The sequence below is a fragment of the Molossus molossus genome, unplaced genomic scaffold (genome assembly GCF_014108415.1).
Source record: "Molossus molossus isolate mMolMol1 unplaced genomic scaffold, mMolMol1.p scaffold_m16_p_20, whole genome shotgun sequence".
NCBI classification, from domain to species: domain Eukaryota; kingdom Metazoa; phylum Chordata; class Mammalia; order Chiroptera; family Molossidae; genus Molossus; species Molossus molossus.
The window spans coordinates 52277032-52417179 of record NW_023425356.1 but is presented as its reverse complement, the minus strand read 5'-3'; the positions used below and the strand labels follow the sequence as shown (position 1 = coordinate 52417179).

At 56.1% G+C, this 140148-nt stretch overlaps 3 protein-coding genes and 1 long non-coding RNA gene across 5 annotated transcripts; 1 reads left to right on the top strand and 3 right to left on the bottom strand.

Annotated features, from left to right (window-relative positions):
- Nucleotides 1–36746: 36746 nt before the first annotated feature.
- Nucleotides 36747–42101, bottom strand: LOC118637965. The gene is made up of 3 exons (XR_004960986.1): nt 42038–42101; nt 39152–39210; nt 36747–37047 (listed from the first exon to the last, which is right to left on the bottom strand). It is a non-coding gene; the product is annotated as an uncharacterized LOC118637965 (long non-coding RNA).
- POGK (pogo transposable element derived with KRAB domain) lies at nt 41490–55214 on the top strand. The gene is made up of 6 exons (XM_036273684.1): nt 41490–41529; nt 42956–43089; nt 47786–47912; nt 48503–48601; nt 50004–51476; nt 53487–55214. Exons 2-5 carry the CDS (start codon nt 42958–42960, stop codon nt 51461–51463), a joined length of 1818 nt encoding a protein of 605 aa, XP_036129577.1. The 5' UTR covers nt 41490–41529; nt 42956–42957; the 3' UTR covers nt 51464–51476; nt 53487–55214.
- A 1562-nt stretch (nt 55215–56776) lies between these two features.
- On the bottom strand, nt 56777–67828 carry TADA1 (transcriptional adaptor 1). Of its 2 annotated transcripts, none has more exons than XM_036273500.1 (8): nt 67700–67828; nt 64537–64628; nt 64230–64295; nt 63328–63425; nt 61694–61903; nt 59682–59833; nt 58420–58582; nt 56777–58064 (listed from the first exon to the last, which is right to left on the bottom strand). In XM_036273500.1, exons 1-8 carry the CDS (start codon nt 67771–67773, stop codon nt 57912–57914), a joined length of 1008 nt encoding a protein of 335 aa, XP_036129393.1. In that variant the 5' UTR covers nt 67774–67828; the 3' UTR covers nt 56777–57911. The 2 variants fall into 2 exon arrangements, with proteins under 2 accessions (XP_036129393.1, XP_036129394.1); XM_036273501.1 differs by having other exon boundaries at nt 61694–61898; nt 67700–67723.
- Nucleotides 67829–82737: 14909 nt separating this feature from the next.
- Nucleotides 82738–131158, bottom strand: ILDR2 (immunoglobulin like domain containing receptor 2). Its single transcript, XM_036272012.1, is given in 15 exon segments — nt 82738–84735; nt 85940–86537; nt 87757–87973; nt 92095–92208; nt 99481–99657; nt 101067–101213; nt 103433–103489; nt 119676–119795; nt 120612–120944; nt 127013–127179; nt 127238–127272; nt 129241–129273; nt 129275–129376; nt 130423–130516; nt 131148–131158. Coding segments are annotated over 15 exon segments (2241 nt in total). The 3' UTR covers nt 82738–84699.
- Between the last annotated feature and the right edge of the window lie 8990 nt (nt 131159–140148).

Here is a 140148-nt window from a genome sequence, read left to right as displayed (position 1 = left end):
GTAGAAGTCACTTGTTTCATTTGCACAATTCAGCGACCTCAAGGACATCGCCAGTGTTTGGCTCCGTGGCCGCAGCCGAAGCGTGAAACTTTCCATCTCGGCGGGAGAAACAGCACGCGGTCCCCTTTCTGTCCCTGCTCCGGCCTCGGCCGCACGTGAAGCCACCGGCCATCCCTGGCGGTGGGACTCCCGGGACAGCTCTGCGCGTGGAGTCACACACTGTGTGGCGTTGGTGTCTCTTCACCTAGCAGAAGGCTTCTGAGGCTCGAGCCTGGTGTGGCGCTGTCAGTGACGCGTCCCGTTACCAGCACCGGGCGGATCTACCACACCGGGCTCTCTCTTCACCCCTGGCAGACATCGGGCAGTTCCCCGTGGGGGCTGTTGTGAATAAGCACCTTTGACCTCTCTGCTGGGCAAAGACTCCTCCTCCCTCCCCCGAACGGTTGCGGTGAGCCTGCCATCACCACCCGCCTCTGCCATGAGGAGGTGACACTGGCCTGGCCGCTCGGGACTTTCCTGGGGTGCTTTCCAACTGGAGCTGAACAGAAGAGCTTCATGGGGGCGCAAGCCTGGACAGTGGCTGTAGGGGACAGCCAGCCTGGGAGCATAGAGCAGAAATGAGAGGAGGGACAGGCAGAGAAGCCACAGCCCGGGCAAGAAGGCAGAGAAGCCAGACGTCAGCAGAACAGCCTGTGACTCTGATCCCAGCCGCCCGGAGGCCCGTCTTCCTCTCGACCAGTGGTTGTCGACCGTGCTGATGCCGCGACCCTTGGATACAGCTCCTCATGTTGTCTGTGGGCAGATCTGCACGTGGGCGGACCCGCTGGGGATGGATGGAGAAGGGGTGTCTCGGTTCCTAAGACCATCGGAAACATGTGTTTTCCGATGGTCTTAGGTGACCCCTGTGAAAGGGTCGTTAGACCCCCAGAGGGGTCGCGACCCACAGGCTGAGAACCGCTGCCCTAGACCTTCCTTTATATGCAGTGGACTTAGGAGAAGCTGAACTGCCCCCGTCACTGTTCAGTGGACAAGCCTTCGCCAGCGAGACTTCCGGCAGGGGGCGCGGTCTCCGAGCTGTGCGCAGCGGGGGTTTATCGAGCAGGAGGACCCCCACCCCAGGGCGGGACGGACGTGCACCGGGTGTGAGCTTCAGAAGTGGTGGGCCGGCTGAGTTTGAGCTACGGATCTGTCCGAACGCGGGCACAGCCTCAGGTTTTCCTCCAACTTCTAACGTTTGGTGGGATCTTTCCACACGGCACACGCTGGGCTTAGCACTCCGCAGGGATCACCTCGTGGATAAGATCACGCCGAGGGCCAGGCCTGCTCTGATCACGTGTGACCGTCTGTGACGTGAGCGCCAAGCCCACATTCTGAAGGTTCTCTCTCCCATCCTTCCTCCCTCACCGATCCTGCCTCTTCCCGCCTTGCCAGGGTTCAGAGTCACGGCCCTTCGCGCCCGGACGGGTCAGTCTGCCTGCTCTTGGCCATCATAACCTGTGGCCTCTGTCCTCGCCTTCCACTTGTTCACGACTCAGTGTGGACGCGCTCAGCACCGAGAGAACCCCACGGAGGAGCGGGGAGGGCAGGCGTGCGTCCTGGGCCCAGGAAGTCTGAGCGCCATGAAGAAGTCGGTTCTTCGTCTCCACATTTAGTTTAATCTGAATAAAAGCACACAGACCTCCCCTTCTCCCTCCCGGAGCTGGTTCTGAAGTCCACATGGCGACATAAACAAGCAGGCTTAGCCAGGCTTTCTGAAAAGAAGGATGGGGGGCGGCCAGCCCCTTGAGCCAGCAGCGCGAGTTATGCCCCCCCAGTGACGAAAACGGTGTGAGTGGCCCCGGAAAGGCAAACAGTTGGCAGCACAGGCCCCGAGTTCAGAAACGGGCCTGACGTAAAGAATCTAGGGGGGACCACCCTGGCCAGTTTGCTCGGTGGTTAGAGCGTCGGCCCGTGGACCAATGTGTGTTCGATTCCGGTCAAGGGCACTCGTACCTCGGTTGCGGTTCGTCCTGCACCCTGGTCGGAGTCATGCAGGAGGCAACCGGTCGATGTGTGTGTGTGTCTCTCTCTCTCCCTCCCTCTCACTCTATCTGAAGATAAATGGAAAAATATCCTTGGGTGAGGATTAGAAAAAGGTAATTTAGAGGTGGTGCAGGTGGCATCAGTGCCCACAGTTCGCCAGCACGTCCGGGGCAGGGCTGAGGGGTTACGGGGTGCCAGGCAGCATGCACTCCCTTCCCCGGTGGAAATCTAGGGATCACAACCAGCATGCACCCCGCTTCAGGGCGCTGAACCCGCAGATCAAAGCACACACGAGCGTTAGCCACCACCGCACATTCGCTTATTCCAAGGAATCCGAGTCCACCCACAGGGATAGGCCACGGGACAGCCACACGGGAATGCAACTCAGCTTCAGAAACAGGGCAAAGGGGTTACAGCAAACACATAAAGGACAAAGGCCAACAAGTCATGAGGCAAAGATTACTTCTGTGACAAGGAGAACGAGAAAAACTCGAGTGTAGAAGGGTGTACATCGTGCCCTATGTTTGGGCCAGGAAGGGGAGAAGAGAATATGTATTTGTATTTGATCGTATCTGCATAAATAAACACTGCACCGACACAGATTGATACCCGTGGTTCCCAGCGGGGGAGGGGAGTCTGCTGAGGGAAGAGAGGGGAGGATGCTCGTCAAGGGACGTGTACTTTATCATGCTGTTTGGCTTTTGAATCATGGGTTTCTACTGGGCATTCAAATGAAAAACAGTAGCAAGGGAAATCAAGCAGTGTGTTTTGTGTGTAAGACACTGTGCTCAGGTGGTACTACCATCGTCTCCCACGGGGATTGTTTCCAGGATCCCCAGGACCCCCGAGATGCTGGACCACAGATGTTCAAGCCCCTTATCTGAATGGTGCAGCAGTTGCATAGAACCTGTATCTGCAGAGGTTGGAGCAGGGTGTGGGGTCAACTTCGTGTCGGGCATGTGCCAGGTTCAAGTTTTGCTTTGTGGAACTTTATGGATTTTTTTTTTTTAAATATGTTTTTATTGATTTTTTAGAGAGAGAGAGGAAGGGAGAGAGAGATAGAAATATCAATGTGAGTCCGGCCGGTGTGGTTCAGTGGTTGAGCGTCAGCCCATGCACCAAGAGGTCACCGGTTTGATTCCCAGTCAGGGCACATGCCCAGGTTGTGGGCCACATCCTCAGTGGGGGCGTGCAGGAGGCGGTCAATTGATGTTCTCTCATTGATGTTTCTATCTCTCTCTCCCTTTCCCTTCCTCTCTCCCTAAAATCAATAAAGGAAAAGAATTAAAAAAAAACATTGATATGAGAGAGAAACATCCTTCAGCTGCCTCCTGCACGCCCCCTACTGGGGATCGAGCCCACAACCTGGGCATGCGCCCTGCCCAGGAATCGAATCCGGACCTCTCAGTCCAGGGACAACGCTCCATCCACCGAGCCACACTGTCTGGGCTGGATTAAAAATAATTTTTTTCCTTTTGATCTATAGTCGGTTGAATTCATGGGTGTGAATCCACGGACTCGGAGAACTGACTGCACACCCACCTCATTTTGTCCTCACAAGAGCTCTGGGAGGTTTTATTTTAATCTTAATTTTATAGGCGAGAAAAAGAATTGCTGAGATCCTCAATCACTGTGTTCATCCTTTCTGTGAACCCACACACCTCACCCCTCCTGCCCCAGCTCCACGCTAGCTCCCTGCAGGTCTCCACGGGCATCTCCACCCAACTCCAGCCAGCTCCTGGCATCACCTTAGCAATTATGTTCCTAGTTTGACCACCTTCTTTTATTTAGTTGTTTTTCTTTATTGATTTTAGAGAGAGCAGAAGGGAGAGGGAGACAGAATCACTGATGACAGAGAACATCGGTTGGCCGCCTCCTGCACACCCCCCACCGGGGATCGGGCCCACAACCTGGGCATGCGTCCTGACCGGGAATCGAACCAGCGACCTCTTGGTGCAGGGTCGATGCTCAACCACTGAGCCACACCGGCCGGACTCGACCACCTTCTTTTAATATAACAACATCCTCGAGACCTTTTGCCTGTTCACAGTCCATCCCTCCGACAAGACAGCAAAAACCACACTGTCAGCCGCAGCTTCCAAATCTGTGCCCCCTCCTCGGAAAGAAAGGGACTTACCACGTGAGGCGGGGGTGACGTCTCGAACCTCGCTCTCACGAGTGGTCCGCGGTCCCCAGGTGGTCCCTGTGAGAAGGAGAGTGAAAAGTTCTGCTTGAAGGCGGGGCTCGGCCACCAGCCTCTGATTTCAGGACCCTGGTCGCTTCGGCTCAGAGCCAAGCAGAGAGCTGCTTTGCCGCCGTCCCTCAGGGCGGCTGGTCCCCAGGGCACCTCGCGAAGGTCTCTGTCTTCCAGGGCACGGTGGCTGAGTGAGAGGTGGTCTGCAAAGATCCTCTGAGACCGAGCGAGCGGTCACAAGCGGAGGGAATGAGGGAGTCTCACCTTCTGTCTGGCCGTCACCACCTCTGCACCTGGAGACTCGGCGTAGCATTCAGAGGTGGCACAGTTCTGCCCTGGAGTCCCTGGCACCCTGGACGGCCCTCCTGGGTGCGCCGGGGTCCCCGTCCCCTCTGCCGGGGGCTTATCCCTGCAGCCACCGCGTGCGCTGCCTGGCGCGGTATTCCCAGGCGACGCGGGCGGCCAGCTACGGCTCACGCGCTCTGCCGACTTCACACTCTTCCTAAGGCGGCGGCTGTAACTGATGGCCCTGGAGAAAGGACTTCCCATCCCAAGAACAAGAATCGCAGTGCGAGGCTCAGTCCCCAGGGGGAGCCCTGGGCAGCGCTGCCAGGCAGCAGAGTAATTGTCTGTATTGTCCTAAAAAAAATCTCCTGTGGGCATTTTTTAAATTTCTGAATTGATGTGTGTGTGTGTGTTTTCATTTTAAATGCATTCTATTTTGTCTAGTTATGAAAGGACTCCTTATGGACAGGTGTTATTTTGAAAATCTGGAAAATGCAGAGAAATAGAAGGGAAGTAAGAACCGACCACCACAACCACGAAACGTTCTGATCACTGCCTTCCGCTGTCCCTGCCGCAACAGGGACCCGTCCTTGTCCCTGTCCCCAGCTCGTGGGGACGCTGGGCCAGCTCTCTCATGTCATTATGACAAAGGACGATGACTGGGCTCCCTCCCTGGGAGCAGCAGGGTGAGTCAGCAAAGTGCCACGGGAGGGACACCGAGAGAGACGGAGGGGACGTCTGCAGAGCAGGGGACCGCCGGCAGAGTGGCTCGGGACCCCACATGCTCGCCTCGGCCTGGGCCGCCAGCAGGAGGTGGGGCCACGGGGCGTCCAAGCTGCTCCCCTGGAGCCGGGCAGCCCTGTGCTCCAGCCCTCGCTCGGCCACTGCAGGGACGGGGTCGCCTGCAGGGTCGGGGCTCTGCGGCTCCACCACGGGCACTCAGCAGACGTCAGCGACTGCGGCCATTGTCGGCCCTCAGCCGTCTCTTGATTTTGGCTTCACGCTGTTTTATTCCAGGTCCGTGACTTTTTTTTTTACCCTCACCCGAGGACACCTTTGCATTTATCTTCAGATAGAGCGGGGGGTGGTGGTGGACGTCGATGTGAGAGAGACACATCGATTGACTGCGACCCACACGACCCCAGGGCCGGGGACAAACTGCAACCAACGTTCGTGCCCTTAGCGGGAGCCGACGCTCCAACCGCTGAGCCAAACTGGCCAGAGCCATGTCCATGACTTTTAAGCAGATCCCTACTGGAATGACAGACTCCCAAACCCCTGTAGCGCCCTCGAGACATGGAGCGTCACCCTCGAGAGGAGGAGCGTCAGCGTCCCCCACAGCACACGGCATGTCCCCCACAGCACACGGGGTGTCCCCCACAGCACATGGGGCATCCCCCACAGCACATGGCGTCCCCCACAGCACACGGGGCGTCCCCCACAGCACACGGGGCGTCCCCCACAGCACACAGCGTCCCCCACAGCACATGGGGCGTCCCCCACAGCACACGGCGTCCCCCACAGCGCACAGCGTCCCCCACAGCACACGGCGGGTCCCCCACAGCGCACGGGAGAAAAGAGGACAGAAATGATTTATGTTTTCTAGCGTCAGAGTGGATCGAGGTGCTGTTTTTCCTTGGGGGAGGTCACTGCTGACGTGACTTTGGAGAAGCGACTTCTCCCTGGGTCTTGGTTTTCTTACCTGCACAGTGGGGGCAGTGACCTGCCCGCCCAGCTCTCGGGATCATTGCGGGATGCATGTGGGTGCTGGGCGACGGGGTGGGCACCCTTTGCACAACACGCACACCCCACAGGACAGGACATGCAGGGGAGACCTCAGCCTTCGGGGTTGAGATAGCAGGTGGTAGGGTCTCACCTCGATGGCTCAGTTTAAGACATTTGGATGAAAGGACTATTTAGAGAGGAGTGGGCAGGGTTAAGGCAACGGGCACGATGCACCGAGGCGCCCAGAGATTAGCCACACGGGAGGCAGGTGCCTGCCCCAGGACGTAAGGAGCAGGAGCGAGAGCCGGCAGGACACAGGAGCCCTTGCCTGGGGACTTGATGCTGGAGCATGTGGGACGGGAGGGGACTCTGTCCACGCTCAGGCCCCCTGCTGCTGACAGGTGGCCACAGCCGGGGAAGGGAGCCAGAGGGAAGGGAGCCTGGGCACAGCCAGCCGGGGCAGGGCAGAGAAGAGCCAACGCGGGTCTGGGGGGGAGGCGGTCAGCCGGCAGAGATTGCCAGCCCAGAGCCAGGCGAGGGCGGATTCCAACACGCGGCCACAGCGCAAGCGCGCAGTACAGGTGACCGTGGTCCCCTGGCTCTGAGAGCAGCTGGCCGCCACCGCAAGGCAGAGCTGCGGCCCTCGGTTCAGCACCTGGACCGTGCCAGCAGCCGGAAGGAGAAGACGCAAACCCTTTCCCCCTTCCTGCTCCCGTCGCTCCCTCCGTCCTGGCCAGTTCTGGACCAACTGTTAGCGCACAGCCTGCACCGGAGGGTCTCCCTGGAGATGCTCGTCCTCACTTGGTGACCGTCCATCGGCATGCTTCCCGCTCGACCACATTAACACCCAAGGTGGTAAGATAAACAAGCTCATTAAAAAGCAAGTTGTTACATGGAGCAGACACCTTCGAGTGGTACAGCTTGGCACCCTCCGTGCTACGCCTGGGAAGTTAGCTATCTTGACAGCCGCCTGCGTCGAAGAGAAACGCCCAGAAGGCAGCCAGTGTGTCCTGTAGACCGAGTCAGGAGCTCCTCCGGCGATGGCCCCGTGGGGGGCACGGGGCTGCCTGCTCAGAGGACAGTGCTCGGGTGGAGGGGCTGGCCACTCAAGCAGGGGAGCTGTTTCGTTCACTTAACAAGCATGTTTTGGGCACGGGTGACATGCACTGTCACCATCCCGGCCGGGAGCTGTCACGTTCCTGACCCAGGATCCCAGTGCCATGTAGAGATACACCCAGGGCAAGCCCGAGGGATACCAAGAAGGTGTCATTAGCCCAATTACATACATTTTCTTCCTTTGTCTATGAATAGGGAGGACTCCATTGCTGGATTTTAAAAATTTTTGTTGAATCCTCACCCGAGGATATTTTTCCATTGATTTTTTAAATCTTTAGAGAGAGAGAGAGCAGGCGAGAGAGAAACATCAATGTGAGTGAGACACATCCATCGGTCCCCTCCCGCAAGGGGTCAGGAATGGAACCTGCGACCGAGGCGCATGCCCTTGACCAGAATGGAACTGGAGACTCTTTGGTCCGAGGGCCGGTACCCTCACTGCTGAGCCAAACCGGCCAGGGACAGATTACTTGACTTTTTGAATGTTGAATCAGTTTTGCATTCCTGGGGTACATGACGCTTGGTGACAATGTAACATCCTTTTCCTAGACCCCTAGAATTGATTTGCTAGTATTTTGCTGAGGATTTTTTTTTGCATCTGGTCATGTGGTATATTGTGGTCTGTAGTTTCTTTTCTTATAATATCTTTTCTGGCTTGGATAGCTCCAATAATGATATGAGTCAGACAGTTTCTTCTTCAGATTTCTAGAAGAGAGAGTATCGACTTGGCATGTCTTCCCTGCCTGGCAGAACTCACCAGGTAGACCAGCGAGCTGGAGTTTCTGTGTTGAAAGGTTTAACTACAAATTCAATTTCTTTAATAAAGATAAGAGTATTCAGATTATTTATTTTGAATGAGTTGTAGTTTGCGTCTTTCAAACAATGGGTTCGTTTCATCTGCAATTTCAAAATCATGGGTATGAAGCTGCCCTACTTTTTCTTATCCGCTTTCTGGGGCTCATGGGCTGTGCAGCGATGTCCCCCTCACTGCCGACCCTGGTAGCTTGTGTTTTCTTTCTTATTTTGTGTAGTCAAGGTGGCTAGCCATCGATCAGCCTTATCCATTTGTTCAAGAACGAGTGTTTGGTTTCATTGATACTTTCTGTTGTTTTTCTCATTCTAATTTCTTTGATTTCTCTTCTCTCTCTCATCTCTTCCTCCCTTCCTCGGGCTTGCTTTGGGTGACATGTACCCCTGTTTTCTGGTTTCTTAGGGTGGAAGCTCCTATAGTCTGAGATCTTCGTTCCCCTCTATATACGCATCCAGCACTGCCGACCCTCCCGGAAGCTGGGCCGTGGGCACCTTGCCCGTCTCGGGGTGTGGCTGCTCTCCTCTCATGGGCTTCGCTGTTCGTGCCGCTGCCCACTCCGCCGTCGGGCCACCCTTGGACAAATGTCCCCAAAGCCTGTCCAGGTATTCTTCACCTTTGACTTCCCGACCCAACTGGGAGCTGATGCGAACTGGTGGTGGTTCTGCACTGCGGTCAGAGTTCGTACTGTCGCCACTGGAGGATGGGGGGCTGCTCGTCGCGACCTGAGATTCCTTCCGGTTCCAAGAGCCCGTCCAATCCCAGCGAAGAGCTGAGTGGGGAAGATAATTATTTATCCTCGTGGGGTGAACCACGCTTCAACTGCCCATTACTGCCACCGCCTGGGGACAGGAAATGAGACTGGGAGTGTCCTCTGCTCCCAAAGGAAAGCAGGAAGCACGGCCACTCGGGCTTTCAGAAGGGACAGAAGTCTCCAGGCCACCGGCGGACGAGGAGAGGACATGACGCTGGTCACCCGTCCAGGTCCCCCGAGGCGCTCGGCCCGTGAGCGGAGGACGCGCCTCTGAGCAGGTGCTGTCCGTCTGTGTCCCCCTTTGCCCCTTCTGCCTTCTCCCTCCTTATCCCTCTGGAGCACACACTGCTCAGACAGCAGTCTCAGACTTTACCGTGTGTCTCGACACCTAAAAGTCATCTTGTGTGCTCGCCACGCACACTCACGTTATGTAATTACAGCAGAGCCCACCCACGGTGCTCAGTGTGTGTGCTGTGTGCTTCCCGACGCCCGATCAGCTGCTGTTCAGCTGACAAGTAAATAGGGATGAAGCTTAATTTTGTTCACATTCTTTTAGGTAAAAAGTACACGTTAGTAGAAATTCTAATATTTCCTTCTCATGCCCCTTTGAGTCACCTTGCACCCCCTGGGTGTCATGCACCCCCCACTTTTGAGGCCACTGATTTGATCCACCCCCCTGGGGCCAAGTGGTCATCGGCCTTGTCTTGTGTGCCGAGTGCCTGTGTGCTTTAAGCCAGATACCTCTTTGTCAGAAACTAAGATTCAGAGAAAGACTCGGTGACATGCTAATCAGTTCCTGGGACTTCCGCGGTCCAGCTGGGATTTCAGCCCCCAGCTGTCCAGTCCTCTTTTACCCCAATTCCCCAGAAATGGCATTTTCCACAGCCAATCAGGATCCTCCTAACAGGTGCGGGTGTGCGTGTTGAGTAGGAGGGGGTCGGCAGCGGGGGACAGCACGGCAGACTTCCGGCGACTGCTCCCCAGGACCCCCTCAGGGGTCAGGAATCCCACCTCTCCCTCCCTGACTCATCATCTGCACCCCCTTCCCCGCGCGGACCGGAGGGACAGGTGGCCTCTCCGTCACATGCCGCCTCTTCTCCCCCTTCCTCCCTGCCAACACCTATTAGTTCTCAGCAGCTTCCTCGGCGCCAAGCTGTTCCTGCTGCGCTCCAGTCAAAGTCCTGTTTCTTTGGTAATTGTATTTTAACATGGTTCATGCTCGGGCACCGGCCTGAAATCAGGTCCTTTGCAGAGACCGCCGCAGGGCGACAAGCCCCTTTCCGCGCATCTCATCACGGGAACGTGTATTCGGGGCTTTCTGGGTGCAGGAACCTGCGAGCGGCAAGGACTTGATACACCACCTGGAGGACTTGATCTCCTCTCCTGGTCCCCTGACTTCGCTTCCAGCCCGTTTCCCCCTTATTCTGGGGCACAGCTGCGCGGGCTGGGGGGCTTCGCTGGGGCCTAGACCTGGGCAAGGCCTGGCTCGGAGCCCGGGGCCTGGAGCAGAGGAGCAGCCTTGAGCCCTGCACCTGTGCGGTTTGTCCAGGTTCCGTCCGCTGGCCTCCCCATCGCGGACCTGCTCTCTCCACAGACGGTAAGTGTACAAGGGAGAAGAGAGTCCTCAGGAGGGCGGGGCCGTTCCGGCAGCTTCCCTGTTCTCGGGGGTACTCGCAAGCCACACCCAGGATCCTTCATGAGTTTTTGTTCAGCAGCTGAGAAATGTGCTGGTCTCAGCAGGGACAGCAGGGCCTCGAGGGAGAGACCACGGTGCAGAGGCAGGCTGGTCTGGGGCGACCGGGGGACACAGGATCCTGGGCGGAGACTTAACGCTGGGTCCTGCGGCGGGCACAGTACTGCTCAGGAGCTGACACAGGGTGCTGAAGGGGACGTCCCTTTTGTTCTGGGAAGAGCACCCAGGACTCAAAGAAGGTGCCACAGAAGATCAAGTGTCTGCCCACCAGGAAAGACAAAAACCACGGCAGCCAGACACGCCCCAGGCAGAGGGCCTTGCTCCAATGCTGACTGTTCTGACGGACCTGACTGCAAGACATGGCGACACCAAACTGCTGCTTCCCAACCACTGTCCTCAGCTCGGTTCTGTTCCATCTCCCTGTCCTCCCCTTCACTGACCTCAGCAAACCCAACAGTTTCCGATCATTGTCAGACCAGTCCAAGGTAAGACGCCCCCCCCTCTGCTCCTCTCTCCCAGCTCAGCTGGACCACGGCTCCAGTAACCTGGGGGGACGGGGGCTTGCCCCTCTTGAATCCAATTTCATTGGGACAGGGATAGAGAGGCAGGAATAAGAGAAAGTTTGCTGGTCACTGCATGTGGAACGACCTTGGAGGTGGTGAGTTTGTGGACAGACCAAGACGTAAGAGCCTGAATCCAACTGGGTATCAATGAGTGGACTCATTTGACTCTCTTCTACAGACGTAAGAGTTTTATGGCCTAAGGGATAAGGAGAACTAGTCAGAAGTGCATATAAATATCCAAAGGGCCAATCGAACACGAACCCGGCCACGCGAGGAAGCAGTCGGAGATTCAGGCTTCTGTGAGCGGCCTGGTCCTGACAGTGTGGGCTCAGAGGGCCATGTGCTCACCTTTCAACCTCACCAGCTGACACGGCGTCTTCTGTGGTTGTCGGGTGACCTACTCACTAGCGAGGAAGTCTGTGTCCAGCCCCCAGAAGATGCAGGATTATGCATGCAAATGTGTAAGAGAATCAAACTCATAGTATAAACATGTTGTAAGGACCCTGACATATCACACTGCGCAAGTTCAAGGTGTGGATGCGACACGCGTACCTACCACAATATGACCAACCTCTCACGTCGCCGAACTCATGTCCTCCTTGTGGTGGGGACCGTTTAGGGCTGGTCTCAGCAACTCTGAAGTTTGTAACTGTATAATCATTATATTATAACTGATGATAATTTATACTACGTAAATTATACGTCCATCACAATGGTTAATTATAAGTTACGTATAACAACGGCACTATCACTGTTAAACAGTCCGTATTGTTTGTGGTGATCACTGTGCTGTGTATCCGGCATGGAGTCCTAGGTTTCGATCCTGGCCCTTCCATTTACCAGCCGTGTGACCTTGGGCAAGTCTCTTGATCGCGGCCTCCTCTCCTTATTTGTCAATGTGGATGGGCTCGTGTAGGGCTGCTGGAAGGAGGAGACATGCTAATGAATATAAAGTACCTGCAACAGTGTCTGGCCTAGAGCAGATGGTATGCAAATAGGTAGCGTTCCTTATTGTTAAAAAAAATCACAGTGGCGTCGCCTTTGAAAATCTCGAGCGATCGCCTAGCTCCTGCCTGTGGAGTGTTCTGGAGTCGCCCCTCTGAAAGTGCGGGCATGCACTAATGCTCGTGTCCGGATGCCCACCTCTGCTGCCAGGCTCAAGGTGAGGCCGAGAGACTGAGCGCTTCCCGGAGGCCCTCAGTTTCTCAGGGCTATGGCGCCCTCTAGTGGCTGGTGGCTGTTGATGCTTCCAGGTTCTCCCAGCATCTCAGAGTCTATCAGCCACAGTTCAGGGCTGGGAAAACCTTGTCCAGAATTTACCTCTTGGGATCAATTCCGAGACGTCCGTGTACATCTGAGATCCCGAACTCTGTCCATCCAGGACAGCTTTTCGGGGCCCTGTCCCTCCTGTGTCGTTGACCGTGTGGGAAGAGGGAACACAGACCACAAATCCACCTGTGAAGGAAACGCCAGAAACAGCCAAACCCCAGAAAAACGCTGCAGGGAGTGCCTTCGGGGAGGGAGGGGTGTGTGGGAACGGGACCCGGAGTGGCGAGGACGGAGAACCAGGGGTGGCGAGGGCTCCTTGTTCGTACAGGCCACACGCCAGGGGCATCCGTTCAAGAGCTGTTTGGATGACTGAACACAGGCTTGTTTGCTGCAGGTTTGGGGCTGAGCAAGAAGGAACATCCTCCTTCCTGAACCCCCTTCACCTCATCCCTGCTCAGGTCCTCTGGGCGTTGGAGGGGCTCTGAGGCCTCGAAATTGAACCGGGGGCGTGTCATTGTGCACCTCCCAGGACCCCCAGGACAGAGGCACTCACTTCCCAGGTGCTGGGGATGCTGGCCAACAGCTCTCACCTGCGCCCCCCACAGACTAACCTCCTGAGGGAGCCCACCCAGGGTGAACGAGCCATCTGCGCCCTGTGACTGCCTCCCCTCTCCAATTTGGGACACCTCTGAGGGCCACCTTTAGCTAGACCAGGTCCTTATTCAGTAGAAAATATTACTTTTAGGTTTTAGGTTGAGCCCCAAACAGGGTATTATAATTAAAGCAGTTGAGGACAGTCTGCGCCAGGCTGTTAGCGCCAAGGCCCCCCTGCGTTTCACTAGGCCCCGCGCACCGAGCCACGAGCTGAAGATGGTGGCTGTCACCGACATACGCGAACAGGCTGGAAGCTTCCCCCGGCTTCCCCAGTGTGCTAACAAAGCTGACTGGTGAGCAGCCATTTACTTGTCCACATTCAAAGCCTGCTGGTGTTGCTGGTCTGATGGGGGCAGCGCGTGAACGTGCGAGCTGTGTGCTCCCGGGGACTGGGATGGGATGTGGAGGAGAGAGAGGTCCCTGGAGAGGCCAGGGGGCGGCCTCCTGGGGTGAGTTCCCGCTCCCCTCCTTTCCACCGCCTGCATCCTCTTATCAGGATCCCTTAGCTGTTCTCCCTGCAAGGACCTGTCTCTGTTCTTCCTCCCTGTCACCAAGATTGCTGCTTCCTCCAACTCCTAGATCTACGTTTAAAAATAACGACATATGGCCCTTGCCGGCGAGGCTCAATGGTTAGAGTGTTGACCCGTGCACCAAAGGGTCGCAGGTTCGATTCCTGGTCAAGGGCACGCACCTGGGTTGCATGTTCAATATCCGGTTGAGCGCATGGGAGGCAACCAATCGATCTGCCTCTCTCACACCTGTGTTTCTCTCTCTGTCTCTCTCTGTCTCTCTCTGTCTCTGTCTCTCTCTCTCTCTCTCTCTCTCTCCACCTCCAACCCTCTCTCCCTCCCTTCCACGCTCTCTAAAAATCAATGGAAAAAACCTCCTTCGGTGAGGATAACAACACAGAGGCGCACCCTGGTGGAACTGTCCACGCTGGAGGGGAGCTGGCAGGCTCTGCAGTCCGCCTAGTGTGCGGTGCCCTACTGTGTGACCCCCGGCAGTGCGCCATGGTCACCGAGAGCAGACACCAGTGAAAGGCCACCTTCCTGCCACGCGCCAGCCACTCTCCGAAGTACGTTCCGTGTCCTGGTTCATCAGGGTCACGCGAGGGGAGACGTCTTCGTTCCCTTCCTGGAGGACGTTAGCCCGGATTGCCCGGGGTCATGGAGCGAGCGGAGAGTCCGTGTTGGCACCTGCACGTGCCGAAGCTGGTGCTCTTTGCTGGGCCCGTTCATGTCCGAGCGGTATTTTTCAGGAACCACGTCCTGGAGTATTTAAACCCTGCCGGCGTGCGCGTTTCTCACTGCCGACTGCTGCGGAGCAAGCAGACACGTCTGAACGGGACGCCCTGAGGTAGCCGCTTGCTTCCATGTCATGGACAGAGTCGTGTACAGTGATGGAAGCCGGAAACAACCACGCTGTTTCCTCACGTGACAGTGTCTACCTCTCGGCCCACTGAAAATGTCTGAGCAGCCCCGGCGGTTTGGCTCAGCGGTTAGAGCGTTGGCCCTCAGACCAAAGAGTCTTGGGTTCGATTCCTGCCAAGGGCACGCACCTCGGTTCAGTTGTCCCCAGCCCGGGTTGGGTTTGTGCAGGAGGCAGCCAGTTGATGTGTCTCTATCATGTCAATGTTTCTCGCTCTCTCTCCCCCTCCCACTCTATCAGAAGATAAATGGAAAAATGTCCTTGGGTGAGGATTAAAAAACAATGTTTGAGCAAAAGAAGGAAGATTTTAAAGAATTTTCTATTAACAGCCTTTCTTTGGATGATTAGTATGGTAAATATCTCATCGACTCCCCTTTTCTGGATCGAGCTTCCTCGCCCCTTTGGAAATTAGGCATGACCATGGGACTTGCTTTGGCCAAATAAATGCAGATAGAAGCAACATATTTAACTCCAGGGCAGAATCTTTAAGACATAGCAACAGCCACATCTTTCCTCTCCCCAGAGGCTGAGGTCATGAAGAAGCAGGTGTGAAGATGGAGCCTTGGGCCCATCTTGGGCCCCTGAGTGGTTACAACGAGTAGCCTGATCACATAGCATAAACTTCTGTGTGAGTCACTGACAGACAGGGATTGTTTGTTACTGTAGCACAACCCAGCTTGTGCTGACTGATACACTGACACAGTAGTGGTTTCCACGCCTTCGTGTTGCCATCACACTTTGTCTACATAAATACAGTTTTCAATGGGCCGAGTCTAGTATACATACACTTTCCTTTGTCCGACTCTTTTCAAAACATTACATTGCACACATTTTGCAGCCTCTTCATCAACACTGACTTATGGTTTTAAGAGCTGCATAATACCCTATTGTATCAACCTGCAATCATGTATTAACTATTTCTCTATTATTTCCATTGTTTCTGTGTTTTCCTATCACCAATAATGCCAACGTAAGTATCTTTGCACATACAGCTTTTTCCTGTTCAAAATAGTTATCTTGGTATAAAGAAAAGAAATAGTTGTTTTCCTTTCTGTCTCGTAGTTTTTTACAGTCAGACTTACAGCATGCTTTTCTTAAAATCGATGCAAGAATTATAGTACAAATGAAATTGAGAAAAAAGATTGCCATGTTTTGCCCTTTCGTCTATCACGCTTTGAAATTTGGTGCAAATGAGTTCACACAATAATGTCTGGAATATTTGGAAGCCGTGTCCAAAAAGTGACTCTGGAAATACCAGGATGTCTCAGCCTGAGACCCCGATGGAACACACCTGCTCACAGAAGTCGGCGCTCACCGTAACCGACCTGAGTGGCAGGTGTGTGCCCTGCAGGCCGCCACACTGTCTCCGCGGAGACTGGTGGTAAACTGTCCGCACTGTCCCAGTGCCTCAAAGTGCCAGGTGCTCCCCTGCCAAGAAATGAGCGCCACCCACTTCGCAGCATTCTGGGGAAGACGGCAGTTTCAGATGTTCCGACGCGTAGACTGTAGGTTCGAGATCGCCTTCCCCTTTCCTGGCCTCGGCATTTCTCTGTGTCTCACACTGTTTTCCAGGGTGCGCAGTGCTTCTCCGAGGTCACTGCATCAGCGCTTTGTGGAACGACGGAGTCAGCACCCCCACCAACCCCGAGACACTCAGCAGCAATCTGAGAAAGTGTCCTCGAGGCTGAGGGTTTTCTCCTCCCTCCTCTCCCCCCTCCTCTCCCCTCCTCCCCTCCTCCTCTCCCCTCCTCCCCTCCTCCCCTCCTCCTCTTTCTTCCTTCTCTTCCTCTCACCTCATGCTTAGGTTTAGTTTTCTCTGAGTGCCTCTCTGTTAGGGCGGGAATGTCGGGTAGGGCGGGAGACCATCGATGTGGGGAAGAGAGAATGGGCACCATGATGACAGCCAGCAGCAGGGAGAGCTGGTGACATGCCAGGGGACCTGAGGTCACTGCTTCGTGCGGGTTTGGTGAGCAGGGATGTTCTGCTCCGCAGCATCGTGTTGTAGCTGGGCAGTCGGGTGACACCCACCTGCTCCGAAGGGCACTGTCGCTCAGGCCGCGGCTGGTCTCGGGTGATTGAGTCTTTCGAGGAGACTGCTCGAAGCTGCAGTCCTAACCTTAACACACGCCCGGAAGGCGGAAACCCCTGGCAAAGGTCCTGGCGTCTGACAGTCTCGGAGGTTTCCGCCATGTCATTCCTGTGTGACCTTGGGGGCCTTGGGCGTCTTTCTGAAACCTTCCTCATCTATGAAATGGGGATGATCATGCTCACTTCCAGAACACTCGCGAGGTCTGACGGGGCGCTGCTTTCAGAGTGTCTGTCACAGTGAGTACCCGATGGACAGCAGCTATCGGCTCGTCGGTAGCTTAATAAAAGAATTGATTTTGGATCCCTCCCTGGAACGTTCTGATTTAGTGAATAAGGGCGAAGCTCAGACACTCATCACTTATGTACATTCCTGAGTCATTCAAATGCCCAATCAGCTTGAGAAAACAACCAAATAGATAACCTCCTAAGTATTACAAAGTACAATTGTGGACTGTGTTCCTTTAAAAAAAACAACAACAAAAAAAACCCTTTATGTATAGCTTTGTATATAAACCATATCAACATTCTGAGAGATGGGCATTAATAGAGTATTATGCCTATTTTATAGATATTTGTAAAAGAGGCACTGTTCACTAAGTTCACACAGACAATGGCAATAATTAAACGAATGAACAATTCTCGTCTGGCTGGTGTGGCTCAGTGGCTGAGCGTCGACCCTGCACTAAGAGGTTGCCAGTTCGATTCCTGGTCAGGGCACATGCCCAGGTTGTGGGCCCGATCCCCAGTGGGGGGCATGCAGGAGGCGGCCAGTCGATGTTCTCTGTCATCGATGTTTCTATCTCTCTCTTCCTCTTCTTTCCCCCCTAAAAATCAATAAAAAAAAATTTATAAAACAAATGAGCAAGCCTTCACTGACTATCAGTGACCTAGAAATGACAACAAAGTCTATAGCCAAAGTGCATCTATCCACATGTATGTACATTAATTACTTAGACTCTGACGAGAAAATTAGCTTCCAGTTTTTATTTACTGTGTTCACTTCAGAAGGTCTCTAAGGAATTAAAGATGCTGCTATAGGGACTTTACCGTCTCCATATTCCACAGAAATCTCTAATCCCTAGTTCAAAGACTTTTTACCTGCTCGTTCTTAATTAAGATCATCACGTTACCCATTAGATGGACTCACTGGTTTTAATTAACTGAAGAGCATTAGCAATGATTTTAATGGGCTGATAAGATTTAATGCCGTGTTATTAAGATGTGTTATAATGTTGCAAATTATTTTTATGAAATAGAAGGAAAACTTTATTGCATAGCTTTGGATCTAGTTTTTCAGCCCTTATAAAGCAAAACCAGAGTCAGCACCTGAGAATACGAGTGTAGGAATCTGGGGTGGATTGCGTTGTTAGAACCACTCCCGTATTTGGACGTACCATGAGGCATCTCAGAAGTCTGTGCTTCTAAGGAAATAAATGAGCCAAGATAAGATGCTGGGAACAAGACAGCTGGAAGGTTGCCCTCAGATGTCAGCATCTTTCTTTGCATTTTCATTCCTAAACTACTGCTTCACCAGATCCCCAGGCGGTGAAGTCTGCAAACAACCCCCAGTCAGCACTCTGCCAACTTCTTTCCACGCGAGAATTTGCTACCTCTTTTTTTTGTAGACCTGTTAATACCCACTTTATTTCTAGGGGTTCCTCAACTGTGGAGTGGGATATGATGTCCTCAAATAAGCTATATAAGTCATTTTTGTCTGGAGATCTTTCGTTCTGGGAAATGTCAGAGTGGGGACAATGGCGCACCTGCTGGGGACAGAGAACGCTGACCTGAGTCTCACGGTCAAGACCTGACCCACAGCCCCCGAGTCCACTGGGAAGTCCCCAGGGGCTGCCGCTCGCTCCCCGGGGCATGCCACCCTCCCCGAGTACACCATCTGGCATCAGGTTTCTGCCATTCGCCAGTTCTCAGTGTGAACTGGATAAGTGGGCACCAGGTACTGACTGCCTCCCCCTCTGTGGCAGCTCTATTCTAGGCCCCGTTAGGCGGGGAATCTGCTCTCTCACGTCTGCATCTTCTTTCGCTTATTTTTTGACAATTTATTTGGTCTCCTGTGGGGGTTCTATGATTTTCATATGTTCCACTTTATTGGATCACGCATCCCTTTCAGAAGGGTGAACTTTTCGGATACGTTCCCCAGAAACACGCACACCCACAGGTGCGTGACCTTTGCACTCGATCCCCAGAGATTACAGTTTGGCAGGTCTGGGGTGAGCCCAAGAAGGGGCATTTCCGACGAGTTCCAAGGAGCTGCTGCTGGCATCTGGGGGCCACACTTGGGAACCTCTGCACTGTAACAGCTGTAACCCGAGGCCAAGGTGACGCCCGGCTCAGCTTGTACCCCACAGGAAGTGGGTTCGCCGAGAAGGTCAAAGCACAGAGGTTTTAGCAAAATGGCCGTTTCTGCTCCCACTCCGGAGCAGCTGTGTGGACAGACACGGAGATGGCGGCTGCCCGACCCGCGGGGACAGCTCAGAGGCCTCCATCAGTGAGCCACGGCGGTCCTCTCCGCTCTAACCTTCAGACGAAGGACCCAGAGAGGGCGTCTCCTTGGTTACAGATGGTTCTGCCCCAGGCTGGCCCTGCCGTGGGGCCATGGGTGACAGCAAGACCCCTTACGCCACACACACAACACGTCCTACGGAGCTCACATCCGGGGGGCTCACAGTTAGGATGTAAACCCGAGCGGCCAAGCTCACTGAGCTCAACACGCTGCAGGGTCCGTGCGAAGGGATAGCGCTGTTGAAATCTGTTCCTGGCTCTGCACTTACCCTGGATCTTGGATGGTGTCTATTTCAAAGAAGCAATCAATGTTCGACATCGGATTATACTTTGTACAAAATCCTTTGGAGGTCAAAGTTTAAACGTCCTCGTCCTCCAGGAATGAAGCCTCTAGTCAGCCGTCTGGCCCGGGCCGCACCCTGAGTCACACCGGGTGGAGATGACAGTCCCAGGAACGATGCAGTTAGGTCGCACCTGAAACAGTACAGCTGCCAGTCAGTTCCTTCACTTTTCCTGAAAAAAAATTGCTAAATGAATTGAAGCAAAGTAAGAGCTCGGAAATAGAGAGTCGAGATGTACGACTAGAATTATTCTCTGAAACCAGCTAAACAGAGAGATGTCTAATGATTATTCCAGTTCTGAATACAATGTTTCCTGAAAAAAACAAGTTACATAATGGCCGTGGTTTTAAAAAAAAACAACAGCAGAAATCTGGATCTAAAAATCTCGAACGATGTTAACACCAGTTGGATGCAGGGGAAGAAGGGAAAGGAAAGTCCTGCTCGAGCCCCAGTCTCAGAACAGGTGCTTACAAGATGCCATTTCTCGAGAACACTCCTGTGGTCCTGAGACCACTGTGGGTGGGAGTGTCTGATCGGACGCGTTTCACTGTCGGGAAGCTCGGCGTGTCTGTGCCTCTCGCTCCAAGCCCCGGTAGTTCTGCCCGTTCAGTGATCCTCCTGGCTGACACCTGAAATGCCCTCTGGGGACTCCGCCCTCCTTGACAGCACAGTGTCTCCTGACCACTGTTCATATCCATAGGGGTTTCGGAGCCCCAGGGTCCTCCTGGTCTCACAGTTACAGCTACGTTAGTCCAGGCAGACAGTGATTTCGACAGCACAACTCTCTCAGAAATGGAGCTACCACAGGCCCCAGCGATCCCTCTTCTGGGTATCTTCCTGGAAATTTCAAAAACACTTATCTGTAAAGATACATGTATCATTATGCTCATTGCAACATTATTCACAAATGCCAAGACATGGAAACAACAAATGTGTCCTTCGACAGACGGTGGAATTAAGATGTGGTACATCTATACAATGGAATACTACTCAGCCATAAAAATGATTACATACTGCCATATTCGACAACATGGATGGGTCTTGGGAGTATTATGCTAAGTCGAGTAACTCGAACCGAAAGGGACAAGAACCGAGTGGTTTCATCCATCTGTGAGGCGGAAGACAGAAAGCAGCGAGCAGACTCATAGTAACAGAACCGTGGATACCAGAGGGGAAGGAGTGCAGGGAGGATGAAGGGGGTAAAGGGGGTCAAATATGTGGTGATGGACAGAGACCAGACTTGTCAGCACACGATGCAATATATGAATGATGTATTATAGAACTGTATACCTGAAACTTATATAATGCTATTAAGCAATGTTACCCCAATAAATTTAATTTTGAAAAGAACCCCTAACTTCTATATCCAGTTCCAGTCAGCTTCGAGTACCCAGGGCCAAGGCCATGGGCTCCTCTGCGTATACTTCCTGAATGTGCTGCATCACTTTGCCTCCTCCGCCTCCTCTCCCCACCCGGCCCCTCCCCCGCCCACACCTATCCCCACGGCCTGTTTCCTGCTCTCCCCTCCCCACCCCGTCCTAAGTGATTTGCAGATTCTTTGGTCCTGTCGGATGTCAATGGGAGATCAACATCCTGAGCTTTTTCACTCAACAGCAAGGATTCCCTGGGCTCCGCCGCCCCGGCTGGACCTCGACGCCTTAGTCCACTCGGAGCTCTGCCATCGGGCAGAGGACTGCACTGCCCTTCGACACAAGAGCAACACAAGAGCGGCAAACCCACCTTCGCCCCACCCTTTTATACAATCAAGAGGCGGATGTCACTGTGAGGGAAGGCAGAACTCTCTCATGGCTAGAACTGCTCGGAAATGGAGGGCCCTGCTTGGGAAGCAAGACTAGCCTGACCACTGCAAGGAGTGAAGACCTGATGAACGTGTGTGAGGTTGCAATAGAGAGAAACCTGCTTTCGGGAGAAGGTTAGACAAGCTCTGAGTTCCCTGCCAACTCAGAGACTCCGTCTGGTTCCTCTTGGGTTCGGCTGAAAGCCCAGAGCCTAGGTGTGAGTAACAACCGTTTTTAGTTGTTTCATGTATGTACATATAAGTATGGAAAGGTATAAAGGTTAGAAACATCCTCACCCATGGTTCCATCATCCGAATACAATAATGAATAACAATGTGACGTTTCTTTCTTTTTGTAATTTATGGTCTGTTTTGTGTTACCATAAAAGATGGAAGCATTAACTAAACATTATTTTCATTAAAAAATTTTCTTAAGAAATGCATTAAAATTTTCTTAACATAAAATAATCTAAAGGGATAAAATGTTTGACTTGTGACAAGTGAATTAAAACAAATTATTTTCGATACTTTCTTTTTTAATTTTTTTTCTTCATTGATTTTTAGAGACGAAGGGAGAGACAGCGATAGAAACATTGGTGAGAGAGAACATCAACTGGTTGCCCCCTGCATGCCCCCACTGGGGATCAGGCCCACAAGCTGGGCATGTGTCCTGACCGGGAATTGAACTGGCAACCTGCGACCTCTGGGTGCATGGGTCGATGCTCAACCACTGAGCCACACTGGCCGGGATATTTTCCATACTTTCTCTAGTCGACGCAAACGATTTAGTTTGAACAGTTTTTACCTGCACATGGTGGTTAGTGTTGACGTGCGCTGTGGGCCAGTACCAGTGGGTGCTGTGATTTCATCGCATTAGACATGGTCCCTTCCCTAAGAGGCTCATGGCAATTTTTTAAATCCAAATTGGAGGAGTCATGGGAAAGGATTATACATGAACTAATTCAATAAGCTATAAAAGTCTAAATTTCTGTGGAATAGCTTTGTTTTAAAGAGACAGAGGGAGCAATCTATTTTCATTGAGAAGCTGAAGTTAAACTTGCTTGTCCTTCCTGTCAAAGGTCGGTCGGTCATCTTCGCCTCATGGTACATAGAGCTTTGTGGGAACAGTCATTAGCAGGCCTTAGCTCGCAGCTGGTGGTACAGTACTCTTCTGTCTGACTATGTCAGCAAGTACGAAATGTAGGGAAGGGCAGAAATTCCTTCATTCACACAAGTCCGACCCTCAAGCTTTCGTTAGGTGTCGGTGCGTCTCCCATCTGGCTCGGTGCGTGTCACACGGGACAGCAAGGCGCAGGGCTGGGAACACTGTGAGGGTGTGCTGGGTGCAGCGAGAGCCGTCTACACAGACACCGGGGGGCCACCCTCTTAGGATGGGCGTCTCCGTGCCCGAGAAGCTCGTGGGAGGCTTCACATGGGAGCCTATTTCTGCAGTGGAAATAGCACTGGCAACCAAGGGCCATTTCAGCCGGAAAAGGGGTGGTCCGGCCAGGTGGAGGCCAGGTCACCTGTCTCAGCCTCAGCAGTCAGTGTGGTGGCTTGACCCGCACGGCCCCCCTTCAGAGGGGAGCCTTTAAGTCAAGGGCGGTGTCATCTTCCTCGTGGCCTCAGCTACTGCATCTGGTCCACACTTGGGGACCCATAAGTGTTGGATGAACAAGTAAACGGGCAAATGAGCAAGTGACTAAGCAGTCCAGGGCTCAGAGAGACTAAGTATTGATACTTAAGTAATAATTTCAAAAATACATGGTTTTTTTTTTTTTCACTTTTAACTCATTTTCATTACCTGTGTTTTTATTTTTCTAATATTTATTCTTTTTTTTTTTTATCCTCAGCTGAGGACTTTTTTTTGGTTTTTTGTTCAGACAGAGTGGGAGGGAGAGAGAAGAGAGAGAGAGAGTGAAACATGGACTGAAAGGGACACATCGAGTGGTTGCCACCCGCACGACCCAACCAGGGCCGGGGACAAACTGCAGCTGAAGTACATGCCCTTAGCAGAAACCGAACCCAGGTCTCTCTGGACCACAGGCCGATGCTCTAACCGCTGCGTCAAACCAGCCAGGGCTATTCTCTTTTTTTAAAATCTGTTTTTATTGATTTTTTTAGAGAGAGAAGAAGGGAGAAACATCCGTGTGAGAGAGAAACATGGATCAGCTGCCTCCTGCATGCCCCCTACTGGGGATGGAGCCTGCAACCTGGGCCTGTGCCCTGCCTGGGAATCGAACCGGGACCTCTCAATCCATGGGATGACGCTCCATCCACTGAGCCACACCGGCTGCATATTTTTCTAATTTTTATTGCGCAATAATTGGCACACGCCGTTGTGTGATTTGAGGTGGCCAGTGCTATTTGATACACTTACGTGTTGCAACATGATTACCACCGCAGCGTAGCCACCCCTCTATCACCTCGTACAGTTACCATTGTGCGCGCGCGTGCGCGGTGAGAACATTTAAGATCTAGGCCCTTGGCAACGTTACCAACTTGCGGTTAGAAGAGGACTCGGTTCTGGGGAGCCAGTGGGCGCAGTGTTGGGACTGGAGCCGTCAATCCCGAGGCAGAAACTTTGAAAATGCAGTTTTCAAACATCCTCCCAGTTCCCGCGTTTAGCTTGTGTTTAATGGAGACAGACACCAATGCGACGAATGTGCGCTGCTCTTCCAGGCTTCCCTGGAGTGCCACCTGTCACCGTGTCCGCTGTGTCCGCCCCTGAGATGTGTCCTCGCCTTGACGTTCTCAGGCTCATCGGGATCCTCAGGATCCCCAAATCCAGCGCCGCGAACTGCAGGTTCCGGTGGAAAGGTGGTGGAGACAGCTCGGCACTGCCCACCCAGCCCTGGCACCTCGGCCGCGAAGCAGGTGGCGGTGGCCGGCCAGGCACCCGGGCAGGGCTGCCATGAAGTTGCTACTGCGGGGAAGCTGGGAGCCTGCCTGCTCTGAAGGCAATGACGATGTCCGCGGGCTCTGGAAAGTTCTAGGAAATTAAGCAACACATCTAAATAACCCTTAGGTCAAAAAATATATCACCAGAATATTAGAAAATAGTTTTGAATCAGGTAACCTTTTAAGATCTCTCTGAACAGCTTGGACGGTAGTTTCTTCACATGGAACAGACGCTGCGCCACATTGAAACAATAAATGTAGTTTCTTCACATGGAACAGACGCTGCGCCACATTGAAACAATAAATGAACGCTCCTCTTTGTGCAGGGGCTGGGGGAACATGTCAGCGTGTGTCCGCTGCAGGCTGAGGGGTGACCTTTATGGAACACTTTCTTTTTTATTTCTTGGTATGTGCCCTTAGCGGGAACTGAACCCAGGACTCTCTGGTCCACAGGCCAACGCTCCAACCGCTGAGCCAAACCAGCCAGGGCAAAATGATATATATATATATTTTTTTTTTTTTAATCCTCATCCGAGGACATTTTTCCATTTTTTGTACAGAGTGGGAGAGAGGGAGGAGGAGGGAGGGAGGGAGGGAGGGAGGGAGGGAGGGAGGGAGAAATACTGATGTAAAAGAGACACATCAATTGGTTGCCTCCCATACTACCCCACCCAGGGCCAGGGACAAACCACAACCAAGGTACATGCCCTTGACCGGAATCAAATCCACGACCCATTGGTCCGCGGGCTGCCGCTCTAGCCACTGAGCCAAATCGGCAAGGGCCATCACAGGTTTGATGTATTGTCTTTTCATTACTATTCGGGTCAAACTATTTTCTAATATTCTGGTGAGATATATTTTGACCTAAGGGTTATTTAGATGTGTTGCTTAATTTCCAAACTAGGTGGTGGTGGGGGGGGGGCAGCGGGGCGGGGTCTGGTTATCTTTGTTATTGATTTGTAATTTAATTCCACTGTGTTTGGAGAATGTGTATGATTTTCATTCTTTGAAATTTGTTTACACTTTTTAAATGGCCCAGCCTAGTACAGTAAATAGGTCTCATGCCCTTCAACAAAAGAATGTGTAGTCTAAACTTTCTGGCTTTATCACCTATGTATGTCGACTGAGTTATTTAATTGTGTTCTTCAGTTTCTGGCGCCTTTCCCAATTTTTGTCCTTTCCATCTCTCAGTTACTTAGTCAGGTCACTTGAATTCTCCAGCAACGGATATGGGTTTTCTATTCTATTTTTCCTTTAAATTCTGTTAATTTTTACTTGATATATTTGGAGCCTATGTTCCTAGGTGAACTCATGTTTGTTTTTATATCTTCTGTGGTATTGACCTTTATATCATTACACTCTCTCCCTCCCTGTTGCTAACTAATCTGGCCATAATGTCAATTCATTTGATAGGAATACACAGCCCTTTCGATTAGTGTTTTCATGATACAGCCAACCTTTCAGTCTAACTTGTGAACAACATAAAAAGACTTTTGTCATGTTTTTTTTTGTTGTTGTTTCAATTGGCGCGTTTACATGTAATGACTTGTAAATGTAGTTGGCTTTTCGTTTCATCTGTCATGTTTTCATTTGTTTTAGATTCATCTTCAGTCCTCATTTCCTTCTTTCTTTTTAAAATTTCTTTTTATTTATTTATTGGTGAAAGTACTACAGATGTCCCCCTTTCTTCCCCTTGACTCCTCCTCCCCACTCCCACACCCCTCCTGCTTTCCCAGCCCAATGTCTGTGTCCATGGGTTGTGCATATATGCATATAAGTTCTTTGGTTTATCTCTTCCCACCCCTCCCCCTCCTCCCACCCCCCATCCCTCTGAGGTTTGTCAGTCTGTCCCTGCTTCCATGACTCTGGATCTTTTTTGGTCGACAGCGTATTTTGTTCATTATGTTACACCAATAAGTGAGATCGTGTGGTACTTGTCTTTCTCTGACTGGCTTATTTTGCTCTGTATAATACTCTCCAGGTCCCTCATGCTGTCTCAAAGGATAAGAGATCTTTCTTTCTTACAGCTGCATAGTACTCCATTGTATATATGTACCACAGCTTTTTTATCCACTCATCTACTGATGGACACTTGGGCTGTTTTCAGATCTTAGCTATTGTAAATAGTACTGCTATGAACATAGGGGTGCGTATATTCTTCCTGATTGGTGAAGTCTTGAAAAAGAAGAACTAGTGGAAGGGATTACAATACCAGATATCAAGTTATATTACAAAGTCATCGTAATCAAAATAGTCTGGTACTGGCACAAGAACAGGCATATCGATCAATGGAACCAACAGAGAACCCAGATATCAACCCAAGACAGTATGCACAATTAATATTTAACAAAGGAGGTAAGAGCATACAATGGAGTAAAGACAGCCTCTTCAATAAGTAGTGTTGGGAAAATTGGACAGCTACATGCAAAAAAAAAAAGAAACTAGACCACCAGCTTACACCATACACAAGAATAAACTCAAAATGGATAAAAGACTTAAATCTAACTTGTGAAACCATAAAAATCCTAGAAGAAAATGTAGGCAGAAAAATCTCAGACATCACACATAGTGGAATTTTCACTGACATATCACCTAGGGGAAAAGAAACAGGAAAAAATGAATAAATGGGACTATATCAAACTAAAAGGTTTCTGCATGGCAAAAGAAACCAGCATCAAGATGAAAAGGGAACCCACTCTCTGGGGGAACATATTTGCCGATGATACATCAGATACAGGATTAATATCCAAAATATATAGAGTACTCATACAACTCAACAAAAGGAAGACAAACAATCCAATTTAAAAAATGGGCCCTGGCCGGTTTGGCTCAGCGGTTAGAGCGTCGGCCTGCAGTCCGGAGAGACCCGGGTTCAGTTCCCGCTAAGGGCACGTACCTCGGTTGCAGTTTGTCCCCGGCCCTGGTTGGTCGTGCAGGTGGCAGCCACTTGATGTGTCCCTTTCACGTCAATGTTTCTCTCTTTCTCTCTCTCCCTTCCTCTCTCTCCCTCCCACTCTATCTGTACAAAAAATGGAAAAATATCCTCGGGTGAGAATAAAATAAATAAATAAATAAATAAATAAATAAAAATAAAAAATGGGCAGAGGACCTGAATAGTCACTTCTCCAAATAGGACATACAAATGGCCAGGAGACATATAAAAAAGTGCTTACATCTCTAATCATCAGAGAGATAAAATGACGGAGATATCACCTCACACCTGCCAGAATGGCCGCCATCAACAAATCCTCAAACAACAAATGCTAGCGAGGATGTAGGGAAAAGGGGACTCTAGCGCACTGCTGGTGGGAATGCAGACTGGTGCAGCCACTGTGGAAAACACTATGATGTTTCCTCAAAAAATTAAAAATGGAACTGCCATTTGACCCAGTGATCCCACTTCTAGGAATATACCCCAAGAAGCCTGAAACACCAGTCAGGAAGAATCGATGCACTCATTTCCTTCTTTCTTTTGGTTTTACTCAGTATTTTATACTTTACTATTTTTCTCATACATCAATTATTAGACATCCATTCTTGCTTCCCTGTTAATGATTATCTGAAAATTTTCAATATGCATCTTGACATTACTTTCTACCTCATGTTTGGGCTTTTACCACTTTCTGACTAAAAGCAAAGATCTTACAACAGTTTAACTCCATTTCCCCTTTCCTAGCCTTTGTGTTGTCATATATTTTATTTCTAAAAATATTATAAACCCCACAAGACATTATTGTTGTTGTTGCTTTACAATAGATGTAATGTTTATCCATAAATTTATTATTTCTAATGTTTATCATTCCTTCCTGACTTTGCATTTTGGTTTGTTCCCTTTGGCCTAAAGAACTTTCTTTCATATTTCTGGAAATGCGGGATTTCTGAAAATTGGTCTGGTCACTTGGTCTGAATACATGTTCATTTTTCTTTCATTTTTGAGGGCTATTTTCACTGGGTATAAAGTCTCGGTAAACATGTTTTTATTTCAGCATTTTAAATATATCATCCCATTGTTTCTGGCTTCCATCACTTCTATTGATAAGTCAGCAATGTCTCTCGTTCATCAATGTAACTTGTTCCTTTAGCAGATACAGAACAAAGGGAGATCTTCATTGAGAAAATAAAAGGCCATGCACCCCTTTAGTCTACCTGTGATTACTTTTCTTCTCTGAAATATTTCATTTTGATTTTCTTATCGTGATGTTCATTTCATTGAGAAATGTTCTCCTGTACAAAAATACTTCAGAGAAAACGCCCAGGATCTACAAATCTGTGACCATCAACACTTCCAAGGAGATGATGTGTCTCAGCGACTTCCTCGTACCTGACAACTTCTCCAACTCCAAGCGCAACTCCAACTTTGTGGACTGCTTCAGAATGGATGCCAAACACTCTGGCCTCCTGCCATATCTTCGTTTCAAGGTAAACATAAACAAAACATAGCACTGTGCATGTGTACATGCAGATATACTCACTTGTGTACACACAGGAGTTTGAGTTGGCGTCCCCTGGTCTGATCAGAGGACAAGACCACTTGTGAGCTTCCAGCCTAGAAAACCATCCCCCGTAATGAAGTCAGGAACGTTTTGAAGATCACACTGGAATGTGAGGTTGGAGGTTTTTAGCCATGAGGATACTACTTTGGTGTGGCCCCTCTCTTTGCTTTAAATTCAAAATGTTTAAGGATTGAGAATAATGAGTCAAATTATATAGAAGCAGGGTCGTGGAAACAACACAAAGAAGACTTTTCCAGGTCCATGTAGTTCCCACAATCTATCTACAACCATCATCAACACGCACATGAAAATCCACCCCTATAGTCACGGTGGAGCATGAATCGGTGTCTGGAACTCAACGTCAAGCCCAGGGAACCTGGACAGGCCTGTGCTACGGCGTGAAGACCACGAGAAATACTATTTTCTTTCATTAGGAGGTCTTCCTGGAAGGATATCATTCCTGTGACTTTGGACACTTCTCTGTTTTTTCAGTTACATCTCAACCATTTCTATTTCTATGGAAAACTAGGTTTTGAATGAAATACCCAAAATATGGTGAAAATGCACTGTCTTGGTCCAACCAGGTTTGCTATACCAAAATATTGTCAGCGATGACCTGCCCAATCACGATTCTGAAAGCGTCCAAGTGAGGCCCCACATGAAGACGTTCATGGAGATGGATGCCATTTTTGAGGATGGCATTAATAACATACATGTGACCATTTCTGCTACAGGATACAGATTCTCTTTTCCTTTCTTTGGGGGTCTTATTCTAGTCACTGATGATGAGGTGTCCCTGTACGAGCTCATGTTCCTTCCCAAGGTGGAGAGGCCAACCCTGGCTGTCATCGACCCAGTCCAGCCCCTGGGCATCGTCCTGCCTATTGCCAAGCTTCCGTCTCACTGGGCCACGTGAGTGTTCAAAGGTACATGGACAAATGCTGGAGAAAGACCCAATAGTTCAGGTCAAGTTAACCCGCAGTTTCTCCTTCCCACGGGTTCTCTCCTCCCAACACAATGTGCGCCTGCTATTCCTTGGCATCCAACAAACCCTGAACTGTCTCTTCCAGGGCTGAGCCAGTGACCCTCAGTGAAGGACGCGATGGCAGACATCACCCAGAGGAAAAGGGCTACGGAAAAGCAGTTAAAAAAAATCATTGTTACAACTAGTTGGGGACCCTCCCAGGGATCATGGAATTCCTTATCTGGGGTCAAAATCCATGCTTCCTCTCAGTGATGTGGGGTTCCCCCTCCATATTCTATTTATTATGCAACACAAAACACATGCAATGGTATGAATTTGAGTTATGCAACCAATAACCATGTGTTTTCTTGTCTTTGAATCCCATTAAAGCAGAATTTCGGTCTTTAACCTCAGTCTTAGTCATTATCGGTGTTTCTCCCATGGTCTCATCAGGACACTCACGTGACTCTGCAAGAGGTGGGACTGGTCTCTGAACTTCGGCTCCTCACATTCCCTGCTGACACCCTCACTGCCCAGGTCTAAAGCACTGTCTGCGAGTTTGGAGGTTTGGGCTCTGCGCCACGAGGAGGGTGAGGCACCCTCGCCGAGCTGGGCGCAGGTCCAGCCTCCCCGGGAACCCGCACACTCTCCCCTCTGGACTCTTGCCATGGGCTCCTCGATGCTTCCACACATGCTTCCATCTCTCACGCGTGTGCCGTCTCTCCCTCTCCTCGCTCGCTGCTGTCAAAGATATTTATCACATCCGGTCCCAGGAGCCCAGACCTGAAAGAAACAACAGCGAGAAGGGGGGATGTTTTGCAACAAAGATGTTTCCTTGATCATGTAACGAGTCTGAGACAAGGAAGCATAAGGCTGGACTGCTGTAAGGCTGTGCTGGCGAAGGGGAATACAGACAGACAAGACACAAATTAACATCTGGATTACCTTGCCACACTGTGTCCAGATCCCAAAGACTTGAGTGTGTGTGTGTGTGTCCATACAAAGAAACGAAATCCATTCCCATGAATCCACTCCAGTTTATCATCAGTTTTCCCAAAGTGGCATCACCGAGAAAACCATTAGCATTTCAGCGCCATTCTCATCAGCATTTAGAAGAAGAGGTGAAATGTTCTCACTCACTCATTTCACGCCTGTGACGGCGGGCACGGGCTGAGCCTTTCCAGGGGGACCGCGCAGAGTGGCCACCTGGGCCTCCAGCTCTGTTCGCTCGCCTCTGAGTAGAAGTGAAGTCCTTGCTGCATTTGGATGACACAAAGCTCTGCCCCTTCACCTGCTCCAGGTGTGTGAAGGTGCCTCGCCACGTGATCCAAGTGGATCCCATTGTGTACATGGACAAGATGGCCACGCAGGTGGCGGTGAAGCCCCTCAGAGTTTCTCTCTGGCCCATGTACCCCGTACCAGTACCGGATGCAGGGGCTGGGGCCTGCAGAGCCATCCTGACCCAGAGAGAGCAGATCGTCCAGCCTCTGAGGACAAGAATTATAGTGAGGACGGGCATGCCCCTCACAGCTCTCGGATGAAGATGGTACCCATCGGCCTGGAGTTTCAGCTTGCAATACATTCATCAATGTGGTAAATGGAAGTAAATGAATAAACATGAAGTAGAAAAAGCCTGTGACTGTTTCCACTTGTCCTGGACCATTAGATGCTTAAATGTTTAGGTCATAAGTTACGTTCGATATCATTACTATTACAGCTGATATAGAAAAAGATACCTGGATGCATTTTACAAATAGCTTTCTTTCTTTCTTTCTTTCTTTCTTTCTTTCTTTCTTTCTTTCTTTCTTTCTTTTCTTTCTTTCCCCTCCCTCCCTCCCTCCCTCCCTCCCTCCCTCCCTCCCTCCCTTCCTTCCTTCCTTCCTTCCTTCCTTCCTTCCTTCCTTCCTTCCTCTTTCTTTATTTTTTGGTGTGTGCCACTAGTGGGGTCCGAACCCGGGACTCTCTGGTCCGCAGGCCAATGCTCCAACCACTGAGCCAAACCGGCCAGGGCTAGGATTTTTTCTTTAAAAACAGGTAGACGCCATGCTTCTGGTTGTGATGTGGAAAAGCTTACCATTAAGAGGAGCCCTGGTTAAGCTGCACCATGCAGAATACGCCTAAACCGCTTCACAAAGCTCCTTCAAGGGATCTATCAACACAGTTTCGCGTTACCATCGATTTTATTTCCAATGTTGTCTTTTCTTCCTCTGAGTAATCCTATCACGTTATCATCCACAGTGGAAGCTGAAACCTTTTTAAATCAAGTTTTTTATGCTGATGTCCACAGCCTAGAAATTAAAAGTCACAAGGAAAACTAGTTCAGGCTTTAGTTTACGAGACACTAGATATGCTTTTAAGTTAATCTGAAAACAGCCCTTTTATTTTGAAGTAACAACTAAAAGAAAAAGTCCCATATATTTCCAACATTTATAAATTACCCTAAATTTTCAATATTTAGAAACAAGCGATTACATTCTATAAGCAGGTACCTCATATTAAGACAAGGGCTAGACTGATACCCAGGTACAAACACAACTCCAGGCCGGCGACCCAGCGTAGGTGTCTCCACACGCTGCGTCGGTGTGACTTGGGGGATCTACCCCATGTCCATCCACTTACTGCTCATCTGCACCCCAGCCTTGCAAGAGTGAGAAGGCAAACTAGACACATGGCGGGGGGGGGGGTGAATTCCCAGGGGAACACAATCCATGCTGTTACTGAGAACAATGGGAGAGGGTGGGCTGAAATGAGAGCCAGGGGGCTGGGCACCCCAACGTTCCTCAGTGGATCAGGGCTCTTCAGGGAGGTGGGGCTCTGCTGACCCTACCTCTCCACCCGGCTTTGTCCCCCACTTCAGTCCTTCCTACGCTTACTCCCTGGCCGTCGTTACAGCCCCTAGCCCACCTGTGGTCGTAGCACGTGCCCTCCCGTTTAGGTGACCTCCACGGCTGCCTTCCTGGTCACTCTGGACATTCACCGTTCCTTCCCCTTCTCCTCCCAAAAAGCTCTCTCCAGGTAGGGAAGGACAGCCAAGGGTTCAACTAGACATACAGACCTCGTCAAATTTTAAAACAAACATACCAATATTATGAACTAGAACATAATTATTTGACTTAAACATATCTGAAAACTCTGTCGGTGTGCTGAATAGCAAGTAATTTGGATAAAAACGTTGCTCCCCGCCCCTGAATAGGGACGTCTGCGCATTGTGAAACTGAAGAATTTGTTCCAAACTGGAGAGAGACTTGAAAGAGAAAACCAGGGAGACAGCAGGTGGCAGGAATCTGCAGAAACGTGTTTTCACTGCTAAGGTGAGCACACACTGTCACCTGGTGAGGGAGTCCCTTTGGTAGCTGTATCTGTGCATTTCAGATTATGGGCCTGAGGCCCTCTAAGGGGATCCTTCAGGACAAACCTAGGGTGGGTGAGTAACGACCATCCATAGAACAGAAACTGGGACGACACAGAGCACACTAAGAACTTTCTGGGATGACAGAATGTCATCAACCCATCCTCCGGGTGTGGACGTGTGCCTTCTCGCTCCTGGCTCGGGGCGGGGCAGGCCTCCAGGGCCCACGGGGTGAATTAGCAGGCGAGGCCGCAGGGCTAGAGCAATAGGCCAGGGCCACGCACCTGTCCACGTGGCTTCTCCAATGCAATCCTCACTCCGGGCGGATGATGCCGTGGGCGCTATAGAAACAATACGTAAGTTACTTAACTTCCAAGGGCAGCTTGTTAACTCTTCCCCGCTATTCGTACTGTGACCAAACAATAAGTAGTAACTGTAACCAGAGGCGGACGCGGTCTCTCCAGCACCTCACTGGGCTGCGCGCACCTTCTCCTGGCGATGCTCTGAGATGACACGCGGCCCAGTGACGACACAAAGGGCGGTGAGTGACGTGGGCCTGGTGACGTCAGGCTGCTGCTGGCCCTCTGACGAGTGACAAGCACTTTCCGGCTTCCCTCGGGCGCACGGACCTGCCAGCACCATTGCTTCGGGGCCCTTGTGACGTCAAGTCGGGGTGATGGGCGCACAGGCCCCGTGATGGTGCCACCGACCAGCTGGTGCCCAGAGGCCCCTCGGTGCCCGGGGGGCGGGGCGTCTGGAGCCAGAGCCTGGGTCGGGGGCGGAGCCACGTCCCGGGCTGGGAGCCGCCTCGCGAGACTTCACCGCGCTCTGCACGTGGCGACTTAACACGTGTCGGCTGTTTGGGTCTGGGGTTCTCCCTGAGGTGACCTCGGTCCTCCGTGCCGGGAACTGAGACCACGGAGCTGGAGACCCACCACCTGGGGGAGCAGGCAGCGGAGCAGGTGCTCTGTGAACATGTCCTGGTGACTGAACAGCCGGCGCAGCGGGGTCCGAGGCAGCCCCCGAAGGGATGGGGGGCGGACCCCGCTGCGCAGGCGCCTGGGGGGCCGGGGGTGCGCTCCGGACCCGCCAGCGAGCTGCCTCGAGCCTGTGACCAGGATGTTTCTTTCCGCCGCTGACAAGTGTTTTCCTGTGAGGTTCACCTGAGCGTGGACCTTGTCATGCTCTCTCCTGCGGAGGTAAATCCTGGCTGTAACGTTGCCACCGAAATCCCCTGAGCTCCCAGACAGCCCGCCGGTTTCACGGGGCCTCGGTACACGGCACAGCGCCGGGGGTCGCTGACCAAGCGGTGAAAACATTTCACAAGCAAAGCCCCCACCCCATAGCAGGCTACAGTAAAGGGGGAATTAGATCTGGAGATAAATATTAGGGATCATCAGCTCCAGGGCCTTTGCAAAATTGAGCTAAAAATATCACCGAGTGTAATTAATGCCCGTGAAATCTCGGTGGCTTTGCTTCTAGGTTTTTGTAATTTTAGGAAATCTGGCGTGGAAAGATGATCAGAACATTTAAACAGTACCTTTAAAGCATTGGTTTCGTTCAATATGTATGCTCACTGGTGCATCCCAGACACGTCCTGGGCCCTGGGGTACGAAATGAATAAGGCCACCCGCTCACAAGAAGCTTACAGTTTAGGGCCACCAGCTTGTGCTACTATTTTTATAATAATTATTCAAAGTTATCATAAGGGATAATATCATAGACTTTATCGGGAGATTACATGTGGTTTAAAGAGGTGTGCCTGGGTGACCAGGGTAACCTGACCTTCGATCCCAGTGGGGTTCAATCTGCCTCCAAAATTCTACTTCCTCGGATAATTCAGCTCTTTTCTGAAGTTTCTTTTCCAGTTTTGCGACCAGAGCTAGTGCTGCATTGACCTCAGCTTCCAACTTCCGGGAGCTTAAGAATCTTCTCTCGCCCCCCTCCCCCCACCAGAGCTCCCATTTTTCACTGCCTCTCCCCCATCCTGAAAAAAAATAGTTGAGAGGCTCTCCTGTATGGCTGGGCCCTTGCTACGTGAGATCCCAAATTCCCCAGGCGCTTAGTGCGCTCCAGTTCTAAAGCAAGTCTGTAGCATCCACTTACACGGTGTTCTAGAACAGAAAGATCAATGTGGTTACTAGCATAGCAGCCGGGAAGGTGGGGGAGGGAAGGCTCACCAGGAAGGGTTGAGGGCAGTATTTTAAATCTTGATTAGGGTAGTGGCAACAGAGGCCCGTAGTAGGTGGTTAGACAGGCATGAGCAGGGCAGGGACCACAGGCCAGAGGGTCACCAGGAGGAGAGCCCAGGTGCCTAGCAACAGGCAAAACAACAAGCCCTGGCAGGGCCACTCCCTTAAGCATTAACCCTGGGAGAGGACATCTAGGCTTCAGCTGTGTGTCAGCTCCAGGCCCAGAGAAGCAGCAAAATCAGATGGAGCGAGGCCATGGCTGATGACCTGGTGCTGACCAATCAGGGGAGACCACGAGGGGGCACACCTGGAAAGCTGATGACTATTCAGATCCTCCCCCGAAACCTCCAGATAAAAGCCCTAAGACAGGGACCCAAGTGTTCTCTCTCCTCTCTCTGTCTCTGGAGCACGTCTATGCCTTCTTCCCTCTTCCCTCTCCCGGAATTCTATTAGATGAGAATAGAAGCTTATTTTTATACAAAAGACGTTCCTTCTTAGAATTTCCTGCCTTAATCCTCCTAGTCCAAGTTTCTGCCTTTGGGAATTTGGTAATGGATGTTCTATGTCCATATGGCTCCTGTGTGTGTGTGTGTGTTTAAGAGATTACTTGATTTTCTGTCTAGCCTTGATTTGCTTTGTTCTATGGTTATTTGCTATTAATATTTAAACATATTCTTAACAGGCTATCCCTAATGAGGAATACTTTTTACAAAACACATTACCCCTTAGCTACTTACCACGGAAAGAAAATATAAATTGCCTGAATTCTGCTGAATGATGTGAAAAATCTGAGCTTTTTAGTCATCTAGTAAAGAGCAACATTCCTCCCTGCAATCACTGAACACTAAAAGGATTGCATGCGAGTTACCTTTACTGATATTTACCATATTAGAAATGAAAACTGAGGCACTGGAGAGTATTTACTTGTTTACTTCAATGCCTAGTAACGGGACATGCTTTATGAAAAGTAACTTCCTTTCTCGGAACAAAGATTTTAGCGAAAAGAGTGGCACTGTTCCTTTCATTCTGCAAATCTCTTCAGGGTCTGGATAGCAGACAGTGGGATTCTAGTATCTGCTTCTTGATTCGGTCTGTTCCCATGTGCTGTTCTGTCACTCCAGTTAGAACAAACCTGCAGAGGTGTTCGTCCAGGGGAGAGAGCAGAGGGTAAACCAACGTAATGCGTGTCCTGTGTAGGTTCCAAAGGCACACAAGGCAGCTCTAAGGTCTAGAGAAGCAAGATGGACACCAGACCACACCAGCTGGAGTGAGTGACGCTCAGGACAAACCTCATTCCTGGGTGCGTCTTGTCCTGAAACTTGGAGCGGTTGCGTTTCCATATAGGAAGCTTTAATGAGCTGCAGGACCTACCTCACTTATCACGGTTTTATGTATTAATCCAGTAATTCTAATGGCTATAATTATGGATCTCAGCTGTGTGCTATCATCACTGAGCTATTGACATTCGTTAACAATAAGCGTCCTTAAACTTTCATCAGATTGTAAACGTTCTGAGGTTTCCATTAATTATAAATGTAATTATCACATCAAATGGCCTCTTTCTCTAGGCTTTCTCTTGAAACATCCTTTTGGTGTCCTTCATTTACGCTCTCCCTTAGGGCCCACTAGCCTTTGATCCCCATGGTAAGTCTGCAGGCCTTCCAAGGGCAGGCTGGGGTGCATTCCTTAATTCCTCCCCTCGTTTCTACCTGTTGCACTCACCACTCAGGTTCTTGCGAGCTCCACTTGTTCGGGGAAGCCCCCCCAGCCAGCTCTGCCTGAGCCAGCTGGTGTGGTCTGGTGTGGTCTGGTCTTTGGTTGGATTGGTTTGGTCCATGTCCCAGGGATGGAGGCTCTTCCTCTTTCGTAGGAGGGCGACTCTTCTCCTGGTGGCTATGGAATTGAGCAGGCAACTGCTTTTAAGGACAAGTTCACATATTTTCCACAATTGATATGTGTCTAAAAAGCAGCAAGATTCCAGAATAGATATATACAATAGTTAATAAAATAGAAATACTATAAGTTGAATACAGCTCTCCATCGAGGTGGTCAATTGTGAGAGGTTTTTCATGCTCACTTGTCTGTGTGTCTCCCTATTCCCTCCTGAACATCTGTGGCAGGATGCACTTGGCATACTGCTGACTTCCTTTTTTTAAAAAAAAAATGTTTTTATTGACTTTTAGAGAGAGAGAGAGAGAAACATTGATGTGAGAGAGAAACATTGATCAGCTATCTCCTGCACGCCCCCTACTGGGGATCGAGCCCGCAATGTGGGCAGGTGCCCTGACCGGGAATTGAACTGGGACCTCTCAGTCCATGGGATGATGCTCAATCCACTGAGCCACACCGGCCAGACTATTTTTTTAAATTCTCACCTGAGACTATATTTCTATTGATTTTTTTTTTTTTTTTTTTGAGAGAGGAGGGAGGGAGAAAGAGAAGGAAAGAGAAACATTGATTGGTTGCCTTCTGTACATGCCCCAACTGGGAATCGAACCCACAACCCAGGTTTGTACCCTAACTAGGAATAGAACCTACAACCTTTTGGTGCACAGGACAACACTCCAACCAACTGAGCATTATTTACAGTTGCCGGAAAGTCTTGATTTCAAATAAGCTGCCTTTCTGTTTATCCACCCTCATCTCCTAACTTGTCACGCTGGCTGCTCTGATTTGGGGGTCACACCATTTCTTAGTTTAAAGTGTTGAAAGAAAAAGTATCCCTGTGGCAGAGACAAAAACCCAGAATCCCCTTTTCAGTGTGTGGGGATATTGCTGGAACGTGACTGCCCAGACACGCCACGTTTCCCAGCCCCTCCGCGTATAAATGTTGCCATGAACTGATCCTAACCAATGCACGTAAGCAAAAGAGATGTGCATCCCTTTAGGGCCAAGAAAAGAGTGTGCCTTCTGTTTTCTCTCTCCCCTTCACTCTTGTGGATGAAGACAACCGCAGAGCCACAAGATGGAAGGAGCCTGGGTCCCTCAATCACAGCCTGGGGGAGAGTCACCTGTGGACCAGGAATACCCACAAAAGGCTGTTACATGAACGAAAAATAAATGTTGATTGTTTAAACCTCAATACACTTGGGGGGGTCTGTCCCAGTGGCTAGTCTATACTCGGTATTAGATTTCTTTCTCTTTTCCTCGAGAGACTGCTAGCTGTTCTTGGCTTTCTCGGGTGCTCTAACCCCCACCTCCTCTCCAAGAACCGTCTAAGCTCTTCCGAGAACTGTCCAGAACAGGGTTTCTCCTACCATTCTGTCACTACCTGCCAGGCGTATCTTGAGGCGTTACTGGGAAATATCTAAAGTTAAGGTCATGTCACCATCTTCCTCTGAGGTGCCAGCCCCCGCGGGAAGACAAAGATACAGCCAGCAGTGACATGCCCTCGCAATCCAGAATTTCCTTGTCCGCGTGTCTGAGGATTCCCACCACAAATCAGCAAGTCTCCTTCCCCTGCCTCAGTATGCCCCTGGGGTCAATGTGGAGAGCACCAAGTCCCAGGTCGCCTGTTGTCACTCTCTCAGTCAGCCATTGCCACAACAGTGCCACATAGCCACTCCAGCACTCAAGAACTTAAAACAAAAGAGCAACCTCTCACGGTCACAGGATGGCCACGTAACGTGGGTCTCTGGAGCCCAGGCTGGAGGGACAGTGAGTACCTGTGTGTGATTTTTGTGACAGAAGACAAAGGATCCCAGAGGTGCAAGTGGAAACACGCGAGACCTTTTATGACCTGTGTTCAGGGTGCACACGTAGTCACTTCCACCCACATTCCATTGGCTGAGGCTTGTCACATGGCTGGGCCACGTGAAGGATCATTGAAGTGCACTCTGCACATGCAAGACCTCCGCAGGGTGTGCTGTCAACAGCAGGGTGTACTACCATAGGGACGAAAAGGAGCAGGGACAGTAGTTCAGTCTGCCACAGTCCCAGAGGGACAGAGTGATAGGGCATGTGGAGCCTCTGCTGAAGGTCAGAAATGGGTACTCACTTCAGTTCACTCTGCGTGTTTTGTGCGATGTGGCTCCTTTAAATTCCTACGGCTGTGTACTGCAACAATTCAAGAGGAGAGAAGAGGGAGTCAGACTCTTAGCACCAATGAAGAACTACAGAATGATGTTGATTCCTTGCGTGGTCTCATGTTTATTAACCACCCACCATCAGAAATCCATTCTGCTGGGTGGCCAAAGCCATGTACTGCCACAAGAACCAGCTTCCGTCACTCCTCCTACAGACTAAAATGAAATCTCATCTTACTAAGAACAGAATCTCTCAATGACAGGGCTGAGGCAGAGCTTAGACATCTGGTCAACCCTGAGTTTCTTTAAGATGAGGAGACCCGGGCAGAGACCAGTGACCTGACTGACAAAACCACTTACACACGGATGTCCGCAGTGTCTTGTCCCTATTCCAGCACTCTGTCCCCACAAGTAAGTCTTGTTGGCAGGCATGGGCTTGTACAAAGGTGGGTCACATGGCCATGAATGAGGCCAGGGGCTCAAAGTCAAGAATTCAGGTGGGTCACTGCTGGTTGGCCTCTTCCCAGTGAGGACCAAATCAGGTTCCATGAGAACATTCGGGGTCTCCGAGACTAAAACCGTACCCCACCACTGCTCTGTGTTATCTCTTCTGTCTTAATCCTTTCTGGTAAATGGACCAAATCAGGTTCCATGAGAACATTCGGGGTCTCCGAGACTAAAACCGTACCCCACCACTGCTCTGTGTTATCTCTTCTGTCTTAATCCTTTCTGGTAAGTTGCCCACAATGCCCCGGTACCCACCTCCTGACACCCTCCTCTCTTTTCTATCTCAACCAGCCATTTCCTCAGAAGCGTTAAGATAGGACTGTCAGTCACTGTGAGCTAAGGTGTCACCCCATACTGAAAGCGCTAACTTTACACACAAAAAGAACTCGTGAAAATAAAAATTCGAACACCTCCTCCTTCCCATATTTTCATAATGTTCTCCATCCATCGATTAGACCTTCTCTGGTCTTGGTTGGTCCACCATAATCATACTCCAACGATGTGTCTGCTGCGCTGGATTCTGTGTATTAGGGCTGCACAGTAGACTTTCCCGTGGCAGAGAGAAGTGAATTCACATACGTACAGTCAACATGGCCACAACAACTTGGAGAGAGAGAGATGGTTCCCACAGGCACTCAGGTGTGGGTACAGCCTGAAAAGTTGAACAGTCTCTTTTCTTGATCAAATTGAAGTTCTCTGAACCCGCTTCTCCACCAGCCTCTACCTCGGGCACACACAGCTGTCCTGTCCGTGAACTACCCAGCCTGGGTTTAGAAATCATGCTGTCATTTTAGAGAGCCCCCCTCCCCAACCACCACCCTTGATGTCTGTCTCATCAGTCTAGCCTGCCACTTGCAAGAATCCTGTTAAATCAGTTTAGCAAGATTTCCTCAACCCTCGTGCCTCCTGTGGGTAAATTCACGCCGGCTGACCCCTCGCTCTGTTTGGCTGCAACTCCCTAACTTACCTTTGCTGTACTGAGCTGAGTGGATGTCTCTCCCCTCTTCCCACAGTCTTGACACCTATCTGAATAATACCAAATAGTCTTCCCTTCCGTTTTAACGAGAGTCAGAATCATTGTTTTCTCCACGCAGCGTTCCCAGCAAGAACCCGAACCCAGACTCTGGGTCTGGAAGAAGGGCTTCAGGCGTCCCCACCCACTTCTGTTGTCCGGTCCACAGCGCTGCATGCAAACAGCTCCCTGAAACACTTCGGGGAGGGTCCCCGAGACCCTCACTTCGCCCACGAGGTTCCATGTTCCAGAGTAAAGGCAGCGGCTGCACGAACCAGGAGGCTCCTCTGCCCGTGACCGGGGCGGCGCACAGGCCTGCAGGACCAGGGCAGGATCGCCCCGAGATCGCGCGCACCCCGCGCCCTTGCAGCCCGAGCCGGTCGGCTCTGCACGGCGCGCTCTTGCAGCAGAGGAGGCCGCCCGGGTGCACACGGCTGGCGGTGCCCAGGAGCACAGGGGCGTGCGCCCCGGCCACAGCCGGCCGAAGGCAGGCGCAGGCTGTTCCCGCCCCCTCCGCCGGAGGTCGCGCGCGGCGCCCGGGAGGCCGAGAGCTCGGGGCGCCGGGGCGGCCGGAAGCCTCGGAGCGGGGTGGGCGCGGGCGCGGGCGCGTCCCCGGGCGCCGGGCCTGCTGACATCAGCGCGCTCCGCCCCTCGCCTCCCAACACCCTCCGCTCGCGGCGGACCCTCCCTCTGCCACCACGTGTCCTCGCGCTCCCTCCCGAGGGGCTGCGCGCTCGGGCCGCGGGGAGACGGCCGGGATGGCGCTGTGACAGCCGGGCCGGAGCCCTCGGCGCCCCCCGCGCCCGGCCCGCGCTCCGGGGTCGGCCGGCGGTGAGTGCGCGCGGCGGCGGGCGGCGGGCGGGGCGGGGGCCGGGGCGGGGAGCCTCCGGGGCCGGGCGGCGGGGCGGGGGCCGGGGCCGCAGCTGCACCGCCGCCGCCTTTGTTGCGGGCCGGCGGGCGGCGGGCGGCGGGCGGCGGGCGGCGCCGGGCTCGGCAGGTGCGCGGGGCGGACCAGGCCCGGCCGCCCGGTGCGGCGGAGACGGGAACTGGGACAAGATGGCTGGAGAGACCCGAGCGGCCCCGGGCGCGGGCGGTGGCCGGGCCGCGGGCACCCCGCCTCCCATCCCGACCCGCCGCCCGGGAGCCGGCGGGGAGGCCGCGGCCAAGATGGGGCCCCCGCTCCGCGATCTGAAGCCCGTTCGGCGCACCCCAGACCCCTTCCTGCCTCCTCTCCCGTCCTTTTCGGAAATATGCGAGAAGCCGACTTGGAACTCGGGAGCGATGTTTTCTCGGGCCACCCGGGAGGATGCGGCCCCCAAGAGGTGCCCTCACTGCCCACCTGGGGGCTGCTGGCCCGGAGCGCAGGAGCGCGGCCCGGTACCGGCCTGTGAGCTTCGCAGAAGAGGGCATTTGTGCCCGGCGACAGCGGGGCCGCTCCCAGGGGGCTGGGCCGGGGCTGGGCCCCAGCAGATTTTTACACCGTCTTGGATTTCCACGCGTCACCTCTCGCCATGTGTCACTGGCTCCAGAATGACGGTTCTGTGAGCCTGCTCGCGACAGTACCTCTGAATCTGGAAAATCCAGATGATGGCGATTCCGAGCCAAACAACCTGGCACCCAAAGGCCTGTAGGAACAACCCAGTGAGCAAGTGTCCTGTCTGTCTGCAGACACCTTCACCGATAGGAGGCCTCCTGGGCTGAGTCCATGTTCGGGTGGCAAAGGCTGTGGGCACCCTGCCTTTCTGTGCTCTCTTCCCGGAATGTTTACCCACCAGCCGGTTCTGCCCTTGGGTCCCTACAGAACCAGTCTGGTCTCTTCCACGGAGAGCTTTCTAATTTTTTATTTATTGATTTTAGGGAGGGAAAGGGAGGGGGAGAGAGAGAGAGGAGAGAGAAACATCGATTTGTTGTTCCACTTATTTATGCATTCACTGGTTGATTCTTGTATGTGCCCTGACTCGGGATCGAACCCACAACCGTGGCCTATCGGGAGGACGCTCTAACTAACTGAGCTGCCCAGCCAGGGCCCACTGAGAGCTTTTTAAATACTTGAGGGCAGCCACAGCTCTCTTTGCAAGTCCCTCTTTGTGTCATGATTAAATGTCTCCTTCCAGCTTCCTGGTGCCCCTCCCCACTGCTTCCTCCCCAGGCCTGCGGCAGAGCTGGGGGCTGAGCGGTTGTGTAGGCAGCACCCCCCCCCCCCATTCAGGCCATGAAGAGTTCACGACAGCCTGAGTTTTCTGGACATATCTTGCAGACATGGAGTCCCCAGCCTTCCCTCTGAATCTGACCCTGAAAGTGGAGGAAAAGGAAGAAGAGATTCGGAGCCCGGAACTGGAGGGTGGTTCCACCGACATGCAGAAGGTCCGCATCTGCTCAGAGGGTGCGTGGGTAAGTCAAGGTGTGGGGGCCGCACCGCTGAGCCGCAGGCCTGGGAGGGGGCTTGTGTGGGGCCTCCTCCTGGAGCAGACGGAGGAAGTGAAAACTGCCCAGTCCAGCTCAGGGCGTTTGCATTCCTGAGAAAACAGCGCTGTGCCTTTAAAGGGCGCTGTGAAAACAGAGCTGGTCACCTGAGCAGGCCCGTCCGTGCGGGCGGCCAAGACCCAGCCTCTGCTGAACCCCTGGGTCTCCCGCGCCCTGCTCCGTGCCAGGCGTGCTGACCCATGTTAAAGGAACAGTGCTCTGACGGTTGTTACCATTGTAAGAAAGGGTCTATTCAGGACTACTGAGAGGGGTGCCCGGATGTCACGGAAGGGGACAGAGATCGGGCTCCGCGCCGGATACAGTAAATACAAGTGGGGATTCAGAGCCAGGAGGCCGCGTGGAGGGGTCAGCAGATGAAGAAGTACTTGGGATGGGAGGGTTCCTGCTCAATGGACATCGCAGGGTTGATTCTTGCTGAAGGCAGGCCGGGCGATCGCATATCCAGGGTGAGGGTTTTCCTAAACGGACGTAGCAGGGTTCTGGCTGAAGCCGAGCCGGGCAGGCTGAGGAAGACTTCACGGGGAAGAGGACTCAGAGCAGCCTGACTCAGTTTGAGCAAGAAGAGGGTCCGTGTCACTTGCTGCTGGTCGAAGGGAACCACTTTCGGCGCGACGGGGGGTCCCTGAGCGGACCTGGGGAAACCGGACAGCGAATGGGCCTGGGCCGCCTGTCACGACCTGAGCCAGTTCCGCGGCGACGAGGTTGAATCGTCTGAGCACTGGCTCCAGTATTGCTGACAGTTTGCGGGAGCGGTGGGTCGTCCCATAAAATCTGCCCTGCCCCTCCCGCCCTAGCCGGCCCTTTTTAAAGGGTCGAAGGACAAAGACTACGTGAGAAAAGGCAGTTAGGCAAAAGGAACGAGAAGGATTAAAGTGGTCACAGGTGATTACAATCATGGGCAAGGAACGAGCTGGGAATTGCAAAAGGTGGTTGCAGTGTGTGCCTCCCTGTTCCAGTATTTTGATAACCAGCTCATTAATCTTCCCGTGACGTCAGGCAGGTCCCCCTCGTTCTCAGATCAGGAGAATGGTCCGCGTTCCGGAGGTAAACTCCCGAGGGGTACACCTTCCAGCCAGGTCAGGATGGGCTTTTCGGTCATCAGAGCAAACCAGCCACAATTAACATTGTGAAGGATGATTAACATTTTCTTTTAACTATGGCGAATGCCCCACTATGATTACTTTTTTTATTCTAATATTCTCTATTATGCCGATATTTTCTCCTGCCCCTTTAGTGGGACAGCCGCATGCCCCGCTGGCTTGGATGCAGGGTTTGGGGGAGTCGGCAGCTGGGAATGGGGAGCATAGCCAAACAGAATAGTGGGAGAGAAGTTGGGTAAACTTGTAAAAATGTCAAGGTAGCAGATAGAGTTATTATTAGGTATACTTATTCACAGTGCTTACTGGACTTCATGAAGTTGGGTGTGGATAGCAAACATTTAAAATAAGCCACAAGTTGACATTCCTTTCTCTGCTTCGTTCTCATTATCCACATCATCGTACCCTTGTCGCCAGTGAGGTCTGTAGTCAGAATCGTGGGGCTGCCAGATCATCCAGCTCCCCTCCCACCTGAGGGAACTGGGGTGCAGGGAGGTTATCCTTTGCCCCGAGGATACACGTGTACACTGATTGTTCTTAAAATGCTTCCTGAGCTGGGCCCTTAAAAGTTGCATGTTTTGCTGTGTGTAGATCTTAATAACTTAAAATACAACTTAGCACCAGGTTCAGGCTCCAGTCCTGCCGTGGAGGCTGCACTATCCCTGTCTCTTCCGTCGTCTTTGCCCACCTGTCCTGGGTCTGGTCCCTGCAGCTGGGACATCCAGGAGGGCAGGTGTTGGTCCCAGGTGTTCGGAGCAAGACCTGGAGGCCATGGAGGCTGAATCAGCCCACCCAGCACATTGAAGTAGGGTGCAGCACCGTGGGACAGGAGCAGTGAGTGTCTGGACAGGAGACGCGTGTAAGGTGAAGACCACCCTCTGGGAAAGGAGGAAGTAAACAGTGAGCACAGTGCTGGGAGCTACTGAGACAAGACCTCCGGTCTCGAGACTGGTCACTCAAGAGGCAGAGCCGGGGCCAGGTCCGGGAGCCAGACCCCCAGAGCGTGTGGGGATGAGGAGCGAGAAGCGGGCCAGGCCGGGGCCGGGAGGGCGTGGTATGCTGGGCATTTGGAGCCCTCTGCTTGGTGGCTCTCGGGGACAGGCTGGAGCACCCACAGGAAGCCTGAGACTCCCTGCAACCGCCACACGGAGGCTGAGCAGCCTGAGAAAGCACAGGCTTTGGGTCAGACCTCACTCTGTGACTTTGGGCATGTCACTTAACAGCTCTGTTCCGCCCCCCGGAAAGCAGGGTGGTGACCCCGCATCTGTGTGTCACGTGAAGGGTTCAGTAAGATGATGTACATAAAACCTGCGGGAGGGCTGCCCGCCCAGGGCCCTCTGCCCGGGTCCTCCCGTCTTCCCTGTGAGGCTGGGCAGTGTGTGTGGGTGCTGCAGGCACCCACCCTGGAGATGAGCCTGGGGTGCCAGCCTGCGGGCAGTGGGGTCTGCGTGGGGGGAGGGGAGAGGGCCCCTCCCTGCGAGGCTGGGGAGGGCGCCTGGCGGGCCTCGGGCTGCCCGACCCGAGCCTTGCCCAGGCTGGCCCTGTTGGCGCTTGTGCTCGGCCAGATAAAGGGCCTCTGTGGAGGGGGCGGGCACGCAGGCCTGGCGAAGCCCCTCGGTTGTCACAGGGGGTGGCTGTGAGGGGCTGTCTGAGCCGCGCTTTGTGTCTCGGGAACATAATGTGGGCTTGTTTGAAGCTCCCCAGTGGCGCGGGCACAAATACCAGGCGAGGAGCCCGGCACCAGCCTCCAGCCGCCTCCTCAGTGCCGGATGTTTCCACGGGCCCGGCCATGTGCCTTCTCCCATCGATTGCCCAGGAAGTGACAGGACAGCCAGGCCCTCGTCCCTTGTCAGCAAAGGGAAGGGACTATAAATAGGCGCGGCCTGGATCTGGGGTTTGCTCGGGAGCGATGGGGCCTGTGGAGGAGCCTGGGGGGGGGGGGGGATGAAGTCAGGACAGCCCAGGGCTGGCCGCTGGGTCCTGGTGTCTCACACGCTCCTCCTCCAGAGTCTGGGCTCATTCTTGTGTCAGACGAAATGTAACCATCATTTGAAACGATTCTAAGTGGAGCAAGAGGAGGGAAATTCGGAGAGTATTTGCTTAAATCTTTTATTCAAAAATATGTGTAAGTGATCAGGGAAGGAAAAGGAGAAGCCGGCCTGCCCTCCGTGGCTGGTCCAGGGGAAGAAGGGACACGGGAACCAGAGGCGTAGTGACAGGAGCCACTGCAGAGCTGAGCGCAGGGCCTGCAGGGACGGGAGGCCTGGGGAACGGGGTGTCTGGGCTGAGTCCTGGAGGCAGCGGCAGGGCGGGAGGTGGGTGGCTGGGGTACAGCTGAGCACGGAGGCAGGGGAGGGTGGAGGCCTGGTCCCCACGGAAGCCGTTCGGCTGTTAAGGGCTGGAGCCTGGAAGTCAGACGGCGCTCGGTCCCATTTACTGGCCCTGTGACTTTGGACAGAAACGAATCCTCTCTGAGCCTGTTTCCCCCTCGATTGGTTGGAGGGGCTGGGGCAGCGGTGTGTGCGTCCGGGCAGAGCCTGGCAGTGCTCCCTGCGTGTCGGGCGCTGGGGGGGGGGGGGGGGGGTAAGTGGACTGTCAGGGTGAGGAGGGGAGGCCGGCGCCTCTGAGCGATCCATGGCCAGGCGCCCGAAGCTGCAGGCCGTGTGCACAGTCGATCGGATGAGAAACGCCGTCATCATCACCCAGGCCCTCGATCAGCTTTGGGAACAGCTGTGAAAACAGTAATCAAGGTGGCCAGCCTGAAAGAAGCAGCCCAGGGGTTCCTCACCGCTGACTACGATGACCTTTGGAGTAGGATTCTTAGTGATTGGGGTGGAGGGGGCAGTATAAAGAAAAGCAAATAGTTGAACAAACAAGAGGAGGTTGGTGTGGGTGGCGTGGCCGCCTCTCGCTGCCGGCGTCCCCTCCCCCTGGGGGTGCGAGAGGGGCAGCCCCCGTCCTCGGGGCTCTGGCTCGGGCCCTGGCAGGCGAGTGAGCTCTGCTGTCCCCTCACACACACCAGGCCGTCATTAGTCCTCTTTCCTGCTGTGCCCCGTGGGAGAGGCCGGTGGCCCTCTGTGACGGCTCCTTGCTGGCTGCTTCGGGTTCAGGGTCCAACTCTAGGGCCAGCGGGAAATGGGGACCAGTGCCCGAGAACCTCTGAGGTCCATCGAACTTACCACCAGACCAGCCTGGCCGAGGCTCTGTGACGAGGAAGAGGAGGGGCCGGGATGGGGTGTGGGGCAGCCTGGCTCTGCAGTGAGAATGACCAGCTCTCCCCGGTGTGCGGAAGGGTGTCCCCCCGGGATCGGGGGCTGGGGGCTTCTCCTCCAGCCGCGCCCTCTGTCTGCGAGCTGGCTGCGCTGCAGGCCTGTGCTCGGGTCCTGTTTTGCCCCTGGTGGCCGCGTGTGGGTGGACAGCCGGTTCCCAGGGTCAGGGCCTCTCGGGGAGAGGGAGGTGTGAGTCACCCCCACGTGCCCGAGTCCTGAGAGGCTGCTCTGTCCCAGGTGCCGGCCCTGTTTGACGAGGTGGCCATCTACTTTTCCGACGAGGAGTGGGAAGTTCTGACGGAGCCCCAGAAGGCCCTGTACCGGGAGGTCATGAGGATGAACTACGAAACGGTGCTGTCGCTGGGTAAAGCTCCCCGTCCCTTCGTCTCCTGGAAGGTCCGAGCCCAGAGACTGGCTTCCACGTCTCCTCGGTGGCGGGACCTGCACCCCTTGCTCCTGAACGTGGCCTCTGTGCCATTGACTTCCCGTGTTCCACTCGGGCAGGGCTCTAAGTATCCTGTCATCTGCTCAGTAGCTGCTGGTCTCAGAACAGTCCTCATTCAACCCAGCTGTTTGCATCAGAGAGACAGAGACAGGGCCTCAGACATGTCAGCGCGGGCCTGGGCCATGTTCGCGTGCTCCTTGGCCCTGTCCTCACCCGTGTCAGCCTCAGAAGCATGGGGACGTGCCCCCAAGAACCCTTGCTCCCCTCCTGCACTGATAGCCAGGTTAGCAGAACGTAGCCCCAGAGGGGTTCCCGGTCCGCGGGACCCGCCCTCGCTGGCAGAGGCCCCCGGACTCGCCGAGCCAGGCCTCCTTCCCTCCTGTTCGCTCCGGAAGCACCGCAGCCCTTGGCCCTGCTCTGCGTAAATCTCCGCGTTGAGAGGGTGGGTTGGGCTGCTACGAAGGGCTGGTCTCGGCACTGCTCCTAACCGGTGTCACTTCCTCGGACAGAATTCCCGTTCCCGAAGCCGGACATGATCTCTCGGCTGGATGGGGAGGAGGAGTCTCAGAACTTGGACCGATGGCAGCTCCCGGGAGGAAGCTTCGCAGGTACCGAGACTGAGCCGCGGGCCCTCTCGTGGGAGGCTTTCCGTTTCCACGGTGGTTCTCTGGGGCGTGTGAGTGAGGCAGGTCGCCAGGCAGACAGACCTCCTTCCAGTCTGTGTGGCCTTGGGAAGCTTCTCCGACCTCCGAGCCCTTGTCTTCCTCTCGCTGTGAGTAAGAGGTCTCGGGGTGTGACCTCGTGTGCCGATGGAGCTCGTGGCCCTGGGACTGGCGCCCATCCCGGGTGAATGACGCCACCTCGGCAGTGCCCTGTACGCCTCTGGCACCCAGGGACATCGTGTGCCGAGGTGTGCGTCCGGTCACTCTCCCTGGCTGCTGCCCGCTGCACTGGCCACAGCACACACTGGAGCAGGCGGTTGACAAGCACATGGTCCTTCGTCCAGAGTCACGGCCGGAGGGTCACCATTGGCCGAATGCGGCTTCGGCAGCCAGGGTGGTTTCATCTGCCACCTCCGGAGGCGGGAGTCCCCCGTGCGGCAGCTCATTGATTCTAAGGCGTGTCTTCCCCCACCACTCGGACATCTCTGGGGTGGAGACTGCCTCTTAAAATGACGCTGCATCCCCTGGCCGCCGTGGCTCGGTGCTTGAGTGTCAGCCCATGCCCCGAAAGGTCACCAGTTCGATTCCCAGTCAGGGCACGTGCCCAGGTTGCAGGCTTGATCCCCAGTAGGGGGCGTGCAGGAGGCAGCCGATGGATGTTTCTCTCTCCTTCTCCCTTCCTTTCTCTCTAAAAATCTACTTAAATTTTTTTAAAAAATAATTATGTTCCATCTTGCAACTGATGACATCTCAGTTTTGGTGGGATGTGTTACTGTCCCCGAATCGTAAGCAGTTTCTGTGACCCCCTCTGCACACAGACACACAGGGACCCCGGTTCTAAGGTTGGTGCACGAGACCCACCAGCTGCCCTGGAAGCTGGACCCTGCTGAGTGTGGTTCCCTGTCGCTTCTCTGGGTTCAGGGGTATGATTCAGCCCATGACCTGTCCACACCCTGCAGTGTGTACGGTGTACGGTGTGTGGCTGTATCTGACGTCTCATCAACACAGAAAGATTTTGACCCAAACCTGGCCCCCAGATCATGATGCGACCGGGCTCATCCCTGTGGTCAGTGCTCAGCTCTGCCTGTGGCTCGGCTGCCTTGACACACTAACGCCGCAGCCTCCTTTGCAAAGCAGGGATGGCGACCACAGAGACCGTGGGAGCTGGACAATCCGTGGGCGGTGACACCTGGCTAGGAGGCAGGAAATGCCATTTGTTACACAGTTACTGCTTTCGGGGAACCCCAGGTTAAGGTACTCTTGGCATTTCCACCAACAGAGTCAGGGAACAAGCCGGGCATCGTTGTGCTCACTGGCGTTACCTTTGCCCTCCCTCTTTGTCTCGCAGAAAACGAAGAAGCTGACGTCAAGCCCCCAGACCGGGCCGGCCCGATGCGCACTGCGTCCCCCTTCCCCCCACCGCAGCCCCTGGACGGCTTTGGCCTCCGCCTGCCTCGGGACATCACCGAGCTGCCCGAGTGGAGCGAGGGGTACCCCTTCTACATGGCCATGGGCTTCCCGGGATACGACCTCTCTGCCGACGACCTGGCCGCCAAGTTCCAGTTCAGCCGGGGCATGCGCCGCAGTTACGACGCGGGGTTCAAGTTGATGGTGGTGGAGTTTGCCGAGAGCACCAACAACTGCCAGGCGGCCAAGCAGTTCGGCGTGCTGGAGAAGAACGTCCGAGACTGGCGCAAGGTCAAGCCGCAGCTGCAGAACGCCCACGCCATGCGGCGGGCCTTCCGCGGCCCCAAGAACGGGCGCTTCGCTCTGGTGGACCAGCGCGTGGCGGAGTATGTGCGGTACATGCAGGCCAAGGGGGACCCGATCACCCGCGAGGCCATGCAGCTCAAGGCACTCGAGATCGCCCAGGAAATGAACATCCCAGAGAAGGGGTTCAAGGCCAGCCTGGGCTGGTGTCGCCGGATGATGCGCAGGTACGACCTGTCGCTGAGGCACAAGGTGCCCGTGCCCCAGCAGCTGCCCGAAGACCTGACGGAGAAGTTGGCCACCTACCAGCGCCGAGTGCTGGCTCTGCGCAGGGCGCACGACTACCAGGTGGCGCAGATGGGCAATGCCGACGAGACGCCCATCTGTCTGGAGGTGCCCTCCAGGGTGACTGTCGACAACCAGGGCGAAAAGCCCGTCTTGGTCAAGACGCCAGGCCGGGAGAAACTGAAGATCACCGCCATGCTCGGCGTCCTGGCCGACGGCAGGAAGCTGCCCCCCTACATCATCCTGCGGGGCACGTACATCCCGCCCGGGAAGTTCCCCAGCGGGATGGAGATCCGCTGCCACCGCTACGGCTGGATGACGGAGGACCTGATGCAGGACTGGCTGGAGGTGGTCTGGAGGCGGAGGCCGGGGGCCGTGCCCAAGCAGCGAGGCCTGCTGGTCCTGAACGGCTTCCGGGGCCACGCCACCGACTCGGTGAAGAGCTCCATGGAGGACATGGACACCGACATGGTCATCATCCCGGGGGGCCTGACCTCGCAGCTGCAGGTGCTCGACGTGGTGGTCTACAAGCCGCTCAACGACAGCGTGCGGGCCCAGTACTCCAACTGGCTGCTGGCGGGGAACCTGGCGCTGAGCCCCACCGGGAACGCCAAGAAGCCGCCCCTCGGCCTCTTTCTGGAGTGGGTCATGGTCGCGTGGAACAGCATCTCCAGCGAGTCCATCGTGCAGGGGTTCAGGAGGTGCCACATCTCCAGCAGCCTGGAGGACGAGGACGACGTCCTGTGGGAGCTAGAGGGCGAGCTGCCCGGCGGAGGGGAGCCGCCCAGTGAGGGCAGGACAGAGAGCCACTGAACCCACAGCTCAGGTAACCGGGGGGCGCTCGGTGCTGCCAGGTGCGTGTCTGTGCTCACTGGCGCCTCGTACCCCTGGCTTTTCTCTTTCCAAGACGCCTTCGAGCCCGGGTGCGGTGGGTCGCAGGCCGTGCGCCTTTTCTCCAGCGAAACTTCTGCGGCCGGGCGTCCTCCGTGCGCACTGGCCCTGGCCCAGACCCCGGCGCTGGTGCAATAACAGTGCGAACCACGGGTGGGCGCCAGGGGGCTGTCTCAGCGCTGGGAGGCCAGTTACTTGGGTCTGAAGGAGCCCAGTCTGACCGCTGGGGCAGCGGTTTTGTCCGAGAGCCCGCTTTGTGCTGTCTCGCTGGCCTGGACTCGGGACAGCACCAGTGGCCTTCAGACCCTGTCCTGGGCCTCGGACCATGGTCCTGGGCGGTCTGCGGGAGCACCCTGGGAAGGGAGAGTGCTCGCTTTCCCCGGTGTTTCCAAACAGCGTCTTATTCTTCATAATGACCTGCACAGGCGGGGCAATGAGCCCTCGGTGGTCTGCAGGAAGGTGTTTTTAAATGGAATCAAAAGAAAAATCATGCCCTGGCCAGTGTGGCTCAGCAATTAGAGCGTTGGCCTGTGGACCAATGAGTTGCGGGTTCGATTCCAGTCAAGGGCACGGATCTCGGTTGTGATTCATCCCCGGCCCTGGTTGGGTCGTGTGGGAGGCAGCCACTCGATGTGTCCCTTTCATGTCGATGTTTTTCTCTCTACCTCTCTCTCCCTCCCACTCTGTCTGAATAACTACAACAACAAAAAAGGAAAAATCCCCTTGGGTGAGGATAAAAAAAAAGAAAATTCATAATAGAACAGAGTGCACCTCTCTGGTGAGCAGAGTCTGAGGGCGAGGGCGGCAGGCGCGTTGTCAGTGGTCTCGAGTGGGGCCGCCGAGTGGAAGGGGGTGGGGCCCGCGGAGGACGGCCGCGGCGGCAGGGACACGGGAGAACCAGCGGTCCCTTGACCTGCTCGTGCTCGTCTCCAGTGTGTGTGCTCCTCCCAGCACAGTGTGTAGTGAGTGTGAGGAGGCTGCTCCTCCTCGGACAGGGGACCTGGAGCATCCTGACTAAACTTCCCTTTAAAGTGGAATTAGGGCCCTGGCCGGTTTGCTCAGTGGTTAGAGCGTCGGCCCGCAGATCAGTGAGTCCTGGGTTCGGCTCCCGCTAAGGGCACGCACCTCATTTGCAGTTCGTCCCCGGCCCTGGTTGGGGTCGTGCAGGAGGCAACCAGTCGATGTGTCCCTCTCACATCCATGTTTCTCTCCCACTCTCTCTGAAGATAAATAGTTAAATGTCCTCAGGTGAGGATTAAAGTAAATAAATACAGTGCAGTTAGGGTGTTTCCATCCTGTCTGCTTCTTCCCCCAGTGAAATGCTAACAGGTGTCTCCTGTCACCCCCTGCACTGTTTGGGGTGACCTCGTCTCCCTCCCTGCCCCAGGCAGATGGCGCTCACACCGCTGAGCCCGCTGCCGTGGTGGGGTCCCTGGAATCGCAGGGGAGCCGAGGAGGTCTTGCTGGGACATTTGAAACCACCGGAGTGGCTTCTCTGCCCTCCTGTCCCCTCCTCTTCCACCTCCTGGGGGCGCCTCCCTTGTTCCAGTCGGTGACCACCACTGTGTATCAGACTGACTCACGAGAGTTTTTAACCCTCACTTTACCTTCTGTTTCGTCTTGTTAGATAACGTTTTTGTGCGTTTTTAGTTTTCTAAGCTCCCTGCCACCCAGAGGGCGGGGTCCAGAGGAGAGGGCGCTGCCTGGTGAGCGCAGGTGGCGGCGGCGCCCACGGCTCTGCCCTTCCGGATGCCGGGCGCGGCTGCAGCTGCCCCTTTCTGAGCCGAGGATGCTGTGGCCACCGACGGGCCCCAGATCTGGGAGACGTGGGCCCTCAGCAGCCCTCATCTGTTTGGAGAGCTGACGGACGGAATCGTGCCCTTGTTAAACGTTCGACGCCGAGACCCCAGGGTCGATTCACACTTGGGTTCTCTCTGTTTTCCAGCGATGCAGCTGCTGGAAACGGCGGGAGGGGCGAGAAGACGGCTGCAGGTGTGGACGCACCAGAAGCGGCAGGAAGGGCCGTGCGGCTGGGAGCAGCGGGCGTGGACAGAGCCTGGGCAGCCCGCCCGAGACACAGCCCGCCCCCCACTCCCACGGGGTCTCAGACGCCTGGGACCCTCCACTCCCGCAGAGACGGGATCGGGAAAGAAGCCCCTTCTGCCCCGTTGGAGAGGTGGCTCGCGTCCACCGGTAGGAACCTGTAAATAAGACAGACGGACGGAGGTATTTCCTGGAGAACGGACTGTCCGGCGCCACCGGAGGCTCGTCCCGCGGCCCGTGCTGCTGGCGTCCGTCCTGGGGAGGAACAAGTCGTCGTCCCTTCGGCCTTTAAAGCGCTTCCAGGGGAGCCTGCCCCCAGCAGGGTGGGGCCGACCGCGGAGACAGCGACGTAGAAACGAGCTTTTTTGTACGTAACACATTTCCCCTTAGAGAAAGGAGGTACTAACGATAACAGAATTGAGGCACTGGCCTGGTGCCAGCCGGTGGCTTCTCCAAGACAGACTCGGTGAGGGGGAAGGCACAGGTTAAAATACACAACACTGTTTCACTACTCCTCTTCCCAGTCAGGTTGGCAGCTAGACTTCTTGCGGGTCTCACTGACCGGCCCCGTTTTTCGCGATGATTCTATTTAACGACGGCAGCCTTGAGTCCACGGCTCGAGTTTCTCGGGCTGGAGGTCTGCCGTCCACGTGGTGCAAGGCTCACGGGCTCGCTGACGTTCCTTGTTGATTTCTTTAATGTTTTTATCCCGGGGGTGGTGAGGGTGTGGGCCGCGAGCCACAGCTGTGCGAAGGCTCCGGTCTCCCACCCTGCAGGACAGGAGGGCGGACTTTGCCTTTTCACACTGTGGTCATTTGCATTCCCACCCAGTGTCATGCAAACATTCCTTCAAGGCAAAGCTGCCCCGCTGCAGGAGGTGGGCCGGAACCTCGCAGACAAAGCCATGGCTAGAAATGTCATTCCAGTGTCAGGTCTGGGCACAGGCCTCCACCTCCCCTTCCTGCTCACCCGCCCGTCCGTCCACGACACTGTCCTTGGCAGCCTGAACACCTATTTCTACTCAGGTACCCACTGACCTAGTGGCGAAACACCTTCCTCCTCGTGTTAAACCAGTTTTCCTCCAAGAGGGGAAATTTCACTTAAGTTCTGATATTGGAATAACTTCCAGCATTTGAATTCTGCCGTTGGCGAGCTGTACCACGTTCTTCGTCATCTCAAGGGGCGTCTGAGCCCAGCGACTGCGCGTTCCAGACGGCTCCACCCCTCCGAGTCCACTTGGACTTGCCCTCGTCTTCCTGGTCCTGGCTCTTCCCTCTTGCCGCCTCACTTCACTTGCTTTGGGCGCGTCCAGGGCTTCGTCAGACCTGACTTTGGGGACCTGTGTCGGAGCGTAGTTATCTGGCAGAGAGGAGGGGGAAACGGGTCAACTCCTGAGTCATTCCGTCAACAGCGCGAGTCTCATCGTCCCTGACCAGTGCCGCCCTCGGGGCCGTGCAGCGCCGGACGTTCCTGGAGCAGCGGCTGCTGTCGGGGCGTCGGCTCCTGCCTCCGCTGGCTGACCTGCGACCTCTGCGGAGCGGGGCCCCGAGCAGCCATGTGCAGTGGCCGAGGCCCTGGAGGGACCAGAGCACCTGTTGGGACGGAGATGCGCTCCCTGTAGGTAGGAACTGACCTGCAATAAACTTTGATAGTGAAGAACATAGGCTGTGGTGCTTTTGTTACCTGCCTGTCCGTGTTGAGAAAAGTCGCGCTTCAAACGACTTTGCCCTCCGTTGCCCATCAGGCTGACAGGTTCCGCCCTTGACCAGGAAGGGTCTGCTCACGGGGTGGCAGCTTCCGTGGACGGTGTCTTTGCAGACGGAAGGAAAGGTGGGGTGTGGTTTTAAACCGGTGGAGGGGGCATAAATAGCTTTTCCCCTCCATCGGTGTCGGGGTGCCGGGAGGCACGCGTGTCACCAGTCATGCAGGTGATCCCTAAAGGGGTTGGTTTTCAGTGAGTGAAAATGGGCCAGCACGGACACACAGAAAACTGAAGTGTGCCGTTTTCACCCGATTCTTTAAAAAGGAAAGCGATGAACCATGTACGCGCGCATTTGGTCAAATGAGTCCCCACAGTTGACTGCCTGTGGATTCAGTGAGATAAGGAGCTGTCCACTCTCCGAGAATAATCTAGACCCCCCCCCCCCCTTTTGAGGCATTGGAAGTACATTCTGGACCAATCTGTTGGCCACAGGACCTGTGACTGAACCCTACAGCCAAGCGCCCTTATCCAGGTTTTACCTCCTGGAGGCAGGCTGGTGGGGGTCCAAGCCATGGGGAACAGAGCCCTTCACCTGCAGCCAGAGGCGAGGGGCCACTCGGAAGGGAACTGGAGGCCAGCGTGGTCAGGCGATGAGGCGCCCGAGGGGTGTGCTGGCTGATCACAGCGGGGGGGGGGGGGTCAGGAGAGTGCCCCGCCCCCCGGGGGCCGGGGATAAAGCAGGGTCGGCCTGAGCCAACCTGGTTTTACACAACGGACACATAGCGAAAGGATGATTACGGAGATTCCTGCAGGAAAAATCAGCTTTATTCTAAGTCTGATCTGGTTTCTCAGCATTTTTCCTCACGGAAGTCATTTTCTAAGTGGTGCCGGGTAAGACGCACTCGGGGTCCCCCAGCTGGCAGAGGGGCAGAGCTGACGCCAGCCTTTGGTGGGAGAGCTGCGCAAACTCTCGCAGGGGCTCCCGAGTATCATTCTTCCGACCTTCCTGCCCAGCGTGTGGGCTCAACATGGGAGGCGGAGGGAGCCTCTGGTGTCGTGTGGTCAGACAGGTGGCTGCACGGGCTGGGCCGGGTCCTCATGCCGACAGGAATGTTTGGACTGGGGTGAGCCAGCCCTCGTGACGGGCTGTGGACGTGGCCTGCTGCCTGTGTCCACGACACAGAGTTGAACACATGCAGCGTCCAGGCCCAGGCGTGTACAGTCCGAAACAAAACCACGTTTGGTTGGTGCTGGTTCAAATCCCTCCAAACCCTTTAAAAGTCTGATCGGCTTTTTAGACTTGGGCCAGCAACTGAAACTCGGCTGTTTATTTTTTCTTGTGAGTGCAGTTAACCCACAGCTCACAGAAGGAAGGTGGCACCTCAGCCGGAGCCTGCTCTGCAGCCTTTCGCATCCAGAGCGTCTTCTGAAGCACCGTCTCATCACGTGGGCTTCCCACGTTTCTGTACAAGGCGACGCTCCTTATCCGTTCAGTAGACACCGTTTTCTCCCAAAAAGCTTTATTCATCACATTTAAGGTACAAAATCAAATACACAGTCCCAGGTACCCATCTGTACATATTTGTACATGTATCACTAACCCCCCAGAACCCCGTTCTGACCCTGAACGTGGTGGGAACCTCACGGGCCCACACAGCTTCCCTCAGTGAACACCTGTCTAAGATCATCTGGTTTTGGATCTGGGGGTCCTGGAGCCAATCCCCCGAGAATACTGAGGGACAGCTAAGTTTTGGGGAGTCACAAGTTTTTAAGTGAATTTTCAACTGTGTCAGGGGCCGGGGCCCCTAACACCCACATTGTTCAGGGGTCAACTGCACAACCACCAACAAACACCATCTCAAGTACAAAGCAACACATCTGCAGAAGGACGAACCGGGCGACCAGTAACACTGCAAAGGTACGTTATTCTCACTCCGTCACCTGAGAGGACAGACACGTCTCCTAGGACCTGCAGCTGTTCACGTGGCTTCTGGAAACTGCAGGAAGACGCCTGGGTGACCTGCCAGTCTGCGCACACTGACTGCAAAGGAGACATGAGTTGCGAGGAGACCTTTTCCGAGTAGCCAGTGACGCTCCCAGGGTGTGTGGTGTCCCAACACAGCCTTTCTGAGCAGGGCTGCCCCTGGAGTGGTCCTGGCTTTGCAGGGTGCGGCCGCATCTGTTAAAACGAAACTGGCCACTGAAGGAGGTATGTGATTCTAACACTGCAGGTCACTTCCACCAAGTCCCAAGACAGTTCAGAAGAAAGGCAGACACTCCAGCCTGCCAGGTACAGGGTGTATGTCACAGCACAGATGTCCTGCAGGTCACGGGGATGAAGCGTCTTTGTTCTAGGATGTCACCCTCCTGACGTGAAGACCACAGGAGCCTGAACCTCGGGCCTGATGGTCCCCACAGCAGGAGCTTTATCAGCGCCCGCGCTGCGGGACACGTCCACGGGGAAGGGTCCCTCGCCCAGTCAGAGTTCTGTTCACGGCTCCACAGCAGCGACACACAACGTGCTGATGCCACATTTCCATAGGAAAGGCCATATGTACACGACGCACTGCAGCCTGGAGGTGTGGCCCCGGGACGGTCAGTGCTCAGTCACGACGCCTGCGCCCCTCAGCAGAGCAGCAGCCCCTCCTTGGCAGCCAGGCGCTGCCGGTGCACCTCGTCCTGCTGCAGCTCCTCGTGGTTGGGGTGCCAGAGCTTCGTGATGACCCTCTCCACGTTGAGGGCGTACACGGTGTGCGTGGGGATGACTTCCCTGTGCACCTGGGGTCAGATGAGCACGTCTCAGTGACACTCAGGATACTGACTTCTGCAGCGCGTGGAAGCCATCCACAGAACACACACGAGACCCACGGACCCATAAACTCGAAGCCAGAACCTAGGAGATCCCAAGCCAGCTAACTAGAAAGCAGGAAATAACAAGGTTCCGAAACAGGAATAGGGAACAGGGTTTTTCCTTCTCTCTCGCTGGGGAGGTGGGGGTGGGGAGAAGTCAGGATCTGGGGGGGGGATGAGGAGCTCTGACAGCAAACAGTCCGACTGGAACTGGCCAGGAGGCGGGGGAGCTGAATGCCTCAGGCCGCCCGGCATCTAGGGAAACCACGGAGCCACGTGTTACCTGCAGAGCCTCGAACAGGTCGTACATGTTGACGGGGGGCAGAGACGCGGGGAGGGTGTCCCCGGAGCAGGCCAGCAGGAGCGCGGCCTGCTGCTCAGCGTCATCGGGGTGCGGGTGGGAAGCCGGGTTCTGGCCGATACAGGGAGCAGGGAAGGCTGGAGGGCTGAAAGCAGAGCAGAAACATGCGGCACCACGGGGAGCCGGGTGCGGGACACACGGCTGCCGACAGCTCGCCAGGGGCCTGGACGGGTGGGAACCACCACTTCTGGCTCGTGATGCGCGAAGAGTTGGGATCGTCGCGCTTAGAGCAGCCTGTCCGGCAGGCAGGAGGCAACGCCGAGCGACTGTTCACCCCCCATGTTAAAATATTTACTGCACTCCGGACACAAAGCCAAAAAAACTATTCCCTGCGCTCACAGAGCTTCCACTGGAAAAACAGACCTTAAGTCAAGGGACATGAGGATGAAAACACCGCCTCGGAGGGGACGGCGGAAGCTACTGGAGAAACGGGATCAGGAAGAACACGCGAGAACACGTGGCCAACGCAGGAGGCCGCGGCAGAGGTGCAGGGGGATGAACCCAAGTGGGCCCGCTACACTCCGCGGGAAGTGGGGCAGTTCTTGTGCCATAACACAGGGCAGAACCCCTGCCACGGTGACGGGCACAAGGCGGTGCAGCCACGCGAGCGGGTGAGGTGGAGGACGGGCGCGTAGGCCTGGGCGTGGATGCCGTCCAGGCCCAGGCAGCCCAGTTCCAGAAACACTCCCATCTGAACAGGAGCCCTGGGCCACTCCCCTCAGGGACGGGCTCTGACGCCTGGCAGGGGAGGGACCCTGTGCCCAGAACTCAGCACCGCAGAGTGGGCACCGGGAGCAGAGTGATGCCTGCACAGGCCACTCCTTCGAGCTACAGCCGCAGAGGCAGAGCCGCTCACCGCCCCCGGAAACCTGGCCCTGACCTAGCGGCCACACCTCCGAATGAAAAGGGGTCCCCTCCACCACCAGGTAGGGGCTGCCCCGCGGGAGCCTGAGAGTGAGGGACACTTACTCACGCCACACGCAGCAGCCAAACTGCAGCTTCACTCCCAGTGTGAAGTGTCAAAACAATTCACTAGTCACCACACAAGGGGACACAAGAAAGTAAAACCGTACGCTCTGCGGGGCACCTTAGACTCGGACACGCAAACCTGGTTATTTACCAGCGGTCCTCCCACAGCCGTGCGACCATGGGGAAAGGACGGCGGACCCACAGACACGCAGTACCTTTCTATTAAGCTGTTGTACACCACGACGCTATTCTTCAGGTACGGCTGTGGGGTCACATTGCTGCCAAAGGCATATTTAAAGTGACCATCACGTAACCGGTACGCTTTTCTTCTCGACACGACCGATGCCAATATATCTTTAAGGTGATTCTGTAAAAACAAGAAAGAAAGAAAAATAGCACGAAGTCCCGTTTGCAAGCAAATCCTAAAACTTCACTAACCTGCTCATGTTCACAGGTACTTGGTGGGTGGAGACGGGGACCGGCTGGCACGCGCCGGACCAAGTGCCTGTTCACTGTGGAGCGGAGCCCGCGGGCAGGGAGGGTGCAGGGAAGAGGGAGCTGCGCGTTTTACCTAGTTCCAGTTCAGATGGGCTTGTTTACAGGGAATTCACTTGAAAAGGTTTTATATCTCTAAACTGGTTCTTCTCTCTCAAAGATGATTTGCAAATAGCTTTAAATAAAAGCACAAAAATAAGTGAAGAATTTTTTTAAAAAAAGAGGCAGCCCACCTTAAAATGGGACAAAAAGTTGCAGGATCTGGGACTTCTTGGTTACAGAGCCACGTCACCGAGCTCCTTCCACGAGAGGAAGCTTGGCTCTCCGAGAAGCACACACACAACAGATGCGTAGGACACACACGACACCTCCATTAGAGCCAGGGGTGTGAGAGGGCTGGAGAAGGTGACAGCACACCTGGGCTGGCCTGTTGCTGCGGGGTGAGGGCTGCTGCTGCGGGGTGAGGGCTGCTGCTGCGGGGTGAGGGCTGCTGCTGTGGGGTCAGGGCTGCTGCTGTGGGGTCAGGGCTGCTGCGGGGTCAGGGCTGCTGCTGTGGGGTCAGGGATGCTGAGGGGTCAGGGATGCTGCTGTGAGGTCAGGGACGCTGCGGGGTCAGGGATGCTGCGGGGTCAGGGATGCTGCTGTGGGGTCAGGGCTGCTGCTGTGGGGTCAGGGCTGCTGCTGTGGGGTCAGGGCTGCTGCTGTGGGGTCAGGGCTGCTGCGGGGTCAGGGCTGCTGCTGTGGGGTCAGGGATGCTGAGGGGTCAGGGATGCTGCTGTGAGGTCAGGGACGCTGCGGGGTCAGGGATGCTGCGGGGTCAGGGATGCTGCTGTGGGGTCAGGGCTGCTGCTGTGGGGTCAGGGCTGCTGCGGGGTCAGGGCTGCTGCGGGGTCAGGGCTGCTGCTGTGGGGTCAGGGATGCTGAGGGGTCAGGGATGCTGCTGTGAGGTCAGGGACGCTGCGGGGTCAGGGATGCTGCGGGGTCAGGGATGCTGCTGTGGGGTCAGGGCTGCTGCTGTGGGGTCAGGGCTGCTGCGGGGTCAGGGCTGCTGCGGGGTCAGGGCTGCTGCTGCGGGGTCAGGGATGCTGCGGGGTCAGGGACGCTGCGGGGTCAGGGATGCTGCGGGGTCAGGGATGCTGTGGGGTCAGGGCTGCTGCTGTGGGGTCAGGGCTGCTGCGGGGTCAGGGATGCTGCCGCCACACCAGCAGGAGCACCTCCCACCAGCACTTCCTGGTGCAGGCTGCAACTTCCCCACGTGGAATTCAGTTAATGTTCGTAACGTACTATCTTTGGGGTACAGGTGAGGAAAGGGAGGCCCAGAGAACTGAGAGGTGGCCCAGTGTCCCCTGCAGAACACAATGCATGTGGATGGGAATGAACGGAAACCCCGTGGAGGAGGGAAGCCCCTGAGACCGGCACCCAGCCAGATGCCAAGCCTCACTCCCCAAGCGCCAGGGCACAGCCACCCCGTGACGTCAATCCATAGGCTTCCCCGTCTCCTTCTTGTCCCTGAAAACCACACGGATCACACACAAGCAGCCCCTTGGAAAGCTTCATCTGTTAAGTGAGGACACTTTTCGGGGTGTGATGCGTGTCTCCCCAGAAGACAACAAAGTGAACGATGACAAATCAGAGATCAGAGTGACACGCGGGGTCTGCCACTGCAGCAGTGACTTCCGACCACACACAGACTCGTCCCACGCAGCCCGCGAGGCTGCCGCGGCACACCGACCTCCACGGCGTAGACCACAGCCGAGACAGCCTCCTCCGTGACGTTGTCCAGGCCGTGCTCGTAGGCCGTCACGATCATCCTCCCTTCCAGCTGACCCCGCGTGGGCAGCATCATCGTGTGCGAGCACAGTTTCAGGTCGTCGTCATCTTGGGGGTCCTTTGCCACGAACTGCTGGGCTCCCGAGAGGGGGTTCTGCGGCTGGAATCTGTGCTGAGTGAGAGAACTCTTCCAAGTTACTCACTGCAGTGGCGAGGCACGCGACGCACGGGGACCCACGCCCTGGACCGGCAGCCCACCGCCACCAGCGCCGTGCCACGGGGTTACACACCAAGGGCGTAGCGCGTCGGGAACGAGCAGTCACACACAGCAGGTTATTCAGTAACCAGTATCTCAGTAATCACAGATGTGTCTGCGCTGACAACAATGCAGGGAGGAGGAGGAGGCTCAAAGCACATCCACACCAGGAGAGCACGCGGGCACGCTGGGGCCAGCGGTTCTGAGCGTGCAGAATGTGGTCACCCTGCGGGTTAGCCCCAAGCAGTCCCGCTAACCAAGGCACTGACCCAGCAGCAAATGCTCCGAGGTAATGCCTTGTTACGTGACTAGTTACTACTGTCTTCCGCTTACAACTCTCAACACAGACTCGAAGGCGTTATCATACTGATTATTTAAAATTGTTTTTCTCCATCTTTTCCCACTCCTAGTCTCAGCAGTCTCGGGGACTCTATCATCAGCGGAGACATGCCCCTGGTAGCTTTTGTTTCAGCCCAAAGTATGACACTTTGTAATGAACATGTTTGAAGTCTGTATTAGAAATGAACACTTGTTGAGTTCCCAGTTTCCAGGTTAAAAAACTGCATTTTACATCAAACATGTCTGTTTGAACCAAGTATGCCTCCCTCGGGTACCAAAGCCTCCAGATCCAATTATTATTGACATAAAACACAGAGCAGAGGTAGAAGGAAATATGTGTTGATGTTAATCCATAGAGCTATCAATACCCAGTCAAAATCCATAAAGGGGCCCTGCCCGTTTGACTCAGTAGTAGAGTGTTGGCCCAAGGAGCAATGAGTTGTGGGTTCGATTCTGGTCAAGGGCATGTACCTCGGTTGCGGTTCATTCCCGGCCCTGGTCAGGGTTGTGCAGGAGGCAACCAGTCAATGTGTTCCTCTCACATTGATGTTCTCTCTCTCTCCTTCCCTCACACTCTATCTGAAATAAACAGAAAAATATCCTCAGGTGAGGACTAAGACAAATCTGTAAGGGGATGCTTTGGGAAACGTTCCCCAGATATAGACGGGGAGAGTTACTCCAGACCGCGAACACACTGTACAGCCGAATGCCTTTGGGCCTCCTCTGCCACCCCGGAGGCGCAGGCTGGCTGGGCGCTGCCCGACGCCTCCTGCAGAGGCCTGCAGGCCTCCCGGACAGTGGGACAGGTCACTCTGGGAAATGTCAGAGGGGAAAGGACACAGACATAAGCCTGAACATGCACTTTGAAGACCTCAGCAGTTCACAAACAGTAACGACTTTCCCCTGCTCGTTGCTCCCTTTCCCAACTCTATTACCAGTAACGCAATGTTCATTTAGAAATGTAAGCCAGCCGTGACCGGATCCGCTGAACAACAACCTACATCAAATTTCTGACGCACGGAAGACAGCTTCTTCCTCCCCTTCGGCTTCCCGGGCTTGGCTGCGGAGCCACCGGACCAGGGCAGGGGACCAGCCCCCTCTAGGACAGGAAGTGGTAACCGTCAGAGGCAGTAACGACACTGGGAGCTGCTAAGTTTGTTTTCATTTTGGGCTAAAAAGAAGTATGGGATGCTCAAGTCATGTAAATAATCAATACTTTAATTCAAATCTTCTCTTTCTACTTCTCTAAGCAAAATCATGCGTTCTCTGCACACTTTTTTCTAGCTGTAACCACAATCATTCCGTTAGGAAGACCGATCTGTTTTCCACGTGTAGCTACTGCTCACTGCAGCCGTGTTACAACGCAGAGCAGGGTTTCAGTTCAAGATGGCCTGTCCCACTGACATTCCCCAACAGGAGGGCCCAGCGGTGGGCGTTTCCACCTACCCCGCAGGGTGGGAGTGGGACGGAGCCTCTCCCACCCCCACGGGCTGTGGCCACCACTTCTGCTTCCCACCCATACTCGCCGAGCCCACCTGCGGAAGCTCCACCCCCTTCCGGGTGCTGATGCCTCAGTGGAGACCTCGCGTGCAAGCCCAGGTGCCCTCACTGCGCTGTGACCCCCACCCCTCCATCTGCGGATCCCGCTGCCTCCTGCCCGGCTCTCACTCTGCGTCCTGGCCACCCAGCCCCTGCCTGCTCCTCAGGACTCCAGCGTCAAAAATCCACGGGGTGGGGAGTCAAGACCCACGTGGACGTGAGTCCCGGGAGAGCACCTGCCTGGACAAGGCTGTGAGAACCTGCACCTACACAGACACTCTCTGAGCCCTGCACACACCGCCTGTCAGGGAAGCTGGAGCCGGCCTGGGCCGCGGCTCCTGCCGCCCGCCGCCTGCTCCCTTACCTGGCGTGGACACCAGGATCTGGCAGCGCGTGAGGATGGCCAGGAGGAACTCGTTGTGAGAATGCACTGGAAGGGAAGGGGACGCAGGTCACACTCCGCTCACCCGCGGGGAAAGCACGGTCTGGTCCGCCCCAAGGGTCTGGGATCCCCTGCTCTGCCACTCTGTACCCTTCCTTTTAAATGTCCACATCACTTACAATGGCCTTGCATACCACTAAGAGCAAACTTAGTTTTCTGAGTGAAAAGACCTGAATTTACTGCAGATCTGGGGACCCCAGCAGAGGAGAGGCCCCTGCAGCCCTCTCACCATTGTCCTGCGTGAGAAGTCTGTGAGCTTCAAGGTCAAACTCTTCCTTGCTGATCTTCTGCTTGAACCACAGCTTTAAGTTGGCCCAGTACCTGCAGAGGCAGAAACACATTCAGGCTCACAGGCTCTGCCTCCTTCGCAAGTTCATCCACCACACCCCACCTCCCAGGGAAGCACGTGTCACGCTCCCCAGTGCGAGGGGCTGAGCCCCTCGCTCCCCACCCCAGAATGTGACTGTATTTGGAGACAGGGTCTTTAAAGAGGTAATCAGTTCAAATGGAGTTCTCAGGGTGGGCCTAATCCAATGTGACTGGTGTCCCGATAAGAAGTAGATCAGAGACTGAGACAGAGGCAGGAGACAACGACCATCTACAAGCGAAGAGCAGAGGCCTCAGACGTCAGACCTCCAGCCTCTACAGCGGGATCCGCAGATCCTGTCTGTGGCATCTTGTGGCTCCCCAGCAGACTGCTGTGCCGGGCAGTCAGGGTGCCACCGGAAGAGAAAGGAAGGAAAGTCCTCCCTGAAAGGGACTCACAAGTACTCGGCAGACTCCCGAGCCCACCCCTCACGGCCACCTCCTCAGGGCCCTCCCCAGAAGCCGGCACTGGAGCTCGGCGCTAGTTAAGGCTCTGCTGCGTCTCTGAACGTTTCCAAGAGAGATCTTAAAAGTTCTTATCACAAGAAAAAAACCACTTTTAACTATGTATGGTGACAGATATTAAGTAGATTTATTTATTTATTTATTTTTATCCTCACCCGAGGATATTTTTTGCATTTATCTTCAGATAGAGCTGGAGGGAGAGAGGAAGGAAGGAAGGGAGAAACATCGATGTGAGAGACACACATCAAGTGGCTGCCACCCACACGACCCCAACAGGGGCCAGGGACGCACTGCAACTGAGGCACATGCCCTTAGCGGGAACTGAACCCGGGACTCTCTGGTCTGCGGGCCATGCTCTAACCGCTGAGCCACACTGGCCAGGGCTTAAGTAGATTTTGATGATCACTTTGCAGTACTTACAAATACCGAATCATTATATTGTGCACCCGAAACTAATGTAATCTGTCAATTATACTTCAATTTCAAAAAAGATTTACATTTTAAAATGTGTGTGTTTTATGGGTTGGGTGTGGCCATTAATACTGCTTCTGGTTGGCCACTTTCCTTTCAAATGGAGTCCAGCTTGAATCTAATGGGCTGAAGTAGTTGGGGGTTTTTTTCTACTTTTTAAATATGCTTTTATTGATTTTTTTAGAGAGGAAGGGACAGATACAAATATCGATATGAGAGAAAATCGATCGGCTGGCTGCCTCCTGCACACCCCACACTGGGGATCAAGTCTGAAACCCAGGCATGTGCCCTGATGGGGAATTGAACCGGGACCTCTCAGTCCACTGAGCCACACTGCCGGCTTGAAGGAGCTGGTTTCTAAAACAGCTCACCGCCCAAGAAAATACGGGGGGATTATCAGAAACTTAGTGGTTTTTAAAGTGAAAACCAACCGCTAATGATCGAAATAGCAAGTCGGCTGGTAGAGAAAGAAGAGGTTCTTCTGCTCCTAACAGAACATCGTGAGACACAGGAGTAAAACACACGAGTTTTCACATCCACGCCCCTTGTTTCGGTGCTTACGGAAGTGGCTCCTGGTTCATGAACCGGGATTAAAAATTACTTGGTTTGGTCTCACAATCACTTTCAGTTCATGCCTGTTTACTTTCTAATGCTCATTTGGGTTCCTAACAGGAAGAAAAGTGGAGTTTTCTCACCCATATGGTTTAATGCCCTCTCTGCCTCACTGTGCCCCAACCAGGGCTTCCTCCCGTTCCCGGGCATCTCAGTGTGATCTCTGCATGTAACCGGCCGTGGATGTAGTAGTCGCAGCCAAAGCTTTGGCTTTGTGGGCACTTTTTTTTTTTTTTCAGGAGAAAACCCACAGCCTTAATGGCGTCTTCAAGTGGCCTAAGGCCCCTTCAGTCCACAGCCCACCGTGTTCAGCCGGGAGAGCTGGCCACCCTTTTCACCTGACGGCCCACGCTCAGCACTGATGCCGTCCCAACAGTGGACACTGCTGAGAGATAAGGAAATGAAATAACGCTCTTTCCCCTCCTCTTCTATCCAACAAGAGGCCAGTCATGCCAGAAAGACATCCTGATGGAGAAGCTCCGTGTCACGCGCGTACAAGGAACGTGCGGACAGATGCACATCGGGCCCATCATGGCTCAGAACCAAGACAAGGTCCGCAGGGACGCTCGGCCGTCTCCCGTGGCGAACTTTCGCGCCCAAACTGGCTACCAAGAGCTGGACAACTCTCTGGTCCTGGTCCCTGTGTGTTGACTTGCTGGACACCCATAGCCAGACGGCTGTTTTCCCCAATAACACCAGCCTCTGTGAGGATGAGGGTGATGGTGACGGTGGAAGTGGGTCAGCCCAGGGAGCACTAGAGGCACCCGGAGAAAACCAGTAACACAGGACCCAGCCATCCCAAACGGAGCACCTGTTTGAACGAGACACTCCCCTGGGGACCCACGGGAGTCCCCAGCATCTCAGAGGTTCCTACTGTGACATCCCGCGGCCTGGGCCTTGGCGGAAAAGGGTGGATGTTACACTCGTGCATCCAGCATCGGGCCCGCGGTGTCCTCGGTCCCCGGGGTCCCTGGGGAAGGTGTGGCTGGGCACCTGCGGGGCCCTTTGCACCCAGCCGGCAGGTGTCAGGGGCCCGGAAGCAGAGGCGAGGGACCCCTCCTGCTGATGACCGTCCGGCTGGAGCTGCCGCCCTCCCGGGACCTGGACCTCGCTGTCGGATGGGAACACCTGCACCTGGCTCGCCTCTGCCGCGAGGCTGAGGACACCACCCCCGGGGCGCTGAGGGTGTTGGGGCGCCCGCTACCGCGACGCCCCCGGAGGGTCTGTCCGCCTCCGAGGCGGCCGTGCACGCTGTCCCGACGGCGCCTCCGTCTCCAGGAAGCCCTCCTGGGCGCCTCCACCGGGCCCGCCCCGCCCGGGCGGGGTCCCGGCGCCGCGGAGGCAGGGAGGCCCGGCCGGCAGCGCGGGAGGCCCGGGGCCCGCCCGGCGCAGAGGCCCCGCCGCCCGCGGTGCCAGGCTGCCAGGCCGGCGGCTCGGCGGCCCGGGAGCCCCGCGCGGGGGCCGCGGGCGGCGCTTACTGTTTCACGTTGTCCCCCAGGGCCTCGCTCAGGTTCTTCTTGGCCGCCTCCAGCTCGCTCACAAAGGTCGCCATTGCTCCCGGCTCGGCCCGACCGCAGGCTCGGCCGCCGCGACTCGCAACCGAAAGACCAAGGCGGCGGCGGCCTCGCGCCGGAGGCCCCGCCCCCCGACGCTCACAGGACGTCGGTTTGGTTGTTGGCTCCGCCCGCCCGCCTGTCCGCGGAGAAAGGGCGGAGCCAAGCCCGCCGAACGCGCCCCCGTCCTGGCCCCGCCCCCGGATCACGTGGTCGCTCCGCGCGCCGCGGCGGCAGCGCCACCTGCTGGACTGGCGCGTCCCGCCCTCTCCGTCGGCCACCTGGCTCCCAGGCTGGGACTGTGGCCCAGTCCTCTCGGCTGCGTGTCTGACCCGCAGGTCACAGAGTGCAGCGTCCACCTCATTCTCTTCTTTGCTTCGTTTTCCGCCGGGCACCCATCTGATACTGTTATAACCCAGTAATTCTCCATCTGCTAGAAGAAGGAACCTCCCCTGGGTTCCTTGAGCCCGAGTTGTTTTTGCAAAAATTCTTGAAGAGGAAGGTATGCATCAGCCATGACCACAAGGGTATTGACCATGAGCTTAACTAATCAGGAGATGCCAGACGGGGCAATGAGACCTTCAAGGCTAAGGTCTAGTAAATGTTAAGAAATAGAAAATAAACAACTTGTGCAGTTACTAACTGCTGATATCTGCTTCTGGACATGCAGCTTGCTTGCTCTGCTAAACTTTTGAGTAACCCCTGTCTTATATAAGCAACCCTCCCCCTGAGCTCGGGGCTGCAGTTCTCCTCTGTGTAGGTTGGCTGCAGTCCCTGCGCAGGTAATAAAGCTCCTAATATTCAAAATTACTTGATGTCTGAGTGAGGATGACTCTCCTGGGTTACAACAATACGCCGTGTAGTTGAAATACCTTGTTCGTTTCACGCCTTCTCCGACAGGGAGGTAAGTTCCATGAGGACAGGACCTGCGATTTACTCCTGTTTGCTCAGCTGCAGAAAAATGGTAGAATTCGCTGAGCCAACGTAGGGAGTGTGGACACGGGAAGAAACGCACAGAGGAAAAGAAGGAAGAAAGAAAAAATCTTTTACTGTCCGCCCAAACTCTTTTAACAGATTTCTCCCCCACTCCTCATAATTTAGGATCACACCCTAGCTTCAGTTGTGAATCTTGGTGGGTTTTTCTTTTTTAACTAAATATAATAATATAAATGTTTTCCTCTGGCATTACATTGTCTTTTTAATCCTAATTTTTTTTTTTTTATCCTCATCCGAGGACATTTTTCCATTTTTTGTACAGACAGAGTGGGAGGGAGAGAGAGAAAGAGAGAGAGAGGTAAACATCGATGTGAAAGGGACACATCGAGTGGCTGCCACCCGCACGACCAACCAGGGCCGGGGACAAACTGCAACCAAGGTACGTGCCCTTAGCGGGAACCGAACCCGGGTCTCTTCAGACCGCAGGCGGACGCTCTAACCACTGAGCCAAACCGGCCAGGGCTTTAATCCTAATTTTAATGCCAGCATATGAAATACCCCACAGATAGGAGGTACACGGTAGCCTGTTTCCTGGCTGTGGATTGATTGCTTTTATTTTGTTAGAAACACAGTAATACACGTTATACATAAAGCTTGTCCTCATTTAAGGTTATAAATATAGTTGTGTACAAACACTGTGCAAAGGAAAACCATCCCAAATGTTCATTTTCATATGGCTGTTTTACTTACATATCCCCTAAAAGCTTGGCCCTGGCTGATTAGTTCTTCCCAGTTCTGTATCTTATGGAGCACCGGTGTTTGGGGCAGTAGGATTGGGTGTCGGAGTTGTGAGATGTCTCAGTTTGGTGACTATTGTTGTCGTTTCTCCCAGAGAGTATATTTAGGTTCTTTAGACCTATTTATAAACCACGGCCTAACACAGCAGAAAAGTGTTGATTGATTTAACTCCGATTATTGGCATCGGCTCATCGGCCTTCTTCCCCAGACCCTGGAGCGAAGGGGAGTTGTTTCCCCGACAGGCTCAGCAGCTCTGCTTGTGTTACACATCTGTGGGGACACCGTGTTCTGTAGTGCCTCACACTCAGCATACGTGTCTGCCAGAATTAACTATGCTAGACCACTCTATAAACATTCTTCCTCCTCTCTATCTGTGTGGATGCACAGGTTTTAATATAGTGAAAGGATGTAGACTAGATTGTATTAGGGCCTCGTAAGACTTATGGTGGAAAACAATCGGAGAGGCACGTTGCCCGGAACCCACACGGATTTGTGTTATGACCGCCAGAGGAGGTAGGTTGGTTCCGAATCTTTTTCGGGCCTTATTTATGGGGCCCGTGGTCCGTCTGGTGAAGCCGTGCAGCCTTCTCAGAATAACGTTTCTGGATGTGGACGCTGCGCGGGCTCACATGGAAAAGTTCGAGTGAAGCGCAGTTGTGTTCCTGGGCCCAGCTCACGGCCTTCTGAAGCGTCGAAGTGCAGTCGAACAGCACGGGTTTGAACTGCCTGTCCACTTACACAGGGACTCTTTCCAGTCAAGACAGCTGGCCCTTCGTATCCTCCGGCTTCGCATCTGCAGATTCAACCAACCACGGGCGGAAAACAGTGTTTTCACACTGCCAACCGCCGATGCCCAGCCAGGGATCAAAAGTGCAGTTTTCGCCCTGGCCGGTTTGGCTCAGCGGTTAGAGCGTCGGCCTGCGGTCCGGAGAGACCCGGGTTCGGTTCCCGCTAAGGGCACGTACCTCGGTTGCAGTTTGTCCCCGGCCCTGGTGGGTCGTGCGGGTGGCAGCCACTCGATGTGTCCCTTCACGTCGATGTTTCTCTCTCTCTCTCCCTTCCTCTCTCTCCCTCCCGCTCTATCTGTACAAAAAATGGAAAAATATCCTCGGGTGAGGAAAAAAAAAAAAAAGTGCAGTTTTCAATGTGCAGTTGGCTGAATCCAGGTATTTGAAGGGCCGAGTGTAGCGTCAAAATGTAAACACAGGTTTGTGCCCGCAGAGGGGGAGTGTCCCTAACCCCCTGTTGTTGACGAGTCAGCTGCCCTTGGTTCACTGAGGATGCTGGGACAAAGTGCCACAGGCCGGTGGCTTTAACGGCAGCAGTTTATTTGCTCACAGTTCCGGAGGCTGGCAGTTCGAGATGAAGGTGGCAGCCGTGTGGTTTCTGGGCAGGCCTCTCTGGCTTACAGACAGCCACCTCACTATCCTCGCCTGGCCTTTCCTTCGTGCACGGTGGCCGGGGCACTCTCTGTCGTCTCTGGTTGGAAGGACACTAACCCTGAAGGACCAGGACCCCACCCTTAGGACCTAATTTAACCTTGGCTTTCTCGGGGGCCCCATCTCCAAATAGGCCAAACACAGCCACACTGGGGGTTAACAACTCGGGAACTGGGGGGGGGGGTGCAAATTCAGTCCCTGACAATCCCACAGGGAGTTCACGCCCCCCCCCCCCCCCATGCTAGGACTCAGAACTGGAAGGCAGCAGGGATTCTGGGGGATGAATGACACCTAAGCAATCCAAGAACTCTGGAAAGTGAGCACTGTTTTTAACCATGTTTTGCCTGTGTGGTTATAATGGATGTGATGAAAGTATTTTCCCTGGATTTGTAGATGGAAGATAATGAGAAGCCATCAACTGTACAGTACATCTACGTTGTAAAATGTAAATAACTTTGCAAAGATTAACTTAGTCTAGTTTTTAAAATCTATTTTAAAAAGTATCCTATAGCAGTTTTCATTTTGCTTTCCCCAGTTAGAGGAGGGGGTGTAAGTGTCATTACAACTAAAGGTTTAGAGTTAGGACGGTCGACAGACTGGAGATGCTGCAGGGGTTGCTGTTCTGCGAGGGGAGAATTCGGGGCAGAGCTGGGCCAGGAATTAGCCCCTGAGGACCAGAGGAGACGCCCCCTGTGCGCACAGCCCGGGGTCCCCCGGGGGTTCCGGTGCAGATGTCAGAGGCAGCGCCTCAGGTTCGGTTTCCCCTGCTCGCTCCAGGAGCCCAGTGAAGCCCGGCTTCCGTGACCGCAGTGAGAACAGCCGCCTGCAGCTCCAGGGCCGAGGGCTCAAAGAGCACCTATTAAAGATGACGTTAGCCCGGGGCCTAATATCGGAGGTGTTTAGGGGGCTGTCCTTTAAATTTTTCAAAAAACAGTCCTTGCGACACATCGGAGAGGACTCCCTTCAAACCTCGGGAAGCAGCCAGCCACATGGAAAGTTGGAAAACATGTCCGAGCCTCTGGCACCCGCTCAGAAGGTGGACGAGAGCTTCTCCGAGGTGCTGAAAGTGTCCTGTGGTGCCGGAGGCCAAGCACAGCAGCGAGCTCCGGCTCTTGGGGCAGGTGGAGATTTGAAACAGACGCGGTCACTGAGGTTACCGTTGACATACAGAGACCGTGCTGGACGGAGATGAGCTACACACGTCACCCCCGGGAGGAGGGGACACCACAGGCGAGTTTGAGAAGGTTCAGCAGGGCTCCTTGTTTGAATTCCAGGAGGTGATCGCTGCCTGGGGTCACAGCTGTACAGAAGGCGCCTCCTGGCCACCTGCTGGAGGCTGTGGCATCTGCCCTGGGGGGACAGCCAGTGGGCGGAGCCAGGGCTCACTCCAGGAAGGAGCTGTCCTGCATGTCTTTTGTTCGATTCGTGCCTCATTAAGAAAAGTTGCGGTGTCCTTGTAAAGACATCTTTTTGTCTGTTCCTTCCCTCTCTGTTACGTTATCTCATTTGTTTGGTTGGCACACTGGAGGGGAAACGAGGCAGAACAGGGCAGGCTGGGCCACCTGGTCTGAGGTCTGCATCCTGGCTGTTCCTGTCCTGGCTCGTTGGCTCTGGGCCAGGGACTTCATCACTGCCCCAGTGTCCACATCTGCAGGGTGGGGATAACAGCTCTCACTGTTGTCGTAAAGATTCAACTGTAACATGTAAGTGCCAGGCCCGTAGTAAAGTCAACACCGTAGCCACATACGGCCGCCGTGAGCACTTGACACTCAGGAGCTGAATCTTGAATGAAATTGAAACTTGAAAACCCACCTCTGGCTAGTAGCTAATGGCAACCAGATTGAACAGCTCAAGGTCAGACCCACTAATACAGGGCGGGGCACCTTTGCCCGGGCCCTGACTCCTCACATCTCACCAGTAAGTACGCCACGGGCGGGACCCTTGGAAAGGTGCCCGTTCCTGCTAGTTCGCTGAGAGTTTCACCACGAACTCGCACCTAGTGTGCAGATGCGTTTCTGCATCTATTCAGAGGACCAGGTTTTTCACTCGTCTATTTCTGGGATAAATCCCCCTTGGTTCTGATGCTTTTTTCTCTTTTTTTATCCTCACCCTAGGACATTTTTGCATTTATCTTCAGATAGACCTGGAGGGACAGAGGGAGGAAAAGAGAGAGAAACATTGATGTGAGAGAGACACTTCGAGTGGTCACCACCCACACGACCCCAACTGGGCCGGGGACAAACTGCAACTGAGGTGCGTGCCCTTAGCGGGAACTGAACCAGGGACTCTCTGGTCCACAGGCTGATGCGCTAATCACTGAGCCAAACTGGCCAGTGCCCAGTGCATTTTAACAATACACTGCTGTCTTTGATTTGATCATAGTGTTTAGGGTTTTTGCATCTATGGTCGTTAAGTGATATTAATCCAAAGATTGTGAGTGCAGTCCTTGTCTGGGTGTGAACATTCTCATCATGAAATGAGTTAGGGGAACTTTCCCACGTTTTCTGTTCCCGGAAACAATGTTTAAGAAGGAGAGGGGACTTCTCTGTTCTCTGAAAGTTTGAGACAGTTCTTCATGAGTCCCTCTGAGCCGGCTTTGGTGGGGAAGAGGACAGATTTAAAAATTTTATCCAATTCAGTTCCTTGGTTATCTGGTGTCTTGTTTTTTCCTTGAGTTACTTTTGCTAATCGATGTGTTTTTCTGTGTCCGTTTCCTCGGGGTTTTCAAAGGCGCTGGGTGTGGCCCATGCTGGATTTGCTGCCCGGCGGTTCCGGTGGGTGGACGGGCAGCCTGGGGATGAACGGCACCTCCCTTCGCATATCAGTGGACACAAGACCCAGTTACAACTTCCTGACGCCTCAAAGAATGGCCCTCACTGCTGGCCTAGTTGTCGGGGACTTGATTCCAGAGAAAACTCACGGGCCGCGTGGTGAAGGAAGGGCGGGGCTGCGGGGCTCTAATTTGGGCCCCAGCTTTCCCGCCACTTCTAAGGGCGGTTTGGGTTCTTGGATTTGCAAGCCAGTGTGGGTGCCCGGCCTCCTTTGGGCAGCTCCAGCGGTCCCCGGCCTGGACGTGTAGGCCCAGCTCCCGGAAGTGTGCCCGCCCGGGCGCTCCAGAGTGGCCCCCGCAGTTTCTGCGCAGAGAGAGTGGACCCCCATCCCGGCAGCCCCGGGGCGGCGGCCCTCGGCCCACGTGGAATCTCGCGGGCGGGGACCCACGTGCGTCCTAGGCTCCCTGAGGTTTGGGAACCCAGCAGCTCTGGCGGCCGGACGGCCCAGGTCCCGCAGGAGGACCTTGGAGCCAGCGCCGACCCTGGGGCAGCCCCGGGAGACCGAGGTCCCCGCGCCGTGCGCCCCGGATTGCACATGCCGCCTCCTGCTGGAAAGGGGCGGTAGGCGGCTTCGGGGAGGGCTCTTTCCGCGGGTCGGGGCGGTGCCGCGCACAGCAGCAGGCAGCTGTCTCAGAAGCGGAGCGAAGATGCCCCGCGGGTCCTCGCAGCCCCGGAGGAAGAGAGGCCGCCCGGGCGCGCAGCTCTGCCTCGGCGGCTGCCGTCTGCGCGGCCGCCACCAGGGGGCGATGCGCCCTCGTCCTGCGTCCAGGGCGCCGCGGGCCGGGTGCGCAGGTGGCCACTGGACCCAAGCGCCTTTTTCTGGCGGATTAGAAGGGGCCCGTCCAGTGGTGAGCGTTCCCAGGCCCTCCAGGAACAGCAGGGGACAGTGCCCACTCCAGTGGGCATCAGGCCGCCCGAAGGTTCCTGGCGGCGGGCTCAAAATCCCTGCCAGATTCCAGACGGGTTGCCACCTACAGGAGGAAAGTGCTGACTCGCTGTATTGGGGAACAATCGGGAGCTGGGGAGCTCGGGTGGGAAGGCACAGCTTCCCTGCCCCGCAGCAGTGGCAGGAGAGAGCGAGCAGAAAGCCCACTGTGAGGTCACCTTCCCGGCAGGCCCGGTCAGCAGTGACAGCTGTCCTGCGCCCCCACATCACTTCCCCGAGTCCACCCGTAGCCCAGGAGGTAGGAGCTCTGTGGGCACCGCCCCAGCTGCGGGCCGCGGGGACGTGGGCCTTGGACTGCAGGGCAGTTTCCTAGGAGGACACGTCTTACCTGGTGACCCCCCTCTCTGTGGTTATCCTTGAGCTTTAAGAACAGTTTCCCCAGAGGGTAAACCTGGTTTGAGCTGTGCCCTGCGGCTCAGGAACGAGTCTGGGCGGACAGGTAAAGAGCCTTGTTGCCCTGGCCAGTTTGGCTCAGCGGTTGGAGCATCAGCCTGTGGTCCAGAGAGACCCGGGTTCGGTTCCCGCTAAGGGCACGTACCTCAGTTGCAGTTTGTCCCCGGCCCTGGTTGGTCGTGCAGGTAGCAGCCACTCGATGTGTCCCTTTCGCGTCGATGTTTCTCTCACTCTCTCTCCCTCCCACTCTGTCTGAACAGAAAAATGGAAAAATGTCCTCGGGTGAGGATAAAAAAAGGAGCCTTGTTGAGGCTGACAGGTGGCTGGGCGTGGAGGGGGTCAGCACGCAGGAGCCGTGACCACGAGCCCCTCTGTCCCCAAGACTGTCCAAGGCCCTAGAACCCTTGAATGTGAGGCTGGAGGTTCTGTGTGAGGGCGCAGAGGCATCATTACCTAAACACTGTGATCATGTGACCTCACCTGTGCCAAGGAGCAGGCAAAGCCCACCGCATGGCATGTCAGCTAGAATCAAATGCAGTAACTCCACCCTTGTCCTAGGTTCTTGGAACCAAGATGAAATTATGTATAAAGAAACTGATTTTACCATACGCGAACTGGCATGAACAAGAGTTTAGGTCTTTGCATCTCAGCAACATTGTAACAAAACGATGTTGAACAAAACGGTGCTATCCGAGGCCCCGCTGTAGTTTGAGTACGTAGCTCAAGCCTTGGTCAAATGTCCCCTAAAAGCAGGCCCCACTCCCACCCATGTGTAAGTCTCTCTCTGGCCTTACGTGAGGTGCAGAAGTCTCGACGGCTCTGCAGGGAACAGTGTCCCGACAAGCCAGCAGCCTGGGGCTCAGAGGGCAGGACACCAGGACACTTTATATGTGGGGCATGCCATCCTGGGTCGTGGCCTGGCTGTCCCTGGCTGGTGCATTCATGCGCAGTGATGACCGAAGAACACTTGTGCGCGTCTTCATCTGTGTTGTCGAACCGTTTGGTCTCTAGCGTCCCCGAAGCAGACCCCAGGGGAAAGCGAGGTGATCCCCTCAGCTGAGCAAGAACCAGCGCGTTGCGGGACATCTGTGACTTAGCTCTTTACCTCTCTCAGAGCCCGCCCCGACAGACTCCAATCCCGCTCATCCTGCTTCCAAGCGCCGTGTCGCCATAGAGATGATTCAGGCTCCTGTTGCCACGGTGACCATTCCGTGAGCTGAAACACTTCTCTCCATCCTCCCCCTCCTTGCCATATGATGTGAAAATATAAATATAATGTAAAAGTCACACACACACATATATACACACACACTTTCCAGAGCATGTACAGTATTTTTGGGTCAACAAGTATCTTATCAAGCATTCGTGGGTTAAGGTGGCACAGTTCTGGCTTCCCGTGACCGATGCCACATGCCACTACACGTAAAGACTGTGAGGCAGACGAGGGCTCTGAGGGACAGATGACTCCCAGAGGCAGGGTTTCCAGGGACCATGGGAGAGAATGCAGCTGTGGTCTGCAGCCCAGAGGCTGAGGGAGCCACCCACGTGCGCCCTCCCGGGAGGAGAGAGCACAGAGGTGCCAGGCCAGAGGGGCCACGCGCGGTGCACGGCACTCCCCTTCACACGAGGAGGTGCGGCAGGGTGCACCTCCTTTCCTGCTCGGCGGAAGAGTGGGGAGGCGCAGAGGGAGGCCCAGGGTCCCCAGGTCTGCGGAACTTAGAAGAGGAGGAGGCACGTGGCAACATCACCGCTGCAGAGGAAGGTGACGGTGGCTGTCTCCCTGGCGTGAAGGAACGGGAGAAGCCAGCTGCCTGGACCAGGGCGCCCACACCGAGGGGCTGTGGGGCGTGGGGGGCGGCATCACCCTTCCTGTTGAGCAAAGGCCTTTTATAAGAACAGTGCCAAACAGAAGTCAGCATATAATCTCTCTAGAGACTGACCATCTCTGGAAAGAAAACAAAATGAGCTGGGGAGAGGACATTGGTGCTGCCCTGAGATGTGAACAAAATGTAAGGAGCCCTGGCCAGTTTGGCTCAGCGGTTAGAGCATCGGCCTGCGGTCCAGAGAGACCCGGGTTCGGTTCCCGCTAAGGGCACGTACCTCGGTTGCAGTTTGTCTCCGGCCCTGGTTGGGTTGTGTGGGTGGCAGCCACTCGATGTGTCCCTTTCACGTCGATGTCTCTCTCTCTCTCTCTTCCTCTCTCTCCCTCCCACTCTATCTGAACAAAAAAAAATGGAAAAATGTCCTCAGGTGAGGATAAAAAAAAAATGTAAGGAAACATCTCCTTGTTTAAAAACAATCAGGGATTGTTTTTAAAAAGTGTTTTAATATCAGAGATGATGGAATATTCGCTGCTTGTTTTTTTAGAGACAGCGAGAGCAAGAACGAGAGAGAGATTGAGACTGAGGCTAGATTCATCTTTTCACCGAAGGCCGGGGACTGGATTATTCGGGGCCTCGGTTGCACTGTTCCGTGACATTAGTTTTGCTCGTTAATGCGAAACTCACTTCACGATCGTCCCGGGGCACCAGAGTCTACACTGACTTCACAAAGTGCCTGCACCTCAGTGGTGTTCAAAGCACATTTTAAAATAGTTTTAAATCATTCCCACTTGGTCCCAAGCTAGAAACATGAGGTTCCCCACCCCCCACGTGGTATCTCCATAGAAATCTACCCTGAAAACATAATACGGCAAAGGTCTAAAGTTCCAACACATACAGAAAAACTCATCACTTCTAAATAAAGAACTCCCAAGGCACTTACTCCATTTGTCAAAAGTGAATGTACACCAGACTCTAAGAACACACATCTCAATTCAACTCAATACCTGAGTCCCGCAAAGTGCACACCTGAGGCGTGTCCTTCTCGGGCTGCCACTAGGTGGCGCAGCAGGCTAACACTGCCTCCTAGGAGCCTGGGGCTGCCTGGCTCCCCCTACACCTGGCCTTGTAGGTGAGACATCTCCCGCCACCTGATAGACAAGCAGAACGTGCTTAAAACCAGGTCAGCAGAAAACATAATGTCACCTACGTGGAGTGATGAGTATTTTTCAGAACCTGAAACCAGTCTACTTCATTTCTTGAACATATATAAAAATAGGACTTCCACGTTAAACAAAGGGGAATGAAGAGGGTGTAGACATCAAGTAAGCTGTTTTCCCCACAGCTGCCTGGTTCTCATCCACCCTCTGGGTGTAGCCCTCCCGTGAGCCGCTTCCTTCCATTTCCCCAAGTGCCGTTGCTCAAAAGCAAATGCTTGTGCCCTTTCTGAGGCAGCCAGGTACCCACATCGTCCCGCTGTTCTCTCCTGAAGGTGGACGGTCTCGCAGAGCCGTGGCGGTGCCGTCTGTCCAGGCCACAGCTTATGGAAACCTGTACAACGGGCGTCACGGTCTCTGCCCCACAGTACCGATCGATGCCCCGTCCCTGGCTAAGAACACCCGAGACCGCGGGGCGTGGGATTCCCGGGCTGCTGGGGACCACTGACTGTCGGGTCACGATGAGACACAGTTGTGATAATGACGAGTTCTTGGCGACAAATGGAGACGAAAAGGCTTTATTAAGTTCAAAGTATTACAACCCAACTCACTTTGTGTGTCTGACACTGAAAACCAAGAACGTCCCAGGCAACAGGGGTACAGACGTCTCTGTTTCGATGCCACAGACCAGGCACAGAAACGAACGGGCAGGGGACTCTCGGGGAGCTCCCTTCTCAGCCCTCTGTGTCCCGTGGCCTTTCCTCCCACGAGGGAAGTTCTCGAAGGGCAGCGCCCAGGACTTCGCCGATCAAGTGGTTTTCCCTGAAAGCCAGAGAGAGCTTTGTGTGGTCCGTCCGGCTTCCCGGAGGGCGGGTCCAGCCTCACCGACAGCCGCTCGCTGGCTCTGGAGCCCGCGCGGCCCGGGCGCCCTCCGTGGCCGGCCCCTCCTGGGTCCCCGGAAAACCCCCACCAGACCCGAGGCGGTAAGTCTGTACTTTGGCTCAGAAATCGCTCTCCGGACGCGGTCTGGAATCCGAAGCACATTCTCCAGGCCCTTCCCCCGCCAGCTCTGGGTGAGGCCGCGTCCCTGTCACCTCAGCACTGAGGGAGGCGCGTGGCAGGACGGGCAGCGCGTCTGTTCACACCTGCACTCCACCGGCGACTGGCACCCATGGTGGGCTGTGCAGAGGATCAGCCAGACCCAGTCCCTGGGGAACTGCAGGGACTGGAAAGGACCCCAGTCTGTAGGCCTGGCTCCAGGTCTTCCAAGGTCATCGGACTACAGACATTAGCCCCTGCACCCTGTTTCATACCAACACCCCCTGCCTCCCTCACAGGCCCAGTGAACTGGGGCATGTGGCCCGGCGGTGTGGCTCAGTGGACTGACTGAGCATGGTCCCGTGGACTGAGGTCCCGTTTCAACTCCCTGTCGGGGCACATGCCCGGGTTGCGGGCTCCATCCCCAGTGGGGGGCGTGCAGGAGGCAGCCGATCAGTGTTTCTCTCTCACATCGATGTTTCTCTCTTCCTTCCTCTCTCTAAAAAAGTTAATAAAAACATATTTTTAAAAAAGGGAACGGGGCACGTGGAAGTGGCCTGTAAACAGTGACACTGTGACCATCACGCGAATATTAGTATTCACCGCACCCCCGCCCCTTAGCGAAGCCCAGACTGCTGCTTTCGGCACTCAGGGTGAGCCTCGTCACACGCGGACGCTCACAGGCCCCCCGGACGCTCACAGCCCCCCGCGGGCGCTCACAGCCCCCCCCCGCGGGCGCTCACAACCCCCCCCCCCGCGGGCGCTCACAGCCCCCCCCCCCGCGGACGCTCACAGCCCCCCCCCCCGCGGACGCTCACAGCCCCACGCGGACGCTCACAGCCCCCCACGCGGACGCTCACAGCCCCACGCGGACGCTCACAGCCCCACGCGGACGCTCACAGCCCCCCACGCGGGCCGCTCACGAAACCCCCCCCCCTCCGCGACTGCTCACAGCCCCAAACCCCCGCGAACGCCATCACAGCCCCCCACGCGGGCGCATCACAACCCCCCCCGCGTACGCTCACAGCAGCCACCCCCCCGCGGAAACGCTCACAGCCCCCACGCGGACGCCTCACAGCCCCGTCGGACGCTCACAGCCCCCTCACGCTGACGCTCAACAGCCCCCCAAGTCGGACGCTCACAGCCCCCGCGGACGCTCACAAAATGCCCCACGCGTACGCTCACAGCCCCCCCCCCCGCGGACGCTCACAGGACCCCCGGACGCTCACGGTCCCCCCCCCCGCGGACGCTCACAGCCCCCCACGCGGACGCTCACAGCCCCCCACGCAGACGCTCACAACCCCCCCCCCCGCGGATGCTCACAGCCCCCCCCGCGGACGCTCACAGCCCCCCACGCAGACGCTCACACCCCCCCCCCCCCCGCGGACGCTCACAGGCCCCAGGCGGACGCTCACAGCCCTCCACGCGGATGTTCACAGCCCCCCACGTGGACGCTCACAGCCCCCACGCGGATGTTCACAGCCCCCACTCAGAGCTTCACTGACCAGCTCCCCAGGAGGCAGGAGGTAGGATCCTGGCAGGAAATACTGGGCACTTTCAGCACCTGGCCCCCCAATCGGTGACACTGGATCCCTTGTCCCATAACTCCCTTTCCAATCAGATCCAGGCCGCCTAGGACCTGACGCTGGAGGGTACGAGTGGGGTGACACTGTTCTTGCCTGTCCCCACTGGGTCGTAGGGCGGGAGGGTGTCGCTGGCCAGGCTGACGGGTTCAACGCTTCAGGAAGTGGCCCTTTTCCCGGTGGTCTCTTCTTCCTGTTTGTGATCTTAAGTGTCGCTCAGAACGACACAGGGACTGAGACAGTCACCTGTGGTCCTGGTCGTCAGAGCTGAGGGCCTGCAGCAGACCAGTGTGTGGGTGGGAAGGTCTGGGGGAGCCCCGGGGCATGGCCCAGCTCCCTTCCTCCCCACCCGCCTCCTGCCCCTGGCCCGGGTGAGCCACTCACCCGGCCACAGCGCCTGCTGGCCCCCAGGGAGTAAGGGCCTCCCTCGGACGCTCGAGGAGAGTTCCCAAGCCCAGGGGAGCCTCAGGACCAACCACTGGGGCACAGCAGGGCCACCACCTAGGCTGGCATTTCCCAAGGCATCCAATGCCAGGCATGTCGCAGCACAGGTCCGAGCTCCGGACCCACCCCCATCTCCAAGGCCCCACAGGGGCCCTCACAGCACTCAAGTGCTCTGTATGGTCAGGCAGTTTGGGGAAACAGGGATTCGGCAAAAAGACCTACAGGCTTGGAGTCTGGAGACCTACTGACATCTGTGACGTCACCAAGGGCAGCGATGGCTTACTTCTCCCTTGATGCCCACCCCTAGGTGCAGAGTGAGGCTCAAAAGGGAGGTGAGGGCCATCATCTCTGTAAGACGGTCTCGGTGTCGTGAGGGTGGCCAGCAATGCTGGAGGCTGCAGCTCTGAGCCCAGAGCAGGCGGAGCTCCTGGTGCATGTGCTGGGGACACGGGGACATGCTCCGCCAGCTGCAGGACACTCGGCCCAGCTCCCCACGGAGTCTGTGCATGGCCCAGAGGCCGGTCATCCACCAGGGGACACCTCCTGCGGCCCGTATCCATAACCCCTCCTTCAGCTCACGTCCCTGACGCACTGCGACACACATCACCGCGTGGGCCCTTCGCCTCCCCCTCCCCCCCAGTCCACCTCTTTCTTTTCTAATATCGGCTTTTCAAATCACAGTGTACCTTCAACTAAGATGGATGGACGAACACATGCAATACTGAAACAGCAAATATACCCGTTTAAATGGAAAACACTTTAATTCTCTGGGTCTGCTGGTCTCTATCCATAGCAGTATTTCCTATGAGATGCAGAAAACCTCCCCGTTCTTTCTCGCGTTTGTCCCATCTCCCCAGGGTCCCAGTGGACAGAGACCAGGCCTCACAAGAGACTTGGCGTGTGCCCGGGAAGGAGCGAACACGTAAGCCCTTCTATGAGCGCACGGCTCAGGAGAAACGCGGGGCATGTCCGGAAAAGCTGGAGTGCCACCTCTGCTACCCGCGTCCAGTCTGCGTTGTCTCCTGTCCTCAGTCCCAGACACGACTGTGTTCTGTCGTGACTGAAGGCACTGAAGTCTCAGACCTACGTCACTCTGCAGAGGACAGCCGGTCCCATCCCCCCAGCTTGTTCCACGAGCCCTGTCGTCCTGTTTCCATGGTCTGTACTTCTGTCTGGGGAACTGCAGGTTTCGTGTGGACCCTCCTCGCCCATCAGACGTGCCCTGGCTCAGAAGCAGTGACCGCGGTCTCTGCGGCTGGTGTGCGGCTCTTTGGTGGCGCGAAGCCTTTGGTGGCGCGGGACGAAGAGGTAAGCGCTCCTGCAGCTGCCCGAACCCTCCACAACGGCCTGGGCAAGCCGAGCGCCAGAGCTGGTGACTAGGAAGGAGGTTCTAACCATCCTGTCCGTCGGAACCGGGACCCCACCGGACAGGCTGGGCCTAGGCTTTCAGAGGCCGCGCACACCAGCGCGTCGAAGGCTCAGCACCAGGGTTATGGCTCGTGTCTCCCAGCCCTTGGTGGCGCCAGCGCAGGCTGAGCCGGCTTCTCCAGGACAGGCCGGAGCCGTCGGCGGTCGGCCAGTTCTCCTCCGAGCAGGGCTGTCAGCACACCCAGCCGACCCTCACCAGCCTCTTCTGCGTTTCGCTGCACACGAACGACTGTTTTAGAAATGCCAAGATGTATGGGTGCCAGTGGAATGGCACTGTGAGAACAAGGCCTCGCCCCAGCCAGGTGGCCCTGGAGAAGACCAAGGAGATGCCGAAGGAGCCGTCTCCAGAGGTTGTCCAAGGATCCACAGAGGATGGACCCACGTGGGAGGCGGGGACAGCGAGGCCAAGCAACCTCCCGTGACGGGCCAACCGTGAGTCCCACAGCGCGGGCTGAAAAGCTTCGACAACAGTCAGTCAAGGAAAGTGGAGACCGTGCGACACTGACGGCTGGATGGAGTCAGGGACTCAGGGCTGGACGGTGAAGCAAGAAAAGTTTCTCCTGCGAGAGAAACGAACATTTAAAGAGCACACCGACGTCTCGTGCCCGGAGAAGGAATCAATACTGTGGGCTGAGCTCAGCTGGGAGGTTCTTCTGTTGGTCTTGGCTGGGCTCCCTCGTGCGTCTGCTGTCAGCTGAGGGTTGACAGGCTGTCAGAAAGGGGGACAGGGAACGGGGCCCTTTTCTCCCATCATGCAGCAGGACAGCCGGGCTGGTTCACCCGGTGGTAACAGCAAGGGTCCCCGGACAACAGGAGAGGACACGCCCATGCACGAGGATTTTCCAAGTCTGCTTGCATTGCATTCGTTACTGGGCCACCAGCCAAATCAAGTCACCCAGCCAGTGCAGACTCAAGGGGTGGACACTAGGCTCACTTCTGGATGAAGGGGAAAGAGTGTCCGTTTTGTGCAATTTACACTAATTACAAAATCCAAAAAGATCTAACTTTGGGAGGCCTATCATTTAGGCAGTGGTGGGAATACAAAGTTCTCCTCTGGAAAGCAAGATCTCTCGCAGTAGCCACTGGGGAGGCCATGGTGCACGGTCATGTCTCGGGCGCCCTGGAATGGCAGGGTTTCTGGGCAGAACCCACGCATGGTAAGCGCACAAACCCAGGAGGCTCACGTGGACTTCACGGGGACGACGGCCCACGTCCCAGGTGTAATGAGAACATACATTCTTTTCTTTCAAATTCCTGACTTCGTTTTCCTTTTGCTCCTCCTTCTTCTTCGTGTGCACACTTAAGTATGTATCAAAGGCACCTGACACCTGCCACATCAAATGCGGAGGGAGGCGGGCTGTGTGTGTGCCCCACGCGGGGACATCCGGGCGTGGGGAAGATGGAGAGCCCTTCCTGTCCGACTCAGCCGTGCTCAGCAGAGAGAAAAAGCGCTTATGTTCTCAGAACAGACAAGGAAACACCACGCAGACAGCTTTCCAAACAGGGGCAGACTCTCTTCCATGTGGTTCGGGCCGCTCCTGGACTGTCATTGAGAACAGCAAAGGGAAGTGATGGGGACTGTCCAGCAGGTCGCAGTCACTGAGCCGACCAAAGGCCTTGGGACTTCAGTGTGACAGCAGTCGCAGTGAGGGGCTGGGCGGAGAGGGGAACAGGTGCGCCTGGCCAGCAGCTGTCCCGGGCTGTCAGCAGATCCACAGCAGTAACAGAGTCTCCGCCTCTCGGCACGCACAGGTGTGTGCTGGGCAGAGGCCTGTCCTGGAGATCGGCCGTCCCGAGCTACCTCCATGTCAGACTTGGGAAAGAATCCTGGTTCGGCTAGGAGACCGGGCAGGATGAGCCCTGTGGTGAGAAACTGCCCGCGTGTCCTCACACAGTCACGTTCACGATGTTTCCCGAGCGGGACAGATGGGCACTGAGGTCTGGAATCGGCCTCGCTTGGTCTGCCCCCATCCCCTGCCAAAGCGCAGATCAGTAAACCTTCCGAGGTGGTGGCCGGAGAAGGTCCCGGGCCTGCTGGCTCTTGGATTTGTATCTTGTTCCCGTCGTCCACTTCTGATTTTTTGTCGTCCAGAGAGAGGTCTCAAACAAGCGTCAGACCACGAGGGACATCCTGGTTGGAAAGTCACTCTGCAGAGGGACAGAAAGAACCCAACGTGAGACCACGCACTGGTTAGAGACCCACCACCCACCCAGCACAGCACGTGGTTCTGTGGGCGCAGTCTACGACCTGGTCCCAGCTGGCACAGCCTGACTCTTGGACATTTCACAGGCTTATAACTACTGTTCCTAAGCCTCAGCTGGTGCCGAAGCCGACATACACCTGTAGAACTTAGGTCCCTGGCCACAGAGTAACTTCCCACGCCTCTGGGATGGCTACAATGTTCAAGTTCCCCACCAGCTCCGCGGACGCTGCACACGGACCTGCCGTCACCTGAGAGGTCCTTCCCTACTCCCAGGACATTGATCCCTACATTGTCCTCCTTCAAGAAAGGGAGATACTGGATTGTTCTGGAAGGATAAGTGATCACGACAAAACCTTCTTCTGTCCGTGTTCTCTCCTCTACGACACTCTTAAGAAAACGTCCGACTTGGAGTCGTGAGAACAACGGTGGGCAGGGTAACTGGGGGGGGGGGGCGCGGAGAGTGGCCTGGGGCACCTGAAGTGGACGTCTGAGATGGTCCCCCCACGTTTCTCTGAGGCCCAGAGCCCACATGTGGGGCTGGCTATGTTGCGGGCCGCTCTCGGCATTTAGAGAAAGCAGCAGGAGACGACCTAAGGCCACTTACGCAAGAGACAATGCCCTGGGCAGGGAACAAAAGAGTCCCTTCACACGTGCAGGGCCCAGTACACAGTTTCCACTCAAAATGTCAGAGGAGGGAAGGAGTCGTGGGCTCCTTCCTGAACAGCAGTGGCTGCTAACCTGTGGGCCTTGACCGTCTGGGAATTTGATGTGTTACACACCCTCGCCGCGGAGGGGCGCGCCTCCAGGCATGCGCAGAGCGTTCTGCACGCAGGCCTGCAAACCCACCTACGCCCTGCGCTGGTGACAGCCAGAATCCCTGATGCTAAATGCTGTTGACTGGTCCCTAATGGCCCAAGGCGCTCCATCGACACACCTGCACGGCTGCCTTATCCAGTCCCCGGCCCGGGTACTCACCTGCCTGTCCCGGGAGGAGGGAGATGGGGGAAGGCCAGAAACCTGGGTTCCCTTAAGTGGGCCCCCCAGCCCCTCCCCAGCTCCCCCAGACGTTGGGGGCCACCTGTCTGCTCCCCGCCGCTGGCCACCCCAGGCCCTGGACGTGACCCTGCCCAGGCGGCCCGCAGCCTCACCGGCTTCTTGGCGGGCTCCTTCTTCCGCCTCTTTTCCGAAGTGCCCTGGGCGGAGAGGTCCCGGCCGCGGTGGGACGGCCTCCGGGTCAGCTCGTGCTCGCTATAGGGCGGCAGGGCGTCGTCGGGCGCGTCCCCCTCGTCGCTGCCCCTGGGCGCGCGCGCCCGGTAGGTGGCCGGCGACCAGGCGTAGTAGGGGGCGCCCCGTCGGGAGGGCGTCTCCAGGCTGCCCCCGCGGCTCGGGTGCTCGCAGGCGGCCGGCAGGCTCACCAGCCGGGGCAGCGGAGCGTCCTCGGGGGCCCAGGCGCGCTCCCCGTCAGCAGAGGGCTCGCGGCTGCGGCTCCGCGCCCCGAAGTACCGCTCCGGCGAGTAGCCCTCGGGAGGGTACCCCTCGGGCGGGCCGTCCCCGAAGAGACCCCCACGCGCCCGCGACTCTGCGCGCTCGAAGCGGCCCCCGGCGCGGGCGTCGAGGCCGTTGTCCGCCCGGCGGGACCGGGAGCCGTAGGAGTCGGCGAAGGCGGCCAGCTCGTCCATGGACACAGCTGGCACCCCCGTGGCGAAGCTCTTCCGCGACAGCATCTCCGACTTGCAGCGCTGCTGGCTGCGGCAGAGGGGACACGGGTCAGGCGGCTGGGAGGGCGAGGGACACGCGTCTCCCGGGTGCGGAGACCTGGTCTGAGCCCCGCCCGCACCTCGCACACGTGGGGTCTCCCAGCGTGAAGGGGAGGCAGCCTGCCCTCTCATGGGTCCTGGGGTTCAGCATCACAAGGGAGCTGGGTGATGAACCTTTGTGATCCTGTGGTGGGGCCTCCTGGGCATTGTTACGTGACCTCAGTGACCTCGGGCTGGCAGCCACGTGTCACCGCTCACACCCGCAAGCCTCCGTGGGTGGTGTGGCTTGCAATTCACACGACTGTGGCCCACGGAGCCCTGAGATACTTGGTGCTAGACAGGCCTTTTCTTCCCTGCGAACTGACTGACCAGTTACCTCTTGGGCGCAGGCCAGGGGGACTCCTGCGCCGGAAAGTCAGCAAGCAAGACAGTGTCCACTGCCCTTCAGGGCGAGGGCAGGTGAGGCAGATGCCATTCCGTGGGAAGCGGCCACACGGTCCGCCTCCCGCGTTCATCAGCTGAGTGACCCTGGGTGAGTTCCTTAGCCTCCCTGTGAGTTTCAGTGTCCCCAACTTAAAATGGAGACATTAACAGAACCTGCCTTTTGGAGTCATGACAATCCAATGCAACCGTGTAACGTGCGTGACATCGTACCTCCCACAGCACACGTGACAAAAAGCAGAGGCCGTGGGATCAGCGTATCAGAAGGGAGGGGAAGTGCCGAAAAGGTCCTTGAAGGGGTGCACAGCAGCCCTGCCAGAGGGCTTGGAAAGGGGACTTCTACACAGTGTCACAGTCCCCTCGCTCACTGACTATGGGAAGGGGGTGATCTCATAGAAACACAACATGGCCCTGGCCAGTTTGGCTCAGCGGTTAGAGCACTGGTCTGCGGACTAAAGGGTCCTGGGTTCGATTCCAGCCCAGGGCACATACCTCAGTTGTGGTTCGTCCCCGGCCCCAGTTGGGGTCGTACAGATGGCAACCAATCGATATGTTCTCTCACATAGATGTTTCTCTCCCTCCCACTCTGTCTGAAGATAAATGTAAAAATATCGAGTGAGGACTTAAAAAAAAAAAGAAAGAATGTGTGTGGCCGGATAACCCAGAAAGTCAGACAGAGGGGTGACCTGGGACGAACAGCCTGGGACCCACCCACCTTCACTCCTGCCCCTCACGCCCAGCCCAGAGCTACCCCCGCGGCCCTTCACCTGTGCCGGAAGCCGTCCCGGTCCTCTCTGCTGTACTCCACGGCCGAGGGCCCCCGGCTCGCCCCGCTGCTGCCCCCCACGACACCCGACCAGTAGTCCGTGCTGCTCTCCAAGTCCCGGGACCCAGGGAACTGCTTGCCGCGCGTCTGGTGGTAAGACTGGCGGAAATTGCCGTCGTCCTCGTGGAGGGAGCTGAGTTCTGAGATGGTGTTGTTATCTGTGGGGACAGAACAGGGCATGACAGAGCTTTCCACCTGCTCGACGGGACGCGACTAAGAGCAAGGCCAGGAGCCCCTGGGAGCTCCCCGCAGGGCCCAGTCCTGCTCTGTCCAGGGTGGTGCAGACCGAACTAGCGGGGTGTTCGCGGCTGGCGGGACCTGGCTCCTGCTCGCAGCTCACTCGCCCACAGTGTAGGAGGCTGCAGCCCTGCTCTGTTCTTGGCTCGGAAACAATCGTGACAGCTCCACCTAAGGCAGGCTCGCGGAACGCGGGTTCCCGGAACGCAGGCTCCCGGAACGCGGGCTCCCGCAGCTGCCTCCTCCGAGGTCTCATCATCTGTGTTCAGTTGTTCGTCGTCTTCTCGCATATTCTGGGATGAGCCATGCTGACTCCAGGATGGCTGAGCCAGAGGGGGGAGAAGCCCCAGACCCCAGTGTCTTCCCTGCTGTTGGCTGAGTCCCGAGATGGGTGTTCAGGGCCAGTGCCACCCCGGGCCGTCGAAACCCCCATGCCCGCCTCCTGCAGCTGGGCTCATCCACAGAGCATGGCGTGCACAGGGCGCAAGGGACGGGCCCACCGTGGGTCTGACCATTCACCCCTGCTGCAGCTTAGCGAGGAACCTGGGATATCCTCTCCAAATCCTCCAAGTCCATTTCTGGAGCCAAGGTAGACGTCTTCCCTCCCCAGAGTATTCCAGGTGTGTGTGGTTGGAGGCCAGGACGGCTGTGTGGAGGTGCGGGAAGGAAGGGGTGTGGCTGTGCTATGGCCGGGGGCCTCCACTTGAGGTCCAGCCCCAGCCCCACACTGTAGAAAGGGGGTGGGGTCTGTCACAGCATTGTCATTTCCTAAGAGGGCCTAGGGAGCTGTTCACAACCGCATGTGTGAAAAGGACCAGAAATGTAATCTGGAAAGAAAAAAAACAAACAAAAGCCAAACCTACTTATTTATAGAACTTTGAAATGGATTGAATTTCGTTTTACTTGAAAAAAAAAATCTAGTTAATCTATTTGCAATGTAATTCAAGCCATTTGTTCCTAAAATCCATTGGTTAGAACTTCAAAATATTATCAAAATCAACATTTACAGCACGTAAGGCCTGGCCGCTGAGTGCAAGGTAAGCCAAGATGGGGTGCGGGAGGCACACACGTGGGCCTGAGGTTCCCCCTGCTTCTTCCCCAACAGTCCTCGAAGGAGCAGAGAGTTGTTGCTGTTTCCCACCCGCGAAGGGGAGGTCGGTCCTCCCCCATGGCGTGGACACGCCCCTTCTGTCTCCAGGACATAGGACTGACCAGGAACACCATGCAGTTGGGTCATCAGTTGGTTCTGAATTATAATCCAACTGTTAAACCTTTCTTCCTCTTAAGGAGAATGGACGTGTTGGTGCATATTTCAAAGGAAAACAACTCAGATCCTCTCGAAGAACATCTAGGACCTTTCTTTGCTCATGATCCCAGTGAAGTCCAGTCTCCTGGGAAACACCCGGAAGAGAACCTTCAAATGCACCAGGTGTGAGCATTGCCTTCAGTCACGTGTGACCGCTGAGACATCGCACTGGCCCAGAACTGTCCTCAAACTGCAGAGAGCAATGGAAACGTTCACGTCCCCAGAGAGTGAGGGCTCTCTCTGTGTTCCCAGTCCCCCAATGGACTGCCCAGGCGCACGCTCTGAAATGTCTGCCCGTTGAACGTGACCATCCTCCTCTGCTTCACAGACACCTGTAACTCTGGGACGGACAAGCAGACTCTTTCTGTAAAGGGCCACAGAGTGAATATTTTAGGGTTGGCAAGCCACACCGTCATGACTATTCAACTCTGCCACTGCAGCGTGAAAAAGAGTCGTAGATAATAAATGTGGGAACTGGCATGGCTGTGCTCCAATCAAACTGACTTACCCAAACAGGAGGCGGGACATCGGTGCCCTGGGAGCTGTGGTTTGCGGATCCCTGCACTGGGATCACAGACTAAAAGCATCCCGAGAGCAACCCTGTCACAAGGGGCAAGGCAAGGGAGGGTCCTACTGGCTAGCGGACCCTGGGGCACCGAATGCTTCCAGAGGGGACCCTCCCTTGTTGCAACCTGAAACCAGGAGCTCCACTCTGTGCTGAGATCACCAAGACCACCTACTCCCGCAGTCCACCCCAGGGTTACTCTGCTCTTCAGGATTAGAACCTGTCCAAGCCCGGTGACCTATATTCCTGCCTCATCTCCGAGCCTTTGCAAGCAGGTTCCAGGAGATCGGGTTCCAGTTCTGGCACCGGGGCCAAGGCTTGGCACAGCCTGGCACAGCCTGGCACAGGGAACTTCCCTCCACCTCTCTTTCCTCCTCTGTAGAATGAGTGAGGGAGATTCAGCGACCTCAGTTTCTTCTACTTCCAACCTCCTGAAGTTCTATGAGCTAGAAGGCGGTGGTCTCTGAGCAGAACATGCTACGTCAGCCACACAGCCAGCCACGGCTAGCCACAGTCTGCCACGACCAGCCACAGCCTGCCACGGCCAGCCACAGTCTGCCACGACCAGCCATGGTCAGCCACAGTCTGCTACAGCCAGCCACAGCCTGCCACGACCAGCCACAGTCTGCCACGACCAGCCACGGCCAGCCACAGTCTGCCACAAGTTTCCTGTGTGAAGAGCACAGGACAGGAGTCAGGACTGGGCTCTAGTCTGATTCTGTCACTTCAACCCTCTGACTTCCGTGTCCTCATCTGTACACCGCACAGGTGATCCAGGCCATCTCCGAAGTCCCCTAGGACCCTAAGAGTCTATGACCTTGTGACCTGCCAGGCCCTGAGGCCCATTTTCATCCAGGCAGCTAGGAGGTACCACGGCCCCCAGTGTAACTGAGAGTCACAGGGCTCCTTTCTGCTTGATCACCGACGCTCTGTCCCCTTCCAGGGATCCGTGACAACACGGTTACAGCTAGCTTGTCAAGTGCGGGCCATCTGCGTCCCTGACGTTCCCATCTGGAGCTGGTCTTTTTCTAGTCCGGGCAGTGGGAGGCTGCAGCAATGGCTGGAACTCAGGACGGATTTAGAGCCACAGGCAGGGGGCGGGTCTGTTGTCCTCGGTCCCCACACAGCTGCTGTAGGCTGCGGTGCGCCGTCTCCCCAAGTTCCATCGTGTCCTCGCTGGTTCCAGGGCGAAGAGGGTTCAAAGACAGAAGCGCGGTGCCCTCACTACCATGCCTGCCGGCGCCCCGTGGCGGTGAGCCAGCCCGCCGCACCCCTGCCGGCGCTCCGTGGCGGTGAGCCAGCCCGCCGCACCCCTGCCTGTGCCCCGTGGCGGTGAGCCAGCCCGCCGCACCCCTGCCTGTGCCCCGTGGTGGTGAGCCAGCCCGCCGCACCCCTGCCTGTGCCCCATGGCGGTGAGCCAGCCCGCCGCACCCCTGCCTGTGCCCCGTGCTGCTGAGCCAGCCGCACCCCTGCCTGTGCCCCGTGCTGCTGAGCCAGCCGCACCCCTGCCGGCGCCGCCTCTCCCCACAGCAGGTCACTTGGAGTCCACCCTGAAGAGGCTGTGTCAGTGGCCAAGTCTCCTGGACGGGGCGGAGTGAAGGGTGGGGCCCTGCCCCTGGCCCCGCCCCTATAGGCCCCGCCCCTGACCCCGCCCCCTACAGGCTTCACCTTGACAAGCGTGGCCTCCTGGAGCCGGCCACTCTGCAGCCCAGCCTCACAGAGGGACAGATGCGTTGAGCACGGTTCTTCCGCGTTCGAGGGGCCTCCACACAGCCAGTGGCCGGCCGGCCCTTGTTCAATGCCAGGGCCTCTCATGTTGGAAAACTGCACCCTAAGCTTCCACATGTGAGCCGTTCCCCTGACTATATGTTCAAGGAGGTGGAGGGGAGCCGGGCTCAACACATTTCCACCCCGGCACAGAGCCCCAGCCACGCTGACTGCCCCACGGAGACACCCCACGTGCACCCTGTGGGACACGCTGGCCCACTCTTCACCCCAGGAGCCGGGTCCCTCCCTCCTGCACACTCAGCTGCTTTCTTCAGGACGGTGCCCTCAGCACCCCTGCGAGTTCTGACCCCGAAAGTCAAAAGCTGCCCACGTTCGGTGACCCCGCCCCGTCCCCGTTAGCTATGAGTCCCTGCTTGACAGACGAGCACAGGACAGATGCTCACAGCGGCCTCTCAGCCTCCGGGCCGGATCGAACCGGGCCAGCTCCTTCTCCACGTAGTACAGGACCTTCATGGAGTCCTGCTCTTTGTCCGCCTGGATCCGGTAGCCTTTGCGAACTGTTGAGAAATGGACAAGCGCGTGAACTGACACATCAGGAGACGGGCCCGTTCATTTCACCAAGCACAGAACCCGGGTCCCGCGTGCACCAGCTCTGAAGTCGCCCAGCCGCGGTGACCCGTGTGGGTACACCTGAGCTCCGCTTCGTGCCGGGGCGCCCGGGAACGGAGGCCCAGCCGGTCCCAGCGGAGCCCCAGGACAGTACGACTGTAGTGGTGTCAGCCTCTGCTCCTGACACCCGCCCCCGTCGCTCCACTGAAAGTTCATCTTCTCCCACTCAGGACTCCCTGCGACGGCAAGACGCTCGAGAGAGACCGCTTTCTAGACTGAGGACACAGGTGGCGCTAGCCCGCAGCTCACACCTTCACTTGGGGGGGTACTTGTCACTTTCAAGCGGACACCTCCCCATGGGGACCCTGACAGGCGGCGCCCAGATCCCCTGCCTGTGCCGTGAGGGCGAACGTCGGGGTACAGGCGACCTACGCCTTGTGAGGGTAAGATGCCGACTACGGGGACGGGCGTGACGGTTGCAGTGTCCCCTCAGCATTCCCTCTTAGGGAAGTCAGCGCCGTATGGTGGACGCGAGGAGCTGGCTCTGTGGTTACCAGCAGGCGTTATTTTCAGGGTTTGATGACAGACAAAATGAAAGCACCGGAGATAATCCCATCTCCTACGTTCCTGTCACTCGTATTGTCAGGGACAAAGGCTGTTTGAGCCCCACAGCCCTGAAGTATCTAGTCCAATACCAGCCCCAAAGGCGGGCCCAATCGTCCCAGATGAGAGAGGAGAGGAAGGTGGGGAACAGAGCAACGAGGGTGAGAGGCGACGCTGAAGGGGCCCCGAGGACACGCTGGGGACTTGCCGATGCCCGACGAGGCCACTGTTCCTCGGGCCTCCCAAGGAAGGGACTGTTCTTGGCCACATCTCGTGGTCGAGAAAACTGGCCCAGAGGAACTTCCTGACTCGGTCGGGAACACTGGCTGCCCCAGGGCTGGGACCTGCTATCTGAGCGACGTCTCACCGGACCGGACATCGTGCCCGGCTGGGAGTCAGGACCCCAGGAGGAAGGAGAGGCAAGGGGACGAGAAAGAGCCCAGAGGAGGAAGTGCCCTTAGGTGGCGATGGCACTGTGGTCTGAGGCCTGGATCTGTGGTCCAGCCCGTCAGGACTCCACCACGAATGGAAGCAAGGGACCCAATTCCAACGTTCTCTGGGCCACAGTGAGGCAGCTACGCAGAACAGCCACGTGCTGGCACATGCCTCCAGCTCTCCGGTCCTGCTACCCTGCCCGTGGACAAAGCCCACGCGAGCCGTGTACATGGAAGACTAAAATACACCCTTCTGCAGCCCTCGATCACAGCCCTGGCACGGAGACGGGCACTGCCCGCCCACTGGCAGGTGTGCCGCTGCTCCGAGTGCACGCTGGGCGGTGCACACTCACCTCCAACTGTGCTGTTACTTAAAAAAAATTAATGACTCTCACACGTGCCGTTAGCCACTCCTTCTCCCGGAGGCTAGATCCATAATCCTTTCGCAGAAGCCGTTATTAGCAGGAATGATTTTTAGTATCAAGCGACACCGTCTCCCATCTCTGCAGGGGCGTTTGGAGTGCTCCAGACAGTTTAATTAAAATGCAATTATCCCACGGAGCCGCACTGTCTGTTCTGAGCAGTGACGTCGGATGGAAGAAGCACAGGGCCGGGAGGTGGGGAACCGGGTACCCCGCAGACATGCCATGGGTTTACCAAGGGGCCTCCCATTAACGGTGACCTCTGTGGGACTCAGTTTTCATGACTGTAGAAGACAACTCCTACTTCCCACCTTTTAAATAATCAAGTAGAGAAGAGAAGGCAGCAAAGGCCAAGTCCGAGGGGCAAGCCGAGTGCTCATGACCCCCAGGGGCAGCTCAAATGCTGCCCCTCTAGAAGGCTTTGCTTCTCGTCGCTGGAGAAGTCCCGTCTCCTCTCTCTCTGCCTCACCCCTAATTTACACGTCATTTGGTTTGAACTTTTATCACGGCCCTTAACATATTCGAGCTCATTTCAAGTTATTTGTAGAAGTGCGTCATCTTACCAAAGATGCTGGAGGGGCAGGAACCCTTCTCATCTGGTGTGGAAAACAAAGACCAAAGCTAGGACCTGGCTCTCCACCAGCAGCCACCTGGGAAGTGTGTGGAGCGGAGTGTCCTAAGCAGCGTGAATGAAGGGAAATCAGGAGCAGAAACAATGTTACAAGGGATAGGAGGGAAGGCAGGAGCCATGCAGGTGGTGTGTTGCAGAGGTTTGACCAGGAACGGAGCAGCAAGGGTTAGGTAAGTGTTATCGTCATTACTGACGATGATTTCCCAAGTAAAGACTAGCATGTTTGTAGGCTTTGGGGGAGGGGCCTGCTCTACCTGTAGCTGTGGCTTTGTCCCGTGTTCTTAACATGTGAAGCGCCGTCACGGTCAACTTCCAGTAATAAACGCTGAGATGGGGGGGGGGGGACTGTCCCCTGGCGGCAAGAGAGGGCTGCCACCCTCAGCAACAGCTGGAGACCTCTCGGCTAACTGCCCCTTGGGCTGAGCATAGATTGTCTCGTCATTATACCTTGACACTCCTCCTCAGATGGATGTGATTTGATACGAATACAGAGGTTCTTGGGGCTCTGAAAAGTCCCAGTAACTATTTCCAGCCTCCAATGAAGACAGCAGTGTTGCCTTTCAATCCTGGTTGGGTACAGAGACTCCCTATGTTGGATACTCTCAGCTTTGACTTCTTGGTTACATAGGCCCATGACGTCAGATACCTAAATCCTGCCCGGCCGGTGTGGCTCAGTGGTTGATCATCAGCCCCTGCACCAAGAGGTCAGCGGTTCGATTCCTGATCAGGGCACAGGCCCGATCCCCAGTGGGGGGCATGCAGGAGGCAGCCCATCGATGTTCTCTCTCATCGATGTTTCTACCTCTCTCTCCCTCTCCCTTCCTCTCTCTCTAAAATCACTAAAGAAGAAAAAAAATTAAAAAAAGAAACCTAAATCCCTCTCATTTGTCAGAAAGTACTGATCTTGAGACATTAAGCCAGGCAATTCTCCTTGCAAAGATGCTGGCGTTTTTTATGGTGAGCTCAGCTCTACTGCGTGCGCACTAGAACTCCTCTCGGGCTGGGAGGGTCTGGCCGCGTCTGCAGCATGCTCCGGAGCAGGTAGAACGCCAGAAGGCCTGTCCTGACCCGCCACGCAGGTGAGACCCGTCCTCCTGAGTGGGCAGAGGACAACAGCCTTAGCAAGTGCTGCCGTCTTTCCACTAACTACCCCCAGGAACACTCCGCTAGCCCATGAATTCCTTGAGGGGAAATTTATAAACATTAAATTGTTCTTGATTTGAAAAATAAATCAAATGGTGTCTGGTTGATTTTTATCTGGACTTTGAAGATCCGAGAACCCTGGCGTGCGGCAGTATTTTAATAAGCAATGCCGCAGACCGCTGGCCAAAGTCCACCGTGTTTTTGGAAAATGACACCCCCCACCCCCAGGTGGGGTTTCAGTTTAGGAAGGATAGATTATTTCTCTTTTCAGGTTCAGTCCTATCCAAGTCCTCCGGTTGGCATGGCTTCCGACGTGAGCTTGCCAAGTGTGCTTTTACCGGAGGGAAGATCAGGGTAGTCATGTTCATGCCACACTATAATTTTAAGCCTTTCTTATTGTTAAAGGATTTGAGCTCATACCTTTGACCCCATTAAGTCTCCATTATTTTCCAGTTAACCTCCCCCTTTACAGCCCCATGAAACATATAAAACTCGAAAAAGACGCCCCAAGGCAGGTGCCCCCGGACACAGCCTTGTTCCCCCAGCCTGAGCTTATGGGCTCAACAAGGCTGTTCACAGGTGACGGCACAGCTGCCAGGTGCACCGCGCCCCCTGTGTCAGCGCAGCTGCGGGGGAGGTGGTGCCAAAAACGTGCAGCCCTCCATACTCCTGCAGTCAGAGTAGGAGGACACGCCCTCCTTCGTGCCGGGACGGCGCTGCAAGGGCTGAGTGCAGGCCAGGTGGATGTGACAAGTGGATCAGAGCAAGGACGGTGCATGCGGGAGACCGCGTAGGGGTCACGCCCTCCCCCAGGTGGGGAGGCGGCAGCAGGGACGAGGAGGGCGGTCCTCGGGATGGAGGACAGGACACCGACTGGAGGCTCTTTGTCTGAAGCCTTGGTGACCAGCTGGATGTGGGAGCTGAGGGAGAGGATGAGAGGAAGGTCAAGTCCTGGCTTCTGGTTTGATAGTAGGTGCACAATGAAATGAGACCCGAGGAGGTGAAGGGGCCAGACAGCAGGCTAAGTCCGTTTCCCAGGGCCGAGTAGGACTGCCCGCCGGCCACTGGGTGATGACTGGAAGGCGGCTGGACGTGGGGACCGAGGAGCAGAGGAGAGGTCGGCGTCATCGGCACTCACAGTGGTGACAGCCTGGGAGTGGGGATGATTCCCCAGGGAGGGGACGGTGGACAGAACAGGAGCACCCACCTCTGGGCAACGAGCCCAGAACCGCCGGCCGGTAGCGAGGGGGGCGGGAAATGTCGCAGCGCAGCGTGGAGGGCAAAGCTAAGGAGTGGGCCGGGCGGCCAAGCTTCTGCCCCCTCGGGGAGCTGGCCTGCAAGGACCCACTGCACTTAGCGAGAAGACGGCCTGGTGCGCACGGGTGTCGGGGGCAGGAAGGCAAGGGCAACATGGAAGTTCGCTGCGGAGCTGAGCAGAGGACGTGGGGACACGGAGTGTTCAAAACTCCCAGGGGTCCGACAGGAAAGGGATGGGACGGACCTCAGGGGACTCCTGGGCTTCGCAGAGTGTCGGCATAGTTTAGTGGGAGGGGTCTGAGTGTGTTCTGAATGCTGATAGGAAGGAGACCCCAAAGAAGGAAGGCTGGAGAAGTGAGGTGGGAGTGGGGTGCAGTGTGCATTTTCTACAGAGAGAGCCCTGACGAGCTCGGGATGGGGCCAGAGCTGGGGGGGGGGGTGTTTTTACTGAGAGGTCCCCCCAGCCTCCACGAACAATGGGAGAAGGAGTCTCCCCCTCGGGACGCGTGGCTTTCCTCTCCACAGCTCACCACAGACACCTCTCAACTACCAGTGCTCAAAAGAGTTGTGGAATCTGAAAAATTACTGTTGCTAGGTGACTACCCCCAAACTGAGGTCACATGTAAATAGAGGCTAAATTTACATCTTTATACAGCCTTGTTTCTGCCTGATGCCAACGCGCTGTAGAGTAGTCTGCACGGAGCATGGGCTGTCAGTCCTTCGGGCCGTGGGGCCCTGAGGACAGATGTGCCCAGCGGGGATGGCAACTGGCCAGGCTGCTGTGGCCGACAGTGGTTGTGTGACAACCCCTTTTCCTCACTAAGAGAGCCCGATTCTGTTCATTTCCAAGGTCAATGGGTGTTTTGGCCTAAGAGATGAGTCTCGACTAATCCAAGCCAATGTGGTTTAAGAGGGGGCACAGGACACGCTCTCGCCAATAAGGTTGCAAGACGTCTGCCCTGCTGGTGTGGCTCAGCGGTTAGGATGTCGGCCCGTGAACCAGAGTCACGGGTTTAATTCCCGGTCCAGGGCACGTACGGGGTTGCAGGTTCAATCTCTGGCCCCAGTCTCCCCCCCCCCAATGTCTCCAAAAATAAAAGACTGCAAGGTGTCTGTGGGACGGAGGGACCTTTAGGAAAGTCCCCTCACTCTTGAGAACAGCAGCCCACAGAAGCAGCTTGTGTTTTCTGCCCTGAATGCATGTTGTCCCTGGAGCTGTCAGTCACTGAGGGACACGAGGGAGTACTCGAGAGGACGGAGCGAGATGGAAGGAACGAGGTCCCTTGGTGATGTCCCCTGATCCGTCCCAGTGGCCGAGCCCGGGGCTACCTCTCCTGGGCTTCCTTGCTGTGGAAACAGTACACCGTCCTGTTTTCTGGCCACGCCTACTCGCAGTGGTCAGTGTGGCCGGCCCCGCCCGGACGATGGAACCCAACAAGCAGGAGCTGGGAGGAGCTGGCGCGGGACAGGACAGCCTGCCAGTCTAGGAGCGCGGGTCATGTTATCACGAGGCTCGTGCACTGAATGTCCGGGGAGGGTGTGCTGCGAAGGAAGCACAGACTGGGGGACAGGGGAGCGGCCCTGCTGTGTTCCTCTCGGTCCTGTGTGTCCCTGATCACGGACTCTCACTTCCCAGCCCGTGACTCGGTTCCGCTGTCCGAGTAGTTCCGGGCAGAGGAAAACACAAGTAGCGATTACTCAGAGGACATCCGCTCCTTCCGCGGTCCCTGACAGTTCCTGAGGTCCTTGTGCCCGGCCCTCCGGTACCTCCAGGGCAGGGATGTCGCTCTCTCCCCTGCAGCTCATCCAGGTCTCAGGATTTGCAAAGCTCCTCCTAAGTCTACTGCACACACAGTCCAACCTCACTGCTCTGTACCCCGGGCCAAACACCTCCAGGAAAGCAACCCCTGAATGTCCACTACACCCCAACAGCCCGTAACCACAGTTCCTCCTGCCCTGAACGGGGCTAGTCTCATCTAAACAGGGTCTCCTCACCAAGGAGTCACTTCAGTCTGAGACACACCACTGGGCTGGGCCCATCTCGAGGCTCCGTTCCTCGTTCCCTGAAGTCTGATGATTTCCCTTCTCTCTCAACTGCGGACGCGCTCAGCTCCCACGGCCTCCAGCCCGACGCTCACGTGCCCCCCGAACCACTTCTGTCACATCCCAGCTCGAGGTGACTCCACTCTCCCCATGGACCACCTGCCCCGAGAGCAGGTCACCTCTCTCCTCAGGACTCTGCCTGTGTGACCCCCACGTGCTTCGGAGCCAAGCCCAACTCTCCTGGGGGGAGGGGTTCACAATACCAGGGGGTCAGACAATGAGCAGGACACCATCACACACACGTTCTCCCAGCTCTGGCTTCCACCTGCTGCCTCCTGGGGTGCTCAGTGACCCCGCTCTGCTCTCCCAGCCCTCCCGGACCTCACCTCTTCCCGGAAGCCTGGTGACCACTCGGCTCTCTCCCCTCCACCCTCCCAGCCCCACACGCATCGAGTTGCCTTGATAAAGTCCATGGTCCCCGCCGCTGGGCCACACTGCCTGGACTCACCAGGCTCCTCTCGGTGCCGGCTAGTCCTCAGCACGAGGGAGGGACGAGCAAGCTATTCACTGCCTTCTGGCATGGAGGCACCTCTCCCAAGGAGCGCCCCAGCTACGGGCGGTCGCCAGCTGGAAGGGGCGTGGAGGCGGGAGGAGTGTGGGGGTGGGGCGGTCTGGAACCACATTTACCACTGCGGCTGCCTCCAGTGGAGTCACTTGGAGCCAGGGGAGGTGGGTGCGGCTTGTCCATCAGCATGCCCGATGAGGGGGCTCCTCCCAAGGGGACAGAGGGGATGGAGTAGGGGCCGGGGACACAGGAGACGGAGGGAGGGTACCCGGCCTTTGCTGCTTTCCCCGCTTCATACACTGTGGAGGGAGATGAAGAGCGAGAGAGATTACATGGCCCCGCCCTCCTCAACCCTCACACCGCACGTCCCTGAGGATGCGCTTCAGGGAGCTCCTGGATGTGTGTGTACACATGCCTATGTGTGCACGTGTGCATATGCATGCATATACATGCAGGTGTGTGCCTGTGTGTACGTGCATGCACGTGCATATGTGCACATTCGTGTACACATGTGCCTATTTGTGTGTACATGTGTGCACGTGTGAATATGCAGGCATATACATGCAGTTGTGTGCCTGTGTGTACATACATGTGTGCATATGCACATATGCGTGTACGTGTGTGCCTATTTGTGTGTGTACATGTGTGCTTTGTGATGCACATGTGCATGTGTGGCGTGTGTGTACATGTGCCTGTGTGGTGCGTGTGTGTGCACCATATGTAATGTGTGTACATGTGTGCATGGTTATGTGTGTGCCTATGCACACGTGTTTGCATGTGTCATTTGCACGCCTGCGTGTGTGTTCCCCTAGGCCTGAATTACTTCATTGGAACCACTCTCCCGCACTCCCTTGGTTTGTCAGAAGGCGACGACATCAGGGTCACAGTGTTTGGTACCTGGCAGCTGAGTGATTCAGCGGTACTGGAGCTGCAGAGCAGCGTCCCCAGTGACAGAGCACCCACTCCCAACCACACCGCCTGTAGGCGGCCCCTGCCCCGGGGCTGCCCAGGCCTGCTTCCAGGGGAGCCTGGGCCTCTTTCAGAAGCAAAGCAAGAGTGGGCTTGCACACGGCCCTGCTTGTGGGCCCAAGCAGAGCAGTGACCGGGCTCCTCCCGGACAGTGCTCGACTCCCGAGGGTACTAAACACGCACGCTGTGTCTCCGTCCTTCCAGATGCGTTTGGCTTACGGCAGGAGTCCCAAACTGAATGCCTACCTGGGCTTGGCCAGTAAGGTGAACCCGTGGCTCCCCAAAGGAGGACTAGTCCCTCTGAGGATGCTTTTGTCGTGGGAGCAAATACAGCCCACCAGCGGCCGGCTGGTCCCAAAGACTGTGGTCTGCACGCCGCTATCAGAGGGGTTCTCTGCTTGTGGGAGGCGTGACCAGGGACCGTCGCCTCGAGGCTGGATGCCCAGGAGAGGGCAGAAGCCTCAGCCACAGCGTCACCATCCTGAACCTGCCCTTCCGGTCATCGGAGTGTCACCAAGGACTCCGAATGCTGGTGACAGGGGTGGACCAGAGCATGGAGAGGCGAATGGAGGCGAGAAGGCGAATGAGGCTGGTCGGCTCGGGAAGCTGGGGCTCCCCGCAGAGGAGGGGCGAGGAATGAGCAACACTTCGGGCAGAAGGAAGGGGGCGGAGAAGGACGCCGGGGCACAGGGCTGTCCCACGGTCTCCATCCCTCTCCAGCTGCCACGGGGCTACTCACAGGCCTGCGGGCAGCAGCAGGAGTCCGGGCAGCAGGGGCAGCGGATGTAGCAGCAGCAGCTGTGCGGACAGCACTGGCACCAGCAGATGCCCACCAGGACGAAGAAGAGGACGACGCCCAGGATCACCAGGCCGACAAACACCCACTCTGGAGGGACGCACAGAGATGCCGCATCAGGATGGCCACGCTCACCCGTGTCCACCGTGAAGAGGCGCGGGAGGGCCCGGGGAGGGAAGCCCCCATAACCAGGCACGGAGCCCCCGAGCTCGGGGGACTGGCAGAGTGAGAAGTACACACCCTCCCAGGGCTGGGGCGCTGGGAGGAGGGACGGTCACCTGGGACCTCCTGGGCACCCAATGACCAGCACGAGACACGGGCGCCAGAGCCCGTCCTGGGGCAGGGGTTTACCCCCTCGACTGGAGAGGCAGAAAGACGCGTGACCTGGGGTGGGGGGCTTCGCTGAGTTGTGACGTGGTGGTTCTGTGAATACATGTTTGGGGGAGTCAAGTTCATCCTGTCCCTAAAAGTGTAAGTCCTGAGAAAAACTTCCCACGTCTGCCTGGTCTAAATCAGAACACCGCTCGGTGGTCTGCGCCCTCATGAATTCATGCTTCCCTGCCGATCGTCCCAGCTTCGGGCTCAGACTGTCCAACCAACCGAGAGCCGAGAGACAGGCTCCCACAGGGAAGAAGCCTGCCTCGCCCGCCCTTGATTCTGGGACTTTCGATAGGGCCCAAATCCCACCGGAGCGGGGGTGAGCCGTGACTTCCCTTCAAGCAGAAAGATTAAAGCCAGTCATTGTGATTGAAAAGCATCGACCCCAAATCCCTTTACAATGAACTTTAAGTACACATTATTTTCTTAAATTTTGGTTATTAAATATCCCTACGGTTAAATGGACATTCAATTAGAGCCTGAAAAAGACATTTTTGTGGCATAGAAGGCTGTACGATCCCAGTCAAGTCGTTTGACCTTTGTTTAGAACAAATTCCTCAGAGAGAAAATGACTTGTCTCCCGAATGTCCCTCCTGGCTCAGTCCCCTGAAACACATTCACATGAACCAGGTCACCTCTCTTCAGAGAAGGACCCTGTGGCTGGTGTGGTCGAAAGAGCAGCCTCGCTGGGGACAATCGGTGGCTGAGGGCTTTGGCCTGGGCCCTACAGAGAACAGAACATCATGCGCCCTGAGCCGGACGTGAGCCCCGAGGGCTCGATGGGGGTATGGCGTGGTGCCTCCAGCGTGGGCCAGGCCGTCGGGGAGGGAAGACTGGTAGGTGACCTTGCAGGAACAATGTCATCGGTGGAAGGATTCTTGCAGCAAAGAGGGAGGGGAATTCAGGCATCCAGGACCAAACAATGAGAAACACAGTAACTCCTGGGGACTGGGGCACATAAGGACGTGTCTGAGCAGCACCGCAAGGCAACATTGTTTCCTTGGTGTACATGCTGACGCAATTCTGGATAAGGAGCATCACAGAGAGACGGCTCTGTGTGACCTTGGGATCAACCTGACTAAGGAGAATGTCAGCGAGTGGGAAGGGGCCGGGGGACTCAGGAAGACTCGGGGTGTTTCTTACACCTGGAGTCAAGGCAAAACCAATGGCCGGGAACAGTTAGCATCTCTCTGCCGCTCGTAACTACTAGGCACCTCTTCAACCTTGGGCAGAAACCCTCCCAAGCAAGGCGGAGCCCTCTCCCACCCCGAATTCGGACGTTCCCTCCCCCACGGTCTGTGGTTTCTGCCGGAGCCCTGCTGCTCTACGGACGACAGGGATGCACCGAACTGAGGGGGCCTGTCTAGGCTGGTGCTTCGGCTACGTACAGACAGAGGTGTGCATTCGGGACAGGCGTCCTTGAGATAGGGTCCCGAGACCCCCAAGGACTCGGGGGCCCCAGAAGGCCCTGACGTTGTACACAAAGCAGAGTAAGTATGTAGGTGTGGGCGCTTCAAGGAAGGAGGGGTGCAGGGCTTTCATTAAGCTTGAAAACATGTTTGGATAAAGTCAGAAAAGGCAGTTCAGAAGAACATGCAGCTAGGGCATCGGGAACACGGCCAGCGATGACTCTGGTAAGGGCGCGCCTAGCTGCCCGGGTGGGGCTGAGACACCAAGATGGGCATGCCTGGCACGCAAGGACTGGGTCCCCAGCTCAGCCCATTTTTAATGATCCTTCTCCTTGCAGGGTGTGATAACGGAAAAAGTACAATTTAAAAGCTCTCCCAATGGGCTTAGTTCATCCTGGACAAGAGCACAGATGTACACAGACACGTGTGGCAATAAATGACAGGAGCGGTAAGTGACTGACAGAAGCCAGACGGATGGAGCGACAGCAAACTCGGCACACAGCAAGTTCAGTGGCTGGATACCTGGCATAATCTCCACAGCAAAACGGGGCAAGAGGTCAGCAAGCAGCCCTGTCCTGCCTAGAAGAGGTAGGAGGGAAGAAGGGAAGAGGTTACTGCAGAGGAAAACACAGCCGAGGCCTGGCCGCAGCCCACCCCGCCCGGGCGCTCACCGCGCGTCCTGGTACACGAGTCCGCGCTGGGTCCGGAGAGACCTTCCCTGCCGACCTCTGGCAGCCACGTGAGTGACCTCTGCACCCACGTCGGAAGAAGCAGAACAGAACTCTCTCTCCAACTATTTCTAGGAGGAGGAGGTGTCTGCTCCAACCACAACAGCCCTGCTTCAGCAGAAGGACCCGCACCCTCTCCATTCACTCCCGTCCTCCCCTGCACGTTTTATGGGAAAGTCCAAGCCGTCTGCGTCCGGACGCTCAGCCTACATCTCCACACATCCCTGTGTCCAGATAAAAGCAAACGCACGGATTTGGTTTCCACTCGGGATGATCTCACGACACGACTCTATTTACAGCCTAGAGCTATGTCAACGATGCGCATTTTCAAAGGCGAGGAAGACAGAAGCGAGGTGGGCTGCACGCCCCTCCGCTCTACCTTCGGAAACGCTCTGCACACACGTACACGCGGGGCCGCCCCACATGGCGCCCACGGCTGGCGCTGCACGGACCCAGGTGCCTTCCAGGTGGGCTGCGGGGAAGCTGAAGGGCTGGCGTCAGGACAGCTGCCCCTCGCGCTCTGGCTGGCAAGGAGCTCGGCGGGGAGCGAGCCGCTGGACGGTGGGAAGGAGGCTCGTGTTTACAAGCTGGCCCGACCTAAGAAGTCCTCACACCAACGTCAGCGGGAAGGCTCCGCTGGGACTTCTGCCCGCGCCACACACCCCGGCCGCCCTGAGGTCTCGCTGACGAACAAGGCTCACTAGGCAACAGCTCGCTGCTCTCTCAGACCTGGGGTGGCGAGAGGTCACTGTGGCACCTGAACGCTACCTCATTCGCGTGGGTGGCACTGCTTCTAGAACTGCTCCGTCCAGTAGAAACATCATGTGAGCGGCGGGTCATTTTAGCTTCTCTCGTAACCACACTGAGTTAAAAGGGGCCCTGGCCGGGCAGTTCCGCTGGTTGCAGCATCGTCCCTATACACCAAGGCTGCAGGTTTGATCCCCGGTCAGGGCACATACAAGAAGCAACCAATAAGCGCATGAACAACTTGAACAACTGTTTCCCTCTCTCTCTCCCTCTCCCCCCCCCCCCTCTAAAATCAAGCAATAAGGCCAGCTGGTGTGGCTCAGTGGATTGAGCGTCATCCCACGCGCTGAGAGGTCCCGGTTCAATTCCTAGTCAGGGCACATGCCCGGGTTGCAGGCTTGATCCCCAGTAGGGGGCGTGCAGGAGACAGTTTCCCGTAGTGCGCTGGTGTGGCCAGCCCCGGGCGACCTGGGTGATAAACCCCTGCAGTCCAGCGGGCACAATGCAAGGTCTTTCCAACTGAGAACAGTCGGAGTTTGGGGTAGCGGGCAGTACCACTCCGTCATGTCAACGGGCGAGAAGGTGCCGGTCTCGGCTTTTCTGTGCGACTTACATTTATTGGACAAAGGCCTCTGAGAAGTGGGTCTATGCTGGGATCCTCTACTTCGGACAGCGTTTTGCTTGCGTCTCACCCAGCGCGTCCTGTAAAAGCCGCTGCCGGCTGACATGCTGTGTCTCCCCTTCCCATGCTAACCAGTCACCTCCCACGACAGCCCGGTTGTGGAGAGTCCAAACCACCGCAGCCGCCGTCCCCGCTCCCTGGGCCACTCTGCCCAGCTGCGTATCCTGTCTGCTCCCAGGGCTCGGTCTGAGAGCGGCAATCACGCGTCACTTTACTGGGAAAGGATGGAGAGACGACACTGCAAAGAGAGGGCCCACTTCCTCCGCTCAGACACAGTTCAGGCTGGTAGAAAACACAGTCTCCGTGTATACGCTCGGTTTCCCCCAAACCCTGCAGCATCTATTACCTTTAAGAAATTCCCACGAGCCCTGGCCGGTTTGGCTCAGCGGTTGGAGCATCGGCCTGTGGACCAGCGAGTCCCAGGTTCGGTTCCCGCTAGGGGCACGTACCAAAAAAAAAAAAAAAAAAGGAATTTCCACGAGTGAGCCGAAGTAACCAGGCAGCCTCCTTGTTAGAACAAGCACACACAAGCGAGGGTCCCATACCAGGGCGCCCCAACGTCACAGCCCCACACCTCCACGTGCCCTGGGCTGAATGATCGGGCAGACACCTGCACTGCGGGTCGAACAACGTACACGTGGTCCCTCCATGACTCCCTACGGCAGCTGCTGCCCGCCACGGACCCCCTGAAGTTATCCCCCCTGAACTCTCCAGACTCGTTACTTCTGGAGTGTCTCCAGTTCGTTCATTCATTCATTCAACAAGGAACGTGCTGGTGCCCGGCGAGAGCGGAGGGGAACGAGCTGTGATCCCCACAGTCCCGAGGCTCTCGGTCCAGCCTGTCCAGCAGCGTGTACACAAGAACCCAGTGTTCGGTGTTCCCTGCTGCGTTGCACGACGTGACGAAGGTCAAGGATGCTCCTCCAGCCACACGCGATGGTTTCCTCAGTCTTTCTCGCATTTCTGACATCAGGTTCCACCTCGTCCTGGGGCCTCTCCCCAGAGACAGCGTTATGGCTGCGTCTATCGCACCAGCCCTGTCCTGTGACGTTTCTAAGATGCTAGTACTCCCCTCATGGTGGCCAGGACCCTCGCGGCTGGGTTTACTTCTCTCCTAGGATAACAGCTCCTCGCTTCTCACTGTCCTGCTTTGTTGAGATCCTCACGACACGCGGCCTACGTAACCACGTGGGTTCTGACGGCCCCGAGAGACGGCGCGGCCCGCAGGCTCGGGGGACCGCCTGGCACAGCGGCACCGCAGCACCGGTCTCAGCCCTGAGTGCAGGGAGTCCTGCACGGAGGACGGAAACCCAGGGCAGGGGCTGCCTTCTCTGCTTGGCGTCCCCAGCAGCCCCGCGAGGGGAGGCACCGGACCCCTTGGGACCTTGACGTGTTTCTCGGGTACGCCGGCTTCCGGTTCGCCGCTCACCACGGTGCCTTTTCCATCCCAGACGGAAACAGGGTCTTCACAAGCACAGGAAGGAAGCAGTCACTCATGCAGCCCTGCTCTGCATGCCGGAGAGGGGCGAGCACCCCTGGATGCAGGGCTCATGCCAGGAGCATCCCCAAATGTCATCTTACCAGCTAGAAGCACTGCAGGACCACCCCACCCCTCACCCCACAAGTGTAAACCACCGGGCTGGGGTATTTTTAAGGCACACATTTAGAGACACAATGTACTTGCACACTTTACTCAAAAAAGATTATTTTTGTCTCTAGTCTTAAAACTTGAATCCAAGCCCGATTATTCGTCCAAGCCTTCAGCGGGCGAAGGACACGCATTTCCGTTGTCCTTACGAGGTCGCCACTGCCAACAGCATAGTTATCTCCATTCCTGTCGCCGAACTTCCTTCCTTCCTTCCCTCGAGCCCTCCTGAGCTTCGTCGGTGAACTGCTGCTTCAGGGCAACCCGGGCTGCTTTTCTTCCCCTGCTCCTCAGAATTCCTTCTTCCTTCTGTCTAATGCACGTGGGGGCTCCCTCCCGACGTGCCCCAGATCCGTTTTCGGGGATGCGCGGCGCCCATCCCTGCTCTCCCAGCTCCCAACCCTCTGAAATGTTTCTCCTCTCAGTCTGAGGACAGTGAATGTCTTTCTCTGGCTTCTCTAAGTGTAAACTTCGTTTTGGAAAATCCCCAAGGGCACACACATCCGTTTTTACTCTGTATTCCCACGGCGACCACGCATTCAGTACAGTCTATGACCACCCACCACGAGCATGGAGCTGGCCTCCCCCTCCTCTGTTTATATTTATAGACCAAGCAGGTAAGTCTTTCACGTGTGTTCTCTTTCTCTCTGTGTCTTTCCCATTTTAGCTCACTTTAAATTATATTGAACGATTCCGACACTGAATTCTCTCCATCAGATGACCAGTGTTAGACTATCCGCAATCAACTGTTCACACGCGCTTTGTTTGGGCTTTTTGGCCGTGATGATAAGGTTGGTCCAAATCACTGACTTCTCGTCACAGAATCCGAGAATCAGACTTGATAGCTAGGAAAGAGCTTGGAGGTCATCTACTCTGTAACCCACCCATGTTTTCAGGCACCTGAGGCTCCGAGAGGTTACACATTTCATCTAAGTCACACAGCTGACACACGATCAACCCAAGAGTAGAACCTGGGTCCGCTCTCCCCACTCTGGCTTTGCAGCTCCTCACTCTCCCTTAAGATCTGCTTGTCCTCAATGTAACTGCTTCCTCATCTCCTAGGATTTGCAGGGAGCCACCCTCCAAGCGTGGCATCATCGCCCCACTTACACAAACTATAATTTGGGGGTGTAGGAAGTGTTAGAGATGGTTAACTACGCCAGCACCTTTTCACCTTGCAAGCAGAAAAGGATGACCGCGTACACCACGGCAGGACGATCTAACGGAAGGGCGTACACCTGCCGCTACAAACTGATCAACAACTGGAACCCACTGCAAAGCGCTCGGCCTTAGAGAAGCGCTCCCGTGACCCAACCCCCTGCCCTGGGAGAGCGACCGGATGTGAAATATCATCAGTAACGTAACATGCTCCAGTCGGCCCGAGATGAAATGCAGAGGACAGCCACGTTTGCCTCCAAAACGATGTGGAGGAGGGTGGGGTTCATGGAAGGAGGAAAGTGAGCTTCTTGGTGTGATCCACGTGATTTCCCGAGCTCGCCGGGCAGCAAACCGGAGCAGGCGCCTTAGCCACAAAGATACCAAGCAGGGATGCTTTCCTGAACCAAAACAGCCGGGGTCTGGCCAGATGGGGAGGGCGGGCCCTGCAGCCTTGGGCCGGCAGGACCCTGCCCTCTCTGGGCCTGCCCCCTCTCCGTGTGAACGCAAACCTGCACACTTCAACAGTGGCAGCTGGCTCTGGAGACAAACGGGATGACTGTCTCCTGACCGGCCTCCGAGCGCTCCATTCTTTCTGTGCAGGGCTGCGCGGGTTTCTGGGTGACACCCCCTCTCCTGCCACAGGCTCGCAGGCACGCCCGCAGCCGGTGCACGGACTACAATGAGGCTGGCTGCTGACCCAGCTGCTCCTGCGCACCCATCACCACGGCAACCGGGCTGCAGGAATGCGCACTAATTGAAGGCCAGTCTCCTCCCTCCCCGCAGCAACAAGTGAGGTGAGAGGCGGAGCGGGGGAGGCAGGGAGCGCCCCGCCCTGGCCAGGGGTGGGGGGCTGGGAATCGGGGCGGGGTAGTGGTGCCTTCCAGACCTGGTTTGTTCTAACAACGCAGGGTTGGAAGAGCCTAAACAGACGTCCTGAACCCTGCAGAAATATTCGTGCCAATTTTTCAGTGAGCTGGTCTTAGCAAACCACCAGCTGCTGGCCAAGCCCCCTGCTTAGAGGCGGGCACACAGTAGGTCCTCAGGAATCAAACGCCAGCTACAGCAAGGGCCCGGCAGGGCCGCTGAGCTGACGGCCAGCCGCCCCCAGCACCTCTGCAGCTTCGGTTCTTGCCAAGCAAGAGGGGGACCTTCAAGGTGGTCCTCTCTAAAGATGGTGTGACCGTCATACCACTTCGCCTAGACATTTCCAGCGTATGCCCGTTGTCCTGACAAATACGGCCCCCCGTCTCTCCTCATTCTCGGGTCTCCTGGTCTGGATCACACGTTACGCCCTATCTAGTCTTTCCCAGATCCGAATCAAAGTCTTAGGTGCTCCTCAGAGCCCCCCGGACTCCAGTGGCCACTGGACCTAATCCTTGTCTTTAGGGGAGGGAGGCAACACCCTATAATTAACCCAGGGCCTTCCACTGAGAATCGGGGGTTTCCCACAGCAACCCAAATGGAGCAACCAGAACACAGCCTGCTGGGCCAGAATGTCTCCAAATCCACCGGCTGGTAGGTTCCCACAGGGCTGAGGAGGGTCACCCACTGGCAAGGCCTCGAGCAGATGTCACCAAGAAAACGTGACTCTTTGCAGCAGGATTGCCAGCGCACAGATGGCTCCTGAAGCCCCTGTCCGCGAACCGGGCTGAAGGAACATCGGCTCCTAGCAGGAGGCCTGGAACGCACACTTCCCCACAGAGGTTCCCTCAGACTGGAGACGACACACTCGCTGGCAGAGACATGGGGGATGGGAAGGGTGGGGGGAGGGAACCCATTCTACTGAGTTCTGGTTATGTCCCAATTAATCCTCACAATCCCTGTTCCACAGAACTTTTATACCGGTGCACCGCCAGGCTCATCAACACTGACCTGTCCAAGGTCATACCGGTGCACCGCTAAGCTCATCAACAGCGACCTGTCTAAGGTCATACCGGTGCACCCCCAGGCTCATCGACACCACCCTGTCCAAGGTTATACTGGTGCACCCCCAGGCTCATCAACACCACCTTGTCCAAGGTCATACCGGTGCACCGCCAGGCTCATCAACAGCAACCTGTCCAAGGTCATACCGGTGCACCCCCAGGCTCATCGACATCGACCTGTCCAAGATTATACTGGTGCACCGCCAGGCTCATCAACACTGACCTGTCCAAGGTCATACCGGTGCACCGCCAGGTTCATCAACACCACCTTGTCCAAGGTCATACCGGTGCACCGCTAAGCTCATCGACACCGCCCTGTCCAAGGTTATACGGGTGCACCCCCAGGCTCATCAACAGCGACCCATCCAAGGTCATACCTGTGCACCCCCAGGCTCATCAACACTGACCTGTCCAAGATTATACTGGTGCACCAAGTCCAGGGATGTCTGACCCCAAAGCCATGATCTTCACAGTGGCCCGTATCCAGGACCCAGACTAACCTTCGGTCAGGATGAGGATTTTGCAACCCTGGCACCACTGACATTTAAAGTGTAGGAGGCTGTCTGTCCCGTGCACACAGGATGTCAAAGCCTCCTTGGACCCTAACCCACAGTGTTTACAGACATTGCCAAATCTCCCCTGAGAACCAACAGCCTGGATAGTTGATATCAAATACAGTTTTGATTTCTTCTTGTGTTCTCTAATTGCTTAAAAAGTACAACTTTACCTTTACTAAGACAGTGATATTTATGGGGACAAGACAGTGTCATTTATTGATTCTGAATCCTCACCGGGTGAGGCACATAATATGCAAAAATACTGGTTAAATTGAAATCACGATTCTGATATAAGTCACACTTGCAGCAATACTGACTCCCCCCTTGGTAGCCAGCAGCGAGCAAGGGGCCGGCACGCAGTGGCCAGGTCTGCAGGCCCAGGGGGGCTCCTGCACAGAGTGGAAGGCTGGTCACAGTGGGAGGCGCCACAGCCCCGCTGCCCTCTGGCTCCCACCCAGGTTTATTATTGACCATCACTAGCCAAAGTCAGGCTCTCGCTGATGCCTGGCTAACTTTCCTGGCTCTTCCTTCCCTCCATCCCTTCAACACATCTTCCTGGTTCTTCTCAAAGCCCAGACCAACAGAGGCATCTAGGTAAGCTCGGAGCATCGAAGGCCAGGATCAGGAGAGAGAGCTGGAGGACAAGGATGGAGCCGAGGCCTGAAAAGGCCACTCTGGGCCCTGGCCGGTCTTGCTCAGTGGTTAGAGCATCAGCCAGCAGACCAGAGAGTCCCGGGTTCGGTTCCCACTGAGGGCATGTGCCTCGGCTGTAGTTTGTCCCCGGCCCCGGTTGGGGTCGTGTGGGTGGTGACCACTCGATGTGTCTCTCTCATGTCGATGTTTCCCCCTCTCTCTCTCCCTCTCTCCTTCCCGCTCTATCTGAAGATGCAAAAGGAACGGCCTCAGGTGAGGATAAAAAAAAAAAAAAAAGGCCACTCATTAGTTTTCTCTCCTGTCCCGGAACCAGAATGGCATCTCGGCGCTCCTAGAAATCCGAAGGCCCAGGCGGCCACACCGGACAGAAGGGTGCTTCCGCCCTCCTCCAAGAACCAACTCCGCTTTGGGTTTCTCACGCGGGGCCAAGTCTACCAGTGAAAATGCGCCCCCTCCCTCACCCGGACTGATGGCTAGAGCGTGGCTCTAATTAATGCCTTCTCTCCCTTCTGCCAGGAGTAAACTTTTCTTTCTTTCCGCCGATTCTTCCCCTCTTCCTCTGTTTGTAATTCTTCCAGAGCAGCAGCCGCCTCTCAGAGATCAAAGTTGAGCTGGCAACAAAGACCTCCAAGGAGGCTGTTGCCATGGGAACTCTGGGAGCTGCAGCCCTTTTAATTGGCAAATCTCCTTGGTTAGCAGCCCCAGGCTGGGCTGGCAAAGAGGGCCAGAAGGGGGAGGGGAGACTTGGCAACAAGTAGCCTCTCCAAACAGCCAGAACTAATATCCTGGGGGTGGGGAGGGGTGGGATTCAGTGGAGACACTGCCGGGGGGTGGGGGGTGTCAGTGCTGGAGCATTTTTGCACAACTCAAGAAACACGTCCGCCACAACCCCTCAGGCACAGTCAGTAGTACAGTAGTAACTTAAAGACCTCTGGAGTCAGACGAGGACTGGACTCCTGGGGTGATCAGTTCGTAAGGTATGTGAATTCCAGGCACTGTGCTGTACACCTGAAACTAATATAATATTGTGTGGTAGCGGTCACTGAAAAAAAAAAGTTTTTTAAATCCCTGAAACCAGTCCTGAGATGCCCCCTCCAAGAACTCCCTGATTTCTTACAATGTTTTCAGATGGCTTCTAATACTAACGGGCAGAAGGCCTCATTTCAGACCAGAGCCGCAGCTCCAGGCACAGTGACATGCATAAGTTGCCTTAAAAAAAGTCCATGCACACCTGTTCCCAGGTGGCACATGCTGTTCTCCTGGGAAAGTCGCAGGAGAAGGTGGAAGAACAGAGAGGCATGACGGGGACATCCAGGTAATTCTGTAGTATGACCGTCCCCGGCAAGAATCAACTCCAGCTTCGCACCTGCTCACAGGGACCGGACGGGAGCAAACGCGTTTCTGGCCTGTCCCAGGACAGGATTGCATTTGCTCAGTGAAGCAGCAGAAACCGATGAACCCACAAAACGCTGGCCGTGTCTGTTTTTGCCTACCTGGCATTCTTTTCTTCATTTGGAAACAGCGCCCACAGCCCACCCCCAACAACAGGACTTCCGCTGGATCGATGGAGAAAGCCAGGCACTGTGTCCTCCAGCACGGAAGGTGGTGAAGACCATGGAAGCCTGGACCCGCTGGGAGACCGTCTGGGGGTGGGGGCGGGAGCGGACACAGAGGAGAGGGGCTCTTTAAACCCGTCTGCACACTGGCACGAGCCGGGCTTGAAGCCCGGATACCCCTGGACTTCTCAGTTCACTAGGACGAAAAGTTCCCCTAAACCAGGTCTCCCCCTGGCAACCAAGACTTCTGAAGAACACACACCATCAGCTCTGGATGGCGAGATTTCAGGAGGTATTTTCTCCTTTTGTACTTTTCTGACTTGTCTGAAACTTTGGCACGAAACAGGCATCATCTCGTCCCCAAAACAAACAATATGAAAAGGGAACAAGACAGCAGTGTTTGAGGCAGACATAGCCCTATACGGAAAATTAATTCCGCAAACCGTGGGCTTTTCAATAACGTCGAAAGCGCGGGAAGAGCTCGGGAAAGCATCCCGGTCATCCTCACTCACATCCTGGACAAGAGAACCTGTCGAAAGCTCGTCAAAGAGGGAGCTGCTGTAATTTCCCTCCACCGACCACAGTTCCCAAAAATCGCTACTTCCCTGCAGAAAAGACTTCCTTCGTTTTAACCTAAAGACGCCTTGGTTCACGGCCTCTCAGTCTGTCCTCAGGCCAGAGGCAGGAATGTGCACCCAGCCCTCCTTCCTCCAGGCCTTTTCCTCCTTCTTCGGCCGGAAGGCGCTTAAACAACAAGCGGCCACGCGGGACACCGGAGAGGTCAGGCCCTCGCACTGTGCGCAGAAGGAGGTAAGAGCAAAGTGAGCTGCTTCTAGATTTCAAAAGGAGGGCCTCCCCCCTTGAGCCTTCCTGAGCGGTGAGGTCCTTTCCTGCCAGCTGGAGCTGCCGTGGGGACTTTGCTCTGTCCACACGGTGGCAGGGTTCCAGGTTATAAACAGCTTGTCCTCGCCAGGGAGCCTGGACCGGCGTCTAATCTCAGGGTGGCAGATTTCTGGACGCGCCCTCCTTCCGCTCTCTCCTGTGCCGCTGGGAGCAAAGGTCCCCAACGGAGCAGGCCCAGAAGTGACCTGCTGGTCTGGCCCCACACGTCTGGCTAAATGTTTCTGAGGCACCTGCCAGTATTATCTCAATGCACCCAGAACACCAAATGCCTGTCCAGCTTCAGGGTGGCCCCGCCTGCAGAGTCCCCAAAGACGTGCGCAAGGGCCCAGTATCGTTGGGGTGTTTCAGGGGGAGTCGGCGGTGGTCCTCCAGGTGTCTGCGTCACCTGTCTGCGGATACTTCTGAACCCTCTGAAAGAAGCATCCATAGCGATTTGTAGATCGTTCTGATGTTTTGGGAAAGGGGGCCCATGACATGGGAGGGGGCACCGGACTCAACGCCGCCGCCTCTGAAGGGAGGGCCTGGGCCCCCGGCCACAGGCGGTTTTACTGAGAAATTAAGTGCAACAGTAAAGTCAGTCTGGGACAGGTCACAATGTCTCCTGTGACCCCAGGCAGCAGCCACACCTCAGAAAGCCTCCTGCATACAGCCCCTTCACAGGGACAGGTCGGGCGGCCGTGTCGTGGGGAAGAGATGGGACGAGGAGCCGGAACACGGTGTGATCGCCGGCCGTCTGTGCTTTGGGACGGTAGCTGTAAGACCTGAACATTCAACTCTTCATTTGGACAGTGAGGGAAATCATGCCGCTCTCCTGCCTTACGAGGTTGTGAGGGGGAAGTCCCGCGAACGGCGGGTTGTCATCAGTGCGCACGGGGATCGGTGGCAGGCACAGGAATGGCGTCACTTTGGTGGACACATGCGGCTTCGGGGGCATCTCACGTCCTGTCTTCTTCCTTTTTGGTAACAGTGCCCCAGTTTGCTTTGGGAAATCAATTCTCTTCCGTGTCTTGAGAGACTGGCCACCACGAGCCCCTGCCCTCCAAGGCTCAGCCATGGAACCCGGGCCAAACTGGGCCAGTTTGGACTCTGTCTCCTGAGACTGATTCTTGAGTGGGAAAATGCAAGATCAGAAAAAATAATGGTTGCATTGTCTTTTATTTTTAATTTTTCTGGCTATGGAGCCCTAAACACACTGCCCGTCGATTCTTGCTGCACAGACTCGTCTCTGGCGGGCGGGCACAGTCTTACTCTCTTCCTGGGCACACACAGAATAGCAGAGGTGGCCCACGTCCCTGCCAGACCTAGCCTCCAGAAAGTCCCCCACGACCTAGCTCATTCTGTCTTTCTGTGCAGCTGGGAGCCAAGGTCTCCAACACAGCACAGCCAAACGACGGAGCAGCCCAGACCCCTACACCACCACCTGGAAGGAAGCGACCAGGTGAGCCTCCTACCTACGTCTGCGGCCGATGAAGTAACCAACTTCCATGGTGGTAAGTCATTGAGATTTGGGGGTTGCATTCACCGAAGTTAACAAGTGTTACCCTAATATACTATCCCTTTCAGAGACTCATTTTCTGGTCTTCCTTGCAGTTTTGATTTCCTTCCAATGAATTCCTTTCTGCTCTACTTCCCCAGTGTCTAATTCTGTTGCTTTCAACCCTAGTCCCTGGTGGTCTACCACTAGTAACAATGTAGCCACCCCGACAGAGCATTGTGACCAGTGAGATTAAACCCTGTTCTGTCACTTGATACTGTAGGTGTTTATTGTACTGACCATTTATCAGCCAACAAATACACGCTCAGGCTGACTCACATGTAGGAGCACAAGGGATTAGTTACAGATTCTGCCCATTTACCATTTCAAAGAGCACACCCCTGAGTTTCCTCATGGCAGACGCTCTGCTGGGCAGTGCAGATGCAAACACCGATGAGAGCTGGTCCTCCCCGGGGAGACTCATGGTCAGTGCCATGGGGGAGCGTCCACTACAGGGGGGAAATCAAGACAAGCCCACGGGCTGTGCCCACGTTACCGCGCTCGTGAAGTGTAAGTAGAACATACGTCCGGCAGGTTCCGTCCTCGGCCCTCTTGGCTTTATAGAGGCTTCCTGGTGACCCATCTGTTATTTCATGGTTCTGTCACTCACCACTCTCAAATCTCTTCTCTCTCATCCTCGCTCCTCCACTGATCCGACCTACATTTCTAATTGGGACACCCCCTGGGTGCCCCACAGGCCTCTCATGTTCCGCACATCAAGAAGCAAACTCGCTCTGGCTGGTGTGGCTGAGTGGTTAGGGTGTCCACCTGCGGACCAAAGAGTCTTGGGTTCGATTCTGATCAAGGGCATAGACCTCGGTTGCAGTTCATCCCCGGCCGCCCTGGTCAGGGTCATGCAGGAGGCACAGGCCAATGTGTCTCTCTCAGGTAGATATTTCTCTCTCTCTCTCCCTCCCTCCTCTATCTGAAGATAAATGGAAAAATATCCCCCAGTGAGGATTTAAAAAAAAAAAAGAAAAGAAGCAAACTCATTCTCCTGCCTCTCCAAACTGTGTCCTCTCTCAGCGTTGGCGGAGCAGTTGACTACCCAGCTAGCCAGGAGTCAAGGTGACCTTCTGACTCATTCCCCTCGCTCTCTCATTCCCTTTCATACATTAGTCACCGAGATCCATCACTTCCTTCTCAGAAATGTTTCTACGTTGTCTCTTGTCAGTTTACCCCCCCGGTTCAAGATCTCATGACTTCATCTGTGCCTCGCCAGCAGCCCCACCCAACCCTCTCCCCCAGCACGTCGTCTCCAGGGCACGGTCTGCCCTGCTGCTAATCACAGCTCCGACCCTGGGATCTAGTTCCAGGCTTCTGCTAAGGTTTCTTCTCTGGCTTCCCAGGGTCTTCAGGACAAAGTCCAAACTTCTCAGTCCTACGTGTAAGTCACTTCACAGTCCCGCTCCATCTGCCTCTCCACCTCACCTTTGTGACTATAAAGAGAAAACTACATTCCTCTCCTCTTTGCCTTTAATGCGTCCCTTCAACTCACCTTTCTTCACTAACTGGTCATCTGAAATTCCATCCAGTTTCCTGCTCCTCATCTTGTGATCGTCTCCAAGAACAGCTAACATTTCCGTTACCATCAGTCAATCACCACGGACAGTGTCCTCTCATTCTGTTACTCCCCCTGGCTTCCTCGTGAACACGCATCACCCTGCATGTCCTGGGAACCAACCTGTAACCGCTTTATCTCCACAGTGAATTCCCGGGAGGTCATTTTCTCATGTATCCAGTAGGCACACCATTCACTTGCATCTCCGTCCTAACGCGAGAATTTCAGAGTTGAAATAAAGCTCAGAAGTAACTTAGTTAAGCACCTTTTCCTCTGCGTAAATCCCTGATGTAACTCACGGAGTCTCCAGCCCCTTCAAGACACAGGACTCACCGCTCCCGCGAAGACTGTCTTCCACGTCTGCAGCTGTCAACAGTTCGTGCTCTGCACTGCGCTGCAATGGACTGGCCCTCCCTGTGACCTGCACCCCCGGTTCTAGGTGTGTCCAGCTCCCTGTTCCAAGTCCTCCTGTGCTGGGCCAGGTCCCCCAACCACTCCTCACAGAAAGCTCCACATCCGAGCCAGGGGCTCATGGAGCTGAAATTCGCAAACCGTGGACCCGGTCATCTGCCCATCGAGGTCATCTCCTCGACGCTGACCTCAGAGGTCAGGATGTTCTCCTCGTCTCGCCTCAACAGGACACTAACAGGCCTGCAGGACACGGCCACCAAGTCACGCCAGGAACACGGTGACGGTATTCTGAAAAACCGCCGAGGGAGGCAACACAACGAAGACTCAGAATTTTGCATCTGGGAAGGAGACCCGGTCCTTTGCGGCACCCAGAACGTTTTGCAGAGTTCAAATGAGCTCATTTAAATAACTAACACAACTAGCATTGCCCTAGAAAGTTCACATGGCAGCCGGCCGGCGTGGCTCAGTGGTTGAGCACTGACCCTGCACCAAGAGGTCACCGGCTTGATTCCCGGTCAGGGCACATGCCCAGGCTGTGGGCCCGATCCCCAGTGGGGGCCGTGCAGGAAGCAGCCAATCGATTTCTCTCTCATCAATGTTTCTCTCTCTCTCTCCCTCTCCCTTTTTCTCTTTCTCTAAAATCAGCAAAGAAAAAGAAATTTAAAAAAAAGTTCACATGGCAAATGAATCGGGCTTCGAACGTTTCTGATTCACGAGGGGGGCGGGGAGTGGAATGATGCGGTCTCCGCCCACAGAGTCCCAGCCCACTTCTGTCTGTGTCCCACGGCAACGCCGCTTCTGCAGTGACGGGCTGGTCGGCAGCCTCCCAGTTTTCCTTCCCTGTTTGCGTTAAGTAGCTGATTGCTGCTCACCATCTTTTCTCCAGTGGTTGGTGACCTTTCCATCACGGCCCCCTTTCTGCGCCTCTTTGTCCGGAGGATGGCATCCTTGCCCTAGTTCCTCCGCATGCTTGACCCGCGGACTGCCCTTCAAGCACACATGTCCTCGGAAGACGAGGCAGACAGCTCTCTTCATTCCCCGTCTGCGGAACCACGGCCCAGTGGCTGGAAGTGGTGCCCCTGGCCCGGCCTGCACCGGCAGTGACCCCCCACCGACGACCTGGCCAAACTACTGCGTCCTCGGTCAGCTCGCTGCAGGCTCCATGAGCCACCTGCTCGCGCCTGGCCATTAGAGACGTGCGATTAGGCAGAATGTACCTCTGTGTCCCTTCTGAGTTTCCGAGTCCCAGCAGCTCCATATCCGACCTCCCTGGATTGTTTCACAATATCCATCAAGCCATTGACCTCTTCACTTCCTCTTCGATCTCTCCCAGTTCCCATCCTTCGCACATCACGGCAGGCGGCTCCGTGACATGCTGGACCCGAGGTGTGTGTATCTGAATCACCTCAACCCTCTAGTAAGGGCTGACGATTCAAAATTAAAGAGTTAATTATGAATAAGTGATTATTAGCTTAATCTAGTCTGTAAATTATAAAATTAAGGCAGCAGAACTATTGGCTTACCAGACTCACACAGTCAAGGCAGAGTAAAATGAAAAATCCTAAGCAAATCCCCCTTTTCCTTTGGGCACGGAGCCCCCCAAACTGTTATCATGTGGTCTCTTGACAGCTACAAAAAAAATGCAATTTCTCTCTCTTTTTTTTATTCTCACTCGAGGACATTTTCCCACTTTTTGTTCAGATAGAGTGGGAGGGAGGGAGGGAGAGAGAGAGAAACATTGACGTGAAAGGGACACATCGAGTGGCTGCCACCCGCATGACCAACCAGGGCTGGGGGCAAACTGCAATTGAGGTACGTGCCCTTAGCGGGAACCGAACCCAGGTCTCTCTGGACCGCAGGCCAACACTCTAACTGCTGAGCCAAACTGGCCAGAGCAAAAAAAAAAATGCAATTCTTTTAAAAACTGGCTTCAAGTATTTACTTTTTCTCCCACAACACATGCAGCTTCTGTTTTATTTTCATTTCCTTGTTGCGCCAACATTTACAGAGCACGAAATAAGTGGTCCATTTTCACAGGAGGAGGTCACCTTTCCCAGACGGTCCTCCAACCCACCAAAGAGGGACAGTAACCCAAAGTAATGAGCTTTCGTTTATGGAGGAATTAATATTCATAAGGATTCGCTATGTATCTGCTCGGAGAATAATTCAGCTACTTCTAGGTTTCGAGAGATCTGCCTTCCAGTTAAACTGCCGTATCCCCAGAGCTGTGTCCGAGGGCACTGTTCAGCTCCCGGTCACAGCCTCCTTCCCGCATGTCTTCACTGGAGGGACGGGCAACAGCTGCTGCCGTCTCGGGAGGTCCTGACTCCGCAGGGGATCCCGACCTAGCTCCCCGGTCTCTACCCTGCTTCAGAACGGCCTTTTCTTCAGCGATGAGCACACACCACCATAAGCAAAGCTTGGAGCAGAGAGAAACCGGGGTTAACGGTGCGAAGGGAAAGAGAAAACTGCACCCCTAAGAAAGCAGAGGGCGCATCCGGGGCATCGCTAAATAGAGGGCCATCGCCTTTGAGAAACAAGACCCAGAAAGACGGCTCGGGGGTGCGGTGCGAAGCCGGGCTGTGGGCTGTCGGTGCACAGGAGGCGAAGGCTGTAGGCAACCTGCTGAGGGGCGCAGACGAGGAATGAGAAGAGGAATGTCCCGCCGCCCAAGAGGCGGGCATGGCTGATGGCCTGCACTTACCCAGCACCAGCAGCTCCACTGAGTCTTCGTTTTTGCCCTCCAGGTCGTCCGGGGTGGTGATGATACAGTAGTAGAGTCCGCTGTCTCCCCACATGAGTTTTCCGATCTGAAGGTCTGCATCTGTCATCACAAAAAGCAGCAGCCAGTCCCGACCCAGCCTCCAGAGGAACAAGGAACAATGGGGGGGGGGGTGTCCCAGTGTTCTGTTTACCTGGCTGGTGGTTGACAAGATGTTTGTTTTATCTAAAACACACACACAATGGAACAAAATCTGGCCTAGCGTCCCTGAGGGGGAGACAGAGCCGGCAGAATCCAGGCTCCCACCAGGAGTAGAGACCCGCTGCGACCAAGCGCGGGCACAGGGCCCGGAGAGCCAGCGCCCGTGGGGAACTACACCGGCCTCCTGCAAAGGAGCTGCTCCCACAGTCCTCCAAGACGCAAACACTCCAGCAGGGCAGGGTGGACTCCTAGGACCTTCTCTTGTCCAGAGCTTTAGGGGCAACAGGGTGGGAGTGAGCCAGAGCCACCTGGGGACCGGCTGTGGCGTCCACCCGGCTCAGGAACTCGCACGCGGACGCGCCTTCTCCCAGAGGGAGTCTGCTCCCTGAGTTTGGGAAAGGGCCCTACAGACTCATGTCAAGGTATCCAACCGGGAAGTTCTTTCACGAAAACTGTCTCATCCTAGTCCTGAGCACAAGTCCCTCGGACCGCTGGCCAGGCTCAGGAGAGACCGTTCGCTAGCTCAGCTCCGTCTTCCCTCGGTGTGACGCACTGCACCCCTCTGCCCCTCGCACCCCAGGAAACACTGGCCAGGCTTCTTGATGCCCCCATGTCCCATAAAACCACAGCCTCGAGGGGCTCAAGGCCGAGAGTATCCCGCATCTGGGAAGAATGGAGCTCAGGCCCCTCCCACTGCCTGGACTCAACGTGCCTTACCGTGGACGATGGTGACCTCTCGGCCCCTGTAGAAGTCGCCCAGGGTGACGGTGGAGCCCTGCTTTGAAGCGACCACGCGAACAGTCCTGCGGCTGTCCAAGCAGTCCAGGTAGGGGTCCCAGTCCAGGTTTCTCTTGCTGAGAGACTGGGCCCGGGGGGAGGCCATGCCCAGGGACTCCCCCATGCGGTCCTGGCAGTAGGACTTGAACTTCCACTGCACCACGGCGGGCTGGCGGGACGACGTGGAGAAGTGGCAGCGAAGCAGCGTGGGCTGGAAGAGCATGGCCACCTTCTTCTTGTCGGGCACGGTGACCTGAAGTCCTTCCGCCAGGGCTGCAACACAGAAGGGGCGTGTCCACGCGGCATCTGTGACCTGGACATCCAGCTGGCCACGTGGCCACGCCTTCTCGCCTGACCTCCCTCCCCGTTTCCAAATCAGACTATGATGTGAGGTGACGTCGCGCCCATCAGACTCGCCAGGTGAGGGGTGTGTCTGGTCCTACTGTCCTGGCCCACAGGTACTCAACAAATACTGGATAAATAAGGACCAGGAAGCCAGGAAGTGTGACTTCGGGAGGAAGTGACTTCCCTTCCAGCCGGTGACCAAGCCAAGGGGACAGAGATGAAGGGGACACGAAGGCTTTGAGAGGGATGGGGAATTCCAGATCAGAAGCCGCAGACTGAGTTCAACGGCTTTGAAGGATAAACCCAAAGGGGGCGGGGGAAGGGCAGAAAACAATGAGAAGTTTAAGTGGTGCAGCCTGAGGCTTGGTGTCCAAGAAAGAGGGACGCGTCGGCGAATGAAACACCAGGGCGGCGTCCGAGAGGCGGAGGACCTCCGAGAACGTGGTGGCAAGATCTAGAAATCCCCAGAGGACACCACTTCCTCGGGTGAAGAGAATAAGGTCCAGAGCTTCCGGGTTGATGTGAGGTGAGCAGCAGAAAGGGCTGTGCGTCGGAAGAGGCCTGGAAACGAACCCGGAGCCTGCGATCCGCTTCAGGCGCTTGGGGCCGGTTCACCGCCACCTACAGGTGGGCGGGAGCCCACGCAGGGGAGGGCTAGTCTCATGCATGGCCGCCCCGACCCTGACGGTGCCCACGCTCACCGTGACATGCCGCAAAGCAAAGCGAACCCCCTCTCGCAGCTCAACCACACCCCGATGACGAACGTCTTCACAGAAGCACCTCTGAGGGCAAGACCCAGTGTTTGGACCCGTCTTTGATTCCCAGTCCAGGCCTGTCTTCAGTGCCAGCACTCTGAGAACTAGCCCCTCGTTCCTGCGAGGGGGTACCTGCTCTCCGAGGGCGGGGGAGTGAACGCACAGAGTCCTTGAGATTCAGGGGGTCCTCTGAACCTACCAGGCGCCCAGCAGCCACCCTAGGGGGCAACGGACGACCGGATGAGCAGGTGACTGTCCATCAGATGGGATTTCTCGGACTCTAGGGAGTCCTGGCTCAATGCGTCGTGAATGGAGGGAGTGGCATTGGCCTCAAATCAAACCCGGGGCTTGAGAGCTCGTCTGACCCAGAGGAGCAGGAAGGCCCCTGGAGCCATCCCCACCTGTAAATGAGCCTCCGAGTTCTTTCTGGCTGGGTGTTCACCAACATGACATCATGGGTCCCCTGCAGAGAGTGGAGCCCAGAGCACAGCCCTGGGACCGTGACCTGCAGAGGGAGGTTCTCAAATACTCACCCACCCCTGCCTGCAACTCTGAGACTGACGACAGCCCGACGGTGCAGACCGGCCCCATCCAGGTGCAAACGATTCCCCTGGAAGCTCCCTGGAGAACCGCAGCCCCCCCCCTCGGCCCCCCACCCCACCCCAAGGGGACGTGGTTAATTAAGGTCATTCTCCTTGACTCACAAGGAGTAGGAAAAGAAACCCTTTACAGTTCCGCCTTAAAGTCCGCTGCCTGACTTTTCAACTTGGGGATTCTTCTCCCAACCCTATTCCCCTCCCAATTTTCCAGGAAACAAAAATGGGAAGAGAGGTGGCGGGACTCCACGCAGCAGTGGCGGAGCTGGGTAACCGGCGGCCCGCACTGCGCCCAGCACGCGGCTGTGGACTGGACCCCGCCCCGTCTTCTCTGCCACCCATTCAGGTGGACCTGGGGAGCCACGTCCTAGCCTTTCCAGGACCCATCAAACCCACAAGGGAGGCAGGTGCAGCCCCGAAGTGTGGGCTTGAAGGACGGCTTCTGCGTGTCAGATGATTTCTTAGAATAACCTCCTACCCAGCTCTGTTCTCCGTGAACGAGAGGCGAGCCACTTGACCACGCCGTTGGACTCCCTTTAATTATTAATAGAGTCTTCAGCTCCCGGGTTCTTCCAGGGCTAAACTCACGCTCTGGAGAAGGAGCACGTTCTCAGAATCCTCTGCCTCGTGACAGCCTGACCGACAGCTAACGACCGGATTGGGGTCGGTCCTAGACGGGCTCCAGGCTCCACGCCCTCCTGGCTCCTCGCGAGCCCCTCTTAGGAGTGTCCGCTTCCCGCTGGTCAACAGTAAGTGCCCTGTGGCGCCTCTCTGGGCGAAGTGCTGGTCTGCCCTGAGCCTGCGGGTCGTGAGGTATACAGTAAGCACTCAAGTGCTCAGCATCAGGTCGGTCTTGACCGCCAGGAAGCTGCGCACCGGAGCTGGGTGAGCCCCGATACCGAGGTGCCCGGGATGCTAGGCCAGGAAGCACGGCGACAGGGCCCGTGTGTGCCCGCCCCACGCGACAGGGCCCGTGTGTGCCCGCCCCACGCGACAGGGCCCGTGTGTGCCCGCCCCGCGCGACAGGGCCCGTGTGTGCCCGCCCCGCGCGACAGGGCCCGTGTGTGCCCGCCCCGCGCGACAGGGCCCGTGTGTGCCCGCCCCGCGCGACAGGGCCCGTGTGTGCCCGCCCCGCGCGACGGGGCCCGTGTGTGCCCGCCCTGCGCGACGGGGCCCGTGTGTGCCCGCCCTGCGTGACGGGGCCCGTGTGTGCCCGCCCTGCGTGACAGGGCCCGTGTGTGCCCGCCCTGCGTGACAGGGCCCGTGTGTGCCCGCCCTGCGTGACAGGGCCCGTGTGTGCCCACCCTGTGTGACCTGGAAGTCAGAACGGAGGGCGACCCCCGTGTGGCGCGGCACCCACACGGGGCGGGTCTCCTGGGAATCTTGGGGCGCTATGACGAGTGGATCCGCACAGCCGGGGGGACGGGGCCGGGGATCTCCAGGCAATGACCGTCTGTGGGCATCTGAGGGACGTGAGTGAAGAGCAGGAGAGGAAGCTGGGAGGCCGACCCTGCAGCTCCGTGAGCTTTGGCTCGAGGCTGAGGGCCACCACGCCCACGCCTGCCCGGCCAAGTCCACTGGGAACCTTCTTCCACCGAGGGTGGGGCCCACCTGGATCCCAGCTGAGGGCTTGGGGTCCCTGCGCCCTCTGAGCGGCACCTCTTTCCCGCGACCTACGTTTATATTAGATGTGTTTCCGCTGGACTTACCATCCCTCTGCCCCTGTGACTGAGGCCTTGCTGAGCTCCAGCCAGCCCTCCTGGCCATGCCGGCCCTGCCCTGAGGCCTGGGTGTTGTGCCCTCTGCCCTCACCCATGACCGATCCACATCTGAACCTGTGATGTTGCCGTATACCCCACTCCTACCCCTGGCCAGGCCCCTCGGAGACAGGTGCTCACCGGGGTGACAAGCTGGAGGCCCCGCGGACACGCCATCTGGCCTGGGGAGAGGCTCGTCCCCAGCATGGCCCCACCTCTCCCATCCTCGCTCTTCTCTCTCACCCCTTGTCAGATGCCAGAAGTCTGGAGCCGGCTGCACTGGCGTCTACACGGCTGAGACGGATGTGTCTCACGCCAGGAGAGGGACTGAAAGCGTCGCAGCCTTCTGGACGTCCACTCATCTGTGCATTCCAGCGGAGGACTCGAGCTCTCCCCGGCTCTGACCCCCGGCCATGCTCAGGGCCTCACTCCCTCCGGCCTCATCTGCACGCGTAGCAGAGCCTTCAAGTTCAGCAGGTCTAAACCGCATCTGCCCCCTCTTCCCCTGACCAATGTGAGCTGGTTCTTCCTCCATCAGCTCCTCGCCAGCCTGCCCGCGACCCACCACCTCCGAGAGAAAACATCGCTTGGACCATTTCCTCTCGGGCCCTGGGTTGGTCACTAGGTCTGAACGTCTGTCCCAGGTGGCCCTTCTCTCTTCTTCCATCATTCCCTTACATCAGTCTCTGTCCCTGCCGCTGGGGGATGGTTACGAAACCCTTCCCACGACGGGAACTGTGGTCAGCACTAAGAGTCACGGAGGATCTTAGTGAATTCTCTCAACAATCCTGTAAAGCAGGTGTTATTACTATACCCATTTTATAGACGAAGAAACGGACTTAGTGCATGCAGGGGTCTTTCCAGCATGTCAGAGTTAGCAAGTGACGGTCAGCTGTGAACCCAGGCTCCCTGGCCCCGAGGCTCCTGACCGTCCCGTTCCACGGGCCCACGTCACATCCTTGGTTTCACAGCAGCCTCTTCCGTGGGACCCTACAGCAGCCGATGCACTCTCCACGCTTTTTAGAGCATTTCTAAAGACGTGTCTGATCACGTCTGCGCCCGCCTGAAGGCCTCCGTCCGCTCCCCGTCCCCTCAGGACAAAACCCGAGAGGCAGGACACGGCAAGGAAGGTCCTCCCATCTGGCTCCAAGCTGCAGACACACGGAAACACTTCTCACTCTTCCACTACAGATACGCCGTCCCCGCCACCTGGGCCACATCGAGCGTGTCGCTGAAGGAGCTCCTGGAGCAGATGGGGAACAGCGCTGAGCGTGGGCTGTGCACACCCAAGCACGCGTGGGCCCAGCACGGAGGCCCGAGGCCAGGCGCCGGGGACTGCGGGGGCCTTGCTTCAGAGTCTTACGGAGAAGTGCGCCCCGTGCAGCAGGACGCTCCTCCCACAAGCCAGGTGTCTGGCAAGCTGGACAGAACAGCTCCGGAAAGGCAGCAAAGGACACACAACTAAGGGACCCTACCGTCGAGAACATCTGTGACGTGGGGACTGCAGACCGAAGCAGTAGATGGCACCTGAAGATCACAGGTGGTTTTCTATGCTCACAGGGGAGCGGCCGTCGCCCTTACACCACCAGACTGCTCTCCCTCATCCACAGGACAGCTCCCTTACTCACTCAAATTCAGCCACACACACACGTAATATATATATAATTATTAATCCTCGCCCGAGGATATTTTTTCCACTGACTTTTATTTTTATCCTCACTCGAGGACATTTTTTTCCATTTCTTGTTCAGATAGAGGGGAAGGGAGAGAGAGAGAGAAACATCGACGTGAAAGGGACACATAGAGTGGCTGCCACCCGCACGACCAACCAGGGCGGGGGACAAACTGCAACTGAGGTACGTGCCCTTAGCGGGAACCGAACCCAGGTCTCTCTGGACCACAGGCCGACGCTCTAACCGCTGAGCCAAACTGGCCAGGGCTCCACTGACTTTTAGAGAGAGTGGAAGGGAAGGAGGGGGAGGGGGAGAGAGAGAGAAACATTGATGTGAGAGACACATCGATTGGTTGCTTCCAACATGCGCCCTGACCAACCATGTGACCCTAGATTCATGGGCTGACGCTCCAACCACTGAACCACACCAGCCAGGGCAAAAACATATTTTCAAAGCCCTGTGTTAAGTTCTGGGAAGACGGGTTTAGAAGACAAGTCCTGGATCTTGAGACGTTCAATGTAAACGTGTTTCTAAGGCCAAGGCCCCGAGGGCGGAGGCCAGGGTGTGGCTGACCTGCGGTCTACAGCACAGCCGTGGAACGTAGCAGACGCTCACGAGGGTGGGGTGCACCCGTGAATGAACGAACGGGCGAAGGGCCTTCCTGAGCAGGTGGTCTCGGGTGCAGAGAAAGGGTTCCGGCCCGTCCTGGGAAGGCTGCCTAAGAGGATGGAGGCAGTGACAGCTCCGAGCAGCAGCCCCATCTCAGCTAGTCACCCCGGCACCCCGCCACCGGGCCGGGGAAGATCAGCTCCAAGTCAGACAGTGCCACCCTGGTGGCAAACGAAGGCCCTGGCCCAATTCTCACGTACAGAAAAGGATTCTGTGCATCAGAACTGTGTTCTTGAGAGATTCGCACAAGCAAATCTGCAGCAAAGCTGTTCTTATTTTAGCACTTTCATTTTTTTCAAAGCCAGTTCCCTTTCCCTGCGAGTAGTAAGCGGTTCCTGCCAGCGTCTTTGTGAGCAGGTCTCCAAGCCCGGCCCACTGCGGAGAGCCGGAGGTTGCGGGAGAGCTGGTGGGACCAGCGCCGCCAGAGCCGGGCACCGTGAGAAACGGCACAGCTCCCGTCCCCGGCGTGCGATCTGACCCTGGGACTGCCCGTCCCCGGCAGTCTCGGCCTCCAGACCGCTCGGGTTTTCCTGCGTTCGCTGTGACAATACAGATCTTCTGTTTCCTGCCCCCCAGTTCCATCTTCGTTGAGAAATTCATCTTCTGTCCTCACATTTGAAACACGTCCCAATTCCCTAAGATCGTGTTTTGGGGACGACTGGAGGGCAGGTTTCCTACGGGGAAGATGAAAGAGGCCTGTCAAAGCGTCCGCTCTGGCCTGGGTCTGTGGTCCAGACAAGGGCAGAAAGCTCATCCGTCCCTCCGCAGCACCGTGCTGGGTCTGTGGTCCAGACAAGGGCAGAAAGCTCGTCCGTCCCCCCACAGCATCGTGCTGGGTCTGTGGTCCAGACAAGGGCAGAAAGCCCGTCCGTCCCCCCGCAGCATCGTGCTGGGTCTGTGGTCCAGACGAGGCCGAAGAAAGGCTCGTCCGTCCCCCGCAGCTTCAGCATCGTGCTGGGTCTGTGGTCCAGAACAAGGACAGAAAGCTCGTCCGTCCCCCCGCAGCATCGTGCTGGGTCTGTGGTCCAGACGAGGACAGAAAGCTCGTCCCGTCCCCCCGCACGCATCGTGCTGGGTCTGTGGTCCGACAAGGGCAGAAAGCTCGTCCGTCCCCCCCGCAGCATCGGCTGGGTCTGTGGTCCAGACGAGGACAGAAAGCTCGTCTCCGTCCCCCCGCAGCATCGTGCTGGGTGTCTGTGTTCCAGACAAGGCAGAAAAGCTCGTCCGTCCCCCCGCTAGCATCGTGCTGGGTCTGTGGTCCAGACGAGGGCAGAAAGCTCGTCCGTCCCCCCGCAGCATCGTGCGGGTCTGTGGTCGCAGACGAGGGACAGAAAGCTCGTCCGTCCCTCCGCAGCATCGTGCTGGGTCTGGTGGTCCAGACAGGGCAAGAAAGCTCGTCCGTCCCCCGCATGCATCGTGCTGGGTCTTGGTCCAGACGAGGGCAGAAAGCTCGTCCGTCCCCCCGGCAGCATCGTGCTGGGTCTGTGGTCCAGGCGAGGGCAGAAAGCTCGTCCTGTCCCCCCGCAAGCATCGTGCTGGGTCTGTGGTCCAGACGAGGGCAGAAAGCTCGTCCGTCCCCCCCCCCCGCAGCATCGTGCCTGGGTGTCTGTGGTCTCATACAAGGACCGAAATCTCGTCCGTCCCCCCGCAGCATCGTGCTGGGTCTGTGGTCCAGACGGGCAGAAAGCTCGTCCGTCCCTCCGCAGCATCGGCTGGGTCTGTGGTCCAGACGGGCAGAAAGCTCGTCTGTCCCTCCGCAGCATCGTGCTGGGTCTGTGGTCCAGACGGGCAGAAAGCTCGTGCCGTCCCCTCCGCAGCATCGTGCTGGGTCTGTGGTTCCAGACGGGCAGAAAGCTGTCCGTCCCTCCGCAGCATCGTGCTGGGTCTGTGGTCCAGACAAGGGCAGACAAGTCGTCCGTCCCCCCACAGCTCGTGCTGGGTCCCTGTGGTCCGACAAGGGTCGAAAGCTCGTCCGTTTCCCCCCACAGCAATCGTGCTGGGTCCTGTAGGTGCCAGAAAAACAAGGGCAGAAAGCCCGTCCGTCCCCCCGCAGCATCGTGCTGGGTCTGTGGTCCAGACGGGCAGAAAGCTCGTCCGTCCCTCCGCAGCATCGTGCTGGGTCTGTGGTCCAGACAAGGGCAGAAAGCTCGTCCGTCCCCCCACAGCATCGTGCTGGGTCTGTGGTCCAGACAAGGGCAGAAAGCCCGTCCGTCCCCCCGCAGCATCGTGCTGGGTCTGTGGTCCAGACAAGGGCAGAAAGCTCGTCCGTCCCCCCACAGCATCGTGCTGGGTCTGTGGTCCAGACAAGGGCAGAAAGCTCGTCCGTCCCCCCACAGCATCGTGCTGGGTCTGTGGTCCAGACAAGGGCAGAAAGCCCGTCCGTCCCCCCGCAGCATCGTGCTGGGTCTGTGGTCCAGACGAGGGCAGAAAGCTCGTCCGTCCCCCCGCAGCATCGTGCTGGGTCTGTGGTCCAGACGAGGGCAGAAAGCTCGTCCGTCCCCCCGCAGCATCGTGCTGGGTCTGTGGTCCAGACAAGGGCAGAAAGCTCGTCCGTCCCTCCGCAGCATCGTGCTGCGTCTGTGGTCCAGACGAGGACAGAAAGCTCGTCCATCCCCCCGCAGCATCGTGCTGGGTCTGTGGTCCAGACAAGGACAGAAAGCCCGTCCGTCCCTCCGCAGCATCGTGCTGGGTCTGTGGTCCAGACAAGGGCAGAAAGCTCGTCCGTCCCCCCGCAGCATCGTGCTGGGTCTGTGGTCCAGACAAGGACAGAAAGCTCGTCCGTCCCTCCGCAGCATCGTGCTGGGTTGGGAGCAAAGGGGATGTCGACCTAAGGCTCAAGATTTCAAGGCAAAGAAAAAGCTGGTGTTTCTCAGGCTGACCTGGGCTCCTGCAGACTCTTCCCTGGATGGACTGTGAAAGGAGACTGGACCTGGAACTCTATCGTTCTGATTTCTAATCAAAACTGGAGAAGAGGGCAGAGCCACATACTCTTAGAGCTGACAGTGACCTCAGAAGTCATCTCATTCCACAGATGCTAAGAGCAGCTGCCCATGGCCGGACAGGTCATTTGTGGAGGAAAGGGGAGTAAACCCCTCTCCAGCTCCCAGGCCGGGCTTCCTCCCGCTAGCCACGCCCTGGTGCGAATACTACGAACGCTGCACTGGGCACCGAGTCCGCGCACCCGGACTCTCAGGGCACGCAGTGAGGCCCCCGTGCACTGACACCCCGGTCCGGGCCAACGGGCCGGCCTGCGGAATCGCGAGTCTGGCACGAACCGAGTGCTGGGGATACGGAACGAAGCCCCTTCCCCTGGTCCAGAGAGAAGCTTCGGCGGGGGGCAGGTGGAGAGTGGGGAGAGCCGAGCCGGTGTGGAAAGACGGGGCTCGGGGTGAATACGGTCTCTTCCGGGGGACAGGAGAGCAGAGGAGGGAAACAGAAGGGCAAGCAAGACGGGAAAGGAGGGCGTGGAAGTGGGGTGCCTCTAGAGGGACTGTCCCTTCCGCAGGGCTCAGAACCCCCAAGCCTGCCCGCACACGGCCACGGGGCATCTACCCGGACACAAACCAGACCAGGTAACAGCTGGACACCTCCCTTCCCGTTGCAGGCTGGGTCCGCAGTCCCCGGAGCCCCCCAACTCCCAGTACGGGTCCCCATTATTGCTTTTGCACAGGCCACCCCCTAAGTGTTCACAGTTCGCACCCCCAGGCTGCGCACTCCCCGAAGGCAGGGTCTGGGTCTTCTTCACCGACTGAGCCCCACGACAGGGAGGACCCCGGCAGCTGGCCGTGCGCGAAGCAAGGTCTCAGCTGGACCGTCGCCTCTGGGGCGGTCTCAGAGCTGCCTCAGCCGCCCCCAGGTGCGGGCTGGGCATGCCGCTGCCGTGCTCTGTGGCACCATGCGGCTCTCTGGCTCACACCATAGGACCTTCCCCACATCAAAGCTGCCTGGAGACTCACTGGAGTCACCGCACAGATGACAGCTCTTCGAGGGCAAGGACTGTCTTCCACCTGTTTATTCTCCGCGCCCGCACCATACTTAGACACCCCAGGACTTCAACACAGAACGGACGAACGAAGGAATGAGCGAAACCAAAGGGGCAGCAAAGGAAATGCCACTAGAGCAAGCGGTCTTCATCGGAGAGACCCAGGAGTCTCCAGAGCATGTCCCCCGTGTCACAGAGCCCCAGCAGCCCGGCGGCCAGGAGGGGACCACGCCACACACCGGCCACGCGGGGGAACAAAGGCGGAGCGAAGCCTCCTCCGGTCTCCCTGCTCCGAGGCACCTGTTGCGCCAGCAGCTGGAGAGCATTTTGCTTTGCTGGAACAACAGGGACACAGCAGCACACAATCTATGACAGGAAGCGACATCCCAACAATAAGAAACCACCAGGCTAAATCTGCAGCAGCCGCAAACCCAGGATTTTAGCAAGAGAGGAGGAGGGAGCTCTGGAGTCCCAGGGAAATGCTGAAGTGTTGATTAGAAATCGCTCAGCCTCCGTTCAAAGAGAGAAACGGAGGGAGAGGGGAGGAGAGAGAGGAGAAGAGAGCGAGGAGGAGGGGAGGGAGGCTGAATGTGTGTTTTCCTGGCTCTGACTCATTTTTAATCTGTCCTTCCCTTCCTCCCACCCTCCCACCACCTTCAGGAGAGGAGTCAGCCAGTAGGCTGGACGAGACCGTCTCACCTTTCTCCCATGGCTTCCCCGTGAAGGATGAGTCTGAACCCCTGTCTTCCCGTGTGCCCCTGTGCCTCTCCTCCCCCCTCCCCCGCCGCCATTGTCGCCTCCCTTTGCTCAGGGTGAGAGCAGCTAGTCACAGGCCAGGGCGGGCTTGGCGAGGAGGAGCAGAAGCTGGGATCCTGGGACCCCGGGAGCCAGCCTGCCTGCAGGGGGCAGAAACCCGGCCACCTGACTGCGGGGGGGCCTGCTCACTAGCCTGTTGCCTGCCCCCAGGCAAGGGCAGCCTCCGCAGGAGCGGAAGGAAGAGGCCAGATAAGCAGCCCACCCTTCACAACACAAAGGAAGCAGAAACCCCCACAGTGAAGACCTCAGGAGGCAGCCCAGGAGCCCTCTGGCCCTGGGTTCGAGAGCACTGGGCTCGAGTCGCTGCTCCTCTGCCAGCCTCGGTTTCTCTAAGTCAGAGGGCTGAGCTCCAGCCTCCGTCCTGGCCAGCGATGGGATTCCCTCGCAACGGACGCTGCCAGCCAGCCAGCCAGGGCGACACAGTCCCTTCTGCTTCCTCTCCCTGCAAACCCCTAGAGCACCCTGACTCGGGCACCCCTCCCCAGAGGCGGGCTGACTCCAGGGAGGGGTGGCGCAGGCTCAAGGCCAAAGCTCCCGGGACATGATAAGAGAAGAGGCAAACTGAGGACACTGGGAACTGGCGAGGGGAAGCGGCAGGCCCTGGGGGGCCAGGGGAGGGGGAGGCGGATCGGCCAAACCCTGAAATTACGGATGATTCATATTGGAATAATGTGGGTGGGAGGCTCTCAGAGCAGCCAAGAGAGGAGGCTAACTGGGCGCAGGGTGCCCCCCCAAACCCAGTGGGGCGCAAGGGCCGGTGAGGGCCCTTCATCTGGAACAGGAAGAAGCCCGGGCTGTCAGGAATCTCAATCTGAAGCAGAGGGAAACAGGGGTTTGCCTTTCTTAAGTGTATTTTACCCTCTTTCATGGACTTGTTATAGATGTTTTCAATGTTTTCCCCCGGACTTGATTCTCCCAAGCCTTCTGGTCGGTGCCCCCAGAGGGAACAAGACTTCATTTTCGGGTGCGGTTTTGCATTTTCTCTTCTGCCCGTCACGACCCTCATCCTGTCCTCACAGCCTTTCTGACCCCCGCTCCTTCCCCCATCCCTCGGGGTCCACAGTCACAGTCTCAGACCTGTCCACACTGCCCACGAAGGGTTGCTCGGTGACTCTCTCCGGGCTGGCCACCCTGCCCAGCCCTCTGTCCCTCAAGCACACAGAATCATGGGGTGGGGACAACTTGGCAGGAACAAGAACCTTTGCAGACCCCAGGAGGGTGGAAGGAAGGTCAGAAAAGGCAGGGAAACTGGAGGGCCCCCTGGAGGAAGTGCTGTGCTGGGAGAAGCCCCACCTTCTGAGGATTTCTGCAAATTGCCTTCACTGGGGGCGCAGAACCCTGTGTACTGGGGGGTCCTCGCTGTGGACCACTCCCCACTGGTACAAGAGACAGCAGGGCCCGAAACTCCACAACCAGTGGCGCCTCCGTCCACCGCCCCCCTCACCCCCTCCCTGAGGATGCCCCTGGGTCCCCGAGTCTTGTGGGAAGGAATGAAGGAGACACTCCTCCACCCCCACCCCCACCCCCAGAAAACCAGTTTCCTTAATTAGTCTCCTCCAGCCAGCTTTCCCAGCGCTACAACTCGGGTTCAGACCGAGGAGGACCCATGTCTGGAAGGGGAAACGCACGTTCACAACAACAGTCTCGAGTCTCCCACGGGTCAGACACCTGCGTCTCCACCGTCTGGCTCCTATTTGGGCTTCTCCGCCCCCGCCCCCCCCCCCCCCCGCTATCACCCTGACACACGGCCCCTCCCCCACTCCCCACCAGCCGGCTCCGCAGCCTTGGGGACGAGCGGTGGCCGCGGGGGTGGCGCGGCTGAGACCCCCACTGCGCGAATGTCCGCCAAGTTCCCGGGGTCGTGGGAAAGGCAGCTCACCTGTCAGCCAGAGAAGAGCGGTCCACGCCAGCGAGACCCTGTCCATCGTCCCCAACTCCCCATCCAGACGAACGCGGGAGCGGAGTGGGAAGCGGCAGAGGCGCGGGGATCGGGCTGCGCGACCGGCAGGCAGAGGCGGCGGCGGCGCGACCGGGTGTCCGCGTCCCCGGGCGCCGCCCCGGGCGGGCCGCGCAGACGGGCCCAGGCGCGCTGCCGCTGGGCTCCCGCTCTCTCCCGCTCTCTCCCGCTCCCGCCGCCGGCTCCGCTCCCGCGCCCTCCGCTCCCGCCCGGCCCCCGCCCGGCCCCCGCCCGGCCCGCTCCCGCCGCGATTCCCCGCCCGCAGCGCCGCCCGCCGCCCGCCCGAGGCCTCCAAAGTTTCTGGGTCACGTGCGGCCCCGCGGCCGGCGCCCAGTGGCCAAGTGCACAGGGGCGTGAGGGGGGCGCTCCGGCCGCGCGGAGCGGAGCCAGGACTGCGCTTGGGGATGCGCAGGGGCGGCGGTGCGTGCACGTGGCGTCGGCCAACCGGGGCAGCCGGGGAGGGACAGCGCCGCCAGGCCGGGCCGCCCGGACTTGGGGTAACTTATCAGCAAGTCCCCTCTGCAAGGGGGTTTGCATGAGCTGGAACCCCGCCCTGCCTCAGTCTGGGTCCCTTTCTGACGTGCATTGAACCAAGATGCCCCGCAGAACTGGGAAAGGTGGACGGGAACCCTGGCATCCTGACTTCCTCCTGTTACCACGTTACTCAGGGCCTGCAGCTCTTGAATAGAAAGTAAGTCAAATTAGAATAATAATGTGGCTTACAGTCGTCCGTCCAACATGTGCGGCTTCTCAGCCTTCTGGTTAAATCAAGTGCATCGGCCAACACTACAGTGTGCGGGACACCTCCACGGGGCTTGTTCGCATGCTGTACAGCGAGTGGGGAACTGTTTTCTGTGAAGGGCCATCTGGATGTTTATAACATCATTCCCCCCGCCCTATAAAATTATCAACTTAAAAATTAGCCTGTAGCCCTGGTTGGTTTGGCTCAGCGGTTAGAGGGTTGGCTTCGGCCTGCGGTCCAGAGAGACCCGGGGTTCAGTTCCCGCTGGGGGCGTGTACTTTGGTTACAGTTTGTCCCTGGCCTTGGTTGGTCACGCGGGTGGCAGTGTCGATGTGTCCCTTTCACGTCAGTGTTTCTCTCTCTCTCTCTTCCTCTCTCTCCCTCCCACTCTATCTGAACAACAACAAAAATTAGCCTGCTATATTTGGTCAAACATTTAATTAACTCACCCCTACTGTGATGGTTGGGACTGCCTCTCTGTGGTGGGGCTGTGACATTGGTATTGATGGCGTTGCTACTTGCAGCTGCTTTTCCAGGTTTGTGTCGGTCAGTCTGGAGCTCGGTCAACTCCTTGCGATGGTGAGTTTTGAAAAGAACTACTCGCGGCAGTAAGTTGTTCCGGACACAAATGTACATTTCAGTGCCTGTCTCCTCCAAGTGGGAAATCCATCACTGCTTAGGTAACGTTGATAGAACCCAAGCAGTGGGAGGTGGTTGAACCAGCTCTCAGCTCACCACCGCTTTGCAGCTGAATGATGTCGCGTTGTAGGTTATCAGGCACATCAGCTCGTTCCACATTGAATGGTGTAGCCAAGGTGTTCGATTCTATTTGTTTACTTTTCACACCCTTGGATCTTTCATTAAATGTCTCAATTACTTTCACTCATTCTCCAGCATTTTAAAGTGTCTAGAAGGCTCTTGTCCTTCCCGAGTGGGAAATGCACCGTGTTATTCCTTTCAAGGTGCACTTTCCACAGCCTTCGTTTAGCTTCAGATGATTTCATGTTTGAAAGCAGGGAGCTGAGAAGCTGGTTGGGGCCCTGCAAAATGATGGTCAGCTCTGAGAGTACTTGGTAATGTCCACCGTGAGCGCTAAGTCACACAGCCACTTGCCACCATTGTTTCCTGACAGGCTTTCGTCTCCATGAACTGCTTGACTTCATCCCGCAGTTCGTAAAACCTCATGAGCATGTTCCCGAGAGTCAGCCACCGCACTTCACAGTGATAAACGAGGTCACCGCACTCAAAGTCAACATCATTCAGTAAGTCCTCAAACTGGCGGCTGTTAGACCCTCTGCTTTTTACAAAATGTATGCACGACACTACTGTGACATCACGTTGTTGAGCCGCAACGACTGTGCAGAGACTCTTGCTGTCTGATGCAGTGGCTAGAATTAAACCACTTGGATCAGGACTGAGATGATTCAGTTCTTTCTTTTTTTTTTATCCTCACCCGAGGATATTCTTCCATATTTTGTTCAGACAGAGTGGGAGGGAGAGAGAGGAAGAGAGAGAGACAGAAACATCGACATGAAAGGACACATCGAGTGGCTGCCACCCGCACGACCAACCAGGGCTGGGGACAAACTGCAACCGAAGTACATGCCCTTAGCAGGAACCGAACCCGGGTCTCTCTGGACCACAGGCTGACGCTCCAACCGCTGAGCCAAACCAGCCAGGGCTGATTCAGTTCTTTCTTGACAAATGCAATGAACCCTTTTTGTGAGCCAACCATGGCTGGAGCTCCACCTGTAGGAAGGCCACTTAACTTTTCAAATGTCAGCTCAGGTTTTTCCTTGATAAAACGAGTCTCTCAGACAAGTCCTCCCCTCTTGTGGTGCCACGCGTGGTCCCAGTGACCGCAGTTCGTCTGGAGCGTCGAACTCTGCAGTTATCCCGCCAACGAAAACGGCCAGTTGGGCCGTGTTTCTTATGTCTGTTGCCTCATCAAGCCGGAGAGAAAAACTGGAAATCTCCTGCAGAACCCTTCAGTGCTTTTCCGGTACCTTGTGCTACGCCCCTAATCGGATCTGAGATGGTTCTTGGAGACAAACTAACCCTGTGAAACAATGTTACTTTGTCTGGTGCTGACAACTCCGCAGCAGCCACCACACACTGTTTCACACTCTCTCTCTGCACCAGGCTCAGCTTCTTTGCAATTAGCTCGCTCACTACACAACTGAATAACGTTGTCTCTGTCACAACGAGGCCTTGTGAAAGCGGCTGGTTGTGATTCCAAACCCCGTTGAAGAGCATTGATTTTATCCAGACGCACTTGGCCTCCCAGTGCACTGAGTTTAGCATGTGTTGAGCTGTAATGAGGCTCCAGGTCAGCTTTTTTCATTACTGCTAACGCATCGCCACAAACAAGACCCACAGGTTTGCCTCTGACTTCAGCAAAAAAAATGTTTTGTCCGTTTCTCTTGGAGAGACTGACACTCTGCATCAACTTTTCTTTTCTCTGTAGTCACCGTTTGAGGATGTCACATCACTTAAGTTTTAATAACTGTCCAGTGTGTGTGTCGCCAGAGACGCGATTATTTTGCGTCGATCGCTGTTCTAAACCTGCACCTTGGATTTGGAACATAGCCAACGTTTGTGGCATCAACTCCTGAGGTCTTTTGTTGTGCTGTAATTTCCTTTATCTTCTCCTGAGATGCAGTTTTTTCAAGGATTGTTGATCACGGACAGGGATAAAGGTTGGACTGGAGTTATCGTCTGTGTCGACAACGTCGTTAGTCATCAGAGGCAAGGTCGAGGTCTTGAGAATCTTCTCATCGCGTCTTGTCTCATCATCACCGGGTCACAGTGGTTTCCCACAGTGTGTTAACACTTTCACAGCGTGTACACCCCCAGCCTGCCTGGCCCTGACTGTCCTCTGAGTCACCACAACACAGGCAGATGGGCCACGGGCAGCCGACAAGAAGCGCACGTGTCTGTTCCTTCATGTGCTGGTATGTGTCCTGTCCATCCCGCAATGAACGTTCCTTGCTTGTCCCTCAAAATGTACATTATTATTATGATTCACTTAATATAAATTTGTCTTGCTATGAAAAAGGCTTCTAGATTTATTGAATTTTGAGTCCCGCCTGCGGTTGCCTTGGCAGGGCCAGACCAGATGATTTCTCGGGCCTCCTACGGTCCGTGGGCTGCGTGGTCCCCACCCCTGTCGTACAGGGATCTGTGCCATGTGTGTAGGAAAGGAGCCTGTGTGTGTTGAGAGACAACTCAGACATGTATGTCCACGAACATAGGTAAGCATCTACGAGGTGCTAAGAACCGGGGCTACAGAGAGAAGGGAGACAGCCCAGCCAGTGTGGCTCAGTGGTTGAGCGTTGACCCTGTGCCAAGAGGTCGCCGGTTCGATTCCTGGTCAGGGCACATGCTCAGGTTGTGGGCCCAATCCCCAGTGGGGGGACATACAGGAGGCGGCCAGTTGATGTTCTCTCTCATCAGTATTTTCATCTCTCTCTCTCTCTCTCTTTAAAATCAATAAAGAAAAATATTTTTTTAAAGTGAGGGAGACAGACTTCCTGCCATCAAGGACCTCATCTTGGGTCCACTAAACTCAGCCTGGCCAGCATGCTCGGTGGTTAGGGCATTGGCCTGCGCACCGTGGGGTTGCAGGTTCGACTTCCGGTCTTAGTCAGGTGGAGGCAACCAACTGATGTCTCTCTCACATCAAAGTTGTTTTTTCTCTCTTTCTCTCCTCCTCCCCTTCCCTTCCACTCTCTAAAAATATATATCTCAATGGAAAAAAATATCCTCGGGTGAGGATTAACAAAAAATAAATAACCCCATAACTCAGTGGGGAGGAGCAGGGCAGATGCCATCACGGAGACGGGGAGAAGGTGCCCTGGGGACTTCAGGACGACCGTGTACACGGAACCGTGAGACGTGAGCATCAGAAGGGGTGAGGATGAGCTCTGGACAGTGGTCCTGTATGGCTGCCTGATCCCTGAATGCCCTTATTTCTGAGGAACGCCAACTGCAGAAGCCTAAAGAATCTAGAGCCGTCCCGACCACGGCAGCCGGAAGACAGGCCCGGGACCCTCTGTCTCTGAGCCTTTTGAGTCCTGGAGCAAGTGATACAAGAAGCAGAGGCCACAGACCACTCGCTTTGCCACTGAGGGGGCAGCGGCATCCGGCGCTCGGGGTCAGCGGTGGGGAGCTCAGGCCCCCGGATGGCGCGGAGGTGCTGTCTCGTGTCTCGGTCGTGAGCCCCTCTGGGCCCAGCTGGCTGCCTGCTCCAGGCTCTCCTACCTCCTGGCAACTCTGCACCCCACAGCAGCCGCTCAAAAACTCCCTCTTCTCTGGTTTTGGCCAGAGATGATTTCTGATACTCACAGTTAAGAATCCTGACTGACACGCTGTATGAGAGACCCTTGGAGGACTGTGTCCTTCCAGACACAAGAAAAGAAAAGAAAACTGAAAGAGCTAACCTGCCACGTGTGGGTTTCCTGTGAGGTGCAGGGCACAGGCCTGGATGCTACACCAGTGTTCTCATTTCATCCTAAAGAGGAAACTCAGCCCGGGGAACTGAACTTCCCCAAGATCAGGCAGTTAGGAAGGGGCGGAGGTAGGACTTGAACTGAGGTCTTTAAACTCCAAAGCATATGCCCTTTGCATCATAAAAGGTACATCTAGACCAGACGGTTGATGTGGTGATGTATTGGTACTGTGTGTGTGCCATTCCCTGTGTGTGTGTGCGCGTGCGCGTGCCTGGGCTCGTGTGCACAGTATGAAATAATCTTCAGGATCTAAGCATACATTACAGTGGTATTTCTGCAAACCTTGGACATGAGAGCTGAGAAATGGGAACTGGACTGAGCCCAGGGGAACTGGCTGCGCAGGGAGGGGCACTGCTGCCCACAGAAAAAGTGAGCTGTGACAGCCCTCGGAGCAGGTGTGCGTCAGCAAGGAGTCAGGGACCGGGGAAGAGCCTGTGCCGGAGTGAGTCACAGACGCGGGGCCTTGTCCACCGTCCGGGGGTTTGTTTTCTGTAGAGCACCCCGCCTGTCTGTCTTCTGGCGAGGAGGTGCAGGTGGTCTCGCCTGCCACCTCCCGAGTGGGCGGTCCCCAGGGAGAGGCTGGGCCGGACCGAGGCCCAGCGCGTGCCCCTCCACGATGCCCGCCGTCTTGCCCAGGTGGTGGAGGGTTAAGAGGAACTTCAAGATCACATCTGATGGTTCGGAACCTGAAGCCTAAGGGAGGGAGACCGAGGAGGGCGGGCGGGGGCCGATGGCAGGGTGCCACAAGAATCGGGGTGTTCTTCCAAGTGTGGGTTCTGAACGTTTAGCATCAGAATCCCATCAGTGGTTGCCCCAAATGCAGATCCCCAAGCTCTGCTAAAAACTACGAGATCAGAAACTCTGGGTGCCCATCTCTCCGGAAACATAGGGCCGAACCCCGAGGAGAGGTTAGACCTCACGGCCGAGGGAGGGTCTGGGTCCCCAACCCTTCAGATCTTGACAGAAGGTCAGAACACAGGCTGTGGGGGCCAGAGCAGGACCCCGGAGGCCCCTGTGGGATGGGTGGGCGCGTGGACCTCAGGTCTCTCTCCCAAAGCAGCACTTTAGACAATCAGGACGAGGAGAGAAGACGCGAACCGTCGCGAGGAGACCTGCCGGTGGCTGGTAGCAACCACAAGGCTATAAATATAATGCAGCTGAAGCCTCCCCAAACGTGACCTCATCGCAGGCACCCAGCAGGCACCCAGGGATCCTGCGCGCCCTCGGCGTGGCCGCAGCCCACAGACAGCATCACAGGCCCCCTCCGCTCTGAGCGTGACTTCCACAGCTACCCTGTTTCTTCCCCTCTTCTTTCTGTACCATTAAAAAATGGGTTTGTTGCCTTGGCCAGTTTGGCTCAGCGGTTAGAGCGTCGGCCTGCAGTCCGGAGAGACCCGGGTTCGGTTCCCGCTAAGGGCACGTATTTCAGTTGCAGTTTGTCCCCGGCCCTGGTTGGTCGTGTGGGTGGCAGCCACTCGATGTGTCCCTTCACGTCGATGTTTCTCTCTCTCTCTCTGTTCCTCTCTCTCCCTCCCACTCTATCTGTACAAAAAATGGAAAAATATCCTCGGGTGAGGATTAAAAAAAAAGGGTTTGTTGAAGCTCTGGCTGGGTAGCTCAGTTGTTTAGAGCGTTGTCCCAACACACCAAGGCTGTGGTTCGATTCCCATCGAA

What these genes read in the sequence shown, in the direction of transcription:
- POGK (XM_036273684.1), top strand. Translation starts at nt 42,958, where the DNA reads ATGGAGTCCCCAGCCTTCCCTCTGAATCTGACCCTGAAAGTGGAGGAA. An exon ending in CGAAACGGTGCTGTCGCTGG is followed by an intron (nt 47,913 to 48,502) that starts GTAAAGCTCCCC and finishes TTCCTCGGACAG; the next exon opens with AATTCCCGTTCCCGAAGCCG. An exon ending in CCCGGGAGGAAGCTTCGCAG is followed by an intron (nt 48,602 to 50,003) that starts GTACCGAGACTG and finishes TTTGTCTCGCAG; the next exon opens with AAAACGAAGAAGCTGACGTC.
- TADA1 (XM_036273500.1), bottom strand. Translation starts at nt 67,773, where the DNA reads ATGGCGACCTTTGTGAGCGAGCTGGAGGCGGCCAAGAAGAACCTGAGC. An exon ending in CTGGGGGACAACGTGAAACA is followed by an intron (nt 64,629 to 67,699) that starts GTAAGCGCCGCC and finishes CTGCCTCTGCAG; the next exon opens with GTACTGGGCCAACTTAAAGC. An exon ending in GATCCTGGTGTCCACGCCAG is followed by an intron (nt 63,426 to 64,229) that starts GTAAGGGAGCAG and finishes TTCCTGTCCTAG; the next exon opens with AGGGGGCTGGTCCCCTGCCC.